General features: G+C 35.8%; 8 protein-coding genes across 13 annotated transcripts in view; 3 read left to right on the top strand and 5 right to left on the bottom strand.

The window, feature by feature from the left end:
- Positions 1 to 3,788: 3,788 nt before the first annotated feature.
- LOC144448723 (cytochrome P450 2U1-like) lies at positions 3,789 to 8,587 on the bottom strand. Its single transcript, XM_078139029.1, has 3 exons — positions 7,877 to 8,587; positions 6,179 to 7,141; positions 3,789 to 5,878 (listed from the first exon to the last, which is right to left on the bottom strand). Exons 1-3 carry the CDS (start codon positions 8,229 to 8,231, stop codon positions 5,673 to 5,675), a joined length of 1,524 nt encoding a protein of 507 aa, XP_077995155.1. The 5' UTR covers positions 8,232 to 8,587; the 3' UTR covers positions 3,789 to 5,672.
- A 5,389-nt stretch (positions 8,588 to 13,976) lies between these two features.
- LOC144445291 (sulfotransferase 1E1-like) lies at positions 13,977 to 14,834 on the top strand. The gene has a single exon (XM_078134836.1). The coding sequence runs from the start codon at positions 13,977 to 13,979 to the stop codon at positions 14,832 to 14,834; it is 858 nt and encodes a 285-aa protein (XP_077990962.1).
- A 5,313-nt stretch (positions 14,835 to 20,147) lies between these two features.
- On the bottom strand, positions 20,148 to 33,778 carry LOC144449183 (signal recognition particle subunit SRP54-like). Of its 2 annotated transcripts, none has more exons than XM_078139697.1 (15): positions 33,684 to 33,778; positions 33,469 to 33,559; positions 32,636 to 32,812; positions 29,847 to 29,951; positions 29,302 to 29,368; positions 28,490 to 28,547; positions 27,129 to 27,279; positions 26,849 to 26,997; positions 26,426 to 26,526; positions 24,769 to 24,855; positions 23,982 to 24,055; positions 22,899 to 23,007; positions 21,955 to 22,125; positions 20,889 to 20,984; positions 20,148 to 20,328 (listed from the first exon to the last, which is right to left on the bottom strand). In XM_078139697.1, exons 2-15 carry the CDS (start codon positions 33,544 to 33,546, stop codon positions 20,234 to 20,236), a joined length of 1,518 nt encoding a protein of 505 aa, XP_077995823.1. In that variant the 5' UTR covers positions 33,547 to 33,559; positions 33,684 to 33,778; the 3' UTR covers positions 20,148 to 20,233. The 2 variants fall into 2 exon arrangements, with proteins under 2 accessions (XP_077995823.1, XP_077995815.1); XM_078139689.1 differs by having other exon boundaries at positions 33,469 to 33,556; positions 33,721 to 33,738.
- A 292-nt stretch (positions 33,779 to 34,070) lies between these two features.
- LOC144453058 (serine hydrolase RBBP9-like) lies at positions 34,071 to 39,046 on the top strand. Of its 2 annotated transcripts, none has more exons than XM_078144333.1 (5): positions 34,071 to 34,224; positions 35,680 to 35,722; positions 36,187 to 36,292; positions 36,635 to 36,720; positions 38,554 to 39,046. In XM_078144333.1, exons 1-5 carry the CDS (start codon positions 34,132 to 34,134, stop codon positions 38,775 to 38,777), a joined length of 552 nt encoding a protein of 183 aa, XP_078000459.1. In that variant the 5' UTR covers positions 34,071 to 34,131; the 3' UTR covers positions 38,778 to 39,046. The 2 variants fall into 2 exon arrangements, with proteins under 2 accessions (XP_078000459.1, XP_078000466.1); XM_078144340.1 differs by lacking the exon at positions 34,071 to 34,224 and adding an exon at positions 34,532 to 34,630.
- Positions 39,047 to 40,873: 1,827 nt separating this feature from the next.
- LOC144445281 (uncharacterized) lies at positions 40,874 to 48,025 on the bottom strand. Its single transcript, XM_078134826.1, has 9 exons — positions 48,006 to 48,025; positions 47,502 to 47,658; positions 46,426 to 46,894; positions 45,939 to 46,160; positions 45,282 to 45,444; positions 44,731 to 44,887; positions 42,685 to 42,810; positions 41,629 to 42,147; positions 40,874 to 41,059 (listed from the first exon to the last, which is right to left on the bottom strand). Exons 1-9 carry the CDS (start codon positions 48,023 to 48,025, stop codon positions 40,874 to 40,876), a joined length of 2,019 nt encoding a protein of 672 aa, XP_077990952.1.
- Positions 48,026 to 51,818: 3,793 nt separating this feature from the next.
- LOC144447700 (sodium/potassium/calcium exchanger 4-like) lies at positions 51,819 to 87,252 on the bottom strand. The gene is made up of 18 exons (XM_078137782.1): positions 86,801 to 87,252; positions 85,938 to 86,123; positions 70,856 to 70,932; positions 70,283 to 70,357; positions 68,332 to 68,416; positions 66,655 to 66,758; positions 64,273 to 64,373; positions 63,348 to 63,401; positions 62,655 to 62,794; positions 61,773 to 61,860; positions 61,251 to 61,347; positions 60,727 to 60,845; positions 60,232 to 60,293; positions 59,901 to 59,988; positions 59,063 to 59,256; positions 57,229 to 57,341; positions 56,642 to 56,707; positions 51,819 to 56,162 (listed from the first exon to the last, which is right to left on the bottom strand). Exons 1-18 carry the CDS (start codon positions 86,904 to 86,906, stop codon positions 56,016 to 56,018), a joined length of 1,902 nt encoding a protein of 633 aa, XP_077993908.1. The 5' UTR covers positions 86,907 to 87,252; the 3' UTR covers positions 51,819 to 56,015.
- A 15,629-nt stretch (positions 87,253 to 102,881) lies between these two features.
- On the bottom strand, positions 102,882 to 128,621 carry LOC144453178 (uncharacterized). The gene is made up of 8 exons (XM_078144460.1): positions 128,453 to 128,621; positions 126,831 to 126,921; positions 125,860 to 125,962; positions 124,893 to 125,025; positions 123,730 to 123,836; positions 110,878 to 111,038; positions 104,442 to 104,649; positions 102,882 to 103,434 (listed from the first exon to the last, which is right to left on the bottom strand). The coding sequence occupies exons 1-8, from the start codon at positions 128,493 to 128,495 to the stop codon at positions 103,264 to 103,266; spliced, it is 1,017 nt and encodes a 338-aa protein (XP_078000586.1). The 5' UTR covers positions 128,496 to 128,621; the 3' UTR covers positions 102,882 to 103,263.
- A 44-nt stretch (positions 128,622 to 128,665) lies between these two features.
- LOC144449683 (cilia- and flagella-associated protein 70-like) overlaps positions 128,666 to 141,833 on the top strand; it is a 27,129-nt gene continuing 13,961 nt past the window's right edge. Inside the window, exons 1-14 of one of the 4 annotated variants that reach the window (XM_078140276.1) lie at positions 128,666 to 128,779; positions 129,625 to 129,710; positions 130,132 to 130,318; positions 131,034 to 131,215; positions 132,178 to 132,195; positions 133,577 to 133,753; positions 134,222 to 134,349; positions 134,925 to 135,074; positions 135,697 to 135,787; positions 137,581 to 137,650; positions 138,140 to 138,201; positions 141,173 to 141,316; positions 141,496 to 141,665; positions 141,814 to 141,833. The exon at positions 141,814 to 141,833 is cut by the window's right edge and continues 103 nt beyond it. In XM_078140276.1, the coding sequence (XP_077996402.1) occupies positions 129,633 to 129,710; positions 130,132 to 130,318; positions 131,034 to 131,215; positions 132,178 to 132,195; positions 133,577 to 133,753; positions 134,222 to 134,349; positions 134,925 to 135,074; positions 135,697 to 135,787; positions 137,581 to 137,650; positions 138,140 to 138,201; positions 141,173 to 141,316; positions 141,496 to 141,665; positions 141,814 to 141,833 (1,477 nt within the window). In that variant the 5' untranslated portion in view covers positions 128,666 to 128,779; positions 129,625 to 129,632. Of the gene's footprint in view, positions 128,780 to 129,624; positions 129,711 to 130,131; positions 130,319 to 131,033; positions 131,216 to 132,177; positions 132,196 to 133,576; positions 133,754 to 134,221; positions 134,350 to 134,924; positions 135,075 to 135,696; positions 135,788 to 137,580; positions 137,651 to 138,139; positions 138,202 to 141,172; positions 141,317 to 141,492; positions 141,666 to 141,813 lie in introns of all 4 variants that reach the window. The other 3 variants (XM_078140261.1, XM_078140268.1, XM_078140284.1) reach the window with 3 other exon arrangements.

The following is a 141,833-nucleotide window of genomic DNA, read 5'->3' as shown; positions in this document are numbered from 1 at the left end:
TTGCATAGATAACGATATAGAAAGCATATTTCAAATTCCATAATTTAGTACATACATCAACCATAGCAAAGCACATATGTATGATTTTCAGTAATACGGTTATATATATATATATATATATATATATATATATATATATATATATATATATATATATATATATATATATATATATATATATATATATATGGCACATGCATTGATTATAATAAAGCACAGAAGTGTTTACATAGTTTGCTGATGTAGTTGTTGATTTTAAGCAGTCATTTGCATAAATAAAGATTTTTGTTAGTTATTTATCCTGAGAATGCAAACTTCAAATTTCACATAATTTGGTACATATACACTAACAATAAAGTGAATTTGTCCTATATAGTTGATTCATTTGCATAATTAATGATTTTCGGTAACTAGGCAATGCCTTAAATATGCAAGCTTCAAATTTTATATACTTTAGTATAATCAATTTTTCCAATCAAGGGGTTGTGTATAACGTATTATAGGTATAGCTCAGAATTTTGCATTGATGTCGAAGTTGAAACTTTCGGTCGGTCGGGTAATGAGAAACAGAAAGAAAAATGGTCGCAGTTTTCATTCTGGTAGGCATAACTTGTGCTATTTGCCATTTTTTGTGTAACAATTACTGTTGTGTTTGGGAACAAAAGTCTAAACGCGTTGCCCTTACAGAAGACATTCAGTTTACATCTGGCCTGTAAAATGTTCACAAAATATGAAGTCATTGGTTATTTTAAATCTAAAAACTAAGAATACTGGAAGAAATTGAAGCTATATTCAGTTAGAAGTCATATATCCTGGTTTGGCCGATCCCTGACAGGATGTTTGGTAGCTTAGTTTACTAATTAATCACACTTTCCTGAAAATAGCTATGTGCCATGACATCTCCTAGTGTGAAAACTTACATATAAATAGCTATGGTATCTATGTTGTAATACATACACTTTGCGTATAGCTGTTTGAGTTTTCCTAGAATGGCCTCTCCAGTTAGTATCTCGCATTCTAAACAAATCGTGACCCCTTAGAAGGAAAAGATGATTATATATCCAATATTTCTAGCATGACCTAATGATTCCATCAAACGTATTCTAAAGTGCTAGCTAGATCTTTAGCTTAATTGATGTGCATATCAAATGGTATGAAATTTGAAACTTGCAATCATAAGCTATTACCTAGTTATAAAACATCCTTAATAATGCAAATTTATTAAAAACTACATGACTAAACCGTAACAGACACATTCACTTTGGTATCATCAATGAATGCACCAACTTATATGACACTATTAAAGACACTGCCTAATGACCAAAAATGATTAATTATGCAAATGACTGATTACAATTAAATGTTACATCAACGAATTATATAGGACAAGTTCGTGTTGTCATGGGCAGTGTACGTTAAAAAATACATGAAATTTCAAGCTTGTATTCTATATATTGCTTAATCATAAATTATTAATTATGCAAAGGATTCGTTGAAACCGACAACCATATCTGTAAGCTTTAAACTACATGTGTGTTTTGTTATTGCCAATGTATATACAAAATATGAAACTTGAAGCCTGCATCCTCAAGATATTGCCTAATGCCAAAAATAATGTGCAAATAAACCTAAGCTACATCAACTAGCTGAACACTTCATGCTTGTCTTGGTATTGTCGATGTATGCACACAATTATATGGAATTTGAAAGCTTGTATTCTTAAGTAGTCTAAGTACTGAAAATCGTTTATTATGCAAATAATCCAATAATACTGATAGACTGTTTACCAAAATGTATTCAGTTCTTGTCATTTCCATGAGTAATATGTGTAGCAAGTTTCATTAGAATTGATGATCAGAAATAGTTTTTGAGATATCGTGTACACAGACACACTGACAGACTGACAGACAGACAGACAGACAGACAGACAAACAAACAAACAAACATACAGGCAGACAAACAGACAGACAGACATACAGACAGACAGACAGACAGACAGACAGACAGACAGACAGACAGACAGGCAAAAACATAACATAAACTTCCCTTACGGAAGTAGAACTGTAACATATTATCAGTATTATTATGATAATGATAATTAAACTATAGCTGACCTCCCATTAAAATTCTCACCAAATCTCGAGAAATCTTGAGATCATTTCATGTGTAAGACGTAGGTTATGTATTCAACTAATGGGATCTCATGTACTTGTTCTTTGTTTACTTTGAGGCCGACATTTGACATATTAGTTCTGAAATAGCAATACAAGTTAGCAAACCATGCATCATAGTATGAAATAGTAGAATTGATGACGTCATAGGAATGTAAACTGAACATTTACGATATTCTGTTAAAACTTTCTACAAGTTAGCAAAATGTCAGGCTTGGTATTTTCTGCTTGGAAATTAACAAAGCATCTACATCCCCTCCCAGACCCCCCCCCCACCCCCACACCTGGACTCCATCCCTCCAAACTCAATGAGTAAATCAAGCAGAAAATTTACTACGTGACATTTTTATAGTGTCAAAATTGAAACCTGAGAGGAATTATTAATAACACTGACGCAACTGTCAATAATATCGTCACGAACTGCTGATACAGCTTTTCTATGATTAAAATTCTATCAATATTTTATTTCCGTGACGTACGCAGTGCACGGAGAAACAAGACCCAGAACGGTTGTTTGGTCGTGTAACTTAATAACTCACACTGATCAACGTAATTCACTGTGTGTGGGCGAGTCCCACTCTCGTTTCTTCACGCATCAAATGAGACGAATTGTGTATTTTTTATTTAAAAAAAAAATAAAAGCAGAGTGTGTGGAGACTTGTGGCATGTAATCTCAAAAGCGGTTTCCTGGTGACGTTCGAAGGAAAATCAACAACTCGAAGTGCATAATATGACTAATAACTATTTAATTAAGTGGGCTGACATTTTCATTGACTATTATTAGAGATAAAAGAAAAACACTCACGCCTCCCGGTGCGTGGGAAGTATACAGTGTGATTAATACATGTAATAAATGAAATGTTAGTTCGATATAAAGAATGATCACTTGTTGGGCTAGTCTACATATTAAAGTGACCTTTGATATGCAAAGTACTTCATCTTGAATTACAGCGTAAATATAAGAACAGTCCTGAAGTATTAAGTAGAAAAATAGAATATAAAAAAGTGTATAGATCTCGAACGACTGATACTTCAATTCATTCTACAGTTACTGTATTGTATCGTTGAAATAGGTGCAGGATATTAAGTTTAATAGACACAAAATCAGATATTGGCAAAGGGAATGAAATAATCAATTTGGGACTGTTTCACCTTTAGCATATATGAGGTAATATATGTGGTTAGAAATCCATCACGTTTCATAGTTATATATAGGAAATGCGTTTTTCCGTCTATCGGCTCATCCGTTCGTTAACCAACGCAACAACCTTCCGGGCCTTTTGAAATGAAATGTTGGTGAGAAACACGCACGCACACACATACACGTCAAATTAAAAAAAAATCGATACATACTATTCCATAACATTCAGATATATTCAGGTGTTTAACATGTCTTGCCTTTGAATACCTTGAAAAAGAATATTTATTCGAAACGTCGGATTTCATCTTTTTATTCGGACAGTCTCACAAGTTCCTTATGGATTTTTTCTACATCCATCCATCCATCCATCCATCCATCCATACATACATACATACATACATACATACATACACACATATGTACTGCGTACATACACTGACAAAATAACACGTTATACACAGGCGACATACATTATGTATTGTACTTTAATTGACGTCATCACTGACGCTTACTCCTCGTAAATAAGTTTACATTTTGTAATATATTCATGAAACCATGTTATATGAAAATAAATGCATTTCACCAAGCATTGTAAACCCTTAATAAATAATATACAAAAAATATATATCCTCTTATTTAAGTAGACACAGTGTACCGGACACTTTTCTATTTTTAAAAGGAGAAAGGCTTGCTTGATATGTTAATCACGTATACTGGAGACGGGATCTAGAGGAACAGTTACCGGCGATTGTGAAATGTAAGAGACTGTCCTATCAATGGAGGTATTATACCGACTTGTCACTGTTATATCACGGTGTGGCAGTTGAGCTATATAACGAGTTTGACACAAACAAATGTTTAGTAGTATGAATGATGTGGTTTCTTTATGGCTTTCACTGATGACATTTCACAGATACTTTCATTTTAACACACTTCACCTCCAGTATCAACATCACGAAACCTTGGAAGTTCCAAAGGTTAGATGCCGGTAAACATGTGGTTCGTTTCGGATAATTAATTCCGCCTCTGAGCCTACGTGTTTTTTTTTTCTTTAAAAAAAAGAATGGAATGTTTACGAAGTCATGAAAAACAAAATTGTCTTTCACAGGTTAAATGTATCAAAAAGTTTCTTAATTTCGTATGGTATATCAAAAATAAATATAAATACTGTGTGTTGCCGTTACATTAGATGTAACAACAGAAGACATTGGTTGTCATGGTAACGCGAAGTGCGTCAATACATTGGTTATTCATTGCGACCTTTGAAAAAGGAGCTTAAGATTGGCGATATTGAAGTCGCGTGAGAGCTTGCCTCAATCACAGACAACTATACTTGTCTGTGCCTAAATGCGGTAGAAATGGGAACACATGATGTTATTGTGTATGTTTCAGTCGTCACTTTCCATTTCGCCGTTGGGAAACCATGACTACAAAAATCCAAACACTGATCATACATATAAAGAGCTTCTCAGATCTGTACACCGATGTTGGATTATTCTCAATAAAAAAAATGTGCATGTGAACTGATGTGGGCATTCTTCAGCTATCTAATTCGGACTTGCCCAGTGTGACTCAAACTGACCGACGAAATCTGTCACTTACAGACGTTGTTCGTTCGACAATATCTTCAGAGATGATGAGTGGGGGCATGAAAGGGCGTACATGTTTGTGGTTCCCAACCACATGAATTGTTCATTCGCCCCATTTCCTCATTCTTGCAACCGTAACATTTCAACATTTTGTTGGTGCAGAATTACATTCCTGGCTTCAGTTCAAAGGCGCTACAGCATATTTATTGTTGTTCCTTTACATCTGAAGGTCACAGAAGTCTTTTGGTCACTATCGCAATGTACGCTTTAATTGGAAGGTAATATCGTTGATTTGTGGAGAGAGTATGCCGAAAAAGGTTAACGTGAAGTTAGTATTAAAGAAACCTGGGTTTGGTGAAATCTGACATTTATCGTAGGTTGTAATATGATATACGTGGACTCTACGAAGTGTTGCAATATCTCAATCCACTTTCAAATATACATGCTACCCTATCTCTAGGGGTAGCTGAGTAAAACGTTGAAAGTTGGGTCGGCTACCCACAAAACCATACTCGGTCTATTTGATTCGCATGGACTTCTCTATTTCAGCAATAGCTTCGGTAAAATGAACAGTTAAAGTTACGTGTTGTAACGTACATGTACATATACTTGGTCTCGCCGCCCGATGAGTTCCCTGGATGAACGTGTGAAGGAATGTATTGAATTGTTCTGCAATAAATAATACAATTTTGTCTCTGAAATGGATTTTCTTTTCCAGTCAGTGCTGCTAATGTCTGTGTTCATAGCATCACATGTATCTGTCACAAACCATTAGCTGCCAATGTTACGTTGGTCGTTGAAACGTGGAATAGCGGTAACTTCGAATGGAAACGGTGCAATCGAAAGTCCAGGTATGCCGTCTGCCGGCGGAATTGGTGCTCCTTCGGGCAATCTCAAAGTGAACCGCTGTAATAGACTGGCAAAGAATACAAAGAGTTCGTGTCTGGCTAATTGCTCTCCGACACAACGCCTGCGACCTGGTGAAATGAAACACATACAAGCTTGAATCAGATAATACAATTACATTATGTAATTTAACTGTTGCTATGGAAGTAGGAGTAAACGAATTGACTAAAAGAAACACACCCCGTGAAGGACTACTTTCGTTGATCAAAGCAAGAACACAATGGAATGTTATAATCACTCGAGCTCACTGAGATCATCATGAGTTGTGCATTACATAAAAGCTCCGTCAAGTTGAATAGACCCCACAGAAAAGGGCACCTCACCCCACCTTCAACAAAAACTTATACACATAAGGAGAAAAAAAAACTCACCCAAAGAAAAGGGCATGAATCCTTCTTTTTTGATGACGTTTCCATCGTTATCCAGAAATCTGGTCGGGTCAAATACTTCAGGACATGGCCATAGTTTTGGATCCATGTGTGCAGACCAGACGTTAGCAAAGACGCTGATACCTTCAGGTAGCGTGTATCCTCTTAGTTGAACTTCACCTGTGGTAGCGTGAGGGAGACCCAGAGGCGCCATGTTAGCTATTCGAAGCACCTCCATTATTGTGGCTTCAGTGTATGGCAGCGCACCAATCTGTTCAAACGATGGTAAAGAACGACAATCGACTTCTCTATCAATTTCTAACTGAATACGTGTTTGAATGTCCGGATGTTTGACCATATAAAGGACACACCACTTCAATGCGGTCGAAGTGCTTTCAAAGCCTGCACCGAAAAGTTCACTGACTATATAGGCTAGAGACTTCTTACAGAAAGATGTTTCTCCAGACGTTTTTTCATCTTCCTTCATCTTCTCAATTCCAGCATCGATTACATCACGAATATTTTCTGGATCGAAAGTCTCCAAGTGACTGTCAATGTGTTTCCCAATGAATTCCAGTAATTCTGCACAGTTTTGTTCGAGACGTTTGGACTGTTTGCGAAACCATGGAATATACCACAATATTGGTAGAAAACTAATCGCCGCATTCGGTCCAACCAGTTCTGCATCTTCGTGTGTCATATCTAAGATCCGTTTCAGTTCCTTATCGTCATACTTAAATCTATGCCCCAGTGTCATTTGAGCGATGATATTTGTAAGTGCACATTCCATAATAGTGGCCATGTCGAAAGGTAGGCTGCCTTTAGTTCCGATTGCTTCCAGAAAATGTCCGATCTCTTCAACGATTGAGTTTTCAATGCTGAGTTTGCCCATTCCAAAATGTCTAAGGGCCTTCGCCTCGAACCGTCTGTTCTCCGACCACACTTTGCCATTGGAGAAAATGGTACCTGGGAATTTGCGGGAAAAAAAGAAGAAAAGTTAAACAATTGCGTTTTCTCATGCAAAGACGTGGCTATTGTAGAAACTGAAACCAGGTATCGGCCGGGGGTATCGGACAGGTATGCACATACCCCATGACTCACGGTGGCTATGACACAATAAAAACATTTACAAGCATGTCTTTGGATTTGGTTGTCAACCAACAATTCCAGCAAGAGGAAAACGTCTCGTCAAAATTAGTGAACAATGTGAGGTTCTAGATAAAACTATGCTGCTATTTTATTGCATGCACTATTTTTTTTGTGTAATAAAGAGTTTTCCTTCAAGTGCAATTCCTATGGGTGTACCTGGAACAACACATCGGGGTATGCACTCCCACAAACTGTTGCCATCAACAACACAAGACAGTCTATTGTCAAGTCAAAGAATACAATCTGTCTTGGGCTGAGAGAAAACCATTATAACAGGTTTAACCTTGATGTGACGTTCCTATAGAGTGGCCAAAAAAGTTTTGGGTTAAATTTGCAAAGTGCATTAAATTTTCTGCGAGACGCTTAAACTAATACCACAATTTGAACAATGCATTTTTTTGCTTTATGCTCGTTTACTGAAAAGTTACACGGGACAATGTGGTTTTGCTTATTTTGTTCATTCAAAATGCAATGTTAGAAAGATTTAAAGATTTATTAGCAGAATAGAATGCCATTGAATAAACACTCTGCCCTTGACATATAATAGCTCACCTTTGGTGCCACTGTCTGAAAATACATTGGTAGATTTCCAATTAGGCCTTCCTGCAAACTTCGCTCCTTTCTCCGCCAGGGCTTCTTTGATAACATCGTAGCCATTCAGTACTATTACTTCCTGAGAGCCCATAGGTACTTTAAACACGGGTCCATACTTCTTAGCCATCTCAATAAAAGTGAGATGGGGCTTGCTTCCTAGATGAGGCAAATATCCGACCAAAGGCCATCCTTGTGGGCCAGGTGGAACTTTGCCACGAGTTTTCCTAATTCGGCGGAAGTAGCATATAGCAAGAAACGATGCAATAAAAATTAGCAGGCTGTCTACTGTGAGCATTGTCGCTGCGCGGAGCATGGATATCAGTTCTCTATTCGGTTCGTGATGTGCTCTACTTGGAGTCGTCCACTCGATTACTTCGCCTTTTCACTTTAGTCATCTCTTTATACGCACACGTTGTGTTCTCACACAGCGCCATCTATCTAACGAATTCCTAAGTTGTGACGCATCGTTGCTTGTGCGTCACTTCTGGCCATGTTTAAACCACAGTCTATGTCGAAGTCTGAACAGAAATCTGGATTGGTACGTTAGTGTACAAATAAAACAACCACGATATTGTGATAGTTGATATGGTAAATAATTAGTAAATGTATCAACCTTTTCATTTGTGAGGAAGCGTTTATCTTTTCACAACAGGAATCACAATCCCACTCCAATAATCTCGTGTTTGACATGAGCCACTGGCTGACCCAATTTCTCAGAGAATGACGTCACAGCCTATCTTCTCCCGGAGACCTCGCCATTTCGGGGGAAAGTACTCTCCTCGCAGCGTCTCAGAAATACATTGCTTATGTTTTGTGTGAAGTCTCACTCGTTTGTACAGGGCTTTCGTGGAAGTAACCATGATTAGATCGCTGTTGAAGTGGCCATATTTGCCGTTGACGGACAGAAAATTACAGAGACAGAAGATTCATCCCCTAGGACTCATCCATAAAATTACGAGTGTCGGCAGGATCTATGACTACACCACATCCGTACATCAGAATGACTCGGCCTGGGCTTTGCTTTGCAGCGAGTGGGTGGTCGCAATGAAATTGAAAGGCCGCTTACTCATTTAAGTGTAACACCTCGATTTATAATCAGATCCGGAAGTTTGGTGATTTTCACTTCTCAACGTAGATAGCGGGTGTTATTGAAGTAAATACCCATTTGATACGCGGTTTTTTTAAATTCTTTTTTTACAATATACCCAATAAAATGAATATCGTGTCAGCACCTATGTATATTAGTAGTGTATTCGCGTCTAGAATTATTCCTAGTCAAAGCACGCCTCTCGACACTTTAAACACAAATACTGAAAACCTATCATTCAATTGTTGTTCAATGTAATGGTGTCACCGGATATAACTTAATTACCAGCCATTGTCTAGACCGTAACCTCTCCCCCAGACTCGTCAGACTAGATTTGTGGGAAAATGGCGCCAACAAACACGTGTAGCCAGGCCAGTCCTTCAGTGAGTTTAGTAGTACGTGCTCTTTTGTATTTCACCTCTAACTCCCATGTATTTTAGACAGTGATTGATAGTTGTGAACTGTTCAGTTTAACGGTTTTATTATAGAGAAAGACAAACGTACTGAGCTCTCTAAATTGTCGAGAAGTGTAAGGATTGTATTGAAAACTATCACAATACACACGCTCATATTCCAAAGAAATGCAACTGGCTAACTAACGAACGAACGAACGAACAAACAAACAAACAAACAAACAAACAAACAAACAAACAAACACACACCAAAACCCAAACAAACAAACAAACAAACAAGATAACTAACTAACTAGATAACCAAGTAACTAATAACTAACTAACTAATAAATAACTAGCTAACTAACTAACTAACTAATCACTAACATCATCCTTGTCAAAGAAATTCTATACAACAGTGTACACATGTACTTTGAGTTGTGATAGAGATGGTGGTGGTGGTGGTGGTGGTGGTAGTGGTGGTGGTGGTGGTAGTGGTGGTGGTGGTGGTGGTGGTGTGTGTGTGTGTGTGTGTGTGTGGGGGGGGAGTGATAACCTCAGTAGTATCTTATTTTCTTCTTCAAAACACACGTACACACGCCATATTCTCTTCTGGACTTGATAGCTATTTTTAGAAATTTATTATTTTAAACTACTTTCGATACGTGATTCGTCGGTTCAGTGTTCACAGCGTTGTATGTCGTCTACAATCTTTTATAGTATCGCATCACTTTGTAGTGAAAATACTTGCAGTGTGAGCTTTTAGTTGCTTTGTCTACCTGTTAGTTATTCCCCGGCCGCCGCATAGGTCGTGAGGTTTGTGATTTATGGGTATGTAATGTAAAATAACACCTACCTGTTAAGTGTTGGTTGAATATTTAACCGGAATAAGCTGTAGTTTATCATCATCATCATCTATTTGTGCTCTAAACGATGCAATAATTTATGCAAATAGGACTAGGACCGGTAGCCCATCCGTGTACATACGCATACCGGAATAATGGGGTGGGGTGAGGTAGGGTGGGGGTGGGGGTGGGGGTGGGGTATTCAGCGCAATTTACGAAGAAAACAAAGACTAAAATACGAAATGCACTTGAAGAAGCCCAATCTACGAATTACGGGGAAACAGTATCATTTTCATGATGATCGTTGGCACGTGACGTCGTGTGATAGTACATTTTTATCAATTTATTTTAGGTGTACGTAAAAACAGCATTTTATCTGAATGCTTAGAAAACGGATAGCTATTAAAGTTAGAAGAAGGACGAACACTACACTACGGTTTTACGAACTCTAGTTTGAAGTTTGACTGTTTGCGGAAAATATTAAAAATTGAAAAGAGAATATTTCAGACGGAACATTATGAACATACTCCATGTCCATCGTCATGTATCGTATGTATCTCGGTTTATATCTATTGGTTAGTGTAATTAATTGTTCACTATCATTTTCAAAACTAATGCTTGTATGGTATTTTAGAACTTGTATTTGAAACATATATAAATGTAGATCTCAGTCGCCAGCTTGACCTACATATTTGTATAGTTTGCACCGTATGTATGTATGTATGTATGTATGTATGTATGTATGTATGTATGTATGTATGTGTGTATGTGTGTGTGTGTGTGTGTGTGTGTGTATGTATGTATGTATGTATGTATGTATGTATGTCAAGTAAAAGTCTGCATTCAAACCAAAGCACTACACGCCAATATCTATCCATGCACACTTCAATATTGTAAACCTAGGTAGTAAGCCTACAGTATAGATACCAGAGTCTGTATCTACTCGTCAGGAGTTCTACATGTAACAGAGCGCCAAGGACATCGTTAAGAGTTTCTATTTATTAGTAAACTGTTCACACAGCATACCATTTATAAATAGATGCAGAAATGTGGACATTTTCCTTTTTGCAACTTTTTTTTTGTACTAATGTGCATCACGCGCGTGTATGTGCCTGTGTAATGTTATACCTCTACCTATACACAAATGATACCAACTAAAGGCTCACCTTATCGTTCAGCCCTAACATCAACGTGTACCACAAAACGCCTTGAGACACAAATACAATTAATTAGTGAGTAGCCAATACTGTACCCCAATTATCTTTTTTTTTAGAAGTGACTGAACAATATCATATTTCAATGACTTTCACGTCTATCATCGACATTCAAAAATGTGTTTCTGTAATTGACAGTTTACTACATTTTATCGATGTGTAGAATAAACTAAATTTGATCGATAACGCTGTACGTGATTAAAATGGGCGATACACCTCTATGAATATTTCAAGTTGTTCGTTATTACATGTATAAACCATACATTAATTTATGATATTTCCTGTGTGTGGGGGTGTAGAGGGGTTAATATGCCGTGGATCGTAACAATTGCCCTTTCCAAAAAATAAAGTTATTTACCACCATGGGAATGAAATTTATTGTCATACTATACAATTGTGTAGGTTACAGGTGTTTCACTCCTACACAAAGATCGAGTTATGCAACATTATGTTCCCGGTAGATCTCCTTCGCTTTTTCTTCATTACGTGCTTCATTTCCATCAGAATGTGCATGAGAATCTCCCGAGAAAAGATCCTGAAAGCATGGTCTTTCAGTGTAACACTTTAGAACAATTCCGTACTTGAGGATTGTCAATGTCCCGTTTTAAAGACAAGGGCGTATTTCAATAGACTGACCTACTATGCCCATACATGGACATCAGCACTCCGCCCTTCGGCATCTCACTGTGGGTATCATGGATATTGGAAATATAACCGGATATAGCCCGACAAGAATGCCTTACTGCTGTGTGAAAGGGAGCGGCGATTTTCTGCTAATCATTTTACATTGTTTTATCGAGATATAATTCCAAGCATGAGTCATCAACACTTTTCACATTCTGTGTGTTTTCTGTTACTGTTTAGAAAAGATTGGGTTTTTCATACCTATGTCTACAATGAGGAACGGAAACTGTAACAATATATACGAAGTTTAGGATAAACCATAAACTACCACTTCAAGCATGTGCAGAAGGCCTAAAAATGTGACAAAATGGTGAGGTTCCGACTACGCTCAATTTTAGAGGGGGGGTTAGGTAGATTTTTTTTTTGATTTTTTTTTTTTTTTGGGGGGGGGTTTCCATTTGTGAGTGTCTAGTTCAGCCGGGTAGTTATGTTTTCCTTCGTTTCCATATGATCTGTGTTATTCCCAGCTTGAATGCCAGCTATTACAGATTAAATAAAATATAATCGTGGTTGCTGAAACTTACGTAAAATCTTTTTAATTGTTAAAGTTGATGTCAGTTTCCGCATCCACTATTTCTTGCGAGATTTAACAATTTTCGCGATTTTATTTTTTTTATCGAATAAGTAAAAATGAACTTTAGGATTACATGTAAAAACTAGGTGGGGTTCGGTAACCGGAACCAAACAGTATTTTGTTAAGGCCCGGTCCTGACTCAGAGGGAAATCATGGGTAGTACCTACTAGAGGTAGACAGACCCCCCCCCCGTACTGAACTGTTTACCCTTTTCCCACAGACTACCCCAATAAAAATACACATAAAAAATGAAATAAAAAAATGGCTGCTAGAAATAGATCCCCTTGCGTTGAAAAGATAACAACTGACATTGACAAGTAATACATTTATTGAATCCTACCCCAACTTATAACATGAAACGAAAGCTATATTTAGGAGAAACTATATATATTGGAGGGTAAAACATGCATATACAACTTGACGAAAAACTTTAATATAAATACATGTTTCAGAGAGTGTCTGATATGGCGATTTTGAGGCCATGTTTTTTGGTCGTAGCGTCTCGTCTATGATAGCTTATAGACTTGACAAACCTCATTTACTAGTCCCGAGTATTAGTAATAATTTTTTTCTAATTTTTAGAAATGTGTGTATTTACATGTAATTTTACTGCCAGTTCAGCTCCTAACATGCTTAGGAGCCCCTGATATAAAAGAGATGCAATACTTGTCTCGGCCTCTAGTCATCAATTATCCTAATCCAAATATTAGACAACGGCACGTACAAATCTGTACGTATTTCCTTCGCCAACATGTACTGAGGATGAGGCGCTGTTTTTCAAACTTTGTTTTTGCGAGTTATTGAAGTTCAGTATTACAAGTGAAAGGGTGATTTTTTTTCCTCCTCAAAGGGAAATCCGTCACATTATGACTTGATTTGGTATATTATGTTCAACGGTGACTGTAGTATCACCGAATTAACATCCACTTCAATTCCTAACATTACAATAGCGTGTTTTTGTGGGGGGGGGGGGGTTATTTTCAAAGTTGAACTTCTATGTTATCAAATTGGCAAAATAAATGTTCAGAGTGACGTAATGGAAACCTTACTCGAGCTACGCAGGTCGTGCTTTTTGCGTGTTCACATGATGTAGGTCAAGGTCAACTAAATGACAACAATGACAAAAGGGGTAAGCGACATGAAACACGCCCCCAACCGATGGGTGATACAAAATTGAACACCGCCCAAAGGCTGACCTTTCAAATTCCGAGTATTACGTTGTCGGATACGTACGGACCTCGACTACATCTAATATATCTATGATGAATACCCTCGAGGCGAGTCCGTACTGCAGTAACTTTACTCCAGAATACGTGCATGATACCAGTCTTTTGGACGCAGTGAAGGATTTTGAAGTCCGTCCCGATGACATATTTATCGTCAGCTACCCCCAATCTGGGACAACGGCAGTAGAACACATACTACGTCAGTTATATGGTAATTGGGGAACGTTGAAAGTCACCGACCATGGTCTAGTGCCAGTTCTCGAGTCACGCAGTTCACAGGTGAAACACGGATTTACTGAATGTATGTCAGCACCCTCCCCGAGATTAATTCGGTCACACCTACCATATTTGTTATTTCCACGTCAGCAAGCCACAGGAAAGACCATTGTTATCATCAGAAACCCTAAAGATTTATGTTTAGCTTTATATAATAATTTGATAACCGAACATGGGTCAAATCCCGACTTTCCAGACGAACTTCGTTCGTGGAGCAATTTTGTAGAAAGGTTCGCGACCGGGCATGTACCCTGTGGACCTTGGCTTGACCATGTCATAGGCTGGTTAGAAAGTGGAACCCCTAACTGTCTATTCATGAAATACGAAGATCTGAGAAGTGACCCAAGAACTGCCATTATTAACATGTGCCAATTTATTGGCCTTGGTGTACACACGCGACTTGTTGACAGTGTTGTTACAGATTACGAAATGCTGAACATGATAGACTTAGACGAAAGCTTAAGTTTCAACGCCAAAGATCGCCGCCAGGATATCTCCCTACGAAAGTCATTCGATGGCGTTGGTAGCTGGAAGAGCTATTTCTCGGTTGCCCAGAGCGACCGCTTGGACACATTTGTGCCCGTCATGCAAGGAAAGGGCTTTGGGGAATTCGTTTGAACTTTGACTACAATTACCTTTGTACAATTGATAAGGCCGGCTTTGTTAACATTACACATAAAATCGTTCTACATTACAATATAGCAGCCGTTCGAATAGCAACTGCAAGATCACATACTTTTTAATGAAAACTCTTACGTTCGAGATACCGCATCAAGGTATATAAAACTTGTAAGTACTTTCACCTTGCATGATGCAAGTGCTATGTAAAAGTCGCAATAGAAAGTTAAACATTTAGGACAACTAATTTATTATATGCATTACATACAAATCCACAGAGTAGAAATAGACGCGTAATTACACGCTTTCCAGGGTGTTCTCATAATAAGGCTGCATAACAAGGGCACAATCCCTGAGGCGCAATGGAATTACAGAATGTAACAGATTTGCCGAGTCACACCGCAAGCCTGTCGTTAATGACACTAGCATGACTTAACATGAAATCTAAGGTCTGACTCCATCCAATTTCAATGTTCAATACACCTGCATACTAATGAGTTGGGTGTCGCAACTTCTGAAGTATAGACCGAATGACTGTAGATATCGGGTGTTGTTTATTAAACTGATTATGCCCCAGTAGCATGCGTGTACGAAGGTTACTTGTGTGTAAGCAAATCTGACATTTACCATTATTTTACCATAATGGCAACCGCAGTAGCTACAGGTCTTACGACTTGCATGCTGCGTTTGCCCTGACTTGCGAGAATACATTGAAGTATCCTCTAGTTTAACCCAATCTGAAAGAAGTGGGAAGGCGACGATCACCCCGGAACAAAACAAACGATGAAAATATACGCTTTCGCCACAAGACTTTAATCACATTGCCCTAAACCATGTCTAGTTCCCATAACCATGCCAGAATAAATACGATAAAAATGTCTGACAATATTACTGTAGGGCGTCATCACTTGTTCAATCATGATTGGTTGTATAATTTCCTTTGCCAAAATTGTGACCACAGACCCATTCTTCCAGGCATTTTTATTTTCATTCTCGTACCTTCGATTGCAGCAATGAAATGTACACGGATGCATGTAATATATGAATTGTGCCAATTATTATGGTACCTGCAAAGTAAATGGCAGTTATGGAGAAAGTTATTGTACGTGCGTACAAATAAATTGCAACTGCAAGGTCATCGTGCACTAGTTTTCTCGGCGTCATCAAGGCAGAGGTATGGCTCTGTAAGCAATATTACCGTGGGTTCTTTGTATTGTGTAGAAACAATACCGAGTATGCAGGTATGCCACAGGTAGATATATCAAGGTACCTGGTTTTCTCTGCATTATCTAGGCACAATGGAGAGTCTGAAGATTTCAAGCAAGGTAGCTTGCTTTTTGTGCATCACGTACACGCAACTGGTTACGTCTATGATACTACTAGCACATAATTTTCTCTGCACCACCTAGAAAAAATGGGTTGTCAGGGGTCTGTCACAGCTACTAGTACCCGATTTTCTGCATCACCAAGACAAAATGTGTTGTCAGCGAGTCTGTCACAGCTTAGTACTAGTACTCGACTTTCTGCATCGATTAGACACAATGGGTTGTCTGGGGTGTCACAGTATTCGACTTTCTGCATCAGCTAGACACAATGGGTTGTCTGGGGTGTCCCAGGTACTAGTATTGGTCTTTCAGTGTATCAGCTAGACACAATGGGTTGTCTGGGGTGTCCCAGGTACTAGTATTGGTCTTTCTGCATCAGCTAGACACAATGGGTTGTCTGGGGTGTCCCAGGTACTAGTATTGGTCTTTCTGCATCAGCTAGACACAATGGGTTGTCTGGGGTGTCCCAGGTACTAGTATTGGAGTTTCTGTATCAGCTAGACATAATGGGTTGTCTGGAGTGTCCCAGGTACTAGTATTGGACTTTCAGTGTATCAGCTAGACATAATGGGTTGTCTGGGGTGTCCCAGGTACTAGTATTCGACGTTCTGCATCAGCTAGACACAATGGGTTGTCTGGGGTGTCCCAGGTACTAGTATTCGACGTTCTGCATCAGCTAGACACAATGGGTTGTCTGGGGTGTCCCAGGTACTAGTATTCGACGTTCTGCATCAGCTAGACACAATGGGTTGTCTGGGGTGTCCCAGGTACTAGTACTCGACTTTCTGCATCAGTTGGACACAATGGGTTGTCTGGGGTGTCCCAGGTACTAGTATTCGACGTTCTGCATCAGCTAGACACAATGGGTTGTCTGGGGTGTCCCAGGTACTAGTATTCGACGTTCTGGATCAGTTGGACACAATGGGTTGTCTGGGGGGTCCCGGGTACTAGTATTGGACTTTCAGTGTATCAGCTAGACACAATGGGTTGTCTGGGTGTAACAGCTAATAGTATTCGACTTTCTGCATCAGTTGGACACAATGGGTTGTCTGGGGTGTCCCAGGTACTGGCACATTATTTTTGTCTGTATCACACTTACACAAGGTACTCCATTTTCTGTGCATCACCTGGACACATAGGGTTTTCTGGGGTCAGTGACATGAACTAGTACCTGTTATAACATATGGTTTCATAAAGCCTTCTGTGATCAGCCTAGATTACATCACATTGTAAAGTCTATTGACCCATAGTGACCTCAATTTGCATATGATCGCACTAGTCGTTATTTTATTTTTCCTAGGGTAATATTTGTGTAGCACAGAAGTCTTGCACTCCAGACTCTATGGAGGTACATGTGTACAGTGCTAGTCTTTCACTCCAGACTCTATGGAGGTACATGTGTACAGTGCTAGTCTTTCACTCCAAACTGTATGGAGGTACATGTGTACAGTGCTAGTCTTTCACTCCAGACTCTATGGAGGTACATGTGTACAGTGCTAGTCTTTCACGCCAGACTCTATGGAGGTACATGTGTACAGTGCTAGTCTTTCACTCCAGACTCTATGGAGGTACATGTGTACAGTGCTAGTCTTTCATGCCAGACTCTATGGAGGTACATGTGTACAGTGCTAGTCTTTCATGCCAGACTCTATGGAGGTACATGTGTACAGTGCTAGTCGTTCACTCCAGACTCTATGGAGGTACATGTGTACAGTGCTAGTCTTTCACTCCAGACTCTATGGAAGTACATGTGTACAGTGCTAGTCTTTCACTCCAGACTCTATAGAGATACATGCCCACAGTATTAGTATTTCACTCAAGACTCTATGGAGGTACATGTGTACAGTGCTAGTCTTTCACTCCAGACTCTATGGAGGTACATGTGTACAGTGCTAGTCTTTCATGCCAGACTCTTTGGAGGTACATGTGTACAGTGCTAGTCTTTCACTCCAGACTCTATGGAGGTACATGTGTACAGTGCTAGTCTTTCACTCCAGACTCTATGGAGGTACATGTGTACAGTGCTAGTCTTTCACTCTAGACTCTATAGAGATACATGCCCACAGTATTAGTATTTCACTCAAGACTCTATGGAGGTACATGTGTACAGTGCTAGTATTTCACTCAAGACTCTATGGAGGTACATGTGTACAGTGCTAGTCTTTCACTCCAGACTCTATGGAGGTACATGTGTACAGTACCAGTCTTTCACTCCAGACCCTGTGTAGGTACATGCCCACAGTACCAGTCTATGAGAAAACCTAGTTGAGATAAAGTATCTGTGGGTATGGTTGATGAAATGCCTGTCGAAATGTACAGGCAAGTTTGGTAGTTAATTCTCCCTAATAACATTGTCATCAAGAATTGTACTGGTGAAAAGAACTACTATATTTGCAGAGGAGGGAAAAATTTAAAGTAAGGAACCAATATATGTCCCAGGGCCGACTATATTTGCATGTGCAGATAAGACATCATACAGGTATTCTAGAGACTAGGTCCATCATCTTTGCAGGTACTAAATAGACAACATTAAAATGAGTATCTGGGTCCCATCAGCTTTGAAGGTTTAGAATAGATGTCTTTATACTTATTCCAGGGTTTGTCATTTTGCATTTACCAAACAGACATCATTAATGCAGGTATTCTGGGGTCCACCAGTTTGCAGGTATCAAGCTAGGTCATTGAACCCAGAGATGCCCTCCAGTCAACTTTCATTGTTGAAGTCTCTATCTAGCTAATACACAATAAGGATTGCTGAAGTATGCTGTGAAGAAGACTGTGATGTCATGCCGTTCAGCCCCCCATTGGTGGTGAGTGGGGTTGGCTGATGCATGTGGGGTGCCCTGGCATGGTATATCTAATAGACTACAGAGTGGCAACTGTTACAAAATTTGGTACAAAATAGATCATATGCAAGCTTATATCTGACAGAACAAACATGTTTGTTGTATGCCTGTAAGTATACATTGCTGTGTCCCTGTCTTTACTCCTTGGAGAAAATTGTACGCACACTAAAAAAATACATAAAAGTGACACATTTCAACATCAAGGAAACATTAATCTTTTAATTATTGAATTATATGCATACTTTCACAAATAACGGGAGGTGGATTGACTTTTGCAATGGAACTCCTCTGTAATATGGATGAATGTCCTTCTGTGCACAGCATTGGCTGCAAAGTACCGTAATGATCTAGTGACAACAAAATCCTTTATGTCGACAAAACATTTACATAAACTCTGAATAGTCTTCCAGGAAAAGAATGAATATATAGACCATTTGTATGATAGAGGGCAGCGTTCGTCAACAGCCAAATACGGAATGACTGACTGCCTCTGTTGTTTCAATCAGCTGGACAGTGATGTATGATCACATTGTTTCAGTAATTAGTAATCGAGAAGCCTCCGTAGATGACATACAAAGACATAGTCTCCCTAAAATATTTCACTTCCATTTGACTGAATGATTTAAAAGAAATTTATGGCCACAAATAAATACAAAAAGTGTCTGTGATGTGCAGGAAATGGCTCAATTTTGAGAATTGACGCTGAAGGTCAAAAGTCTCAAAAGAAAGTTTACACCTGATAATAGAGGGGTAGACACTTGGATGGTGTCTCTCGGCATTAATTTTTACCTTCTGTAAGGAATAGCTATGCCCATATTTCGATGCCACCTACAGATATAGCACAAAAAGTAATCCTTGATAATATAGAGGAAGACATTTGAATGGTGTCTATGTGTATTACAGTTTTTGAGTTACGCATTAAATATTGATTTTCAACTACAAATATGACTGCCATTTGGTCAAATTTGCATATACCCTGAACCAAAGTGACATGTATATGTCCCATATGATATGTCACCTGTGTCCGAGCTTTGATTGATATCAGATATTGCATGTTTGAGAAATGACATATTGCAGACACACGGACATATGGACAGATGGATGAAGCCCAAAAGCACCTGCCCCCCCCCCCCCCCCCCCCCAATTTTCATTCATGACTTAAACGTTGATGAAATATTGAACTTCCATGATATAAGTTGCAGATTGATGTTGTATGCTTTGTTAAAATCTATTTGCCCCCCATTCCCATCATTCCACCCAGACCCCCTCCTCCTGGACCTTGTTGGAACTGCTTCATCATGTTTTGTAAACCGCCAATACCACCTGAAATAAAATAAGATGATTATGTAATACTGTCATTGTAACAGCACCGCATTTATTAAGACAAATTGGTTTGTTTCTTGTTATCAAACTATCAAACTGTGCTAGAAAAGAAGACGGTCCTTATTCTTTTGCCTATTTGCAAAAATCTTTTATTAAAGATAAAATTTCTTTCCCGAATAAAGGGACAAGAGTTTTGTTTTTCCCCGAACTATGTTGCTTTTCATTATCCATGTAAATATCTGAAACTTTGAATCACCATACCAGAGTACTTGTTCACAGCAAAATTTACATACTATTCTAGCAGCCATATCATTCAATCTTACAAATATATGGGACTATTATTTCCCAACAATAACAGCTGTTTATTGCACACAACTCAATGTTTCCTGCTGATAATGTCTCTTTGTGTTGTACCATAACTTCAAAAATGTCTGTTACTGTTTCAGTAAATGTGGAAAATAAAGTTGGAAAGTAATACTAGTAATCTATCAACATCTGTATATACATTGTATAAAGACTTTTTTGTTCTAGGTTTTCTTGAAACCACTGTAAGTACATACCCATTTGATGGAGTATTCTTGGGTCCATCATTTTAGCCATCTGTTGATTGAGTTTCATCATCTGTGAGGGATTAACATTCTTCATCATATCACCACCTGTGATAGCACAAGAAAACAATCTAATATTAGTATATATGACACATTTGTAGTCATCGGGTACAAAAAGGACTGGAACATACACTAACAAATCTTAACACAGTTACACTAAACACAGTATATATCAAAAGATGTCCAAATCTGATTTCACACACACCAGTACTATTGTGATATTAAATACACAGCAAAGAAAACATACCCACTTTTATATAATTACAAAAACTTGATCGCAGAGTCTAAGTGTCTGTAAGAAAACAGACCTTCAAAGTGACATGTTAGAACGTGTCATAAGTTGTTTCTGTATTTTTCAAATTTTTTTTGCTTTTATGCATGACAAGTTAACCTTGTTGATGAGGGTAGAATTACACTATGCTGGATTGTCCAGGTAGAGTGACAGTATCAGATTGTGTATTATTGTTGGAGATGTTGTGACTGGTTACATTGTGTTGGTTTTTGTGTGGTCATGTTGGCTGAAGCTATTGTGTTACAGATTCAGATGGAATTAGGAGTACTCCTAAGACTTTGGGAATGAGGTAATGTTACATGTAGAGCTTATAAAACCTTATGGCGGCATCAAACAGTTGTGTGACAATGATCTAATGTTGACAATCAAGACATACAAACTAGGAGATTGCTTATGGCATGAGTATACTTAATGGCCAAGTTCGGATGAGGATTTAAATCTGGGTGTGAAAAACAGTTGTTTAGCAGAGCTCATAGAAATAAAGGTGGTCAATAACAAAATGGGTCAATTGATAAGATAACACTGAGGTGAAAACATGGGACTGAATCCTTGGCCTTTTAACATACCAATTGCCCTTGGATCATGCACTTGATGGAATTCTGTTCTTGTAAATTTCAACTTTTATAACGGGGTTCATGATCAATTTAACTAATAATGGGTACACAATATGTATCAGGCCCTTTGTTTAAGCTGATCCATGTTTTTCATCATTCTACGTTTTCTTACCTTTGAAGAGTCCCTTGATACCACCCATCTTCTTAACCATTGCAGCAAATTTCTGATATTGTGATAATAGCTCCTGGACTTCTCTCACTGACACACCTGACCCTTTAGCTACTCTATGAACTCTCCCTGGGTTTCTGGTGAACAGTTTGGAACCTTCTTTACTATCAAGCTCTGAAATAGAGGAGTCAAATTTCAAATTTGTCAAATTTGTGTTTGTGAGTTTATCATTCAAAACTGAACAAGGGGGGAAACACAAATGATTCACTTAGTCTTGTGTGTGTGAGATTAGAAATTCCCTGATACCAATAGGTGTAACAGGTGAAAATTTGGACCACTTTTATTTCAACCCATAACTGACCTATTAACAATCATGATAAACTAGTATACCAGGTGTATTGTACTGTAAAGACACTTGGTGTAAACAATATAACATACTTCTTGTTCTTTGAGAATCCCTTAAAATGAAAGGGTGTTTAAAAAAAATATTTTCACACTATTTTGAAAAACAATTTGCCATTTTACCTATGCCTTGTTGGCTTTGGCTAAAATCCAAAAAACAAATTGATCAAAGAGCCCATAGAGAGAAAAAAATCAATGTGCTATTCAAAAAACTGTCTGTGTGTGGTTTTATGTAAAGTGTAGCAATGGATCATATACATGTATTAACAATACAACTGACAAAAGCAAAGAATGTATAGATTTTTTATAATGAAATCCGAAGGAAGTGGTCAGGTAGCATGTACAGGAAGTTCTTTGAAGTGAAATTTTTTTATCAGGAAGTCTATTGTTTTGACACAATAACAAGAAATATAGACTATTGTGTATACACCATGAAATCAGAATACCACATTGTCATCAATAAATAAATAAATAAAGGGTCTGTTCCGGAGAGTAAATTGTTAGTGGATATCTAGGGACTACTTTGATGGCATTGTTTTGTATACCTTCATCATTCATACTGTCCATCATGGTCATTAATCTCTTTAGTCTAGCCATGGATTCCTGTTCGTTTCCTTTGCTGAGGAAATCAGACCCAAAGCCTGGAATGAGACTCTGTTGGTAGAATACAAATAGTCAGTGGTTACCACCCTGTGGAATAGTTCTGTTAAATAAAGTACAGGAAAGTATGTCTACTGTAATGACAATACAATGAGTGCAATACCGTAAGGAGTACCTGATAGAATGTATTTAATACAATGACAGACATTGCTGTGTGGTAGGTCTTGGCGTCTGTAAAAATTACCATACTTTACAAGTCCTGTTAAAGTTCACTGTATTTCAAAGTACTGATGCTTTGTTAGAAGCTAACCAGCTTTGATTACAGAGAAGGGAAGAAAACTACAAATATTTAAGCCTGTGTGTGTGTAAAGTGACCATACTTGTAACTCCTGTAAATGTTCATTGTACTTTCGAAGTACAGATATTTTGTATAGTTTACACTAGACTTCTAAATTTGGCTTTCAAACTGCTGTGTTATAGCTACATTTCTGGTGGTTTGTTTACAAGGGGAATTGCAGTGACCATGTGACACACGAAAAAAATATGACTCTTTGGGAAAAATAATCCTGGATAACTGCACAGCTCTCGACCAATCAGCATGTGAGATGGTGACAGGCGACATATAAATATTTTTATTCAAGACAAATTACTGGCTACTGCAGAGGAAATAAAACCACAACATGTTTGCTAGTTGGTAAAATGTCTTTTGACAACACTGCACATAAATGAAATGCCCAACTCCAGTCTCAAGAAACTAGTAAATGCAGACCAAAAATTTCCATCATTTCTAAAGGGGAAATATCAAAGTTGATAGTGTAAGATAATACAGAAATTGACTATAGTTAAGAATGACATAGGCTCCAATATTTTTGGTTTGCACATGTTCAACTTGGCTTGTGTGTAGTACAATACAATACAAATTGATGTCTTGGTCAAGGATTACTAGAAGGAACACTTTGGCTTATTATTCCGTACATACAGAACTCATAGTAAGATTTCAATTATTAGTGAAATCAAAGCACACTTACCATAATTTGACCAAAAGGTCCCATTTTCATGATATTTTGAAATTGTTCATACATGTCTCGAAGTGTGAATTCACCTGAAATTGACAAGAAAACATTGGAAATTAGTGTCAAAATCTTTGGATGTGTCACACTGGATATTTACATGTATTTCCCTAAGAACCTGTGCTGCAATCATTTCCATTCAACCTAGTAAAATTCCACCAAGCAAAAGGAGCACATTTTACCAGTCTTATTTACAGCACTAATAATTTTTGAACAGTTTTTCATCTACACATCCCAAGTAAAGTCCCTACCAAATATCAAGACAATCGGTCTGACAGTTTTTAATTTATTGTTTTTGGTGAATATTATTTTTATCAGAATAAATTTAATAACAAGCCTTCACAGAGTACATAACCCCAAATGGTTTGTTGTATGACAACATTACTCTGCAAATTTACATTTGTCCTTCAAAATGAAGGTTAAGGTCAAGCTTTAGTATCCTGCTTGAAAGCTAACCTCCATTAACATAGGTGTAGACACTGGAATGGTGTCTCTAGATATGACACTTCACAATATATTGACCAACCAATTTTTGGTTTGACCTTGAATATGGCTGGCGGTCAAAGTCAAAGATCAAGGTATACAAAGAAGGTGTAAAAGAAGGACAAGGTGTAACTTTCAAATAGATAATATGAGTGTAGACAGTTAAAATGAGAGTCTTTGTGTATTCAACTTCTTGAGTTGTGGTAGAAAGATAAATTTCGGTACTTTGTATGACTTCTTGCACCCAAGACAAGATACTCACCATGTTTAAGCTTATTTATAAGTTCTTCATTGTCATCCAGATTAAGTTCATTGACCTTGTCAATCAGTCCTTCAATGTCTCCCATACCTGCAAACATAGCATTAGTACAAGTATGAAAATGAGGAGTACCTTCAGATGAAATACATACTATCTACCGTCATTTTTTTTCTCAGAGTACATTGATTGAAATGATTATGAAACATAGAGACAACAAATGAATAAACGCTAGCAGCAAAAGTAAATTTGGGATATGCCAAATTTGTATGTAAAATATTACAAATTGCTATATATCACACCATCTGACACAGAAAGGACACTTATTTCAAGTAACACAGAAAACTTTTCATGTTTTGCCATGAAAACCTCAGCAAAAGAAAAGCCTGACAGTAAACAAGGATTCTGTCTGGTTGAAAATCAGCTTCCAAATAGCACCCCCAGTGGCCAAACTATACAATCTTTTGTCTTTCTGATGACTGGCATTTGTATGTAAGTTCTAAAGCACACACATAGTAGCTGTTATACTAATGATATTTCTGATTCATGTATGTAGATATTTCTACAGAATCACACAAATCAATCTTAGTTTTACGTAATAATGCTCTGAGTATGATTCTGTAGACTAATACTAATACGAGCCACAGGTAAGTATTTGTAGTCTGTGGAATCATACAAAGAGCATTATGATGTAAAACTATCATACATTTTGTGGGATTATATATAATTTTATCACATAATCAAGACAACCCACATAATTTTTCTACAATTTTGAATCAAATGTTATGAATGCTGTAACATTTCATTGCACTATATTCTCAATCACATATTAAAAATGGCACCCAACGGCTATGCAATCATGTGACATTCATTCAACATCTGTCGCAAAGTCAAGCTTATGATCGACGGATTAGCATCTTCAACTATAGTTTCTCTGCCAAAAATATCGGATATAGCCTTGCAATATAAATTTAGGACTCTAGGTCGAAAGCTAGTTTACAATTTCTTTGAATGTTTGAGAAACAGTTGTAATGGTCTTATTTTGGCTGTGCTAAATTCTGATATGATCCTCTGGTTGAGGACTATTAGATAGAGATTTACTCTACTTTTAAATGCTTGCAACCTGTTACATGTGTAGTATTGTCAGCTTGAGATTTGCTGGTTAAAATTCTGTTTTTGTGTCCTTTTTATTACTTTATTCTGTCTGTTTAAGTTATGGGATATATTGGGCATTGTTGTGTTCTTTCTTTTTCCCCAAATAAAGTTTAATAATAATATCAAATTTAGCTTTAAAATGTCAGTAAAACTTGTCTGAATATGACATTTGTTCATCATTTACTTTCTTCACATTCTGCTATATGGCATGTTCAGAGCTCAAGCTCGACGGAAGTACACTTCTACACATACAAATCAAGCATCAATCGTTGATATCTTGATGATACCTCTGTACATCAGAATCACACCACCAAAGGCTATATGTAGAGTAATGTCTACATTTACCAGTTTTGAAAATGCATAGTTATTACGAGAATATGATCATAGTGTAATGGCTGAAACAAATCTTTCTGAATATTTGAGAGAAAAAAGCTCAGAAGAAGAGGGGTGATTGAAATTTTGACCTGTCCCGTTTGATGTCACGCAGCTGAAGATTTAAAGTACATACCGAGCAGCTTGCTGATGAAAGGTTTTGTTTTGAATTGCTCAAAGTCATCTATATGTTCTCCTGTACCAATAAATATTATAGGACTCTTGGTTGCTGCAACTCTGTAAAATATCAGTACATTAGTACAGTACATACATTTTGACTAGACATTTTTTATTTCGTTCTTGACAAGGAAATTGTAGATTTGGTTTTGGCTTAAAGCTGATTAAGTATATAACAGTAGAAACAATACACAAAGTAATCAGGTTTCTTTAAATATGCAGACTCTATCTAACAACACCAAAACTTTGTAAGTATGAGAGGCTATGTGATCAATCACATTTGGCATATACATCTAACTTTGTTGTAATTAACAAGATGGCACATTCATGCATGTTAAGGGCACTGTCACTTTTCGATATTTCATTATTGTATTTTACTTACGCACTGAGAGCGCCACCACCTTTGGCATGTCCATCTAACTTAGTTATAATAACTGAAGCAACATCAACTTTTTCATTAAAAGCCCTGGCTTGAGCTTCACAAGCTTGGCCAATAGTTGCATCCATGACATAAATTGCATTATCTGGGCACTGCAGAAAAAAATATTAAAAAATAACAAGCTCCATTTTAATTTTATCGCATCATTTAAAATTCAATGATCTCAACAAACATTTTATAAAATGACAACTGAAATTAACAATAAACTTGTTGAATGACTTACAATTGCATTTGACACTTGTAACATTTCTTCAAAGAGTGATTCTTCTTGTTTATGCCTACCACTGGTATCTACTATTATGATTTCAAAACCTTCATTCTTAAATTTGTCCACCCCGTCAGCTGCAATAACTACTGGATCCATTTCTGTGTAACTGAAAGTAAATATCATCACGTGTTACTTACAATTAGTAAAGGGAGGTGACCTTAAATTTGAAAAGGGTGAATCTCTTCAGGCTTCTATCTGAAGGTATGATCTCTCAATTCTGAAGAGAATTAGAGGTTTGGTTATCAGTCACCAAGAGACAAGGTGTGACAACAGCCATTTACTATTGGCACAAAAAATACTTGAAAGAAAATTTCAAATTCACACTTCTTGTAAACATTACCAAGATAGCAGCAAATAATTTGTTAGTTCTTAAACATTGATTTTACCACCCCTATCATACCATGTCCCAAATCATACAACAGGGTTGACTGGGACACAAACATCATGGGCAATGGTGGGGATCAATTTGAGAGTGACTACACAAAACAACAAATATTGAATCTTCAAATTTCTTGACTTTTGCAGACAACTAATTACGCAAACAAATAAAATTTCTCTTGGACATGTGTAAAGCTGAGTGGAGAGTGGCCTGTGTGGATTCCCCTGACAATCAAAAACAAATGATTCATCTGTGACCCTTTCCTCAGATCACATGACATTAAACATCATCAACTCAAACATTACACATCTGGGTTTGCAATTACGCATACTCCATAGTGCAGGGAATAGAAAGTGGCAATGACTATACACCATCATGGAACAATCGAATGCCCCAAGTGGTTTTGTGTTTCCCACTGTGTAGTAGTAATACTAGATGTCAATAAGTTGGGCAGGGTCTAATATGGGGTTGAAACCATTGACTCTTAGTATAGGTGTGTAATCAACAGTTACATTTGTATTTTTTCAAATGAGATGTATCAATGTATTACAGGGTAAATTTGACAACACACGCTAGTATAGCATTTGATAAACAGCTTTACCCTCAGACAAGTATATAAGGTAAATTACCACATGTAAAGTCATCATTTTCGCATTCAAAATTCATTATATTTGTTCTTTGTAGTCACCCCAATCTCCACCATTTCCCGTGCAATCATGGTTCAAAAATATTGCACAAAGGCTCTAGCCATTCAGAAAATCATCAGTACTGAGGCTCGAGACTGTAATTTGTGGATTCCAAACCAGTAACAATTCAACCAACATGACTCCAGAATAGATAGAATCTGCAATAATTGTGCATACTACTAGCTAATATGTCTGTCACATGCATATACTAACAGAAAGTCATATCTATACATATATACACAACTTCTTACCTGCCATAGAAGGGTATCCTGGCTTTTGTGGCATTTTGTTTTAATTGGTCAAAGGCACCTGTGAAGAGTTTGACAAGATAGCAATTATGTGAAATGATAATAATTATTATTATTATTAATATTGTGTGATGATATTTATCTACTAGTCCAATCTACGTCCATCAATTCTATGGAGAGAAAGTACAGGAGTAATTCCGGTACCCATAACTCTTGAAACACCTCTTCCCATTGGAGGAATGAAATTGCAATGCATGGAAAGTGGTACAAACAGCACCAATCATTTCAATCGACAAATAACTTCACAAGTGTCACACACTAATGATACAGTCAATGGCAAGTTTTTAATAAATTAGAGAATATAAAACTTTTACTAAGATGTAGAAACCCTGGTGATGGAGATGGAGATGGAAAACTATCAAAAATTGCATAGTTTTTCATACCTTAGATCACAATTTGGTGGGGAACCCCAGTAATTAAGAACCTTGGCAACACAAGTACAATGTATATTTTATACTTATTGCTTATAGTTATACATGTACATGCAAAAATACTGTATATACTTATATTTTAGTGTTTCAAGAAATCACAGCATGGAATCCAGTATGTTATACACTCCTGGGGAAAACCTTGTTTAAAATTGTCTTACATTCCCTGAATTTCTTCTCCTCTTTGGAGTATTTGCAAATACACATACCTTCACACAAATACCACAGACCCTGACTTATAGAAATATATTCACTGCCTTTATCTGCCCTAGAGGAATTCTCCCACTGCCCTTAACTGCTCTAAAGAACTTCACTCACTGCCCTTACCTGCTCTGAATGTATCAGCACATATAAGACAAGTCTTCCAACCTTTTTTCTGATAATGGTATGCAAGCTGTGAAAAAAATTAAAATCCAAAGTATTAAAATGCTATATCCATGGGGGAAGTGTAGCAAGATAACCAGTGGTCTGGCTGTACAAATAGATATATCTGAAACTCCAGTTAGGGTGTTAGGGGTAGGATTGGGTAAGAGAGACAAATCAGATTATAGTTCCAAGCAAAACCTAATTTGCATCATCTGCCACAGTTGACACTGAAAATGCATTTGCTCCAATCTACATCCGAAAAAGGTGCAACAAAAGTATCTTGAGGGTAAATGTTTCAATTTAACATTGTAATATATTACTGAGGGTGTCACTGTGTATGGGTTATTTTACAGAAACAAATCTTAACTTTGACCTTGACTTTAGTAGTTCACAAGTAACATTAAGTAATGTTTATATTCACGTGCTGACCTCAGGTGAACTTTGCACAATAGTTCAAAGTTCAGATAACGAGACAAAAGAGGTTGCAGAAGTTCAGTGTGACTTACCTTAGTACAAGTGGTTGTTTTACCACTACCTTGTAAACCTACAAACATGATAATATTAGGTTTTCCTTTCTGTGGAGTCCATGCTTTAACTCCAGGGTCAATCAGCTGTGAATGTAGACAAAGTTTAATATATGACAGGATGCTACTAAAATGTGGGCTTAGCCACGGGTTACTCTGAATGATATGTTATGTTGTTCAGCCCTCATCAGGCTACTTTTTCAGAAGTTAATATCTGCTAGGGTGGCAAGAAACATATCTTACAGATTACCCATAGCCTGGCAAGACATGTTACAGATATACAGCATTAGGATTTGTACACTGTCCTTCAATAACATTGGATTAGCACATTCTAAGTTCTAGATATATCTAACTTTAAAGCACTGACCAAAATAAGTGTACCATAAAACTGAACAGTATTTATTTGTCTTAAGGCCACCGGCCAATATGACACAATACATAATGCAATTTTAACAATATAGAAATATGAACAGGATAAACAAAAAAAAAAGAAAGTAAACGTTCTATACACTCATTGAAACAATTTTACAGAAAATATTCTTTTCTCAAGTTAATGGCTTTAAACACAAATTTACCGAGATTTCGTAAAACTGTTTGTGACTCTGACCTCATTAATGTACAAAATTTATCTTCTGTAGGAAAAATATAGTAATACTGAGGTAAAAGATATCTCAAGTTCTGATACAGTGGACATACAAATATGACATGGTATTCATCCTCTATACCCTGTGTACAAATTTCACAGATTCTGTTATCAATGTCAACACCAGTATAAATACCCTCTTGAACTCTTAAACCGAGACATGAACATCTCAATCTGGCTAACGCATGTCTATACTTTAAATCTGTAATCTCCATCAAGTATTTCTCTGGCTCCAGCATACTTTTGAAATTACGATATGTTTTGAGTCTGTCTTTTGTGCATATTTCACTATACCATTGCTGTTTGTAAACATCAGTTACACGTTGTTTGAATTCCGAAATGAACGATGCCATGTCCCCTACACCTTGATGAAGCCAAACTATGCCAAAGCCATATGAGCAAAGGACATGTTTGATCTCTGTGGCCCATGATGAGTGACCATTTTCGTCATTTTTAAACATGAGCTTGTATGCATGCGCGGCTAGTCTGTCATCTGAGAGCCCAGTAAGGCGTAACCAATACTTAATGCATTTTGTAATTGAGTTAATAAACAAGGGATATCTTCCACACTCCCCAAGTACAGCTTCATCTGGAGTACTTTGGGTAACGCCTAAAAAATGTTTACAAAATTTTAAGTGTACCCTTTCTGTTATAACATATTGCTTATATCCCCAAATCTCAGTTCCATACAATAATATTGGTGCAATAAGAGAATCAAACAGTTTAAAATAAACATCACGTTTGACGGTACCAACTTTTCGTTCGAACTTAAAAATTGAATACATTGCTTTCCGTGCCTGAGCGGCTAAATTACCTACAGCTTTTGTCCATGTGTTCCTACATGACAACAATAAACCAAGATATTTGTATGATGTTACAACATCAATGACCTTTCCATTCATTTTCCAAGTTTCACTCCTTGCATTATGACCCCCTTTGCGGAATACTACAACCTTTGTTTTGTCCGTGTTTATCTGGAGTTTCCACTTGTTACAAAATTCAGCAAGTACGTGAATCAATCTTTGCAAACCAATGACAGAGTCTGCGAAGAGTATAATGTCGTCTGCATAAAGTAAGATAAATAAATCATACATTTCCTGTGTTAATTGTATACCCCTAACACCAACAGTTTTAATCATGCGATACAATTCATCAATGAAAAAGGAGAATAGCACAGGGCTTAAAACACTTCCTTGTCTTACACCAATGTTGCAATTAAAATAATCTGACACTCCCCCATCTAAACGCACACATGATTTGACATCACTATACATGGATTTGACTACGTTATACATTTTGCCAGAGAGGCCAATAGACTGAAGTTTAAAAAACAGACATTTGTGATTAACGGAATCAAACGCTTTTGCAAAGTCCACAAACAGGCAGTAAAATTTCCCTCTCCTTCTTCTGAGGTAGTTCTGAATCATAGCATGTAAAGAAAAGATATTGTCCATTGTTGAATACCCTTTACGGAATCCAGCTTGGGCGTTACAAATAGCATTAGTGTTTTCAGCCCATCTATATAACCTATCATTTAAAACACTGCAGAATATTTTCCCAAACACGTCTAATAAGGTTATTCCCCTATAATTATTGGGATCTGATTTGGAACCTTTTTTGTACAATGGGATAATAACACCACGTGACCATCCTTTAGGGAAATTACCTGTATCAAAAATATTGTTGAATAGATTATTCATAATGGGCAACAAGGTAGATACAGTACATTTGAAAAATTCTGACGGTATGCCATCTGGACCAGGTGATTTGCCGTTTTTCAATCTTAATACCACTTTCATGATTTCCTCGTCAGTGATGCTAAAATAAAACTGAACAATATGATGTGTAAATCAAGATGACAGATAAACAGTAATTTTGCAGTCCAAGAAGTGAAGTTTAGACCAACATGGTAGTATCCATCTAGGGTCAACGACTTGAATCAGCACATGTAAATAAGGCCATTTTATGCTATGCACATGTTTTAACTTATAGTATTATACAGCTACTGTGTCAGCTATACTATCATCTCTGAAGGAATCTCAGAAAGTTGAAGAAAAGTTACAACAGTGAATTTTACTCAAACATCTGGAATGATTTACTTTACTCAGTGATAAACTGCATATCTTACCTTGACAAGTTCTTTAAACACAGCAGTCTGGATCATTCTTCTTTTGTTCAATCCAGCGGCCATTTCATCAAAATCAATCACTGACCGTACATTTTCTCTGAGTTGTTTCACTAGCCTGACATTGACATCAGCTTCAAGTAATGCCAAGCATATCTCTTTCAACATGGAATTCAACACCTACAAATAAACAATATTCAATGACAATTAAACAACAAGGCTGGCAAATTCCTGATTGGCAGTGGACTTCACACAAAAAATCTTAAAAATATAAATTAATGCATGAGTGTGAAATGTATCAAAATTCTCACAGGATGTTTCGATTTGTCCAATGAACATTTGTACTTCATAGTTGACAAACAATTTAGATGGACATCTCTACTGTTATGTTTCAAATCATTGATGTTATCTCAACTCAAGAGCCATGTTGTTGTTGTTTGTAATAGTGTGTCCGTTAGATGCACTTTGAGGAGGTAGAATTTACTCCTTTAGGAAATTCCACGATGTAACAATTATAGGTATACCCAAAATTATAATGAGGAAGTACGAGAATGGAAAAAGAATCTTTGCAACAGTTGCAATAAATTGCATCATTAGAAAATTTGCACTGGGATTACATTGTTTGCTGACGAAAACTGTACAACTTGATGGCAATCTTAACAAATAATGGAGCAACTTGTTAATTGATCAAACAAGCTCAAAAGTAAACATCAAGTTCAACTATATGATTGATAAAATTACTATCACTGCACCGGGTGAAAATGTACCATATGTGAAAAGTCCGACAGTGATACTAATAGTGATAATCATAATGTACCGTACGGTACAATACTTACCTCTTCATTTATAATGGTTGCATTACTGAGCGACCTCAAAGCTGAGGTTATTTTCCTACCGAGATCTGCTAGGACCATCTTTGCGTGTCTTCTTCAAGTTCAATACAAGTACAAAAAACAGCTGTGTTTAGCAATTAATTCAATAGTTCAAAACGAGATCGTCACACATTCATTCGAAGATTCACAACATTATTTTGATACTATCCGTGACTTACAGTGATGGAATACACAAAATCTGTATATTAAACTGACCCTTTGCTGAACGTATATATCCAATATTTCGTTACGCTCAAAACTACGCGAATTTAAAGTGCGTCTATCAATTCACCACTGCAATATTCGCACACTGTCAACATGAAATCAAAATGGCGTCGACTGACTCGTAAATGAGTAAAATTTAACAACAACAAATAACATCATATGATCTTATTCATCGTGTAACGAAATCTTCTTAAACCCATTTTTAAGGTTAAATATGTAAGAGTGTAAATTTGATATTTTATTGATATCAATGACGGAGTACTGTTGTAGTCATATATATATTAATGTAGAACGAGGATATCAACTTTAACCCGGAAGTTACACGAACCCGGAAGTGTTATAACCGCAGGCCACTTAGAACGGAGCTCGTATGTTTTCACCAATATTAGTGCAATATCTGCGATGAAGCGTGTCGTTATTGTGCCCGGCAACGGGGGAGGGGAAGTAGAAATGCCATCGATGTGGTATGCTTGGGCAAGAGATAAATTCCAGGAGGTAACTAGCCCCAGCTTGATGTATGTTCACTTTCAGACCACCAAACGAGATTGGTTTGGTGGTCTGGGGACTAGATTTGTAGTCCAGTTCAGTTTTAGCTCGGGATATTTACGTGACACATCTCGGGGAAAAGGAGACGTGTTGGTGTTATCGAAGCGCATATATCGGTCCTTTGTACATTTTTAAAATTTTAAATAAATAAATAAATAAATAAATAAATAATGTCACAAGGCATTTCCAATGAAAAATGGGAATTTTTATAAAATGAAAGTGTGAAATGTTTACGGAGGAACAACGTGTACATCATTACAGCGTCCATCAACTATGTCCAGACCGTTCAGACTACTACTGTTGTACAGACTAATGGTGATATTATCATATCAAGCAAAAGTGGTCAAACATGAGGGTAGGAGAGTATTCAATAATATCATTTTCCGAGCTTAAAACCAGCTGTAGATTAATTCTGATTAAAAATATTGTAATTCTGATGGTTTTGCTGGGTACTTAAATCTAAGTAAGTGGGAATGGCATGCATAAACTACCCAGTTCTGGACTGCTGGAAATTAAAAGGAAAACATGCTAGTACAACTTTTGAAAAGTAATTGTACCACTAATAAATGTTGCTAGATTGTGTGTTTTGGGAAGATCAGTGCAAAGAATTAGGAGTGTGTTTGGTGACTTTCATCATACAGCTAGGTGTGCTAATAGTTGAGCTAGACCCCATGCTGTGTGATCAAGTTTTTTGAAGTAGTTTTTAATTGTAGTGCTTAAATTTGCATAAATAATCATTTTTGATAATTTGGCAATATCTTTAGAATGCAAGTTGTAAATTTCAGATGGTTTGGTACATACAGTGATATAAATGAAGTGCATGTGTACTTTAAAGCTTGTTGATGCGGCTTATAATCTTAATGACTCATTTGTATAATTTGTGATTTTTCAGTAGGCAATAGGGCAATATCCTAAGCATGAAAGATTCAAATAATTTCACATACTTTGGTATATTAATTTGCCAAAGGCAATTGTATGATAGCTATAGCTCAGAATTTTGCATGCCACCATGTGTGTAGGAACAAAATCTCTTCAATAACTAATAAAATAACTTTACCTTGATTTCCTACTGGAAGAGAAATGGGAACAACATAGATCAAGTCTGCTGCTTTTATTAAACTCAGTAATTGCAAAAAATGACATTTGTATGAGACGCTTGTACATATTCATATCACCTCAAGACCACCAAATGGTGGTCTGAGATATTACAGCCTGTGACAAAGAAAAATAACTTTTCTTGTGTTTGTACATATTGTAAGTGATTTGTAAACAAACTGAGTAAATATAATTCATCACGTCTGTGTATGCATCTGTAGCTATCCCATCTGTAGCTATCCCATATGTTTATGCACAGTAGCATAATATCATCTGTAATTTGTTTTAATACTTATTTTGGTATTTCAGTTGGAAAATGTTGAAGCAGTTCTACAAAATATGCCAGATCCAGGTAAATAAATCTATTAGAACTAGAAGTGCTCTCAATTGTCAAAGAAGATGCACAGACCACAGTCACTTGTGAGATATATACTTGATTCAAGCAGCTAATATTCTATGGTTATAATACAAAATAATGACGTATTAGGTATTTACTAATATTCAAAAAATACTGTCATCGGTGACTGTATTGGAAAAGAGTCCAAACAATCCACCAAGATTCTTGAAAACATCATTCATATATGTATGTATATGGCAGTTTACACACAGACACAGACACAGACACAGACACAGACACAGACACACACACACACAGAAGTTGCCATCTTGTAATAATCGAAGAGTGTACATCAGTGTACATGTTCAACAATTTCAATGAAACCCCACAAATCCCATACAATGTCCACATCCATTTTAATTCAAGACTAATGTAAACAACTGGTTTGTGGCCAATGGCATCTCTGATTTTGATTACAGTAATAGCAAGAGAAAAGTTCTGGATTCCTTTCATGCACGATGAGTTAAAGTGTGATGAAGATACAGTTATCATTGGCCACAGTTCAGGAGCTGAAGCAGCCAAAAGGTAAACCTTGCCATGTCATGTTTTCACAAGCCCTAACTCAAGTAAACTCAATGCAATACAATATTAATGCATGCAAATGATATGCAAATGAGTGCATAATAGTTCCTTGTACACAAAATTGCATGCTCACACAAAATGAATTTTACATTCAATTTCTCACATGATTTTTTACTCAATTTTGCTGTTTCAGATAAACATGAAATAGTAACAGAACTCCACAATGAGCGAGTGCCAATGTGGGTTCCCGGGTATTTGCAATCATGCTTGCAGTGTTTTCTGCTTTCACTTTTCACTTCCATGGGGATCTGTCACAGTATTTTGTGTTTGAATTATTCTTTTCAGATATGCAGAGAAATACAAAGTTCTTGGGATAGTGCTGGTATCTTCCTGTATTACTGATTTAGGAATTGAGACAGAAAGAGAAAGTGGTATGTCTATAGTTGGAACTTAACAAAATTGAGAATGTGTTTGACAACTTTAACATTACCGAATTCCATACATAGTGATAGTGCATCAATGCTCTGCTATATACATGCATCGGTTCAATGTGGAAAGTCACCAAAACTATTTATTACCTTGGTATATCACATGAATTACAAAGGTTATAACACACAAGCAGTTAAGCTTAGTAAAAATCATTGATCTGTTCTATTTGACGATCCTCATCAGAATGACAAATTCCACAGCTACAGGTGACCTCTAGCTAGGGGCGCAGAATTACTGAACACATATCATTAAACTGTCACCAAGAGGTCAGCTGTAATATAGAATTTGTCATACTGATGATAAGTATCATTAACAAGACAAATCTAATGACCAACGCTATTTACTACAGTGAACTGCTTGTATGTTATTTTCTTATAGTGTATTTTGGTGAATTGATGTCACTTTATGTAATGAGTAAACATTGCTATATATGATGTTATAAACTTGAGTGAATTGTAAGACCATATTTCAGACATCAGTTAAGAGAGTATACATTTAGTTTTGGAGATACGTCTTCAAACACAGTCTAGGTATACTTCTCTAAGCCATAATATTTGTAACATTAACACCATCATTGTAAGCCACAAGCCTCTTTACGGCACATTCCAAGACATACACTCCAATCATTTTTTGTTGTGTAAAGGGAAAATGATATTGGCCTGCGAGAAAGTCTTAACACTAACACACAGTAGTGATATGTATATTGATGTATGAATTTCCAAAAGAATTTGACATGTACTAAATACTATTTATGATAATGCTGGTAATATTCCTTACGGCCTGGATATGGGTTTGCGGACTAAGGTTGTACAGTGGAGGGGTTTGGCTTTGGGAGGGCCCATAAGCTGTACTACTAGGCCTGCAAAACTCATATCTGGACTGTACAGGTTTTACTATATATCCCATGTAGTGGCATGGAAACATCATTTGAATCACATAATCACATAAATTGGCACTGTAATATTATTTTATATGCAGAAACATCAAAATAGTGAAGAAATTAACAAAACTAAATCACTGAGTGAATGGATATCGATGAGTGTACCTCTTGCCATATTTGGGAAGTGTGCCAGGCCATGATACGAAAATTATTGCCCAGGTTTGATGCGTGTGCTCTCCATTGAATTGCATTGGAATCGATACTGGGTATATGATAACACAAATTATTTTTATTTCATATTGTCATTTGAGCTGTGTGAACTTGAAAAAAAAGGCATGACTGTCACAGCGAGAGCAGTATAAATATAAACTCCATTGAACAGTAGTATTTCAATATGTCTTGCTGTACACATATCAATTGTACAGTTTTTGTAGGGATAACATGGAATGAATAAGGAGTGGAAAATGATGAAATCTTTTAAAACTGTTAGTTAACAGAAACACACTAGCTTCGAAGTCAGTTACCTAATATGTACATCAAACAAACCTTGTTCACAAAATTTACACCTGATAATCTTACTTTTTTTCTATGAAAGTAAAGAAAGAAAGAATAGAATATAGAGTATTAGGTTTCACCATGGTTTCACAAACTTAAATTCTTTAAATAGTTTTCAAAAGAACATGTATGACTTGCATAACAAATTACAGACACTGATAACACATATGCATGTAATTATTGTATCTCACTTTTCTTTATCTAAGTTGAATCTGGATACATAGTAGCAATGATGATTCGCATTCACAATGTATCAAAGGTCCTTGCAGAAGACAAAAAAAAACCTCCACATACAACATAATTAATTTTGCATCCCTTTAATATATTTAATTTATTGCAGGGTACTACAACAGACCTTGGGAATGGCAGAAGATAAAGGAAAACACAAAATGGATAGTACAGTTTGGATCATCAGATGACCCTTTTCTACCTTGGAAAGAACAACAAGAAGTTGCCAACAATCTGTCATCAGAATTTCACAAATATGAAGACAGAGGACATTTTGGTGAACCTGTGTTTCCTGAGTTAATAACAGTTGTGAAAAAACATCTTACAACATCATAATATTTTGTGAAAAAACATCTTACAACATCATAATATTTTGTCTTCACCTGTCTCTACAAGTGAGCATAAATAAATAAAAAAAATCATTCAAACATTTTCTCGACCATTCAGTACAAAATACCATTGGTAACAGAGTGATGTAACACTTTCACTGTCACCTGACTTAATAGTCAATATCAAAAATAACACAAATCTTATACTACTGACATACAAAAATATTTTTTTTCTTTTGTTTCTCAATAAATAAAGTTATTAATTATGGAACTATATGATTTGTGTCTTTATGTTTCTATCAAATACAGTTCCTTCAGTCTTGTGATCTCTTAGGGATCAACATTTGCAGTAGTCCAGGACACAGAGACTATTACATGTAAACCTCATGTCCACACTACCAAATTAGCAGTGGTCCAGGACACCTCGGACCATTTCTTCTGGTGGTCTGAGAGGACACATAGCTGGCTATTGGTGATTATAAATGGACTGCCAAGTTTTTTTATTATTATTTACAAAAGGCAAAACACATAAAGCACATACATACAAAGTAGAGTACAGAAAACCCAGACAAAAGGAGAAGGGGAAAAACAATGGACTGGACTGTCAAGTTTATAAAGTTGTAGTCTGTTAGTCTAAATGGAAATCAATAGAAAATTGTAGCTGGAACAGGTCACTTTTTGACTAAGTCTGACCCCAAAAATAGAAATTAAATTCAAGCCCTGGAACCCTATGTAAATGAGTTCACCCACAATTCAGAGTTGTTTAACAGGAAAGCCATCTTGTAGAATACTAAGATCGAGTTTATACTTTGTTCAATACTTTGCAGAATACTTGTAGTACTTTTGAATATGCAACAAAAATATGCCCCAAAATTTAGAAACTCGGCTTGTAACCCTTTTAACTTTCACTCTATGAAGCATGATGTTGCGCGGTTGTCTTCAAAGGGTTATTTTCTAAAGTTTGTATTATAATTATTTTAGGAGTACTTCTGGCACGCCTCCCTCATTTACATAACTATCAAAAAATAAATTATCAGCCTGAGATATACACAAAAATGATTTGAGTTTGACGAATTAGCTAACATGAAAACTGCAACAAACAAAATTTGGCAAATTAATTTCAATTTTTAAGGACTGATAGTGTCATATGCTTCTCAAGGACTATCACATTCAGTATTTGTAACCATATTATTCACAAGAGTAACGTAATAGTATTATATACTCAAAACATCACAACTGGAGACTGTGTAGTACATGTCCCTCAGCGATATGAAGTAAACAAAATGGTGCCATTGCATTGGATACATTGGATACATTGTTTGAATGTTTATTCAGTTATCTACCTAGCAATGTTGTTTTCTATACAAAATATGCTGCAATATTGGGCATTGCCAAGGTTGTGATCATGGTTGTTAGGGCCAGTTGTGTCAAAATGTCTCGAATGACATCTGCAGAATAACACTTCTAGAAACATCCCCACCGAATTTCAGCCCCATTCACCAAGTAGTTTTTGAGAGATAGAAGTTTCTGACTATAATTCAAATGTGTAGACCTTATTTGACTGATGAGATCATTACGTGCTGACTACTTCTACATCTACACATCCCCACCACATTTCAGCACAATCTGTTTATTAGTTTTAGACCTAATTTACATATCACTGATGAAATCATCATGTCATGAACAATTCTTCATCTATACTACTCATCCCCACCAAATTTCACATCAATTTATTAAATGAGCAGTTTTTGAGTTCAAGTATTTTGACCAAAAATTCACATTTTCTGACCCAAATCACACATCTGTGGTGCAATCACTTTGCTTTGAACAATTTCCCACCCCAGACACCCAAAATAATATCCCAACCAATTTGCCAAATTGAGGGTCTGGTGTTTTTTTACTTTTAAGTCATTTACACATATACACAAGACAACAAGATGGACAGACACTCTATCATGCCCATAGCACTACTGAACCTACGGTACGTTGTTCAGTTATGCTAACAACACTAAAAACTTCAGCTACAGGAAAAAATAATGCAAAACAATTAACAAATATTCATAACTCTAGTTATATTTACATACTATTGCTGCCATACACAACTCAACACACAGTAATACTTGATATGAGAGCATATAGTTCTGCCATACTAATAACTCTATGTGGATTTAGAATATGGCAGACTCTCTGACCATTTGCAAGTTGTCTCTGCAACTCTGAGAATGCTTTGTCTCCAGATAATACGGTGAAGGGAATGTGTAATGGTAGTCTCTCATCTAGTCTTCCAGCCTGTATGGGCAAATCAAAAACATTTTTTTTTAAAGTCAGAAATTAGCATTTCTATCTGTGATTCTTTTCTACTTTATCAAGGTGGATCTCAAAACTAAGATAGATTAAATGTAGACATTTGCAACTTCTTATAGACTGCATGAAAACAATGATTAAGAGGCAAGGCTACCTTGTAATATCTTTCGAGACTTGAATGAAAAACAGGGTGAAAAGCGTTTCTTTTCATTCACTTCCACGTATCAATATAGAGTAGGCATTGATATTTTGTCTTCAAATGAATAACTGCTGGGAGTTATAAATTTACAACCACGGCACTCACAAGGCTGAAGTACCAAGTGATTCAAACTATTTCCTTGAATCTGATCCTAAAACTTCATTTATTCTTAATTTCCCTACATTTCTTAATCTCAACAATCTACACAATTATTGTCTGGTATCTAGTAATAATAAAATTTTCAGATCATTCTTGCCATCCTTTATAATAATATACTTCACTCCAAATAATTAGCAACGAATTACCATATAGCATGGAAATACATAAAGACCATACACATTGAGCTGTAACTTACTTGCATACATAGTGCAAAATCAGCAGCATCTTTGGTGTTCCCACTTTGTGGATGCAATCGAAAACAGCCTTTATTGTTCAGTTCCTTGAATGCATGGCAGTTAACAGGTGCATGCCACTGAGTTTTTTCTGCATGGAAGCCCCAAACAAATGTTCTGTCTGGCAGTGGCTTTGGAAGCTTGGTGAAGAATGAAATCCAGTTGTCTAAATCTACGAGTATGATTTGTGCCATGGTTTCCAGGAAGGCTTGCGTTGGTTCAGCAGTGATGGTAGGGGAGGAAGAGCCAGTCTTTGATGCGCTGTATGTTTTAGTCCGACCATTAGCAGTACACACAGTCTGACAACTCTTGGTAATTGGTAGAATGTCTGACACTGGTGGATTGCTAGAAGGTCCAGGTATAGGATCAGTTACAGGTCCATTACGATCCTGCCATCTGGTTCTTTTACTGCTTTTCTGTGAGTTGTTGACTACACCCGACCAAGCTGATGACCGTGTTACTGGTCCTTGCCTCCCTGAGAACTGAAAGACACCAAGAGGTGGTTGTATAAAGTTAATAGGGCCTCGTTTTTCATTTGAGAATCTGTACCCAAAATGTTGAGCTGTGAAGTTATGTTGAATGTTATGATTCCTTGCAGTTGGCAGATTTTCAATGTTGACTCCCCTTAATAGATTTCTGGAACAAAACTGGGCATTATTTGTTCTTGGTAAGGCTTCTGGGAAAACTCGACTAGGATTGATGTTTCTGTTGAGTATTTGAACAGCAATATTTCTGGCATGTGGTGGTGCTACTACATGGGGGTTTGGCATGTTGACAGTACGTAGTTGCAATGGCACAGCAGCATTTTGTATTGTTGCAATGTTTGGTACAGTGACTGACATCAGAGGCATATTGTTTGGTGTGGTGACTGACTTCAAAGGCATATATTTTGGTACAGTGACTGACATCAGAGGCCTATTGTTAGATATGTTGGCAGTTTGCTGATGTGCAGTGGTTGCAGCTGTTTGTGTTGTTGAACCAGTTGTGTGGAATACTTGTCCACCAGTTCTTGTGCTTACATCTGAACATTTACCCTTGCCCATCTTTCCATTATCTTTCTGTCTTCTGAGCTTCAAATCAACATGTTCGGAGTAGTAGTCAAGCAGTAACTCTTTGATGGTATTGTACTTTTCCCACAGAGGAGGCTGCAGAAAGTCAGAAGAAAAAATATTACATTTAATCAGCAAATCAGAAGGTAGGTTGCCATGGAGAGGTTTAGCTGCACTTAGTTCCATGTGTTCGATGTGCATAGTGTCATAGTCACATGATTCGAAGACAATGCAAGCATTCCATAGCAAATGTTTGCATGCTAAAATGGTGAGCTACAAGTAACTGTAAATGAGTGTTAAATTCTAGTCATTTTTCTTCTAGTACATGTCATAATTTTGATATCAAAGTTGCAGAAATGTAATGTACCCCGGTATAACTAATTGTTGGATTTTTCTTTCGGGTACTTTGCAGGAAAAAATGTCTAAAATACCAACAAGTTTTGAAAACAATGGCATGACTTTAGCCTTCTGTATAGAAGATGTGAACGCATGCACACACATTCCACTGTCTGTCAACTTTGTGTTCTGAACATGTAGCTAAAAATGACTCTTTTTAAGGGTCATTACATGTATGCCTGCACGATTACATTCCCATGCGTGCATGTGTTTCAATATGCAGCTAAAGATCTCTACAAATCTATTCAAAGCACAGTCTCTGTATCATTAATGTGCTGTTAATTGGTCCCTAACATACAGCCTTACAATCAGCTGAGAATGGCATCTAAAATACAGCCCTACAGCTGTGCCCATTTGGGGACTAAAAAATACCCCTTGTGCATTTTAAGTTGTGCATTTTTTCATCATAATTCAAAAATGAATGCAGAATAGTAACACAATACAGCTTTCTATTTGTAAGATACTCCAGCAGAACTATAAATAATAAATTTTGCTGATGCAGAGATGCTTTTCCCCCTCAGTTATAGACTTTATGATTGATTGTGTTGAGTCATGTGCTGCAGCCTTGAACATGAGACATGCTAAAAACTAAAATTGTGAATGGTCACATCTTTTGTGAAGAAAATCATTGCTGTGTACAGCCAACATCAGCATTATTTATTATCTAAACTACAACTTACAAGTGAACAAACTTGACACTAAAATCACAATTCATATTATTTTGTTTTAACTGAATTACTAAGCACGTGGTCTGTTCAGTCACTGATTGAAAAATATTACTATGGAAACCATGCTATCGGAACTTTAAGATAAAACACACTAAAACTCTTGTTGATATACCGATACTACTGTGGAAATCAAGCCTATCGTAAAAAAAAGCTAAACACCAAAACTATTGTTGTTGCATGTAGCATATTACACAAGTGGGTGATAGCAATACAGTGGTTATGTGGATATAACCACCCTGTAATCAAGATAGTGTAAATACTCAGAAAGTCCTTAAAAGTGATGTCACTTGAGAACAAGCCTTCATAGGAGATATAACCCAAATGTATGGCTATGTCATTATGCAAATTTGAATTTGACCTTGAAGATAAAGGTCAAGGTCAAAAGTCTGTCTGAATAGTAAACATACCTCTAGCAATGTGGGGTATATATTTGAACCGTGTCTTTCAGCATAAAACTTCAAAGTTATTGAATAATTTACCATTTGACCTTGAACATGGAAGTCAAGGTCAAAGCTTTAGTGTCCAACTGAAAAATTACCTCTACAAATACAAGTGCAGACACTTGAATGATGTCTCTAGACACAGAACATCACAACTTATTGAGCAATTTGCTATTGTGCCAAATGTGGTTGAAGAACTCTCTATCACAGATGACAACCTAGAGTATATGAAAGACGGATGGAACCCAATGTAATAGCCCCCTATGGGCATTGCCCACTGAGGGCTAAAAACTCACTCTCACAGATGCCAACCTAGAGTAAGTGCAATCACATCAACATCTGTTACTACGTAATATCAACATGTTGCAATAATAGCTGTAGTGTGTGTCTGTGTTAATAGCTAGCTGATAGTTGACTTGTTGTCTGCATAAGCAGTATAGTAATAACTTTACCTGAGGATTATCCCTCTGACACACTTCTTGATGAGAACTCATTTTCCTCTGTGTTAGAACACATCCACATTGAAAGCACATCCAGGGTGGATTCACTAGATTGTCAAATATGGATATCATTTTGTCTTCTGGAATGAATGCATAGGATGCTGCACATCTGTAGATACAAGAAAATACATCTATGTTTCGGATTTTGGAATGATAACAGATAACTTCCTTACATTTGGACTTAAATAAAAAAAAAATGAATTAGGGGCATTCTTCGAAAGCAGATTGATGGCCTGAAATGTGGCCCCTCTGATTGTTCATTACTGGAGGTTGATGGCCTGATGTGTGGGCCAGCATTGTTCAATACTGGAGGTTGATGGCCCACACTTCAGGTGAGTATTGTTCAATCCTTAAGAGTTAGTGTACAAAATGTGAAAATTAACGACAAACATGTCCACCATTCGGCCATTATCGCAAAGGTCAAAAAGTCTTTGTAGATATGAAATCTACGGTTGGCAAGTTTTTACATTTTAGATAATATTATTAGAGAGTAGAGTACCCACCTTTCAAGATGTGCTGCCATTTGATTTTGTTGATCCACATCAAACATCTGATTACAAGTTATACAGACACAGTGTCTTATGGTTTTTGACACCACAAGGCGGATCACTTTGTGGAAACACCCTCTTGTTATTGGTAATGGTAGCACTGTACTTTCATTGTCATCTACAGTGAAACAGGTTTAAATAACATTTTACCACATAATTTTAACATTGATCAGAAAGATGATGAATTTTTGGATCATTTTGGAGATACATTTGTATATTTATAAGGGATTCAACCATGATACACAAAATAAGTGTAGCTTCTATTGAAGGCTGGAATACTGGCCTGGCAAGCATTCTCGCCACCTAGCCTGTGAACTCAGTGATTCAAACTCTGTATTTTTTTCATGGATAATGCGCATAGAAACTGATTGGTTGAATAACTCACATGACATCTGTATTATGTTGATTTGGTCAAATGGTCATTGATTGTGTCAAACTACTTGTATATGGCCTAGTTGGCTATATATACAGAAATTTGACCTTTGTACAAAAAAAACATGCCTGATATTTTTCATGCTGTGTGGAGAGAATGCTTATCAGGTCAACCACCCAGTCTCTATGGTTGCTACCATTTTGATGCACGTTACATGACGTTACACTATTTTGACTCACCATTCAAAGGGAATGCATGTCTATCATGGTTATAGTCCACCATATGTTTCATACATTGTGTAAATGTTGGTAGCAAGAGGAAACATGTAGGGCAGCCAAAACAGGCGATTTGCAATAGTGGTGCTGCTTTATGACTTGATGATAACAGATGCTTTGTACCATCTCCATGAGTCACGAACATATCACCACATTCGTGACAGATAACAGACAAATCTCCAGTCTCTGTGGATGAAAACTTGATTTAATAGCAGACAAAATATGGATTGTGCAACTCAATTTCATACAACAATCGATTCAAGTCTCCATTAATGTGGCAATATAAGCCGTTACAGCCATAAACAAACTAATGAACTTTGTGTGCTAAAAATGAGAGGTGCAACTAGTGCAGCTTAAAACCCCATCACAGTTTCAAGTATCAAATCATCTGGTTCATTGGTAAATTCCTAGTTGTAATATATTGATTGATATAAAAGCTACCAGTACATACCATTTGACTGTTTCATGTCTGGCAGAGATTGCAAGTAATTGTAACTAACTTTGGTGTGGTCTGCTTGTTGAACGTGTGCTTCCATCAAATGTTTTTCAGCACAACCTTGTCGCAATCTGCATCCAACAAATGGGCAAGTTATGAATGACACTGTCCCCTTAGGTTTGGCTTGTTGGGAAGGTTCAACCCATTGTTTTGACAGGCCACTTGTACTTGGATGCTGTTCTCCATTGTGCATAGACTTTGGCACTGATTTTGAAGTTGAGCTGGCCATTGGTTTTTCTTGACCAATGGTAATTGACAGGCCCATCGGACTTCTGTCCACATTTCTATGCTTTGATTGCTGGTCTGTAGAACCGTCAGACACCTCACGTTTCCGTTTCTTTTTCCCTGGTTCACACGAGCTCTTCTGACTTGAATAGTACAGGAGTAACATTTTGATGGTCTTGAATTGTTGGTGTAACCAGAGCTGCAATGGAAAATATGATAGAATAGAAGTAGGTATTTCAAATGCACTAACAAAGTTACCTGAAAGCATACACTGTCACTGTAGGGGACGATTTTTGACATCATCAATCGTAAATACAAATGATAATAATCATTCTAAAATTACCTCATTTTGAAAAGGGAAGTACTTTGTGGTTCATTTATGGAGTTTTGATTTTGTACGTGCAAAGGTAGCATGTCATGTATCAATAATACAATGGTGGAAAACTGTCTATTCCCTATCTTGCTGTAAGTGGTCATTTCTCCAGAAATACTGGCAAACCACTGTGCTGGATATATGGGTATTTACCACGAGTAACAAGACATTGAATGGTATTTTCTCCTTGACAAGTTGGAGCTTTCGTGAATAAAGCAGCAGATTTCTTTTTCTAAGGTGAATCTGATGTTTATAAGTACCAGACATTTAGGGAGCTCAATAATAGAGGTTGTTTTAGATTTTGTCCGCAAGTGATACATCTCAAAGATGCTGTAGACTTTGCCCCATGTATACAAGTAAGTTACAGCTCAATCGCTGGATTGTAATGTACCAAGCAGTTGTAAAAAGCTGACAACTTGGACAACTCTATTACCTGTGGGGTATCCTTTCGACAGACTTCATGATGGGAACTCCTCTTCCTCTGTGATAACCATAGCCCACAATTATGACATTTCCATGGCTGGTTGACGAGAGCTTCTAGTACAGATACCATGCCACTTTCTGGGATGAACACAAATTGTGCTGCACACCTGTGGATTTCACATTACACAAATATCATTTGTCTATCAAATATCAAGTGCAAATGATAAAAAGACCATATATACTTGTTTTACAACTCATAACACCAAACTAAAGAGTATTTCTTGCTTGCAACAACCATTTATAGCATCCATATCAAGTGTAAAAGTATACTGTTACATTTGCTTTAATATCAGTACAATGTCTCAATGTAATCAATTTGTAAACAAGGTTAAAAATATAAAAAGTTTGTTGAGTATTATGCTCTGTATCACAACTGCATGGCAACATGTAACACATAACGTAACAAGAATCAACTGTCAAATTCCAACTCTGCAAAATTGTCAACCTGACTTACCTTTGAAAATGATCAGCCATTTTGCGTTGCTGATTTAAACCAAACATCTGACTACATACTAGACAGACACAAGATCCAATGGTTTTTGTTTGTACAAGTCTCCTCACTGTGTGAAAGCATTCCCTGGTTATTGGCAATGGTAGTGCTGTACTCTCATTATCATCTGGAAAGACAATGAGCAGAAAGCACCTCCATAAAATAATTTATTTATTATTTAGGTTTTAAGAATGCTGGCATACTTTTGTCTATACATGTAAACCACTTCGTTAATATTCAAGTCACAACAGAAACTTCGTTTCAATCGTAGACCGATGAGTACAATCTGGGGATATATATGGTTCAATGCTTCTTATGCAGCAAGATGTTGTCAAAGCAAACCATTGTCTATATGCAAATCACCTAATTGATATGCAAATTACAATAGAACCCTGGCTAACATATGTTTAGGGAATTTATGATTAATGATCAATGTTAGCACAAGAGATTATTCAAGACTTTGAGTCTCCAACATGGTTTCCGACATACACACCTGAAAAAAAACTGCAATAAATCCTGTAAGTTGGCTCGTTTTAAGAAAAACTATATCTAATCATACATTTTGAGTTCAACACTTACCCTTCAGAGGAAAGGAGTGATTATCATGATTCTTGTCCATCATGTGTTTCATGCACTGAAGAAAGGTTGGATGCAATAAGAAACAAGATGGGCATCCAAAACAGGCTATCTCCAATACTACTGCTGTCTTATGGTTGGACGACTTGATGTGTGTCTCAGCATCAGCCGTTGTGACAAATACATCACCACAATCATTGCATATACAAGACAAGTCTCCATCATCTGTTGGTGATATGTTCAAGAACACAGTTATATTTTTTTGCTTAATGTATTCTGACTAACTGTAATACTGAATCATTGATGGAATTAATTTGGTGTAGAATACACAGATGATGACGATGATGATGATGATGATGACGATGACGATGATGATGACGATGACAATGACGATTGACGATGACGATGATGATGACGATGACGATGACGATGATGATGATGATGATGACGACGATGACGATGACGATGACGATGACGATGACGATGACGACGATGACGATGACGACGACGACAACGACGACAACACTGATGGAAAGCCAGAAGCAGTAACATCAACTCAAAATTACATAGAAGAAGCCCACGAATGTCGTCATTGTCATTGACCAATGGCAACCACAAAACTTGTTACACACACCATTGTGGACCTTTGTCATTAACTCAAAATTCTGCATCAGTCATTCTTCTTGTTAACAACGATGCAACTGCAACTGTGATGATGATGCAGAATTTTGAGTTGACAACTTTAAGGTCCGCAACGGTGTGTGTAACAAGTGGGGGGTGAGGTGGGGGAGGTAGAGGAGGAGATGGTGGTGGCGAGTTTTGTCTGACTGTGAAGTAAAGGAGAAGACTAAATCTACTTACCACCATGATGAGCTTTGTCTAACATTGAAGTAATTGTTTCAAACCCAATCTTGGCATGATCTTGTTGTTGAATGTGCACTGTCATGCAATCTTTTTTTCCAACTGCTTCCAGAAATGTACAACCAAAGAAAGGACAAGACAGCATTTCTGTTCCTCCTCTTGACCTGGTATCTTCTTGTTTGCCTGAAGTTTGTAGCAGTCTTTGTTCACCCTGGGATGTACTAGAAGTTGGTAGATTATCTTTTGCTTGATGTGCATCGTTTTGGATCTTTCGTTCGACTTTGATGGAATGAACCACTCGTCGTTTCTCTTCAACTAGGATCACATCATTATTGTTATTATCCCCTTTCACATCATCTTCTGAAATATAAATAACTAAAAAAAAAGCAAGAATATATTCAGTAGCAAGGCCCCCTCTTTTAAAAAAAAAAGTATGAAACAAACAAATGTAACTTTAATATTCAAAAATCCTATTTTGACTGATCCAAAGAGCTGTAAGCTAGCAAAGGTCCACTTGCAAAATGTATTCAAATGAATGGTAGACTTGAACATGGATGTTAGTACACACCAAGGTAGACCACAACGGGGCAAAAAACTTTACTGTCCATACTATCATGAATCAGATGTGTGAATTACCCTTGAAGTTGAATCAGCTAGCTGGCAATGTGGACATGGACCAAGATCTGAATCAATCTGAACGTAGTAGCTTACACAATGGGGGGTAGAAACACCTCCATGCTTACACCTATGACACTCTCTGTGGTGGAAACTGCCTACAAGTGTACACACAGTGTACTACACATCATGAATTTACAATTTGTACACTTTCATGGTGCCAAGCAACACTTTTACAAGTGTACAGTAATCAGTTTCAAGTAAGCTGTATACATAGGGGCGTGTAATATTTCATAGATTGTTGTTTTCCTGGTCTACAGACTAATATAAATATAACAACCTTTTGACTATTTCACTTTTGGTGGCCCATAAAGTAGTTAGTGTTTCCAGGAGCTTTCTTTACATAGGCGTAGTTTCGAACAGCCAATCGTCAATGAGCTGATTATTCAAAATAGCAAGACGTACAGAGGAGTTTATACAGGATCGTGACTCGATGTCCTCCCTTCTCTTTTTTTCCTGACAGGTAGGAATATATAGTCAAAAGGTTGTTATATTTAGTATGTAGACCAGGAAAACAAACAACAATCTATGAAATATTACACGCCCCTATGGCTGTATATATCTATCTCACCTTCAATGTTGTGTTTCTTCTTTCTTTTTGCCATTATTCTTTTTCAGAAGAGGGTGGACACTAATCAATTTCAGGCTGTGCCAGTAAACTCCGAAGAGTTTGGCGCATCTTTCAGGCTGTGGCGACGAACCCCTTTCGTAAACATCTATATTTTGTATTACAATACTCTTATGTTGAGGCCGTGTTTGTCTCGTTACCTTAATTGGCACAATAATAGATATTAAATTAATGAAGTAACGTTTACATTATACATACAATTCCAAAAACAACAACACGGAAGCGCTGTCATTGTGTCAACCATGGAAATATCACGTGTGTTTTTGCCCATGTGCATATGCACTGTCGATGTCAACAAGATTTGGACCCGAGTCGAGTCGCGTCGCTGCTGCATTGAAAATGTTTACAGAAATCAAATTATGGTGTGATTTCCTTCCTACCTTTGAATACCAAAGTGACCGAAGAGGCAAAAATAAACAGAATTCTTGTGTTTTGATTAGTAAATGTGAGCACAAGGTTTTCTTTTTGAAAAAATGCCTTTTACGTGCTACACGCACTTGTTTGAATTCGAAACCTCGCGACCCATATAATGGCGGATTCACACAGACCCTCTAACTTGCTGGTTGTGAGTGAATAGAAGAAAATCTCGCTTCATTTCACATGTTTCATGTTCTCGTGTGGTGACACCCGTGATCATCGATCGGGAGCTGCCCGTGCATGACGCGTGACCACAGGCATTTGATTGTTGCTATGGGCGTGGTCTTGTTGCTAGACATATTTGCTTACATTTTGTGAATGTTTATTTGCTTGCCTATTAATCCTTGTTATTATCTTTACAGTATATGCCATAATTTAGATGTTGCTATGGGTATGGTCTTATTGCTAGGCATATTTGCATACATTTTTAAAAACTTTATTCACTTACCTACCTATCCATGTTGTTATCTGTTTCAGTCCCATTCACCATTTAGTTTTCAAGATATAAATTTGACCAAAATTGAGAATGTTAGACCTAATTTGCATGTTCTATGTACGTACGTACCACATCATCCACACTTACGCGATATAAAAAATATATACAAGCGTATTTCCCAACAAATGCATTTTATTCTATTTATTTATTCATTTATTTATTTACAAAAGAAACATCGAATGAAAACATGTTTTCCTACAATTTGCAACAATGTACATGACGCCCACGTGACTCCCACGTGACTCGCAACCAAATACTGATACGGGTTGTACCCTTTAAACTGGTTTTCACTAAAAATGCTAATTTAAAACTGTGTATATATATATATTATATATTCAGTAACCTCTTTTTGAACATTCGAGATATATTTGTCTACCTTAGACTATAAACATACAAAAAAATCACACCATCATAGGTTGGAAGACTAACATATACTTTTATAACTGGGTTGTAAATAGGAAAAAAAACACGAGACCCCATCTACTCCCCTAGTCCACATAAACCTAGTAAATATTCATGTATCAACTCTCAAATTATCAAAAATAAATATGTCATGAAATAAGACGTTTCTAATAATACTTCTTATCATATTGATATACACACCATGCATTCATACGTGTTTACCAGGTATCAAAATGTCACATCGTGGTCTTACTTACACACTTACACACACACACACTTCAGGGATCAGAGGTAATCACTTGGAGAATATATCTTGATGCGTTTTAACGACGTTGTGATTAGAGTAACCAAAATGTCAAAATATGATTAAATCAAATGAAAATTCATCTGTGTTAGTAAACCACAGTCTGGAATTGAACTACTGTTTGAAATACAAACTTGAAAATTGTACCTGAAATTTTCGACTGCACACTTCAGTATTTGTCAACAGAACAAAATTCAATTCGAGACTGTGTTTAAATCTTGTATACACCTCAGTATAGTAAAACTTTGTGAAATCTACCATCATGGCTCAAAGGGACGTAGTGTGGAACTTCGTGTGTTGTTTTCCCCTCTTATAAAAAATATGTATCTTTGTCTAAATTACAGACAAATACTTGATAATCACAGAACTCTCAATGCAAATGATTACAATGGTGTATTTTATACACACAAAAATTATGTCACTGGTTTATATGGAAACGTGAAAATGACTACAATAACGATTTTTTCACTATAAAAATTACGTCATTGATGCATATGCAAATGACTACAATGGCGAATTATACTCTACAAATTACGTCATTGATTTATATGCAAATTACTACAATGACGAATTTATACTTCACAAATTACGTCATTGATTCATATGCAAATGACTACAATGACGAATTTATACTCCACAAATTACGTCATTGATTCATATGCAAATTACTACAATGACGAATTTATACTCCACAAATTCGTCATTGGTTCATATGCAAATGACGACAATGACGAATTTATACTCCACACACTACGTCATTGATTCATATGCAAATTACTACAATGACGAATTTATACTCCACAAATTACGTCATTGATTCATATGCAAATTACTACAATGACGAATTTATACTCCACAAATTCGTCATTGGTTCATATGCAAATGACGACAATGACGAATTTATACTCCACACACTACGTCATTGATTCATATGCAAATGACTACAATGACGAATTTATACTCCAAAAATGACGTCATTGGTTCTATTTTCATAACTTCTAGAAACAGTTTGTCTCATGGTAAGTACAACGAAAATCAAAAGATCGATATATTTCCGTCCAAGTCCCTTTAAGTTTTATTTTTGTTACTGTGAGTATCTAATTATCAAAACACAAACACTTCTAAACACTTATCTCGTCTATAAAAAAAACTATCTGTACAATATGGAAGTTTCCAAAGAAATAAATCGGCCAACTAAGTAAAAGTAAGTCAATTGCACATCATAGAAGCAAATTATTTGGCGCCTTGTTCGTGGGGGTAAATGTGATGTTTTCATATATCAAATACTGAGATGATATTAAACAAACAAATATACGTAAATGACTTGCAAATCTTTCCATGTTTTTTCTTGTGGTTATATTTGAAAGCTTCTACCTTAGCCGTATATCATTGCTTACTTAGCATTTTACCCTGTATATTGAGTAGATCATTGACAAGTAAAGTTTGCAAATACAAATTGTTACTTCATAGATTGCTGAGGCAGCCTGCTTAACGTACAGACACATATGCCCGCAACACACATTTCATAAAAAAAAACAACACATCATGCTATTTGAAATTCCTTACGATAGAGTGGAGAAAATACAAATCGTTAATGACATGTGTAAGTTGGGACTCCTTAATCATTGTTGTATATTAAATTGTTGTATACAAACGTGTGGCGACTAAATTACACGGCGAACTCCATGATAAACTAAAACTGTCGAAAAGAAGAAAAAGACAAACAATTGTGATGACTATTCCTGTGACATAGTATGCACTGAACCTCAACAAAAACAATGCATAAGATAATTACAAAAGATAAATTTGCAATTAGAACTTTCCTTCAGATGTGATTATTTTTATGATGTATTTCATTGTTATGAATTGATTGAGGAAAGGAAATACTTAGCATACGTCTGGACACCATTGCACAACTATGTCATAACTGAAAAGAAATCAATTCTTGAGTCTCTGTGTAAAATATTTTGAAAGACAATAACTTGATATACCATGATACAAAATATATAATGCTTGGGTGTGTATGTACACGGGTAGTAAACGCACGACTAAGTGTCTATGTAGATACTAGTATATATCCACATTGCTACGTTTCTTCTGAATAGAGAAAAAAAAATGTCAGGTTTCAATTTTTGTAATGATAAGAGCTGAAGATTTGCGGTGATAATACATATAGATTAACCCTGTATTTTAAAAAAAAATGCGTTAATGGCGTTGTAGCACAACTGGTACAATATAGTGAGGTAAAGCATGATGCAACTTTTCAGACGTCGATAACAAACAAACAAACAAACAACAAACAAACAAACAAATTTGAAAGAGAGAAAAAATACACGTTTTTGACTACTAACCACGACTCAGTTCTGAAGGAAATATAATACATATCAGTGTATTTGCAGGTTGATCATTGGTTGTTTATAGATTTACGAATTAATGGGTCAAAATATGAGATAACGATGGCGGACGACCAAAACCTTGCATACATATACAAAGGGTGTTTTACAGTGATTATATTGGGGATTTAACGTACTGTATATCGTTATTACTTTAACTGCTGCTACGTCGAGGGACACAATACTTATTGACTTCTTGCCATATGTACAAATTCAAACAAATATGTTTTAAGATTCCATATACTAAATATCCATGTAGATTTATCTATCGGTTTAAACGTTATTAAGTCTGGGACTCTTCTCCCACCCTTAGATCATGGAGTCACCGTCCACTCCAAGGTCTGCTATCTACTGTTTTTCTCCCTGAATGAATGTCGACAGTTGTTTTACACCCTACGTAATGTAACGAGATGGAAAATGATAATTCTGACATTGAAGGTAATGTGCTAAAACCCTGCATACCAGAAGGTCGTTCAACTATTGACCCGATGGCGAGCTGTTAAAGGAATGCACGTTTTGAAGGTGTCCATTTTTGTATGTTGTCGGAATATTAATCAAGAACAATTGCAGGCAACGTCGACTCAAAGGCTAACTTCACATATTACGTACCCGTGGCTTTTATAAGTTTTTCCAATTCTTGGTGTGGTGTTACATGTAATAGCAAGGGGTACGGTAGAAACCATTCTTTGCAAGCCAGTCACATTTTCCCCGACACACCAACGATGCCGTAGAGAGGAATGCATAGGGCACGTTCTAGTTAAAACTTGTAGATTGTGATATTTTAACTATAGTTGGCAGTATTGATGTAATATCAATAGTGCACATTTTCAGAAATAATATATAAGTTTAAACGTGTATGTTAGCGCCTGCATAACTAAGCTTATTGCCCGTGGTATAAAACCAGTAGTAATGATTGTCTTTGGAAGTCAATGTCCTTTGCAGCTCTATGGAACGAGTTTAAGTCACAATGAAATATGACGAACACGCTCCACATAGTTGAAAAAACGAAAGTATCTGAAAAGTGATTATCGTTGATTTTGCATACGTGAATTAGTGAGTCTGGATCAGAGTTATTGTTTCCACAGGATGTATGCTACTGTCTTGAATAGCGATTCCTGTTTATGTATTCCCTGCCACGGTACGACTGTGTTAGGAATCCACGTCAGTAGCACCAGTCTTATCAATGTCCATGTATCAAACCTATCCCTGCATACTCATCGTATTAATCGTTGCATACCGGTGGATTGACATACCCAAATACATTGTACTCGATCAGTGATGAGAAAGTCAGGAAAACGACGTAGAAGATCATGCAGATCATTCCTAAGCGTTTATTCAGTTTCCATCCGTTGCAGTGGATGCTTCCAACCTAGAGAAGGTGCAAAACAAAAAAACAAAATTTACCTAATATCAAGAAAGTACATCTGGCGGTGGAGGCGGGCTGTTTTTGTAGTGGCTAATACAAACACACTAAATTACCTCAAAAGTGCCAAAATTCGTTTACTCCAAGAAATCAATCAATCAATCAATTATTTAATCAATTGATCGATACGTTCAGGCACACACACAAGTAAAATAAAATACACAATTTGTCGACTGTTCCTACCTGTCGTCAGAGTAAGTTGATTTATATTCAGTCTAGACCCTTCGTGTTTGGGGATTTCGACTAACGCCCCCCCCCCTTCCACAGGCTCTTGAACCTCTATTGCGACTGTCCAATTAACTCCGACATGTATGATTGAAGCAGATTCAATCACTTGTTTTGTTTATTCTATTCTAGATTAAATAATGTCTGTGTTCAGAACAATCTGAACACTGTGTTCAGAACTGTCTCTTCAAAGTACTTACCACAATTGTGACTGTGGCAAACAGTAGTATGACGGAGTATATCAATCCGCCACTTCTTATGTGAACCTATACAGTGATAAAGTAATACAATATAAACGTCACACATTTTATCAAGGAAAACGGGTAGTCACTTGGAATGGTCAAACAAGATTTACGGAAGATTTCCAATCCTGAATCACTTACGACTTCAAATAAAACCCAGTCCCCAGCTAACATCTACTGCACCCTGCCTCTCAAGAGAAACAATATTTCCCCTTCTAGTAAACCATTTACGACTTCAGATAAATTCCAGTCGTATGCTTTCATCTGCCCTCTCCCTCTCCTTAATAGCACACAAGAAGAGTCAAGATATGTCAAAATGACACGTTTTCACCCTTAGCCTATATTAAAGCAAAAGACTGGGATTTTATTTGAGTTATAAATACAGTAATGTGTTTGACATTTTTTCCAACACTTTCTACGTAAACTTGGCACTAAGTACCGACACTGTAATCAGTGTCTAAGTCTCCAAGATGCGGTGCAGTAAAATATTATGAAAAATCGGTCCTCAAGGATTGGGGGAGAGGGTATTTATATGTTTTACTTACGATAGATCCGTAGTCAACGACGGTTGTCTTGAGGAACCAAGGTAATGCCAATCCAAGGAGAATGTCGAAAACATTGCTACCGATGCTGTTGGAGACAGCCATATCACCGAGACCTATGAGTGAGAAAATATGTACAGGACGTCACCAACTTTGGGAGCATCAGAGACACGGTCATGCTAAAATTGCATTGATGGTATTGATTTGAGGCATGCAGCGGTACAGCGGTACAGCGGCACCAAAACTATTCCTAGGTCAGTTTTTGATACATAACCGAATTCTACGTGCAATCTAGTCTAGAAATTGATTGCCTATGCAACTGATGCCACATGTACAACACTACAAAATATACTGGAAAATTGAATGCTTTACGTATCAGTCGAATAATTTATCCATTGGCATGACCCGCAGTTTTTAGATTCAGAATATGAGTCGACAACATCCAACATAATTGAGATGACTTGTGTGCAAACGACAGTTGGGACAGCATATTTTTAAAAAAAAATAGCGCCAATGGTATTGTGGCACAACTGTACAGTTTATGCGTTCTTTTAACAAATGTTTATCCACACGATGATCCAACCCTGTTGTTACCTATGCAATACACACCATAATTTTACTGTTGCTATGGGCGATATCTTAGTTGCTGGAGACTATGCGTCAATTTTTTGAAAGTTTATCCACTTGCCTAATCAGCTCAGTTTTTGACTGTGCAATATACATCATCACTTCACTGTTGCTATGGGCGTGGTCTAGTTGTGAGACATATACATGTTTATTTTTAGAATGTTTATCCCAATTTGCCTATTCATCCCTGTGTCATCTTTGCCATATACACCGTCATTTGGATGCTATGGGCGTGGTCATGTTGCTAGGCATATAGCATTGTGTGATTAGACAAACAGACAAACAGACAAACAGACAAAGACAGATAGACAGACAGTCCGATATACAGACAGACAGACAGACAGACAGACATACAGACAGACAGACAGACAGACAGACAGACATACACCTTACTATGCATATAGCACTTCTGAACCTCAGTTCAGTTGTGCTAAAAAGCATAGTACATGTTTCACCGAGTACGGAATAACTGTAACATCATAATTTCATTATAATTCATCATAATTTCATGTGGTACAAAAGATTTTGAATAGTGGTCGAGGATTAACTTGAAAATGGTCCAAGTTGCTCTTGATAACGAAAAACGCTAGGTTATATAAGTACTAAAATTAGATATTCTATTTTGAGTCGTGACGTCATCACCGTATATTACAGTAATAGGATTATAAAAGGCTATTGGCTGCTGGCTGCAGATCATATGTTGATAATACGCTAGATATAATCCCAACCCACTCCCCATTGACGTCATTCCCACTTGTCTTCGCAATGACACTGTCATTAGAGAAAATGTACACGTGTATTCGTCGGGCTTATTGCCCACGATTTATCGTGTCTATTCTATTCGAAAAGTCAATGATTATATTGACTGATAAGGAGTGCATCAATTTACTTGTTACTGTAGCACTCCATTAGAAAGTGTAATTCGGTAGAAAAGGCTAGGTTTTGATTTTTTTAAAAATAAAATCCGGTAAATTCATTGTACGTACGATTATCTTAGAAGGTAGGGTATTCATGCGCTCTACAGAGAGTGAAAGAACATGTATATTGTTTGATAGAACCATACATAAAAAAGACGTTGTAACACGTTCTTCTTCAGATGATACAGTAAAATTGGCGACTGTCGTATTTTACTTGGGGGATATTGTTAGCAATGTATGCAATGCACGAACAGTAGTAAATTAAGTTTGGAAGCATAGTTATAGTGACTAACCTTGTCTGGCCACGATCAAACTTGCCATGGCATCGGGGACACTTGTACCAGCAGCGAGGAATGTGATACCCATAATGGTATCAGGAATACGAAGTGTGTAGCCTATCAAACTAACCATCCAGACCATGATGTAGGAGAATATTGCTATCCAACACATACATACAAAGAATGTCACCATATACCAACGTTCCCATCTGTAATAGATGTATGTTCGTCAGGTTTATACTACTACTACGGAAAATGTGTTATCGGCAAACTAAAGATAGGCACGAATTAAAAAGTTTCCGTTGTCGCATGTTGTAGATTACACAAGTGGATGACAGCGGTGCCTTGGTTATGTAGATATAATCACTCTGCAATAATGATAATGTAAACACCGACATTGGGTTCTATGTGCAGTCACTTGAGAAAAAGATTGCTATCAGAATCACCACCCTTCTGTGTGTGTAATTACATCAACTTCCGTTGATAGCTTATATCAACATGCCTCTAATAATCCCCCAATAATAATTTTAGTTTGTTTCTGTTGGAATTAATTGATCTGCCATTGTTGTACTTTCTTTTGTAATAGTTCTGAGTCAATAGTGGAGAGAAGCAGTCGTGTTCTCTTTACAAAACCCCTCTCCTCCCTATGCTACAAACTTTTTAAGTATAGAAATGGTGTGCTACACTTGTGAACACAACGTAGCAATAAAATCAAGCTATGCGTGCCATCTAACCTAAATAATTTCAACCCAAGCAAATGAAAAAATGCAAGAAACTGAGTCTTGTGAAAGTTTGAAACTATGTTCGATGAGAGTAAAATGTGTAATACGTGTAGTTTTGAATTTGGCGTTACCTTGCTTTTCTGCAGTCTGGTATAGTAAAAAATAGCAGAACTGATGTGGGCCAACAAAACAACCACTTGACAACACCAAAACACGATTCTGTGGATAATCAAGACAGGGAAACTCGTTAAAACTAAATAAAATTATTAAAATTAGCGCCAATGGCTTTGTAGAACAACTGTTCAGTTTATGTTTTTCCCCAAAAATATCTATCCCCATGCTGATTCCAGGCTACCAAAACATTGACAGTAACTAGAGATGCTCGAACAAAACTTGATTCCTGAGCAGGAATTTACATGTTGTGAGACTGTTCCCATAGACATCAACATGCTGATAACTTACTGGGTATAGTACAAAGTCCTCCGATGTCCTCATCGTCATTTGATGGTGTCTGGCCACGTGTCCTGAAAAGATGAAATATACGATTTAATATGAAATATACTCGAGGTTATCTGGGCTATCTGGGTTAGCAGTACATTTGATTCAGTGGCGTGTGCTTTAATAGCACATACACTGGTGACACAAAACACCGTACCGGTATCCAAGTACCACAACTTTTTTTTTAAAAGTTAAAACCTGATCTAAAATGGGACGGGGTCATTTTTGTGGGAATCCGTTCTTTTATCACGTGATTCCAGTGATGAGTTATGTCAGTGTCACCAAACAAGACACCAGCTTGGTGAACAAGTCCACGTTTCAGTTTTACGTTCACAACAAAATGTCAACATTTTCAATAGTTTAAATGTCATTGTTGACATAGTAATTTAGACAGATGAGCTTGCATCAATATATTATTTAAAATAACATACATAAATTGTAAGTAAATGGTAGACAAACCCATTCTGTCCTTCTTTATCTTCGTCGTCCGACTCTTGGTGGCACACTTCACCATTTTCTCTCCCTTCATGAGGTCTGACATAGTCCGCGTGCTTAGGGTCTTCTTGTCCGAGATTTTTCTGAACACAAATAAATTAACTATGAGAACTTACAAGAAGGGACATGGAATTCCGTATAGCAGGATCATGTAAAAGAAGTTTTATGTCTTCAAGTTTTGTACCTGTGTAGTATTGTGATAGGTTTGAACTAGGCACAGAATCAAACGTGGGTTTATACACCCTAGGGTTGTGTGGTTTAGGGTAAGCCGGCTTTCATACAACAACAAAAAGTGTCATTTGGCTTATACTAGTCTGTAAGATACGCCGTGACAGGGTGTCCTCAAACATCAGGCAACCCCTGAGAGGAGGCCGGTGAGGGTGAAACGTCACGACGTATCTTACAGTCTAGGCTTATACCTGTAGGGGAATATAAAAGAAATATACACCCTTATCTATGACTACGATTTGCCATAACTTAGGACGTACCTCGGCTATTATCATCCAACAGGCTGTTCTCAGTCGAGTTCTTGCTGGAAAGTGGCTGGAAAGCATAAGTCGTAACCCAGCATCTGAAAACGTTAGTCTGTGGGCAAATACATGTATATTATAATATGACGGGAATGAACTTTATTTTTTGCATAGAAAATTAACTAACTTTGATAGAACTTCAACCTCTTTATTATACATATTAGGCAAATGGGTCTTGCAGCTATATATTGCATATTTTTTAATGTGGATTACAAAAAAGAAAAGGAAAACAATCTAGGAATGATAAAGATTTGTCTAATATGCAGCGCAAGATGAAAGACAGACGAATATTCTAAATTGACATCTCATTATCATCAATTTTGAATACCACAGGAATGCATATGAATGAATTAACATAAATAAACATTCATCATCCGTGTATCTAGCAGTTGGTGATTTTTAACACACGGTACAACTCATATAAGAAATAATGAATGTACTGAAGTAGATATTTTAGTTCAGTATCCTAGATCAGTTTACCTCTTTGGGGAATTACTTAGGTATTCATCTACCATGAAAACCTGGGCTTTCTCGTCTTCAGGGGAAGAAGCAGCTGGAGTGTTGTTGACTGTCAAGTAAATACATATTCAGAAAATATCGGTTACGACTAAGTAATACTGTTTTCAGTGACATAAAAAATGGGGGCAACAACATGAACAGAGACGAGACAGTATACCATTATCTCTTAGTACGATCACGTCATCGACACTATACTACGCCGCCTATCGGTAAAGCCAGTAAATACACCCTTTAGCAACGCCTGTCAACCTGAATAGGCGAAACGTTAATCGTCGGTAAATATAACCCTTCGTCGTGACACAAGAACATATTATTACTAAGTTTTACCGACCTGATGGACGTAAACCTGTCAACGATATTATATCATATGATTTTATGTAAAACTTCAAAAGACAAATGGACGTAAATACAATCGACACTAGATGGATTTTAATCATGAATTGAAAACGGTGTTTCAAGGCCTAATAAAAAAATTGTGTGGTTCCGATTACGCTCAATTTTAGAATAGGTGGGGGTAGGTAGATTTATTTTTCACGTGTGAGTGTCTAGTTCAAGTTCAAGCAGTTATGTTTTCCATTGTTTCCATATGGTCTATGTGTCATTGGTTTCTTCTCATCAGATGCACAACCATTACAGATGAGAAAAATTGTTTTATATTGTCTTTTTAAGTTAATGTCAGTTTCCGCATCCACTATTTCTGGCGAGACTTCACAATTCCTCGAATAAATTATGTAAAAAAAAAAGGTTAGGACCAGCAGTGAAAAACTAGGTGAGATTGGGTAACCGGAACCAAACATTTTTGTTCTTCAGGCCTAAGGACAACACCATATATATTACACACACCTGATTGAAGTGGAATCATAACTGAGTTACTTCCCTGTCCTTCTCCCATCTTTAGTTTATTTTTCTTCCGCTTTTCGATCCGCTTTTGTCGTCTCTGGTCTTGCATCTTATCCCAAAAGCTGGCAATTTGTGGATTGAACCTGATGGTAGTGGACAAACGTTGGTGAGAATCAAACATAATAAATACTGTTTCCTAACCAGTTATTAATCTATTAACTCAGTCTGTGGATGAATTATTGGGTAGTTTATGAGTTCGACGTAAAGTGCGATTAGTGTGTAACTGAAAACCCATAGTAGCTGTATCTGGACCCCCCCCCCCATGATCTATATTCATATTTCCAACTTACATAATGTTGTTGTAGCTTGTACGCGTTACGTTGACATGACCGAACCCACCAACCGTAGTCTCTAAGATACGATATGCCGTGTATGAAAAGCATCCTACAAACGGTTAAAATGTCCGAATCCTGTATTCGTATTTCTTATGTACATTACATGTTATTGACATGGCATTTACTAAGCTTTGATGTATTTGCATGTAAATGATGTACGTGATTGTAGTTAGATGGTTTAACCTTTCTAGTTCAAATGATATGTACATGTACACGTTTTAGTGACCAAGTGGCTACATTGTAATATATCAAAACAATATGTCAAAGAATCTTGTCTGTGATTGGATGTACATGCACTCACTTCATAATTACGATGTAACCTCCATACATGAGTAGCATACACAACGCCTCCCACCTACAAAACAACAAAATTATCAACTACAATGAAATACAAATGTTATCATTTATAAGTTCTGTGAGTACAGATATCATGTTTTTTACGTTACAGACATATATACAGGCGTCTGTTTTATAGTGAAGGTTTACAAAGCACTCTGGCTAGTCAGTATTCAGAGGACGTGTCAATTTCCTTCCACACTTTCATTTAACTTAATTAATATACATACATACATACATACATACATACATACATACATACATACATACATACATACATACATACATACTGTCATACATACATACATACATACATACATACATACATACATACACACACACACACACACACACATACATACATACATACATACATACATACATACATACATACATACATACATACATACATACATACATACATACATACATACATACATACATATAAATTAAATCAAATTGAGGAAAGAAAAGTTTCACTTCTGTTTCCTCAATTTGATTTAATTTAATTTATACGTTATTTGATTGAGTTCATTTGTTTGTAGTTATTTGGCATGTATGTTATATATATATTAATATATATGAGTTTGAATAAAAGGACAAGTCGAAGTCTGGTTAAAACTTCTGCTTTATATATATATATATATATATATATATATATATATATATATATATATATATATATATATATATATATATATATATATATATATATATATATATATATATATCAAAAGTTGTAGACAATACAGTCCCTAACAATAACTTTAAAGTAAAATCACCGACGTTTCGTGTGTGTGTGTGTGTGTGTGTGTGTGTGTGTGTGTGTGTGTGTGTGTGTGTGTGTGTGTTAACCGTATTACACCGTATTATTGTTAGACCACACTTACCAGGTGACATTGCCATCGTGTATTACCAACACCAGTGCTGTAATGGCTAGGGAATAGATGATGGAATCCCGGAAAAGTGGCCACCATGTCAAAGGAACCACCTAGAATAAAACAAAGTATGACATGCACTAGGTAAACCTGAAGATCACAGAGTTATCGTTTGTCGTCAAGTAAACCAATTACTAGTATAACCAGCAGAGATAACAACAGTTAGGAAGAACTAATTGAGCCAGGTGTAGTACGGACAAATGATGTACCGTCAACATGATAGAATATGCAATGCGATCGTACCGTAGCTGCGGTGTCAACTTTAGGATTCTGAGTGACAGAGCTTTATTTTGTGATATTTTGATATCTAACTGCAATATATTTTTGATGTCTCCGTTGCTGAAAATGCCGATATTGAATGGTATATGGTCATGACGGAGGTCACGACGTTGGATGGCATATTGTGATGTTGGATGGTGTATGGTGACATTACATGGCATATGGGGATGGTGAATGGTGTATGTTGACATTGAATGGCATATGGTGACATTGAATGACATACGGTGATGTTGAGTGGCATACAGTGACGTTGGATGGCATATGGTGATGTTGAATGCCATATAATGGTGATGTTGAATGGCATGTGGCGACATTGAATGGCATGTGGTGTCATTGAATGACATATGGTGATGTTGAATGGCCTATATGTTGATAACCTATACATCGACTTTTTTTTTTATTTCCGGCGATAGGAAGGTCTTCTGCTGATATTCAGAGATCGTTGCATGAATAAGGCTTACGAGTTTAGAAATCCAACGATATTTTTGACGTCATCAGTGATGAGTATATTGCTGGGTTGAATATCAACTCATACTTAAAACATCTGTAAAAACCTACGCACAACCATGTAGATTTGTTTAATCGTAAGATATAATGAGATAGCCATCTTGTGCAAACTGCCTAAAAACTTCAATTATTCATTGGGATAGCCTTGATAAATCAAATCGATGCTTATGGCAAATAAACGATTTCAGTAAATGTTGATATAAATAAAAGATTATACAGTATTAGATAACGTGATTGGCTTCTAAATACATCTCTATATCTATGTACTATTCTCAGCCAAATCTTTATCTACAAACGAAGTCTTAATGTCTGACCTGGATAAATGCTTGTGTTCGTTCATAACACCAATTCATGTTGGTGCACATTAAATGATTTGGAACCAAAGAAAAAGATGAAAATTCCACTCAAAGTATATGACGATGAACATCGCATTTCAACCAACCAACCAACCAACCAACCAACCAACCAACCAACCAACCAACCAACCAACCAAGATTTAGTTTTAAATACGTGCTGGGTAAATGATTTTTTTTCACCGTCAAAGATGATATTTTATAACACAGCCTTTATATCATTAGATACAAATTTAACCCAAGAAATCGTTGTTGTTGTTGTTGTTGTTGTTGTTGTTGTTGTTGTTGTTGTTGCACATGCAAAACCCGGGAAAAGTGTCGTCTATGATAACATTCCTAGCGAGCATTTCAAAAAGGACTGTATGATTGATTTTCTGTGTGACCTGTTTCGTTTCGTTTCGATTATAATATTTACTTCCTCTGGTCTTAACAAAACATTGATTTCACCAATTCCGAAAAAGAACAATTTAGATCTTAGAATGCCATTGAATTATAGAGCTATTAGTCTTTAGTCAACTGTTTCAAAACTATATAGTGCTGTGTTGAATAAAAGGTTAACAATCTATAATAACGTACGATACTCTCGCTATATTTGCTTATAATACATTTGAAAAAAGGAGAAATAGTTGATGTTAATAGAGAAATATCATGGTGGATGTGTTCTACTACATGTATTTTCTTGTGTGTTTACAGTATGTAAACTTATAGGTGATGTTTGTTTAGTTTTTTGTTTGTTTAATTATTTTAGAAAAAAATGACTTATAAGCTGGAAGGGGCTGGGCAGACGTTTATTTATTCCGCATATTTAATGTAATTTATTTTAAATCTGCATGTCACTAAAATAAACTACGCAGCTGTAATGTGCTGTGTTGTGCTGTACTGTTATGTACTGTGCTATACTGTTATGTACGTACTGTACTGTGCTGTTCTGTGCTGTACTATACTGTGACGAACTTTCAGGTTTCAAGACGTTTCACATTTTGCACATCAGCCGTAACACCATAACCCTTCTTTTAAAAACCATCGAACGTCCCACCACAGAGAAATGACATGGTTTTTCGTATAATGTCTACTGATGCATGCTGGTCCAATCTTTGTAACCCAGAACAACTACGGGTCAAGTATAGCACATGTATGTGGAGTGGGTGCAAAGAAAGAAATGAAATATTAGCGAACACACAAAAAAGTCATATACCTGGCCAGCAAACAGTCCACAGAGTCCAATAATAACAAGAATATTGAAAACAGCTGATCCTACAATGGTTCCTAACCCAACATCGCCTTTGGCAATAAATACACCTGAACAGACAAAGCAGAGAAAAGTTAGACATTTTGGTGAAAAGGTCAATTTACAGTAAAGAGTACATATCAAAGAATTGTATCAATCTGAATATATTCAAATGTCAATTTAAGTTGACGTCACCTCATACTTAAATCGTTCTATGACGTCGCCTAATAGATGTAATCATACATGGCTCCTTGCCCAGTTATACGTTTACTCACTAGGGGAACGAGCAGAATTTACGGCAGGGGGCAAAGGAGAAAATGTTTTAATTAAGATGTTTGGGACGCCAAGAATTATCATGCCCCCCCCCCCCCTCTCCTAAGGCTACACAGATAGTGAAATTATACGGAAACCCACTCCTCTATTCTGGAGATGTACAATTGTACGGTACACTACATTAAAGTAACAGTGAACATCTACTTCAGGGTCCATATATAATAAGATTACTCAATGACCTATACTTGGAGACACTTTCCCTTCTGGGGAGAAACAGCATCACCATGATGGCTGGTGGGGAGGGGGTGGGAGGCGCTATCCCCCATACACGTACATACTCGAAAGCCATAGACCATCAGAATTTTCAAGACCTCTTTATACCCTGAGAGTTTTTCGTGTTCCCTCCCGCCCATTTTCTCCTCAGATCCCCACGCTTGCCGTCAATTATGCTTGTTCCCTTATTACACAGTGATGAATTCCAACGCTGGAATCTTACTGGAAAAGATCAAGCACTGCGTAGAGACACCATTGTGATATCACGACTTTGTATGGTTTAGGTTGTAAACAAGAACTGGGTTACCGTAGCTTATTAACCTTGGCTACTCTTTATTTTGCAAGTATAACCCCGAAACAGCCAAAAGGTTACGTTTGTTTCGTACTATTCCCATGGCGAATTGTATTCTATGTTTTCAACTCGTGAACAGCATACTACATGAACTATTTAGACATTGGGCTAAAACCTTGCATACAGCACACAAACAAGATACCCCCACAGATATGCTACACCTCCGAGAATATAAAGTGCACTGTGATATTAAATTAGTCACATGCATTTCTAAACTTGTCACTTGTTATATCAGGGAAAGCTGACCTTGCCGTTAGCATCAATTTGGTAAAGTAGAAATTCCCAAAAACAAAAACTGATCCCTTGATTTTAATTTGATAGCTGATTTCTTTTTTCAATCATACTTTATTTGCGTTTCGTTTGACCTTCGAGAAGGCTAGATGTTGATTGATTCAGCGCTTGATGATACCACAAATCACCTCATAAGCAACTCAGATTCCTGCGTTACAATACATATGTAACCCATAATGCTCTGATATTGAAATTTAACACGATAACCTTGTCAAGTTACACTCTTTGTAGTTTGCCCTACTTTATGTGGCGTGATAAACAGCAACGTCACCAAAACAACACCCTCTCGCGTGACTCCTGGGCATATCTGGTATGAAAAATTGCCTTATGAACGCCTATATAGCCTTTCTAAACATTCATACGGTGTCACATGACCATTTTTACAGGGCGTGTTCACATGTAAGTGCACTTTCACCAAATACAAAATACAATTGTAGGAAAAAAAAGTGTCTTGCCTATAATGGACGTAAAGAGTTCAGGCGCAGAACTGCCAGCAGCCATGAACGTCGCCCCTGCTACATCTTCGCTAAATCCCAAATGCTGTAAACAAGAGATTATATTAAATCAAACATATTAGCAGAATGATTAGCACATACATGAAAAGTCGAAGTGAATACCATGGGTAATATAATATAAGGTTGAACATATTGTGTTTTATATAAATCAAACTAAATACTGTACATGTTTCTAAGCTTAGCTTAGCTGTCGTCCTTAAAATTATGAATTATAATGGATGATTTTTTTCGATGTACCGTACTGATAAAAAAAAGCGATATATGAGTAGACAGAACCTAAATATCACGCCATGGAATGTTAGCTGCACGTGTCCAGCATACTGAAATTAATGCAAGGATTTAAACTCGATATCCTTAACGATAGCTGTGCTAGAATCACTCGCAATCCTTCTTGACTACTTAGGGACTGCAATGCTTTCATGGCTGTTCGTTTTGAGGAGATACAACTATATGTGCTAAGGGAACTGTCATCATTTACGGACGGGGGGTGGTCGGTCGGAGGAACCTAAGGGGTGTCACTCAAAAAATGCAAAGCTACGTGAGTAGAACTAAAAAACCAGAGAAGTGAAAGAGGTGCAAACATACTGACGTATAGAACACTTTACTTGTGATGGAACTTGAACAAGTCTTCCCGAAATAATGTATACTTCAGTCACCTATTTTTAATTATCATTATGAGACAGGTGACCCCTCAGCCATGAAGATGTCTGCATATATATATATATATATATGAGCCAGATGAGACTCATATTCCGTGGTCATACTGGATGGTAATAATGGCTAAATAATTGTAAAGACCATATACTGTTTGCTATTTTACGTCCCTAGTAAATGGCCTCTGACTTGCTCCGCACCATTCCCACCAGCAGCCATCATGGTGATACTGTCTCTCCCTCGAAATCAATATTGAAACTCTATTATGGACTCTGAAGTCGATTGGTATTGCTTCTTTAATGCGGCTTGTATTGGCGAGCAAGGGGGTTACTCGTTTTTAATTCTTCATCGCAATAGGGAACTCGCAAACCTGCCATGTTGAATGTTGCATCATGGGAAATGTGATAATAAATACTAATCAATTAGTATTGGAAACAATGTTGATACATTGTTTGTAACCTCAAATAATCAATTCATAATTACCCTGACAATTGTGGGCGGTTAATTTTATCAGTAGCTCCAGATTAATTACGATAACCACGGATAATCCCATAGTCCTTTGCGTCTGAGCATGCTCCGTCTGGATTGCAAGTTCCCTATTCCTCCCACCGATCCCCCCCGGCCGTAGATAATGACGGCTCCCTAATGGGGGGGGGGGCATTGGCTGTTTGCAATCTGCCTCTAAGCAAAACCTAAGGGGTCTAAGAGGCTGGTTGAATACGACAGTTCTTTATCGTCATCATGTGAACACACTCGATAACACTACGAATGCTGTTAACACATTTCAGTCATTATGTGCCATCGAAGGGGCGTATTTTACAAGAAGTAATACACTAATGTCCTTACGCGTCCATTATTTATATTTAGATGTCGTTAGAGTATATCTCGACATCAAACAATTGATGTCTGATGTGCAATGTGCAAGCACTCTGCTGTTGAGGTATTGAATACAGCTGAATGTTTGATCGTATTACACGACTATAGTTGACATCACATATACGTGTTGCTACTACTTTTAATATCTTACGGCCATTAAATGTCAAGATAATGTACGGGTTTTAAAACTAGTTAATACCCGTGACATTACGTGGGGTTATTCACGAGTTCCAAATATAAAGCAAATGTACGACGCAGTGTGTTTACACACAATTTACGACCGTTACAAATATACAGTCTATATTTGACCCTGTAATGATATTTGTATTTGACATACTCAAGTTGTGTTCAGCTTACTCACCAAACATATCTTCTCCAGAGAAGGCACGAAATAATCGTCACAGACTATTGCCAGGGCAACAAACATATAAATGACCTGTTGTATAAATACGTAAAAAAAGACAGAATAAACTTGTTTGCCCAGCTTTTATCCGATTCAATCTAAAAGTGTTTGAACATTCTCTAGGTATATGGTGTCAATATGTGGTAAAACGAGAGAGGAAGTTCAAATAAGGTCAAGACTACATAGTGAATTCTATATAGAGTAGGTAGTGATCTGCCGCCTGTGGTGTGATGTGAGTGTGGTTACGGTCATAGTCATTAAGATTTATATTTTCAACGAGAATATGTCTTGATATTATCATGCACCGACTGATTGAAGAAAAAAAAGTAAATATGACATAGAACCATAAAAAGGCCACGAAATAGTAATCACTTATTAAAAGAATAGGGCTATCACAAAATCACAGAAAAAAATCACGACCAGAGGTTTCGACTTCCGGATTCTTTCAAAAGAACAGCTACCCATCTGTGTGTGTGTGTGTGTGTGTGTGTGTGTGTGTGTGTGTGTGTATGACATGTAAACAACACTTACACAAAAAAGGTGCAGCACTACAGCCCCTTTGGCTCGCTGTGCGTCGGTAAAATAATCGGGTGGAAACTCATGAATTGCTGGAATAAAAACACAGAAAAAATAGTAATACATGTAATTAAAAACTTATTCACAATAATAATAATAATAATAATAATAATAATGATAATGATAATAATAATAATAATAATAATAATAATAATAATAATAATAATAATACTACTACTACTACTACTACTACTACTACTACTACTACTACTACTACTAATAATAATAATAATAATAATAATAATAATAATAATAATAATAATAATAATAATAATAATGATAATAATAATAGTAACAGAAAGCATTAATCCCAGTAGTTGAAACACGATGACATGGGCTAAAGAAAAGAATTGCAACAATCTAAAGATGCTGAAACTAGAGTGCGACGATTTATATGCATTTGCATTTACAACTTACAAAGTCATACTCGAACTTTGTATATACAGTAATTACGACTGACGTTCACAGTAGTTCCCCTTGATAAGGGTTTTGCTATATGCGTTGCAAATCACGTAGGCATCCGATGTGTCACGTGACACTAAGGTCAAGGAAATGAAGAAACGCATACAGTACGCGTTTTGAATTTTGAATTAATTGGTGAAATAAATGAAGTTATATTTCTTTTAATTTAACCATTCTCATCATTAAGAGAATATTTTGTGTCAACACAAAGGTATATTCCCCGTATTTTATGAGGGAAGAACAATGTCAAAACGTTATGGCCAAATGATGGAACGGTGTGATTATACGTGTATGTAAACTCGGCTGTAACATACGTCAACTGATGAACACACAACTTAGCATTGGGTAAAACGTATTAAATAAATGTATTGGAAAGCAAATTTAATATCGAAATAATTCTTTTTGGAACGCTACTTTATCATGTTTCTGCTATGTTCCAATCGACAAGTGTTGCCCGGGGAATGCCGAGTCTGCCTTTGGTATTTAATTCTTATAAGAACTAATATACGGTTTCCCATTGAATATGAAAATAGTCCATTTGCACGCCTGAAGTAATCTCTTCGTGTGAGGATGGGTTTTATGTATTGATCAACCGTGACAAGTAAATCTTATATCGGGTCGAGTTCATTGATACCGTTCTATTCAGTCACTCTGCTTCTTTGAGACATATAAAGAGAGAACGCTGTCGTGATGGACGAGTTCAAAGTTCAAAGTTAACTTAAAGAGACGGTGATAACTACAGTTTGGTGATATTCCACGTGCGTCAGTAACAACGTCACCGCAGTCAATTTGATTGTACGACACTGGAAAAGCCACTGGTTTAATAGCTATGATTTCCGTTAAAACACAGAAAAAAACAGGATTTTAGAATGATTGCAGTGAAATTATGATGAACAGGCTTTAATTATCCAACATCAAATTGCCCTGCAACTACGATTAATGTCGGATATAAAAATGTTTGTGTATGACGTTCTTGTACTGCTTTTTTTTTTTACTTTAAGAAAAATAAATTTATGAGCACACACAAGAGAAGTTTTTGCCAGAAATAAAGGCCGTCATACGACGCTCCAAGCTGAAACTAAAATCGTAATGTAGGCTATTAATATGATGTCGAAGGTCGTTTTAATTTCTTAACTTCCCAGATAATCAAAAACTGTTAAGGGAAAATCCCTGGAGGTAGGTCAACTTTTTTGCTGTATAAGTCAACTTATGACGAAACCATTACTACGATAACATACCTTTATTATATTAGTGCATATAACAAGGAGATTGTCAAAGTAACCAAATTTCTATGGCAACGAGATCTACTTTCATTATTGGGTGAAAAGTGAGGAATTCATTGTTACATGGCCTCAAACATGATACGCCAGTCGTGAGTCGGTTCAATGATGATCTATATATGGTTCATATTGAACGTGACCAAGTACACACTGTGTTATCTAAATTGTTGTCTTGGCAACAGTGAAATCCAACAGACGTCAATAAATGGTGTACAGATATGAACTAGTCGTATACCCATAGGCTATGTTGACTGTATTTAGCGATGACAGGACTTCCATCTCTGCACAGAATGTTTTCGTTCAGGAAAGCAAACCACAATCAAGGTGTTAAAAACGTGACGTGCGAAGGGGTACATTAAACTGCTGTATTAGTATATATCAAAGCGAATATATATATATATATATATATATATATATATATATATATATATATACAAATGAAAGAAGACGAGTCTGATATTACATAGTGGAATTACACTACGGACCGTTTCACCCGAAGGATCGTCAGGTGTAATAGTGTGGTTTAATAGTATTGGTTAGTTATACATCCTGCTTTAAGTACATAACTTATGTGTGTTCACTGACGGCTGTGTGTACACAAAAAGATTGACAACAAAGGTTACGTATTATTAAGTAAGAACTTGTTAGCGTGCCGGCATTTACTGATTAATTCAGTTCTGCTGTTCAAGTTCGTTGATTTGTCGGCAGTTATAATAAAATATTTTTCCCAGAGGCATAGTTGACATCGTTTGGTAACGTTAGAGTATGAGGAAGCCTGCTTGAGAACTGACCAGTGTACGTCGTAATTAATGTTGCTGTCTTTTAGATGCCAAATGTATTTACTGAGTGCAGTGTCTTTCTTCTTGTGATCAAGTTTAAATGAAGACTTGTGGTTGTTAAACCTGCTTTTGAATTCTGTGTCACTAACGCCTATGTATGATTTGTGATCTTGGTTAGTGGTGACTGTTGCTTTGTAAACAACGCTTTTTATGAGGCATATTCCTGCGAGAGGGCACTCCTTTGGTTTTCTGCAGTTACAGGTATTTTGTTGTGTTTGCTTAGCTTTTGAAAGTATGGCTTTATTATGACCGCTAATTAATTTACCCATGTTGTCCATGCAACTATAGCTCACTTTAGTATTATTACGGTTGAAGATTTTATGCAGTACACTGGATATGGGGAAATGCTTGTCGATGAGGTTGAGAAATTTTCTACCGATGTTTGTTGAAACGTGTTTACTGTAAGGTGGGTTGAACCAAGTTATATTACGGCTGCGATTCCGCTTGCGTTGAGTGTGTCTTGTTTGGTCAAATTTGAGGGTGTGATTATATCCTGCTTCATTGAGTGCATCTTGGTAGGATGATGTAGTGGCGTCGAATAGTTGTTCATCACTGGAAATGTTGGATAGACGTTGGTTTACCGAGCTGGGTATGGTCTTAATTATGGTTTTAGGATGGTTTGATTTCCTGTTGACGTAGTGGGTGGTGTTATTTGGTTTTGTGTACGGTCGGTATGACTCGTCACGCAAGTTGAAAGTGACATCAAGGAAGTTGACAATTTTGATACCTTGGTCGGTGGTGATTCTAATATATATATATACGAGCGAGATTGCATTTTATACAGTGGGTGCTCGAATCGCTTGGCTTCCCGTTACTTGGAATAGTCAACAGATCTACACATCCATTGTCACAATTTTATCTTTATGCATGACAGAAGTCGCTGACTCCTGATTCTTAACTTAATGATGATGGCAAGAATAGCCGAGTAACAAATATGACGGTACAAACCAATAACTGAATTTATTCAAAACAATGGTATATCATACTGCTGCCACTTGTATATTATGCTTAAAAGAAAATTATTTTTTTTAAAAACTGTTAATACTTTCTTCGATCAATATAAGAGTTAATTGAATGGTTGCTACTCCGTCACATTGTGTTGTTGATCGTTTATACATATACAGATCAGAGACAGATCACTCAGTGAATTCAAAATGTTCATATAAAGCTTATGAAATTATACAATAAAAGTATTTAGGAATTTAGGCACGGAAATGACACGACAAAAGTTATACGAAGAACGGGAAATCAGGATCATTATTGTCAGGGATTGGATGCTCAAAACATGTCTGGAGACGAGGTAGAGCGGAAACTAGTGATTTCCTATAAGTTGGTGTGGGCAGGGAAAATACCTAGTCCAATCAGGTGCCTGTAATGAAGCAGGAAGTGACACTATAATCGGGTCGTATTGTCAGACATTCAACCCCAGAGCTGTACCAATTTGGACGGAAGATAAACGAGCTGGAATATAATTTAGTTTTGATCTCGTATTAAGTTGAAAGGGTAAATAATGGTGGCCAGGTCAAATGAAATCCAATCTTGATTACATGTACCAATCCCTATACACCCATTGCAATTACCTGGTGTCATCTTATTCTATTGGCCGTAAATGTATCGCAGAGAAGGATGATGTCAATTCGATTACATGTGTTCTAATTTGGTATTCCACAAAGTATATAATCAATCTATCAAGCAGTCACCCTGTGAATCGATGCTGTATCTTAGAATCTGAAAAAAAAAAAAGTGCTATGACTACAAATGTCGGGCGTTAGATTCAAATCGCTTCACTATTTGTATTTCAGATATGAACTCATCACGTGATTTTGCGTCGAAGGCTAAAATAAATCCGATATGTTCTTTTCGTTGGATTTAGGTATCATTTGTAACCATGGGAACGGTCAAGATACAGCAATGTGTCATTAACGGATTGCGTTATCCCACTTTTATTTTCTCTGGTGGAAAGTGATTTCTGAGCCCCTGGGTGAGCGAGTTACGAGATAATGCATGGAGCGTGAAGACTTGATGACAGAGCAGACTCATTTCGATGTTAGGTGCCTAAAAATGGGGTCACGTTTCGCCTAAGGCCTCTTCTCGTACGTGTTCAATATTCACGGCCTCGTTACATTTTATACACTCACATCTGAAGCCTTGTCAAATTTCCACTCTTTCGTCCATTACATGAACTGTACACATGTACATTGGTGAGTTTGTAACGTGTGTACATTGGTTAGTTTGTAACGTGTGTACATTGGTTAGTTTGTAACGTGTGTTTATAATATATATATATACTTGAATTTTTGAATATTCAGTCTTGGATATAATACACATTTCGGCCTACACTATAAAGAGTCCGCTCATTTTTAGCTGGCTGGGAGGGGGGGGGGGGTTCGTGGGATCATTTCGGAAAAACACCACTTGAAGTGAGGGGGACGTGGGTCACTTTGTAAAACAACAAGATAAGAATTTGTCATTTTGGTGCCGAGGAATAATAATATTTTTGCATATCATGCTGCTCAATTACATAAATAATCGATTATACAAATGACTAATTAATAAAGCTTTTTAGTGGTCTATACTTGGCGTCACTTCGGCTTTGGTCATTGGAGGTGGAGGTGTAAGTTTGAGAAATCCTATCTCCGATTCCACCCACCCAGTTTAAAATGACCGGCACCTAACTATATTTATATTTATGATCGAGGATGATATGATATGCAGATTATCTGGTCTAGTAAATTCAGACTGAATAAAGTTCCTGGTGCACTAATGTGCAACGATGACTTGGGTATTATAATGTATACATCATAACAATTATTTCTAACGAATAAACAACGAACTTTGTTTGTATATTAGAATGCCAAGGGATTTAGGGTTTGTTTTTTTCAAATGTCTAACTTTCATTAATAATAATGTTGATAATGTTGGTTTTTATATAGCACTTTCGTTCCCAATCTGTGCCAAAGCGCTTTACAATTATTGCACCTGGCACGGATCTATCTCGGCACAGCTACCCTTTAATACTTCCTCAACTCCCTGGGGAGCATACAATCCATTGCAGCCTCTATAGGCGCGGCGCATAGAATTAAAGCATTCAAAATGCAACCTCTATCCTACCAGGTCCAAAATTATAGCGCTGGGTTGACTGAAGCACAATTGTGGTTCAAATCTTACCCAAGGACCTTCAACCGGCAGCAACGGGCTCACACCTGTAACCTTTGTCTTTATATACTATAGGGGCGTAACATCTTCCACTGACAAGTACATTTAGGAAACGATTCTGTGTCTTGATTATTTCATAAGAGTTCTTTTGTAAACAAAGGAATATCAATAAAGATGAACTATCATAGTCAAGCTGAGCCTTCGTGGCAGCGGAGAGGCCAACTATCCAATCTCTAAGTCAAATCTGTGATTTTTTGTAGAAAATGCCTAGCCATCGTACCATTTGAATTCTTATTGACACGCGAGCACTGCTAGATTTCATATTTTTAAAAAATAACCATTTAGATTATCCTCGGTTTTCTGAAAACTGAAAATGTAAGTACACTTTTCTAACAACTATTAATACATTTGTATCTCCATACAATGCTTATACATCGCCTCTTTCAATTGAGGTTAAGCCAAGTGTTACCATTCCAAGACCAGTCTCGACTGAATAATGGAGTACCTGGTCAAATATACAACTGTGTCGAGTAGTCGTATATGTCATTTAAAACAATACACAGTGGCATGTTTACGTACACTACAGTTCACTGTTAGCAATAAAGAAATACATTGCATCCCGTGACCTTTGATGGACGGGTTGAAAGGTCAAACCATTTCTTTTTAATTAACAATTATTATTGCGAAATGTTGCAAGTGCTCGCAGTGTGTTTAGGTTGTTACCGTTACACTGGGATATAATACCATGCAAATCTTACATAGAGCTCAGACCACTTTAAAGAAGTCTGGGCATAGAGCTAAATAAGATATGGTATTTCAAATATGCCTTCAAATCAATCAAAATCATATTTAACACATAACTGTCATTATTAACCTATGTTATGCATCATTATATTTCAACTTATGAGTGCCTAATATTTCAATTTAATAAAGTATTGATGCATAGGTGACTTGTGTAACTTCAAGGCAGTTTACTTCTGTATCAACAACACTCAATACAAATTATATAGAATTACATCACGACAAGATTCCTATCTCAATTTCAAATGCTTCCCACTGTGTATATAAATATTTGTAACTATTCCCGTCTCTGTTTTTTTTTGACATTCAGTAGCTACATCCTGAAATATCAAAATACCTGGCCCGATGTGACCTGACAGGGTGGTGGCACAATGCAGCGATGAGACGAGATATGCACTGCACACATGTCGAGATAAAGAACACAAGAGAAACGATGTATATATCAAATGATCAGACGCCGCGGTGAACACAGGCGTACCACTGATATCAGACAGTTCAGAATTATCATGGTCCCTGTATTCTCCTTCTGTAAACTTGTCAACTCAGATCGCGTTTGTGCACAAATACTATTTACCGGGCAAACTCTGACAAATCATTTGTTATCGGAGAACGAACGAAGATGTTGAATGTCAGTATAATGGACGGATATCATCAACCTTTCAATTTTGTTTAACTCGGAAATTTAATATTGATTATGACAAATTGCAAAGTTTGTTCACATTCACTAAGCTATTCTCATTTACCACTTTACACTGTCACTGGAACAGTGATTACGATCTACTAAAAAACAATAGCAATACTAGATGAAACAAGGATGCAAGTGCAATTGTTGTCATGGCAATGTTGGATGATGTAGAGAAACGAAAGAGTGATAAGTATAACAGTGCTACTTTATATTATATATATATATATATATATATATATATATATATATATATATATATATATATATATATATATACATATATATATATATATATATATATATATATATATATAACTCGGTGAGTATCAATCTACTATAAGACAGTGCTCTATACCGCAGTGGCAGAGCGTAATAGTTTTGGTAAAAACTATATATATATATATATATATATATATATATATATATATATATATATATATATATATATATATATATATATATATATATATATATGTGTGTGTGTGTGTGTGTGTGTGTGTGTGTGTGTGTGTGGGTGGGTGTGTGTGTGTGGATGTATGTATGTATGTATGTATGTATGTATGTATGTATGTATGTATGTATGTATGTATGTATGTATGTATGTATGTATGTATGTATGTATGTATGTATGTAAGGATTTGTTGGCGCATTAAGCTTCGCGAGATCAGCAGTGACATCGTTTAGTTAATATAGCTGTATGGTTAGACAATATTTGATGAATGTAGTCAGCGGGAAAATGTGTTTGTCAGTTCACAGTCTTTCACGTGAGAACATAAATAATGGATAGTGATTATTTCAAATTGATCACATTCAAAATCGACTTCACCATTTCGTGTTTTACTTCATCACGATTTTCGAGTTGTCCTTGCATCTCTATTTCTCCGGCGTCATGACTTTGTGCTCGACAGCACGTATATCCCTAATACGTAATGTTAAATAAATTATGACTATCGTTAGCTGAACATACGCGCACGCAACATCCCGTTGGTGTGCAAAAAATACGGACATCGATTTAAACTTTATTATGCCTACTGATTTTACAAGTGAAGTTAAAACTGGCTGATAACGTTTTTTTTTTATTTTCAGTATTCATCAATCTCTACCAGCTCTTCTATATTAAAATACGCCATTAATAGTTGCTATGCTACTTTCATTTTGATTTATGTAGGGAGAACAGAGTGGAAATATACACAACAGTGTCATAAAGATTCATTAATATTGCCAGGAAATATATCAAGTTATTCGAAATAGTTGTACTCCATTGAATAATGCCAGATGTTAATTTGTGCGATAATATTTGTTCACAAATCACGCCATTTTCTCGCTAACGTTCCGCTGTACTGTACAGTATTGTAATCGATTTGTGGAGATTTCACATGTAATGTATCATTGGAGTTTCGGAGAAATGGACAGATGGACTTTTGGTCTATCGATCAAACGATATAATCTCTTTAATGTCCAAATACAGGAAGATTTACCTCAAGTTGTTATATAAAATGTCGCGCTTTCACCATCAGGTAAATGTATCCGGTTACACGTGTCTTAAGATGTACATTTCAATATTTTGTATATTTCAAGATCACATTTTTATGACAACTTCATCCTAAATTTAATGAGACAAACTAACGACTATAAATAAAAGCTTATTTTCACCAAAGAGGTTTAAGAATCCCCTATACCTCCGTACTTTCACTGAGCTTCTATGAGCAGACTAAACCATCGTGCAGTGTTCGTTGCATATTTTGCGTTGTACAAACTTTACATATTACTCCTAACCAAGGTCAATGTGACAGCGGTTGATTTCTATATGTATAATCAAATTTGCACAACTCGAGATGACGTCATCAAACTTTTTGTTTTTGGATATCGAACAATTTGTGAATTTCCCGCAAGAATGAGCATTTATAAATTATATATGAAAAACCACATCCTACGGCATTTATTTGTTTGGCTACAATTACTCCCCAGATACGAAAAATATATTACCAGCGTACTGTACCTACAACAAAACAGGCTGAAGCAAACGGTTCTGGAAATTCTCCCAACACTTTAGAGTCGAGCCGTGGAGATCATTCTCGAAATTTTCTCAGTTTATACTATAAGCTTATTTCAGAATTGGTTTAGATATTAATAGTAACATTTCAATAGTATATTTCAGAACTGATATAGTTACTACTTGTGCTAAATAATATAAATAAAAATACTTCAATGGTATATTTCAGTATTAGGTTAGTTATTAGGTTAGTTATTAACAGGATGAATAATCCCATTATAACTGACATGATACAACACGCGTATTTTTTCTCTACTGATAGAGGTTAAAATGCATCTTTTGATTTTGACGTAGGAGTCACACCCCCCGTTTAACATTACAATGTTATCCATGTTGTTAGGACAAGAGATAGTATCAGGCGCCAATATAATTCACCTTTTTGTGTGTTACTTCTGTATAAGAAATCCAGGGTAGTTTTAGATTTTACGACGATACATTGCATGTACTGATAATTGGTGAATATTTATAAATTGTCTGTATTTCTAACAATATAGTGTACACAGTTGATATACATAAAGAGATAATGAAGTCAAGTGCGATCGTTCTGAATAGAAACATCATGAAAATCATCAAAGAGGCACGCCGGGCATAGGTTTTCAACACCGTGTCTTCAATCATATACACACTGCAGAGACCGTAGTTGGTGGGGGGGGGGGGTGTCTTCTTTGTTTTATTTGAAATGCACTATGCGGAATCGAATCATGGTTTACATAGATTACTTTACAGATGATGCACATCCAGGACGGCATGCGGGCATCTTAACAAATTTGAATTGATACCAGTGGGTTTAGGATAAAGGTGCACTGGAAATGAAATACTGCCTCTGAGTTTTGAGGAAAGAAAATTTTGTTCATGAGCTTTTTTTTTAAAAAACAATATATATTGGACTCGGACTTTTCGTTTCAGGATCTTCAGGGTATTCTTTCAATTTTTTTTTCACTCATGACAACAGCTACATATTTCCACGATGGTCAAATTTGTTATCGATTTGGCTGTTTTGTAATTTAGCTACTTGTTTGATTGCCGTTCACCAAGTACATGGAAATGTTCAACATAAATAAGGAAAGAAAAATATAACTGAAAATAGAGTTGAGCTGTGCACAGTATATGATATTACAAGAATGCATAATGCTATTGCTCGGGAGCAATGGTACAAGAAGTGTACGTTCTACTCTTGCCGTAAATAGGTCAGGTGTTTTTACGACGCGTGGTTTTACGAGGATGATAGCCTTCACTTTATTTCAGAGTGGTTCGATTAGAAGATGAATTTTCTGTGTCGCAATTATCCTAACCAGGCAAACTCTCTCTCTCCTACTACGGTATGAAGAACATAAGGATGGCCACATAGTGTTCTGAGACTCTTTAAATACGGTATATATACATTTAACACTCTGCAGTAACACCCACTCGTCTGTTATGCACTTTAAAAATAAAAAAAAGTGGAATTGAAACCGACATGAGTGATACGAGAAGAAATATGTTTAATGTGATGGTAACATTTCCAATAGCGGTCTGTGACAGCACACGTACAGTATTATTCCGATACATCATAAAAGTGCTCTTGTAGTCACAGTATGTATCTGCTGTTATCAATCATTTGTCCCTGGTCGATACTAGAGGTAATTTGTGCTGTGCTTTTGATGATGCCAAACTTCCTATCGAGGTCATAGGATATTGAAAAGGAAATGATTATTTTGACCCTGGGCCAATCCCTATAGCTTCCTTTGCTATCTAAAGTTTCTATTTCTCGTAAAACTTGAAATGTGCAACCATCATAGAGTGTGATATATATCATCACCCATAACAATAGCGTGGAGCGACGTCAACTAGAGCTAAATACCAACTATGTAATACATGTGTATACACAAACCCCTGAGTCTTCTTACCACTATACTACGTAACTAATAAAATATTCATATGCAATATAACATCGATAACCACAAATTTAATATTCCAGGGTGAACAGAGTCCTTGATTTCGCACCAACAACATATTGCCCGGTTTACATAATACATGGAGAAATCTAGGATTTTTTTTATCTTTTCACGTAATTTTGCATATGGGATAACTATTACTGTTATTTAAACTCAAACAATTCAGGGAGTTAAAATATTTTGGGTACTGTGATTGTCAGTTAAGTTTGCAACTATGAAAATCAACAACGAGCATAGACATTACTTGGCAAGTTTTAGCCTTTTATATAATATAATGATAGAAAAGACGCTGTGCTGGATATTCTTAACCTGGTCTTGCAATGTTAATGTCGTGTGACACGCGTAAGTGTTAAGTTTCCATGTGTCTCGTCTCCTCCCTCTCACAGTAAGGAGATGACACACACACACACACACACACACATACACACATACACACATACATACATACATACATACATACATACATACATACATACATACATACATACATACATACATACATACATACATACACACACACACACATACATGCGCGCGCACACACACACACACACACGTTTCTATTGCTGTATGTAATTTAGCATCACTTACTATTAAATATAGACATGTCTTTAATCTCTCTAGATTTCCATATTCCTTCAACGTTTGTTTTTTCTCGAAATTTCAAATACAGATTGTTCATCATGTAACTATGTTTATATACTATTACTAAGTACAGGTAGTATGCAAAGTATATGTTAATGAAGCAATTATTCCATCAGCAATTTCAATTTTAAATTCCAGGGAACTTTAACTTCACGTTTATGTCGTCTTTATTGCTGTTATCTCATCCAATTCCCATTTTAACTTGCTGTTGATCAGCACTGTCTCCGTAATTTTAGCCTGTCTTGTTGTTATTTGTGTTCTTTGATTATTGTATGTCAATCTTTGACCTGAGTGACTGAAAGCGATTTTCCATATATACACTGTGGACAATAAAGTTATTTCTATTCTATTCTATTTTATTCTATTCTATTCTATTCTATTCTATTCTATTCTATTCTATTCTATTCTATTCTATTCTAAAAACACACAATCGGAAACAAAGGGTCGTCAGATATGCAAATGATGTCGTCTGCCAAAAACAAACAAAACAAACAAACAAACAAACCAAACTGACTCTTCTTGACATACAGACAGGACACACGTCGCACAATCGCGACCTTTTTCCTGTGTTAAAAAAAAACATATCTTAAATGCATTTATGACAGACACGAGTGTCAGATATATTCAGATTTCCTGAGTAAACAATTGCCCACATATGACCTTTGCCTCAATTTTGGGCAACACGCGACGAAAGAATGTTTTGTGATATACTGTAACTGTCTAGCTGTGTTTTACAGCAAGGAAGTCATATCAGAATGTGTTCTATAAATAGGCAAAAGGTCACTTATTAGACTACACGGAGGTTTGTTTTTTTATTATACCCGAGGGATCATGAAGTTCTCACTTACGGCAACTGACGCATTACTACTCATAAACAATTAACTCGTTTCCATTTCTCTCCCCGTTTTCATTTTTTCTTTTTCTTTTGTATCGGAGTATATATATATCTTGTTGGTGTTCTTGCAAAAAAAAAATCTGACTACAGGATTCATGCACAAAATTACAATGTTTGAAATTGATATTAGGGGCCTATATCATTCTGTAGGCGTTTTATGCTATCCAAAGTGTACATTCATTGAAAGAAGTACGTGTATTGCAGATTCGTATGACAAAACATGTCAGTGAGTACGTATCCGTTAAAATATTTATCTTTCTGCAATCAATAATGTAGATACGCGGTTGAATTTCAATATCATCAACCGATGAAATGGTGAGAGACAGCCGGAGAGTCTTGTACACTGCCCACGTGCAATCGTGTTTTTCAGAGGCCCACACAACCTATACTGTCGAAAGGTCCATAGTGGACAGATCTCACAGGAATTATTGATCGTGGCCTACAACTAGGATAATACTGTCCGAAGCCTTGTTGTAAACAGGTAACAATGACAGATCATTAAGGATGTCTGCAGCGATTTATTCATAGACATCATGTTATTATCGGTATGCATGGCTGCACATTTACCATGATTTAGGGAACAATGGATGCAGTAGTACTACTTTACTAAGCATACATAATAGAAATGAATAACTGGCATGTTGTAAACACAAAATGTTGTTGTGTGTGTGTGTGTGATGCACACTCATGACACCGAGGTCATCGCTGATCGCATTACGGCAATATTCTGTTTGCACAGTTTGCTATCGTGTAGCAATTGTCAACAAATTAATATTGTGCAGAAGCCTCAGACCATTATAGATTCTCTATAGCGGTCTGAGAGCTCGAGAAAGCGTGGCAAAAAGAGGAGGGGGTAATCATCAGTACTGCATTTGCGATTATTTTATCATACTGTGACGTATCAACCACATGCCATTACGGTATTATTAAAACCCTGAGTTAATACGAGATCAAGTGTTTTCAATAGTGGAAAAAAAATAAATCACATGCATATACTATATACACTGTTTTTATCACTTGTAGAGTGGTACATGCAACAATACAAGGATATTTATAGGGTCACTTCTACTTCTAACTATAGGTTGCCAACAAATTACAACACAGTTATCCTGGTATACACTGAACGAGTCGCATTTATGACCAATGATATGCAGCGGTAGGGACGTCATCTCGTATTTGGTATAACTATATGTACCGACAGACGCTTTATAGTTGTACCACTGCGAACTGGAATTGCTCACACGAAAAGGACCAACAAGACACAACAAATAACACAATACGCCCCCCCCCCCTCCTGCATTCTCTAGAGTCAGACCATGGATGTAGTAGGGACATACTTCAAATGAACACCGGACTGTTATCCAATGTCGTACCGGACTGTTATCCAATGTCGTACCGGACTGTTATCCAATGTCGTAAATAACAATACTCTTTACGGCATGCACAGTCCGAATCCTCAGACTGTGCCGTAACGTACCCGCCTACTTCTTTCGTTGTTCCAGTAGAAATATTAAATACATGTATGCGCGAGCGCGAGCATTACTATTGCCATAGACCCTCGGTAGGTGGAGGGTCTGTGCTATTACCCGTGTGTGACTCGTCTTGACAATAACTCTGTCGATGGAAAAGCCGATATGACTTTAGCTAATCGACTCGGTACAAATGTAATTTTACCAAAACACTAGACTGTTTACAGTGACTGCGTTTTTAGTTCAGAGAAAAAAACACAGCAACAGCTACAGATAGTCTGTTTACATGTATTTTGTGTTGTGTCTTGCTCAGATACGAGTATAACTTTGGGTTTTGTACACTGCATGACTGTTCATCAATTTTAGAAATGAACTTCGGTAAAATCTAAACGGCAACTTATCACTGAACGCGGTCAGTTGACCAAGCGTGAAATTCATAATGTGATGTGATGAATTTAAATTGATTGATCTGTGAACTTGTGAATGAACAAGAATATTGACAAGATGATATTTGTCTCTCATGGCAAATGTTTATATCATTGTTTGTTTTCATTAATCTTCTGTAATCTTGTAAGGTGTCTACAGAGTAGGTTTCCATAGCAACATGATGCATGACACGGGTGCTAGATACTCTTGAGGGCTGCAGTTGGAGCTGGAGTGGGGCGCGCGCTGGATGGTTACTGTCGTACTACTAGTGTGACGTCACGCGAACGTTTTGACGTATTAGATTGTTTCCACTTTCGTCCGATAACAACACGGTTGGCAAAGAAATCCAACGCTAAAAGAGATATTAAATATAATTTAAAGGCGTAACTTACTTGGAGGACTGCATTCTATTTCGGTTTGGTTGTCGGTGGTGTTGGCAGCGATTCCGTCTGCATCACTGATCGTATACTCCCCTTCATCTGATAACGTTTTCCTGAGGAGCAACCCCTTCAGTTTGGACGGGCCCGGTGCTCTTGTCGACCCACCTGTTCCATTATCGACTTCTCGATTTCTTTGTCCTATTTTTAGACATTGTATTGAAAAGATGAAAGGCGAGAATCGACTTGGTACTGTAAACACACTTCTCGTTAAAAGGGAAACGTAAAGTTCGGATTTACGAAAAGCACGGAGAGTTACAAAAATGAGATCGTGTAACAGCGTCACGGTGTAGGCTTACCTACTGTGAGTCGCCATGAACAAAACGTAACCATGCTCAGCCTTGGAGCTAATCTTGCATAGTTAGTCAAAGTTACATTGCCTAATGAAATGTACTATTGTAATGAGTGGAAGTCCATTTCAAGCAAAGCGTACTATTAGCTTGTCATACACACACTTGTTTTTAAATTTTGTAATCATAAAAATGTACGTACACGAATCGTATAATGATCGTACCGGTACTTTGCTGGGTTATGCTACAATGATGGTGCGTGGCCGGCTGACGAGTAAAATTTGAGTCTACTCGTGGTAAAAAAAAATGTACATGTTTCTGTTCGTGCCTACAATACATGTACAACTAGACGTACAGTCTTGTCAGTTTGTTGGCCAGGCCGTTACATTGTAATTGTATGACCTCACACACTTCGCCGATTGTAACTCCATGTAATGTACAATGTACAAGTTCACACTGTAGCGACAGATGTGATTTATGGGACATTGTAAACAAGGGGAGTTGATTAAAAAAAATCAAAACACTTACCCTGGTTGAAGTAAGTCATTGCAGCAGACAGAAACAACATTAGTGAAATAAACAGTAATCTCCGAAGTATTGTAACAGATCGCACTGTACTCCGTAGGGCAGCCATGTTTTCCTGTATGCAGGGGCTCAGCGAAGGACGCGGGAAAGGAAGTCTAGTCGCTAGCTACGCACGTATAAAGTAAGTGAAGTCAGGTCACTTCACGCGGACGTAGTGATGATGGGGCCGTCTAGAGAGACTCGGCCCCGTTGTTGTAACTAGGAAAAGTATGGAATATCGGTACGTGTTCTCATTGCCAGAATCTCATCCGGACAGGAATCTCTGCCAAATAGCTCCCAGTTAGCGTATATTTGGTCTAAATATAACGTCCGTGTCCAAGTCAGGCACACAGCTGAGCTGAGTCAGGATTAACTAACTGTGAGGTACAGTGTACACACATACGTACACTGCAGTGGTGATCGTTGGTCCAAGTGTCACCGTACCAATATCAATATACATGTACTCGACTCACTGCAATGACGTCAACCATTGCACAGAACGTGCTTGCATAATCATCGCAGCCGACGCCGAACAATAGGAACAGCCAATGATGCGTTGTTGAGTGAAAAGCCGATTGTACAAATGAATAATAAAACTATCATTTGCAATAAATTCCGGGGAAAAAAGTGCCGTGTGCTGTACAACGATTCAAGCCTTCTAGAATGAAAACGCATTCACTTTTGAACTCTGCATAAGATAACTTTGGGTATTGCATGTATTGTGGCCCAAAACTGAAGTTCTATGTGATTTGTTCATTCTTTCCTGTCTACATCCCCAATATAAAACATACGGTAAACTTTTACGGTAAGAATTTTCAAAAAGCCAGAGGAAACACATGTGAAAAATATTTGACCTAAATTTTCCAGGTCGCGAAAAACAACAGTCTCGCATAAATTTACATAATTAACGATAATAATTAGATAATTAGCCTTTTTTAGACACACCTGTAGACCTGTAGACACACGACTCAAATTAAGAGCAAAACCACAAATACGTACTCACTGATTTCAAATTGTATTTAATAATAATAGTATTAAAGTCATATTTTTAACAGCAAATTCTTAACATCAGAGGTATTTTCTGACGATTTTATGGTATGTATTTTCAGGTACTCAACTCGGAATTTCAGGGGCCAGAAATGTCATTCTATATCAAGGTGAGTTTGCTCCTGTAGCGGCAATATATACATATACATGTATCCGTTGTTTTTTTAATGTTAAGACATGTTTCCTTCTATTTATATTCACTAATATTTTTTTTTAAATAAAAGGGTGTTTATTTTTTTTTATAACAATCACTCGTGAAAGCGGACCTAGAGCAAAACGTTCAAGACAAAAATTGCTCCGAGTAGGTAAACGCAGCATTCAGTTTTACACATATATTCACTACGGTTGGCGTCTGGTAAGAATATACCATTATACACCTAAAGAAGTGACAATTATGATACCAAAGTACTACTGAGAGATGTAAGGCTATGCATATCATTATTGCTGTTACTGGTGAAATGTAATTCCAGGGTGTGGTTAGACAGGGTGAAACCAAATTTGAACAGGCAGATATCTTTTATTTATTTATTTATTTATTTATTTATTTATTTATTTATTTATTTATTTATTTGTTTGTTTATTTGTTTGTTTGTTTGTTTGCGTTTATTTATATTTTTATTTATGTATTTATGCATTTATTTATACGTTCATTACTAGCTACCTACTATCGGTCTTAGGGCCTATTCATTTACGTATCTACTGCCTGTCTAGCTGTCTATCTATCTATCTATCTATCTATCTATCTATCTATCTATCTATCTATCTATCTATCTATCTATCTATCTATCTATCTATCTATCTATCTATCTATCTATCTATCTATCTATCTATCTATCTATCTATCTATCTATCTATCTATCTATCTACCCACCTACCTACCTACCTACTTACCTATTTGTAGATATCTCTATTTTAAGACTGATCGATTCCCAACAAGTGGATGATAACTTGTTCATAGTGCAGGTTATATAAGCGTACAAACACTTTTATCATTTATGACGCACACGTAAAACCATTCTGCCTTTACACCTCTATTTGTAAAACGGCCCACCACTGCTCAGATATTGCAACAAGTACCCGGAGGAAGACTTTGATCATTACAACTTGTTATCCAAATATTACACTTGTGTTACCCAAACTGTTCATTAGTTTGGTAGATCAAATGGTTTACACACAAGAAGTTCAAAGTTTTTAGCATTGACACCTGTGCCATCCTGTCAGTGTGCGATGGACGTTGAACTGCTTGTGTGTTTATATAAACTCATGTACTATCGTTACACTTTATTTGTTGAACCATCATTACCTGGAGAATCACCTGATTAGTAATGTCTAGCAAAATGCTTGTATAGGGCACATTGATAGTATGACACAGGTGTCATTATTTTCTGTTCGAAAAAAGAAACCGTCCTGACAGATCTCTCTTTTGTTTCAACTGTTTCTCTTTACTTATTGCTTGTTGTAGGTTATGCGTTTCCACTGTCTATGGTTATGCTAGCGAGTAAAAAGTATATATTTGCATAAAGCTGTGAAGAACTGTGAAGAAAGTCGTAGCCCCTGGAGCAAACAGCGTCTATGCTGATCACGCTCTGTTCACTTCAATTCAAGTATGACGTATACTGCAGGGTTAGTTACGTGGTCTTAGATAAATAGGTTATAGTACCTCTTACAATAGAATGTATGTAAGCACACAGACTGTTTGTAAACACATCATTCCATTGTTTTCTACACGAGGCAACTGTAACAGTATGTATGTATGTATGTATGTATGTATGTATGTATGTATGTATGTATGTATGTAGGTATGTATGTATGCATGTATGTATGTATGTATGTATGTATGTATGTATGTATGTATGTATGTATGTATGTATGTATGTATGTGTGTATGTGTGTATGTGTGTGTATGTATGTATGTATGTATGTATGTATGTATGTATGTATGTAATATGTATGTATGTATGTATGTATGTATGTATGTATGTATGTATGTATGCATGCTTGTTTGTTTGTTTGTTTGTTTGTTTGCATTTAAATATTTTCCTTTGCCAACTACATCATCTTTGTCTTGTCAAATTTCTTGGTCAGACTCTTGAAGCGTTGTGCAGATAGGCAACGGATATTTTTTGGGGGAATCAATTAATAAAACAGTGCCAAGTATAATCAAGAAAGGGTTGGTATATCATATATGGCTCGGCAATTTTCTGCGAAATCTTCATAAACTTTGTTTCTTAAATGTCAATAAAAGTTATTTGCGAAAAAGAAAAAATTTTCCATTTTGGTTTTGGATTTATGTTATGATTAATATTACAGACATTTTACTCTCAATGGGTAAGTTAGAAGGTCCGTTCTGATGTCATCTTGAAGTTGACTGTTGTACAGTAAGATCAATGTCTTTCAATACATAGACTCTATTCAAGTGTCTAACCCCATGTAATCACATGCAACCGTTCTTGTATGAGTGACCGTCTTAACGAAGTAACGAAGCGGAACTGGTGCGTTACACATAGTCGGTTTGGAACGTTATACATGGTGGACAAAATCTTGGTATGATCGTTACAGTTAAAGATTGTTATCAATTAGGCAGGCCACATCTTATCGGTAACTAGGCAATATCTTAAGTGTGCAAGTTTCAAATTTCATATCATTTCGCATTAATTGGTCAATAAAGAGGTATACGTATATCATGCATGATATAGCTATAGCTAAGAATTTTGCATTCCAACAATTAGCGTGTGCACGAACATATTTAAAGACTTTGCCCTGGCAGAAGGCATTCCCAGTTTACATCTGGTTATTAAGGTCTATCATGGCTGTCCGTCATGCCAGATTATTTGCAATCTGAGCAATAATTTAACGTGGACTGTTTGAATAACTAAATATGTTGAGATGAACCTTCCCACAACAAGCGTTGATTTACATGTAACAAGGAACTATGGGAAATTTTGATCGAAAATTCCATTTTTGGGCGTTGCAGTTAAAAGTTAAGCAAAATTTTCAAAAATGCTCATTTGATATTGTTTTTGATCAACGTATTAAACAATTATATGACTGCTTTGTAGACACGATTTCTAAAAATATGACAATTTTATCATTACTAATTTTTCATATCCATAATTTTTCAGATCCATATTTTTTTCGCATAATTACATTTTTTTTACAAAATGACAACAGAGATAATGTTTTATTCAACAGCCTGTAAACGTTTATTGCAGAATCTTGTTAACTTAATTTGTATCATTTTTTTCATTAGTCACATGACATAAACTTGAAATATACTATATGGACAACATGGATAGATTTGCGTGCGAGTCAGCTTTCCTACAGACACAGTTTGTATTCACTACCCTAGTTATATCAAATAACCAGGGAATGAATGTATTCCATAGTTAATATATTTTGTTTGTGTACATTATGCAATTTACGGATTTGTGTAAATTAACAATGTCAAAGAGTTAGCCGATACAGTCATTCTGTAGTTTCCCCTCTTGCTACAGATGACCTGTTTTAATTTGCGTACAATGTGTATTTACATTCTTGCTATAGTATAGTAGGCAATTGCCTGAACGCATCCCTTTAAGTGTTATGTACAGTGTAATAGAAGCCCTATCTCTTCACAACCCGCAATTTCGTCTGATTGATCAACTTCATCGCGTGAGGCGACGTCACTGCAATGAATACGAGATGAACTCTAGTTCTTAACAGACTATTTTTCAATCGTGCAAGTAGGATGAACTTGTTACATCTGGATTATATGGTACTACAAATGCATAACACACACACACACACACATATATATATATATTCAGGGGACGTGGGTTCGAATCCTACAAGTGTCACCTTTCTTTCCTCAATTTGTTTTAATTTGTACTTAATTTGAGCGAGTTTCATTTGTTTTTAAATTATATGGTATTTTATACACAGACACACAGACACACGCACATACTCACACACATATACGCACACATTATATAATTATATATATATATATATATACAGAATGTATATATATATATATATATATATATATATATATATATATATATATATATATATATATATATATATATATATATATATATATATATATATATATATATATATATATATATATATGCCTTTTTATAGTACATGTTTCCAAAGAGTGAATTGATAATTTTTTGCGTTTACCACATCTACTTAAGTTCAATACAGACCATTTCTTGAACACCCAGGTCTACCCCAATTCATACAACTCCATACAGTATTATATATACTACACACACGTTGCTATCGATGAACGAGCTGTGAGAAGCACTCGACTACGATATAAATTTTCAATCTCTGGTTTTGCAAGAGATACTTTAACAGTATTTTCGTCTTTTTTTGTTTTATAGTCCATTGACTCTATGAACCAGATTAATGTGTTACACTTAAATACTCAAACAGACCCTTGAGTGATGTAGGTAGCAGCAATAAGCAATAATATATGTTTAACCGGGTTTTCATGACAGCACTGTAGGGATTCTTTATGGAGGACACATTACACAATTATTGCGACCTGCTGATCAGTTCACATAAATTCTTATTAGATTCGCATTCATATAGACATTCATCTCGGATTACAACCAACTCCGCAAATTTTCTATGAAGAATGAATGGGTGAAAATATTGTGCAAGGCCGGTCCGATATATTCAAATTCAGGGTATTCATCAATGCAAGAAAGAGGGAAGTTTTATGTTGACAGTTCAATCCAAAATAACCTAGAATCATGAGAATACGTTCGAGGTAATCATATTGATTGTCGTGTGCTTTCATTGACACATTTTGCTTCGTCAGAATAACTACTATTCGTGCCCTGGTTATGACAATTTGAATGTCATTATAAACATCAAAGCGAGACAAGAAAAGTCAAACCCATTTTCGGTTAAAATCAAGGTAAAATGTTTGGTCTCCGCGTACAAATATGTTAAAAAAGAGGCCAGTTGAGAATCCAATATGGCCACCAAGTACGATATTAATTCAATGGGAAAATAAAAGCTTGTCGATTTCCTTGAAAACAAGACGGTGAACCCCCAAATCATTTCAAAAGGATCAGAATTTTTGTTTCTATAGCAACTTTCTGAGCTTTGATATTACAGATAAATTGGTGCCATTCTACCTTAATACTACAGCGGCAATCGAGGTTTCGGCTTACTATGCTAGACACAAACTAAAACTACTGTTATTCGATGTGGTGAAAAATGTCATTGTCAAGTAGATGGTAGCGGTGACTCTATCGTGCGGATAATCAGCGTGTAATAACGTATTGCCACTTGAGAAAATGTATAGCTCTTAAAAATGCAGAGATATACAGAGAGCATAATTAAACCAACGTCAATTCAATAACTTAATTATATCAACGTGTCGCAGAAATATTTATAGTGTGTGAATATCTTAGCAGAAATCTCCTTTGCCACTGTCGTATGACTCTGGATACATATTGAATAGGTTTTATGTATTCTTATTGTAACCTTACATATGCCCTGGATCTTCCACCTGAATGAATAGAAATATACGTGATAAATAATAGTTTATGTCACACGGAAGAACAGTCAAACCCTTTCATGTGATTTTAGTACCTACACTGAGTCAGACGTAGAATTAACGATTCCTCCGTGTCATTACATTAAAACAGTCTAAGACCACAAATCTCACTAACTGTATCCAATGTCCAAGTTGCTTAGCGACGCTTCGCTCATTCAATTCAATTCATTCATTCATTCATTCATTCATTCATTCATTCATTCATTCATTCATTCATTCATTCATTCATTCATTCATTCATTCATTCATTCATTCATTCATTCGTTTGTTCGTTCGTTCGTTCGATCGTTCGTTCGTTCGTTCTAATAATCGACACTGGGGGAAGGTTGTTATTACGTTACACAAGTTGACAGCTTATAGTCTATAGAACCCTGTGAATGTGTTGTACTCAAACAGCATTAGATAATACCTCATAATGTAAAGAAAAGGTTGGTTTTCAGGAGTACTCTGTTTAAGATAAGATTGCAGTGTTCTCCATGAAGTTATTCATTCGTATCATAAGTGTACTACACGTAAGCAAAACTACTTTACCCATGTGAAAGAACGCAATTTTAAAGTGCATGTGCGTTTTCGTTTTGGTTCACTGCTTAACCGAATCATACAACCGGCTATAGGAAACACTTCGGATTCCCTATAAGATGTGTGGTGCAGTTTTATTGAAAAAAATAAAGTGAAGAATCGCCATTATTCGTGTAGTCAAGTATTACATTTGTAACTCTTCGTGTATCAAGACTTATTATGTTGTTGTTATTTTTCTAATCTACATACAGATGATTTGGCGCGAAAACAGTAAAACAAACACAAACAAAATAAACGTTAACAAACAAATCTTGACTTGAGTGTCACTATTGCTCCACATAGGTTACAGTCCTATGAGCTGTGTAAGATGTTATGTTTGAAGCGAGAGTATGATGAAGGGACGGTTTTTAACGTGACAGGAGGGTGGTGAGACGGACAGTCACGCCGATCTAGATATCTAGCGCCACACACACATTCACATTCAATTTTGGTAGATAAATAGACGACTACATAATGTTTGTATGAACAGTGAATACTCTTGAAATGGTTGAAATGTTTCAGTGGGCTTGGGGAACGTTTCGCGTAAATGATTTCAAATGCCAAAGAGTCTACTACGTGAAATATAATAATTGAATAGCTGATGGAGCAATTTGGCAATTGTACCAATCATAATATTCCTGATTTTTATTCTACATTCCGATTATTGACTTATCTGGTTATTTAGCATATCGACAAATCGAATTCTTTCCGAATTTAGCACTTCCTAATAGAATAATCAGATGTGTTGTAAACATTTTAAGGACAGCATAGAAATCGATTGCACTCCGTGATACCGACAAATCAATCTATTGACGCAACGACAGTGTGAACTATGTAAATACTCGATCAATAGTTATGAGCTTAAAAAACTGAAGTATGTTGCACTCCGGTTTGCAATCATTACGATCAACCGTGGTACCAACTCTTGTTTTCCGTCAATCATATCATCATGTCTCTGGTTGTTTAAGTCAGGTTCCGTCACTTCGAGTTGACAGGGACACGTCGAAATAATAATAATAATAATGTTGGTTTTTATATAGCGCTTTGCCACTCTGTGCTTAAGGCGTTTTACAATTATTACCCCTGGCATGGATCTATAGCGGCACAACGGCCCTTTATACTTCCTCAACTCCCTGGGGAGCACAATCCATTGCAGCCTTTATAAGCGCATAGGATTAAGTCATTCACATTGCAACCTCTATCCTACCAGGTCCCCAATTATAAAGGTGATGGCTTATCTCACAATTAATACAATCAAAGTAAATTTACATTGTACTGGGTCATCATTTTTACGCAAATGTAAGCAAAAAGAAAAACGAATGAATGAGAAAAAGAAAAAAAAACATCGGTAGTAAACTTATCCAATCACAAGCAGAAGTTTTATGTCTGTGTTCTTTACGTAAATAATAACAGTGGTTGTCCGAGTCTGAACATATCCTAACAAAATCATAAATGTTCATGTGTGCATGGAAAATTATTTTTTGAAGATAGATTATTATAATTGATAAATCACGCCGGTGACGTTGTAGGCTTGTTTTAAACCAAAATATGGAAGTTCTTACGTTGTATGTGCTTCACCTTTATTGTAAGTTTCATAGCATTGTCTTTTGCATGATTACTCTGGACTAGAAATCAAAACGAGGTTCCCGTAAGGTTAAAGTATGACGATACTACTCTATGATAAAGCAACTAAAATTAGATTTACTGGACGTGATGAGGAGAATAGTCATATTACTCTTTCAACTTGTCTCCCACCAAAGGTCAGGTGTGCCATAAGAGTAATCAAAATGTACTCAATCTTAGTTGGTGTGTAGAACATTTCGTAGCATGCTTCATTGGCGACATTACGGTCCATTAAATGTCATGTAATGGCACCTAGATTTACCGGAGGAGCGGTAATGATGTGATGCTATAAAATGTCAAGAATAAATGTTCAAATCAAAAGAACACTGTTCATGTATTTATTGTTTTACTGAAAGCTTTTCATGTACTTATGTCTCCAGGGTCGTCGACCCAGCGGCATGCCGGTTTTAACATTATAGCTGCTCGCTGTTATTTAACTGCAGAATAATCCTGAACTTTCTCCCATTGTAGGCGAGTAAGCACTTAGAAGTTATGAATATTCATTGTTCACCCATTGTATATGAATTTCTATTTATTACCATTAGGTAATGTGACCACATCAAAAATCACCAAATGAGGCTCAACTTGGTGTTTCTATGAAATCATGCATAGTATATAGGAGATGTAAAATCATAAAACGATTTTCCAGAAACCAAGGTTTACTCTTTTTCCTGGAGTGGCGCCATGTCGCTCCCCTCGCGAACTATTGCAATAAAAAATATAATTTCTTGAACATGGGCAATGTCAGACGATTTGGTGCTATAGTACCTTTTTTCACTAAAGTAATGTCGTCATTACACGAAACACGTCTGAAAACATGATAGTACAGGGTAGGGCGTGGCTTTGTAACTGACAGGAGATTAAATTAAATTAACAACGAATCAGAAACTTCCTATATGTGACGCAAGCATAAGAAAGTGCCATGAACGTGTGCAAAGTTTGACCAATAGATTTAATTTAGATTACACGAAAAGTGTATTGGGCGAGTTGATAACAACTTGACAATTTGTTTTTTTAGAGTCACGGCGGTATTCTTCTTAATTTATACCCCGTAGCTGTCAAAATGTTGACACAGTGTTTTCAAGCGGTGTCTACTGTATACTTTTACACACTATGGAATCTTGGAGTTTATACAAGGGAACGAACAGAATTACAGAATTGTAATGGCAGGGGACCTGAGGAGAAAATATTTTGGTCAATTTTATTTTGCAGATTTCCGTTCGCGCTTGCAAAAAAGATTCGTGCTCCGTTCTCTCGAAATGAGTAAAGAATTTTCGTACCACTTCTCATCGACTGCTAAGCACAGATTTCTACACGTACAATTGTGCGGTACTCCTCCCCCACTTGTTGCAGGTGTACAATTGTTTGTTACACACGTATCTACATTTACAATCGACATCAGAATACATATGACGTATTTCTTTACATTATAGATGTGACTTTTGCAAGGAGAAATCTGAAATCTTTTATGATTAGCCTTAACCTATACATGTACTTGGAGATACTTAGCCAGCAGAGACTTTGCCTTCTACCTTTATTTTGTGGGTTTTTTTGTTAAGAGGGGGGGGGGGGAACAACATCACCACGATGGTTGCTGGTGGGGAGGGTGTGGTTTGGTTTAAAGAGTCATACACCAAGAGCTGTTAAGACCACCCTTCGCACCCCTATATTTTCTCGTACCACGCCCCTCCATTTTCTCCTCCTTCTTCTCGTTCCTTACATAAACATTACGGGCTTCATGGGCAACCATCAGCAATATAAGCAAAATGGAGAACAAGTTGGGTCTTATATCTCACATAGAAGAGTTGTCATAAGTGACACTTTTATTTATTTATTTATTTAATTATGTCTTTCATATATAATCAGTTCAGTGATCCATGTTGTGCAAGACCTATTTCTGACTGGAATACAGTGGAAACCACGAGACGACTTGAATAGTCGAGGGGAAAGGGGCAAAATCTGACAGCTTACTGTCCCCGACGAGATAGGATACTGCCCGAGACAAAACGAGACCACCGAAGATGAAACTAAGGCTATCACAAGTCGATATCAAAATGCTCCCATGAAACCCCTTCCTAACCAGATTAAGTGTCATGTATATAATATAAATGTTCAAACAGTCATCACAGTATTTTGTACGCCATCATGGTTTGTTCTTAAAAGAAATTACAAAATTGTGAGAATACATACAGCTGTTGTTAGGCAAAATTAATAAATGTTTTTGTTTCCGATAACACGACTTCAGAAAATAGGGTGGGTAGGTTGGAATTATAGTTTACTTTGTTTACAAATTACTTCGACCCCAACTTAAGATACTCGTCGGTCGACCGGTCATAATACTTCCGTGAGAGTTTGATGTTAAAAAGAGTTTGGTGTAAAAGACGTAAATGAAGACAATTATAAATTAAGTAGACAACCACATTATGCTGACTCTACTGATACAGACTAAAAAGACATGGTTCTTTCTGGAATCAATCTGATTAAAATCCGATGTAGATGTCGGCTAATCGTTCATTGCTATTTTACCTTCGTTATTTTGCCTGAATTGACCTTGGTACATATGTTTACATTTTTTAGCCTGATCGCCTCCTGAAAATAACATAGTAAAATAGCAATGAACGATTAGCCGACATCTACATCGGATTTTAATCAGATTGTTTCTGGAATATACTTTTTAAAGTGACCATATATGAGGCAAAGACATGAAGGTGTACACGGAAATAGAAGTAAATTTAATATTACTATAATTTTACCTTTTGCATGCAAAACAATGTTTAGGGTTGGAGGCTTAAACTAGAGTCGGTCGGGTTATCGGAACACACTGGTTTTTTTTATTTGGCCTTATATACGCTTAGTCAATCTTCTTGAACTTCCACGACTCCTCAGATTCTATTCATTTGCTGCAATGCATTATATGTAAAAAGAAGGCACAATCATTTCACTATCAACTTCTGTTGTCATAAGGCTATACATGTAATGAATGCTTCATATCATCATATTAATCGAGGTAGCAAAGATGTAAAATACATTTGCGGCTTTATAAATCTCAGGATGTGAAATTTGGTGAAGACGATCTGGACAGGATACATTTTCAACGGGCAATTCGTATGTGAATCAGACAATCCACATTATCTTATTTATCCGATTAATTCGGTGATTGTAACACTTATCTCAAGTGGAGAAACCCGCCATAAGGTCGTCGATGACGTTGGTTGAGACCACAGACAAGCTAATCGTGATGTATTAACCAAACTAAATTGAACAACTGTATCAGCTTCATGTCATTCGTTATTACGATTCACATCGTCGTTAGTGTTACTCATAGCTTTCGTCCAAATCATTTCCGCCTTCTCATATTTATAGCCTTGGATCCATGGATTATCGTGTTTCTTTAATATTGAAATAATTGACCACTTCGTGTATATTGATATCGTTTGCCAATAAAACACAATATTTTTTTTTAAATTCCTGTATCATATTTCACTTTGATTATTGACTTCAAGAGTTTATACTATGAACAGCTGGCGTTTAGAATTTACGGAAACACTGTTTCCTATTTACCGTAAGGGAAGGTTATGATTTTTGTCTGTCTGTCTGTCTGTCTGTCTGTCTGTCTGTAAGATATTTGAAAAAACTACTGAACAAATTATAATGAAACTTGCTACGTATCTTTCTTATGGTAATCCCAAGAACTGAATAGGTTTCGATAAGCACCTTTGAATATTAATGAGTTATTTGTATAATTAACGGTTTTCAGTAATTAGTCTATATCTTAAGAACACAAGCTTTAAATTCCATATAATTTGGATCATATATTGATGATACCAAAGTCCATGCATCCTGTATTCCCGTAAAACTTGTTGGTGTAGCTTTAAGTTGTTATGACTCATTTGCATAACTAATTATTTTCGGTAATTAGACCATATCTTAATACATGACAATTTTAGGCATATATTTTTATTTCTTTAAATTAAATATATACATACACATGCACACATACACAATCACACACACACACACATATATAAATATCTATAAATTTATACCGATAGGTATGTGCTATGATGCTGTTTTTATTGTCTTCTGTATATGGTATCAAGTTCTAATATTTGTATCAATTAGCAAAGTCCTCATTAAATACAAAAGGTACATCAGCAAGCTATATAATGTATTTGTGCTTTGTCAGTATCAATGTATGTACCAAGATATAATAAATTTGCAGATTGCATTCAACATATATTGCCTAATGGTAAATAATCATTGATTATGCAAATTTCTCACTGAAATCAAAAGCCACACTAACAAGTTTTATAGCATACATGTGGTGTCATCATCAACGTATGTGTCAAATTATATGAATTTTGTAGTTTACATTCTAAAGATATTGCCCAATTACCAAAAAAAATCACCAATTATACCATTGATGCATTTAAAATTATAAGCTATATTGGTAAGCTTTATATTGTATGTGTACTTTGTAATTATCAATGCATGTAGAAAGTTATATGAAATGTCAAGTCTGCATTCTTACAATATTGCCAAACTGCCTATATTTATTAATTATTCATATTACTCATTAAAATCAAAAGCTACACAGAAAACTTTACAGTACGCATGCAATTTATTATTGTTGGCATATGTACCAACTTATTTGAAATTCGAAGCTTGCATTTTTAAGATATTGCATAAATACCAGAAATAATTAATTATGCAAACTACTCATTGATACTAAAATCTTGTCATAAGCATAAGGAAGATGTACAGCAAGTTTCATGAAAAATGGTGAAGTGGTTTTGAGATATCATATCCACAGAGACAGACAGACACAGCCATACATTCAGACACAGACAGACATACGCATTACATAGCCTTCCCTTACGGAGTGTAAAAAAAGAGAACCTAACTGTAGAAGTGTATTAGTGATATTAAAAAGAGACCCTAGACATACAGGTATATTTGTGGTAATTTTCATATTGCCTAAAACCTGGGCATACCAACTTCTACATGTAATTCTGGTGGCGACTTCCTGGATGTAAAAGATGTCAGACACACTGTGCTTTGTAAGTTGATAATCACTATAATCATGTATATTGTTAGTTTCGTGTATCATGGTTGGATCATACAAGTAGATGTAAATTTTTTTGCTGAACTTTAATGTCATTTTTTGTATCCTTTTGTATGAACATCAGTGTTTTAGTCTTCAGTTGTGTATATTTTTGCAAATAAAATTATGTTTTTGTCTCTTTGGTGAAGCTAAAGAAAATTTTCTGATGAAGACAATAAAGTTATATTGAACTGAACTGAAGTGAAATGTTCAGAGTTAGTGACCATTAACCACTACATTTACTACATGATTTCTTCTTCAATAATTCAGCAAGACTCTAATCTAACCTAAACCCTTCTTCAACTCTGCTCTATAATTTGACAACAATTTCCCTTTTTTAAAACTTAGAGATGCTGTAGAGTCTCTTTCAGTCAAATCAATTTAGGAAATGGATGCCGTGCATAAAGTCCAATTAGGTAGAAATCCTCAATATATTAAAGTAGGTGATTATCCTTTGAGTGTTCCACCAAAATGTCTGCCGAATTGTTTGCAATTTGGAAATGTATGCAAAGGTTGGTATGATGTGACATAGTTACTTTGATGGCAAAAAGTACAACTACTCTGCTGTGACATCAACGAAGAAAAACTCCTCTTATCTTGATGCATTTTGTAATTTTGCACAATTTTTTTTTTTAAAAGTATATTTGTTGCTACATATTAGCTACGTTGGGCAAGGCCTTTTAGATTTTATTTAAAATAAATACAATGTATTTTAAAGATTAGATTTGCATCTGCTTACAGCGTGTCCTCTTAAATAATCTGGTCGTGGCAATTTGTAGTTTAGCCTTATTTGATTACTTTTACACACACAATCTGGAATCCCTCACTTTAAGTTTCCTTTCATCTAAATAATTTTTACTGACTCTTTGTATACACTATTTTCTACTCTTTCATTCCTATTCCTTCTTCGATTCTTGTTTCTTTTTCATTATTTATCTAAAAGAATTTCATTACTAGGTGTAAATATTACAGACATAATATATTACCGATATTCATCGCTATGTGGGTGGTTTGTCAAACACAGACTGTATGCTTACACCTACAATGCTACTGCTTACAGTCCCATTATAACAGTGAGGGGGAAATCATAGCTTTCATATTTTTCGACTATTATTTTCATATATAGTCATTTTCACAGCAAAATGTTGATAACAAGCAAACGTTTGATAAGAAGTCATCGTAGACGACACAGACACTTACACAGTCCCTTTAAACACTTTACTTCTACTTGACGTTAAAGGTGACGTGATTTCAAAGAAATCAGTGACAACAATTAAATGCTAAAAAGTGGCTGTGATGCCTGGATTTTGATGAGAGTCAAGGTCAAAGGGCAAGGTCTCAAAAGTAAGTTTACACCAAATAATATGGGGGATAGACACTTGAATGGAGTCTGTATAAAAAAAGATATGAGCACCGAAAGTAATAGAGGAGTACATGTGTCTCTTGTTCTGCATTACCTTTAGACATGATTATAAAAGAAATTGGCCACACCTAAATGCTGCAGACTGTCTGCTGTATGCAGGAAATAGTTTGATTTTGATAATAGAATTTGAAGGTCGAGGTCAAAGTCTTAAAAGTAAGCCTGTACCTGATAATATGGGGGTGGACACTTGAATGGAGTCTGTATGTATTACAGTTTTTGAGCTATGCTGTAAATATTGATTTTTAACTACTAATATTGCTGTCATGCGGTCTAATTTGCATATGTTGCTAAACAAAATGACTGCATATGTCCCATATGGCATGTCACCTTTGTGCATGATTTAAAAGAAATTGGCTATTGCATATCTGAGTAAGCACGGTTGTACAGAACCCATTGCAATAGTCCCTGAAGGTGGGGGTGGGGGACTAAAAATTATTTATTGAGACTTATTCTATAACTGCTATGCAAACTGAAGCAAAATATTGCTTAACAAAACTGAAAATTTGTTATTATTTTGGGCAAGAGAGTGATTATTGAAAGGAGTGCCTTTAGTAGTGAAAGTGGGAACTGTTCTGTATTTAAATTATCATGTAAGTTTCGATCGGTGTTTCAGTTCTCTTTTTATACTCAACCTTGCCATGTTCATAATTCCACTCATGCTTGGTAAACATTACCATAGAAGCCATGTATTTATCAAATCCTTCGTTGGAAGCCAATATAGTGAATGTATATTGTGTCTCAAGGATTCCACTATATGTCAGCCTCTAATGGCTTTCTTTCAAGCAACTCATTCAACTTTATTTTTAAACAATGCACGTTTTAATACTTATTCCAGTACAATAATTTAAGCGTTGAAATTTGCCTGTGCCAGAAGACATTTTACACATTATCATATAACATATAACTGGTGAGGGATACACCAAGGGAAGTGTTTACAACATGACCAGTTTAAACATAGCATATCCTGTGGTTCACTTTTGAGTCTCTGGTACATATGTTGGACACCTTTGTAGTGTTAGCCTGAACCTTATACATTTGTAGTATTGTTGTCATTGCACACATCGCTATGTTCACTGTGGTAATGTTTTGTGATATTGTCATTGCACATGTCAATCTGTTGACAGTGGTTGGGGTATCTCTGAGTTGTTTTGTCTTAGGCTCAATAAAGCCTCATTCAATAGTGCAATATCTGCTTCTATCTGTGTTTGAGTAGTAGTACCACTTTGACCATTATCAGGACTAGCATTCGATGCTGCAAAACCTCCTGCTGCAGTGTTGCCCTGCAACAAAATAATATAAAATCACCTATATCTGTATGTGTGTTATAGTTTGTATTTCTGATAGTGAAGTGTGTTATATTTTGCATATCTGTGTAGTATTTTGTATTTCTGATATGAGATAATGTTTCTCATGATAGAATAACACATACCCCGGTAATAATGATACGACTGAAGTGCTAATTACAAATCAGATTTTTTTCATTTGTGGTATGTTTACAATTAATTAACTCTTGAGTTCTCCTTAACATTCACATATTCTCCTTCAGAATTGATTACTGTAAATCAATTCTGAATTTGTATGTTGTTTTTGTTTTCTAGGACCATTTTAATCTATATACATTGGTGCTTGATGTTATACACTGTGGCTACAATATAAAACCAGTCATTGTATGCATTAGGTATCAGTTACAATTAACAATATTTTATGAAAACCAACTAATCATACTTTGTCTAGACTAAATGGTGTCATATTGTAGCTTTTTTCATCTGATGTGGAATTGCCAAGTCAAGTCATGTGTGGACCATTTACATTGACTCCTGTACATATATAGGAGTGGATATTAAAATTCACCACAGGTAGCACCGTCCTTATGGAACAAGACAACTAATTAATGGCAATAGATAAAAACACAAACATAGGGGTGATGAGATATGGATAAAGCAGATACACACACTTAATGAGTGCCTAGACAGATAGTATTCAAACAGATAAAACATGCACAAATACACACAGAGTGTAATATACTAGTACTTCATCACACACACACACACACACACACACATGCACGTGCACATATGCAGATACTACGTCTATATACTCAGACGATTGCATTGACAGATATATAGAAAGAAAGACAGTAAGACAAAGGTTGCTATGACTACACAGTACTGTGAACCTATCAAAGTGACAGTGAAGTGCAAATTATGCAAATTGCTTTCACTCCTTGACATCTCCATGATCTATATCAAATCAAACAAAGTATAGAATCTCTAAACATTGTACTTACACTTGCTTCACTTGTGTCTATTTGTTCAGCCAGACTATCTAATGGTATAGGGTTCTCTCCATCAATACTAACAGTCACCTTACTGCTCGACCCAGAGTCAATATATAGCCTGTAATTACTCGGCAAAAATAAGTTGAAGTCGTGAACTAATTCTGGCTTGCCTTTGAAAAGTGTGCCGATCTTATAGACTACTGTTATTGTATCCGTACTGTAAGAGAAAAATACAAAAAAACACTTGATGCAAATCAATACATGAAATTGATCATTGTTAAGTGGTTAATGCCTTGTGGCATTCTATCTGTGAATGAAGAGATGTAGCGTGTTCAGAGAATTGTACAGGGACGAGGAATTGAGAAAATCTAAAAGAAATGCTTTAATGGTGGCTCTGAGTAGTATTCTGTTGAAGGGGGTCAGAGGTTAGGTTTTGGGTTGGGGGTTTACTGTGTAAATCAATTTCGTAATCAATCAGATAATCATATAATAGATACTTTTAATTCATATTTTTTTTATAATTCGTACAATAAAATAAAATGACACTTTCTAGAATCATATTTCTTTGGTAACGCAATTGAAATTTCTACATATAAATTAGACTAATTAGCATATTTTTTGCTTTCGTGGTATGAAACTTGTTAACAAGGATGCACATGTTAAACAATAGTTTAACATTTTGGCAAGAATACATAATCATGTTTGCATTAGCAATCAGTTTTTGAATGTGCTTACTACGTATTTTATGTACATTTGGGGGTATTTTCAGTTTTAAGTTTAGCAATAGTGTGAATGTATGTATTTTGGTGTACAGAAATGACTGCCATTTGGTCGTTATTGCAAAAGTCACAAAACAAAGTGACATGCATATGTGGAATATAGTACTGGACATTTGTTGAAGGTTTAGTTGAAAATGGCCTAAGCATGTTTGAGATACAGGTGTGCATGGACTGATGGATGAACAGACAGATGGACGGACACATGGGAACTAACATACTGGGTCCCCAGACTTCATCTGTTAGGGGCTAAAAAGATTTATACAATTTTAATAGCACAAAATCAAATTTGTGTATGGCAATTGACTTATTTGACAATGCTTGGCAATGGGCTTATTTGACTTTGTATGGCAATGGACTCATTTGACATTGGATGAAACTGGAGATGAGTGAGAAATGTATTTAATGTTTATGTGCAGAAGTATAGTGTAGGCTATGATAAATACCAGCAGTGAAGATGCTGCATTCTTCACATATTTAGTCTATGTCTGTGTCTTTATGATATGATTTATGGTTGTGGCTTTTATAAACTTCCCTATCAAGTTTATGTAAATACAGCACCTTCCCTGATTTATTCTCCACCATTCACATACTTGTCATTTACAGCATGGTTCTAATACAGCAGATAATGGTAATGTATGTACGATCTACAAGCTAAACTATCATTTGACTGTTGCTATGGGCACAGTCCTGTTGCAAGGCACATCTTCATATATTTGTTTATTCACTTATTTATCCATCCCTGTTGTTATCTTTGCAACATAAGTGATTATTTGGCATTTGCTATGGGCATGGTCTTGTTACTAGGCATACATTTTTTTTAAAGTTCATCCACACTTGTTCATCCCTGGTTTTATCTTTGTAGTATACACCATAATTTGACTGTTGCTAAGGGCATGGTCATGGTTGCTATGTCCAATTGTGTCAAAGTATTGTGAACAATATCTGTAGAACAACACTTCCAGAAACATTCCCACCAAAGTTCAGCCCCATTCAGTGGGTAGTTTTAGAAATTTATGTTTTGGACCAAAATGAGAGTTTTACATATTACTGATGGGATCATCATGTCATTACTACTTCTTCAGCTACACATTCCAAAATGCATCCCTATAAAATTTAAGCCAAGTTTAGTTTTGGAATTAAAGATTTTTTTACCAAAAAGACACTTGTTTAGACCTAATTTGCATATTGCCAATGGGATCATCATATCATGAACAATTCTTCATCTACACATCCCTATGAACACTCCATGAAATTAAGACACATCTGCCAAATTGTTCTGGGTTTAAGGTTTTTGACCAAAACCAACATTTTTTTTACCCAAATAATACATTTGTATTGTGATCATTTTGCTTTGAACAATTTCCCAACTCGACACCTGAACTAATGTCCCCACCAAATACCAAGGCAATCGGTCGTGTGGTTTTTGGCGTTTAGTTGTTTACACGAGACAGACAGACAGATGCTTTACCATGCCTATAGCACTACTGAACCTCAGATCAGTTGAGCTAAAAATGATACTCCAGTTGCAGCTAAGTGCAGGTCTAAAGTTCAATTCTCTGGTAATGTATGTCTGCCCTTTGCCTGACCAGTTAATCACATCCATCTTGTATGTGTACATAACTCACAAAATACACTTTCTAAACGTGTTGTTTTTTGTCACTCCTTTCATGGGTAATGAATAACTGACCTATGCCTAACTGATAAATCACACCCATCCCTAAGTGCACATAACATACAAAATACCCTTACTATAAAAATATATGAAGACAACTATGTTTGCTGACAAAGCTCATTTCTCTTTATAACGCTGACTTTTGTCTATATCTCTTTAAATGTATACAGCCCCACCCATCATTGGAGACTAGTATTGCTACTAGTTCTGTAACTATACACTTAAAACAGAGTTGATGTCAGAAGTCAGGGAGACCTAAACATTTATAAAAATGTATTTGCTACACTAAATTAGCTAGGCATTGCGATGTGATATGTAGGTACAAGTTATATGTTCAAATAACCAGTCTCTGGTACATTTAGGGAGTAAATGCCAGCAGTCTGCAAAGCATACAATTTACATCAAATGTATTTGCTACATTGAATCAGCCAGACATAGCTGATTCATTTGTAGGTACAAGTTATATGTTGTGATACTGATAAAAAGATGTCAGTCAATGTACGTTCATTAGGCAAAAAAAAAAAGAGAATTGTTTCTGGTCAGCACGCATATCACTTATGTACACTTGCATCGATCTATTTGTTTGTTTGTCCAGCCCATGTAGTCTGCAGATCTGGGGGAAAACAAAAAAATAACCCTCCCTACTTCAGTGAAGACAACTGCAGAGCCAATCATGAACAGCAAGTGACATCTGCTCCACATACACACTTGCTCTAAAATACTAAATAAAAAGAGTATAAATAGTACATTGAGTGACAGGTTTGTTGAGAATATTTTTTTTTATTCTGAATTTTTACAACTAATATAGCAACCATTTTTGTGTTATCATCATGAAGGTCATGGAGTATTCCTCTAAACATCGTTGCACCACTTTTGACAAAATGTCCTGACCAGAAACAATTCTCTTTTTTTTTGGCTTTAAAACACGGCTAGACAAGAAATAATGCAGTTTTTATGCAATATCAAATCACAGATTATTCCCCCCCCCCCCACCACCATGTTTAGCATATTCTGATTGACATTTTAGCAACCTATAGGCTGGAATCAATGAATCAATGCCAATGGGGGTTTTGAATTCCTTAGAGATTCCTTAAACCTCAAAATACAAATCCCCATTCGAATGGATTCAAGGCTAAGCCACCTATAACTATCATATCATCTTACATGTACATGACATTTCAATGCTGTTCTAAGCCTTATGGAAAACAAGACAAACTCAAGTATTGATGTCTGTCAAAATATTTACTGACTGTGTTCCTCTCCCATTTAATACCTGTGGATCTGACACCTATTGTGTATGTTTTTGTAAGTAAATAACTATTGTTAAAATGGATCCATGTTATATAATATAAACAACCCAAAAATTATACTATGGCCATGACAAAAATTGTACAGATAGTGTATCACTACATTATAAACTACAACACTTTGTTTATTTTGAGTTAATTCCGATATTTTTTTCTCTACTCTATTCTTGCATAACCTGTAGATTTGTCTTCAGCATTTCTGTGTTTATATGGTTGATTTTAGGTTAACTTTTGATAACTTGTGCACAGAGTAACAAAGGTGAGGTTGATTTTTATCTGAACTGCATTTCTTAGGGAACAGAAGTGATTTTCACCAAAAGGTAGTAAAAATGGCATATCAGGCTTAGAATAGGCCCATTGTACACTGGAACAGGGCATTATGGGAAATACACACAATTAGGAGCTTAACACTTCTTGAAACAGGGGTGTGAATAATTATGGCCTTTTACTAGCTGACTGATCATTTTCAAGTGTAAACCTAGGTTCATTATTATGCCTGTACTCAGCTATTGTTAAACTTGCCCATTATTTGTGTGTGTGCGTCAAACTATGGCCCCATGACCACGGTTACATACACTAACTAACTTCTGTAAGTGTGAACCCAATGCTAATGTAAAACAGACGACACACAGATCGACCAAACTTGTAAATTCTAATGCTGGCAGTAATATGTGTCAATGACCTGTACAAAAAGTATGCATCCTGTTGCTGGTGAACCTAAGAGTTCATTTCCCTCTGAAATAAAAAGAAGGATCACGTGTCATTTTAACTAGTTGCCTGCTACTTGAGTCAGCTGTTAGCTCCGATAAATCAACACTGACAACAAAGGAAACTGTTGTCAGAATGGACTTGATGGAGACATCAGGGACAGGAACAGTGATATATAAATATGAGTAGTTATCTTGATTAGTTATCACCAAATGTTGGTATAGCACACTTGTCAATACCATATGTTGTTGACATAAATATTACATTTACTCATGTTGCATGTAAAGTGCTTCACAGGGATTCTTTTTAGAACCCTGGGAAAGACTGTGTTTAAATTTAGTGAAACCTACATACCTGCATGTGACATTAACATTAACCAGCTTGGTGGGAAATTCCAAAAAAATGTGTTGGGGTGTGAGCGTATGGAGAACTCTGGCAAATCTTACCCACCAACTTACTACTCATAGAAATAACAAGTCTTCCTTGATGATACCCCAACATTTCAACTTAGCAAATCATATTCTTAATATTTTATGACAATAACTGCCAATCAGTCATTTAATCATGTGATCATGAAACAAAGTGTTGATGATTTTTGGCTATTTGACCTTGAAGATAGAGGTCAAGGTCAAAAGCCAACTTGAAGGTCTCAAATGGAAGCTGATTCTGGATGGGTGTAGTTTACTCTTTGATAGTGGGGAAAATGTGAAGTTTTGTGACTCTTTATGTCTATTTGACCTTGAAGATGGTTAAGGTCAAAAGTCAAGGCATTGTTAGAAAGCTTATTATTGATACAATGAGTGTAGACACATGAATAAAGTCTCTAAAGTATCTATTAAGCTTCTATTAATGTTTGGACAAAATATGAATTTTGTGCCAAAGATGGCTGCCATTTGACCAAAGGTGAGGTTAAAGGTTTGGTTGAAATTGAGCTATGCATATTTGAGATACAGGTGGACATACACGGATGGATGGACGGACACATGGGACCCAATGTAGAAGCCTTCCACACTTCAGGGGTTGGGGGGTGGGGGGGGGGGGTGAATTGTTATGCTGAGAACTGGTGTGTGCTGTGCTTCAACTGAGTCATATTTTCCCCAATTTTCCAACATTAATTAGCTTTGTTCAGACCATTCAAATCCATCTGGTTGCTTGTATTACAAGTTTTAGTCATAGACAACTTACTAACTAATTCATATTCTGAATTTTTACAACAAATATGGCCACCATTTGTGTGTTATCATCATGAAGAACATGTAGCATTCCTTTAAGCAATTCCAAATAGTGGCATGAAAGCAGAAATACCACTCAAGGTTCTCGCTTTTAAGTATCATGGTGTACTCTGGGGAAACAACAAGTTGAAAATACCCTACAACGCGGCTAGTTAGCAGCCGTGCAAAATGTACCGAACACAACCTGCAGGAAAGATTATGTGAAAATGAAGGTGTTGCATTCTGGCTGTATTGCCTCTAGATAAATTGTGATAAATGGTGAAAGAAAGGGTTTTTCTCTCTTCAACTAACTTCTCCCTGTCTACATGACTGTTTGATACATTATGTATCACTGCATAGCTAGCTGCATGACATAATTTTTTAAAATATTTTTATTTCTTATTTCATTTTTTATTTATTTTCTTTATTTTATTTTCTTTATTTGATCTTTTTAGTATTCAACACAATGTCATCTTTTATGGTAAATGTAGTTATGTGTTATTCTTAGTTTTTTGTATTTTAAGATGGTGACTTTGGTAATTTTAAATTTTGCTTTGTGAAGTGCCTCGGAACAATTGCTTTAATTTTTGGATTTTGGCACTATACAATCTCTTACTTTATCATTATTATTATTATTATTATGATGATTATAAATATATAAATTATCTGAAATTCCAGATCAGAATTTTACATGAAATTTTGCAGAATGTACAAAGCTGGATTTGATGGTGTATCAGTGGATGAGTTTTTATCAATCTTTTGTATTACCTTTGATTTCTGACTTCTCTCATAATATCGAGGAAATGTTCATAAAATTCTGGATTTTCTTCAAAACTCGATCTAACTTTGTCTACAAAATGAACGGCATTTTCAGCTGTGACGGTCTTCTTCTTGGCCTCTGGTTTCACTACAGCTACTGGTGTTTTGGGCTGAAAAAACGACAACAAATGTAAAACATATCAACATTCAAATTTTGAAGTGAGTTAATAGTTATATTCTCAAATTTAAACTCTTTGAGCCATTTTCAAGAAGTTCATATAGTTCCGACAATTTGGTATGTTAGTTTGTTAACACATCCTAGCACTTAATACTGCTGTCATAGCAACATGCAAAGTGACAAAATGTTGGCAGTAAAAAATGTTTTATGTAGTTTTCCTTAACTATTAATCATTTCTAAATTGTGAGTTTACATATGATGGAGATTATTATCGGCTTTCCTTGGCAGGATATCATCTCAATTTAACACAGTTATCTTGTGTGCACGACTGGAATGTATGGTTACCATGGTAACACAACAAATGACATAAAACTAAAGCCTGTGATTAATGGTCTGTATTGGTATGTTGTCATTGTGATTTTAACCTATACTACCGAGGAATATCTCTGACCAGGAATCCAATGAAAACAAATTCCAGTTTTTTCAAAATTTCCTAAATCACCTATTTCAAAATCAATATGTATAAATCTGTCCTTTGTTGATAGAATTCCCTGTATCTTGATTCATTTTCAAACCAAATGTAACAGGTCTTCATAGAAGACACAGGGTGCCCCCCCCCCCCCCCCATGTAGTTTAGTTGTGTGTACCGTAAAAGGTTAAAGTGAAGGTCAATATCAAAGAAACAAGGTGTTAAAAGATAACTTGTACCTGATAATATAGGGGTAGACACTTGAATGAAGTGTTCATGTATTATACATTCAAATGATATGATATGTGATACATGTGATATGCAAGAAATTAACTGATTTTGTTAAGTGACCCTGAAGGTCAAGGTTAAGGCCAACTTCTTGATAAAATGCTCACATCTTATTATGTAGGGTAGGCATTTGAATGAAGTCTCTATATAATATAGTTTTTAAGTTATGCAATAAATATTGATTTTTAGCAACAAAATGGCTGCCATTCAGTAAAAATTGACGCGCTCCACGATTAACAATTAATCAAATATCTCCCTGCCTGTATTATTTGTGAACGTGATTTAAAAGAAATTGAACACAAATGAACACAACTGATTGCATGTGATATGTGTACCCTGTCACGCTTTATCACAAATAAATGATATTGGCTGTCTGTAAGTGTAATGTCAGTAACAATATGGTGGTATTCTGTCACACTATATCACAAATAAATGATGTGGTTGTACTCCATCACACTATATCACTAACAAATGATATGGTGGTACTCTGTCACACTATATCACTAACAAATGATATGGTGGTATTCTGTCACACTATATCACAAATAAATGATATGGTGGTACTCCGTCACACTATATCACAAATAAATGATGTGGTGGTACTCCGTCACACTATATCACAAATAAATGATACACTAATAAAAACCTCAAATGACAGTAATTCCAAATGTTACATGACCTGTACCATAGCTAGTCATTTATAGAATACATATATATTTAAAACAAATTGTACAGTGACTCATACAATATCTAACTCTCTGTAATGTTTATAAAATAATCAACTTGCACTGCAAGACTCGTACTGGCAGTTTAAACTAAAATATACTCAAGGGGAATTTCTTTGTGAGCTGATTTTTATTTGGTCTATATTGAACAGATATATAGGACACCAAACTAGTTTCACATTCCTTTGGGAGAGCTGCTAGCAACAATTCTAAATGCCTGGCAGAAAGAACCAAAAGTAGAACTACAGGCTAAAATCTCAAAGCAAAACATTTGATGATGACTATGTGTTGATTGAAATTTCATGAAAAAAGTAGAATATGACTGTAATAATTATAAAGATAACTTGGAATTGGAGTAAAGATGCATAAAAGCTCATACTACAGATTCAGGGTCCATGTCTAAAAACTTTACTTTTTATATAAATTTAGTCAGATGCATCTAAACTGCACTTTTATCAAAATTGACCAGAATGAGAGCAAAATTTGATAAAATATGTCGTTTTTTACATTACTATACTTGTACGTAATTATATCATCAGTGAGCCTAGTATAAACATGACACAAATTTGCAATATCTACAGAATTACAAGGCTGATGGACGAATATGAAGGTTATACAGGTAATGAATAGAACACCGTCTATGTCACGTACTACCTAGGTTGCCGCTACTTAAAATGTCAATTTGTTAATCACTTCATGATTCAATTTCTGTATAATATACAAATATATACATATATATTATATTATATATAGTTCTTTGATTCCTCAGGGAGAGCGGAGAGCTGAATTCCTTTTCGTTCCATGGAGTATTTCCTTTCTTTTGAATAAAATTCCAATTCTAAGACAACAACAGATCTGTATGACGATAATTTAAAATGTATTGTTGGTATCAATCACTGGGTCCTGGAGGTGCTAAAAGAGATCTGATTGCCAACAGATATTATGTATTATGCTATTATATAGCTGGTAATGAGTTTGAGATGAAAGTGCTGGGATAGAATGTTTGAGTATTGAAGGTTTTATTAGATAACAACATGTATAGGTAAATACAGGTTTGTGTGTGAATTAATCACTTTGTGTAGATAACCTTAGATGTCAATCACACACACACACTCATTCATCATTTTGGGTACACATCCCTGTACCACCACCACCACCACCACCACCACCACCACCACCACCACCACCACCACCATCACCACACACTGAATGACATAGATATATGTTAGTTCACGTTAATGTCACACAGAATGTAGGAGTGGAATACATTCACATGCATAGGAACAGCAACTGTGTCACACAGAAAGTAGGCGTTGACAGATCCACAGGGGTGGACACATACTAGACTGTAGGATATGTCATGTTGTTCAGTCCTATCTGGCTTCTAAACCACAACTGTACTAACTGCCCAATATCCTGCAGTGCAACCAGATTTGGTTGCAGCCAATCAAATATCATTATGTTCTGAAAAAAAGTGTCAAAATGACAAAATGGTTTCTGTGAGGCATGCAGTAATTATACCTTCACATGATTTTTTTGTGAGGTAAACAGCTGTGATTTGGTTTTAGAACATTTTGTATACTGAAAGAGTACATAGGCAAAACCATGGCCACATTTTTAATCATGTGCAGTCTTTTAGATGTACACTATATATGACTGATGTCAGCTTTAAAACTCATATTAGTTGAAATATCAATAAGCAAACAAAAACTTATTCATTTGACCTTGAAGTTTAATGTCATGGTCAAATAAAATACACTTGTTTTTAAGAGGTTAAACCCTGGCGCATAAATTACATACATTTTAACTATGTCACCAGTCAAATAAACTTTGTAATGAAATCAGCTGCTACATGGTTCACAATTCATTTTGTGTACATGTAAATCAGAACATGACGTGAGCATCCATGCATGTGGTGACCATTCTGTAGCTCTCTCCAGGTGTTGTTTGTTACTGGCTTAAGCTGAATTATCATCAACACTATTGAAATAGGTCAACCATGCAACTAGCTAGTCAGATACTTTATAAAAATAAGTTCGCCTTGCCCCTTAAAGTAAATAATATTATTGACTTTATATCAATAAAAATAATACTCATAATGATAAGAGAAAATCGATCTGTCCCGATTCTTTGTAAGATGTTTGGTGAAGGGTGAGGGAGAAGTACGTGATGGCCGGGCACTATGTACATGTAGCTTGGAATCCATGCTGTGTTGTTTTGACTTGATAAAATCTGAAATATCTGGAAATTAATATGGCTACAGGCTACTCGTACTACATGTATGTTTTGATTTGTTTTCAATTATTTTCGTACAGCATTAAAAGTTATAAAATATCTGGGTGTAACTTTAACTCTCATAATATTGACAGATTAAAGTTACATACGGTCTAACTTGTGACCTCAAATGTTTTAGCTAAAATAGATAAAACTCATCTATTATAATTCATCAGAATTTGAGCCTTTAAATGAGTAATACATTGTATATCAATCATATTAATTTAATTTCTCAGCGATCCTGATGTCAAAATAATTTCAGTTTGCCTCCATGAAATAATATTGGTCTTCTTCATTTACTCGAGATGATTACAAAATATTTTTTTAGTATATGTAAATGCAATTATAATGTATCATTATTGCACACATGAAAATCAGATTATATTTTCCGACCTGGAACATGAGTCCCTTTTATGTCAACATGTTTACAAAAATAGTGTTTGATTGTATCTCTCTAAGCCTTTGTACAGCTGCCCACAAAAATAATTTAAAATTAAAAAAAAAAAATTTAATTTTCAAATTTTCACCAAAATGAACAAGTAAAGTGTTGAATCAGATATTTCTGGACATGACTGATGACACAGCTATGGTTAGACATATTATTTTGATAGTAATAGTGCAAATAGCATGAAATGTGATCTCTACTATTAAAGTGTGTTGTCATTTGCAAACCCACTTGTGGCTCCATTGAGCAAAGTTGTTAATGTGTGTTTACCTTCAGAGTACTTGAAATCTACAAAACCTAGCTTTACAGTAAATCGAGTGTGACTAGCATTCATTGTCCGGCTAACACAATCATCGCAGTTAAGGACTTCACAACATACTCTATACATACAGTTGCCTAGACAAGAGTAGCACTTTCAGGAGTATTTTTATACTCGTTTCAAACAGCTAGGTGATCATTCATCAGGTTATTTATTAGCTTGTTTAACTTACTATTGTGTTTAGTGGAAACACCTCCATTTTGATAAAGTAGTTGTAGCCAAGTGACAAAAAACCACACATTTCTATCAAGTCTTTATCTGTATATAATAATAGTGGTGAGTTTGCTGTTGAGGAGTTCATGAATTGGGACACCTACCCTACGTTATTGATGAATTGGGGCACCTCTACTCTACATTATTGATGGTATTGCACAAAAATTTAATCACTTGCTTTCTGTGACTGCTGTAATTTGTTACTAGTTGAGGAAAACAATAGATGCATTGTGCCTCTCAGGTCAACTGGCTATTACACATTAGTAATAAACAAACATGTAACAATAATATCAGGCGATTTTTTTTTCCATTCTGACTAATTTTGTCAGTGATTCTGCTCAGGATTGAATACCCTAAAGTGGGGTGGGGAATGCATAACAAAATTGCATATCTATACCTTAGAAGTTGTTGAATACTAGTAATTTGGGGGCAGAAACTCGATATAAAATCCTGGGGGACTGAGATTTTACCTACTTTAAAACTGCCTTGATAAATACACCATTTATTGTTTGTGAATGACGAGATTAAAGGCAAGACTGTTGTCATGGTGATTTTGCATACTCTAATTTGCAAATGCTGCGTTTAAGTTGTTCACCTTCCAATTGACAAAAATACCATACCATATTGAACGCTACAAATCAATCCTGCACACAGTAACTCATAAACAAATGACAGTCCTGCTGGGATAAAGTACTTGTCAATATTCCTACCGGTACTATTAGGAGTGTCTGTACCTGATTATTACGAGGTTATGAAAATGATTGGTATTTGAGATATTGACAATTTAAAGTATGTGTATGCAGACCCCCTGCTGAGTTACAGTCAATATTAAACCATCACAAATACAATTCTGAATATTTTCAGTCCAATATATAATATCGATTTTTTACTTGTTTGTATTAAAAAACAAGGTAGGTCATTGCAGCACACCTGTAATTCTAGTTATGTTCTAAGGTCTATACAGTCAGATTGAAAAAAATTGTTGGATAAACCCACTGCAGTATCACGTTAATAGCTTTTCCTTTATGTATGTATGTATGTATGAAACATGAGCTGGGAGATTGAATTGGTATAGATTCCCATTAAAAGACATCACGAATATGATCTCATCGGGGGGCATGATCCAACAAAATGCAGAATGATGAAATATGGTGTGATTTGAGAGAACAAACAGCCTGTATCCTGATCTGCATACTATACACCTATAAATGAAACTACAATTGAACGAGAGAATAATTCGACACTGCATGTGTTGATGAAATCTACATGGAATCACTGTCAGCTGTACTAACTGTACAAGTACACACAGCACGTAACTTTTCACCTTGGACTTCATAAGTTCACTAGTTTACAATCAATCTCAGGTTACAACATTAGTTAGGTATAATTTGGTTGAAGGTAATTTTGTTATTGTAAATGGCTTGCCACTGGCGAAACATAATGGAGTTAATGTCCACAATATAATACAGTGAACTAGTGAAGTGAAACTGATAAGTACTCACTACGGAAATTATTATTAAACTGGTAATCTTTTTTTGGAACCGATATTTGATTCATACCAGAAACACATTCTCTTTTTACTGAACAATGAGTAGAATATTAAGAGTTCACAAGAATTTAATATATGAAAGTGTGTGTGCGACTTTTAAGTATTTAATTTCTAAGAGATTTTTTGTTCATGTACTCAATCTACTGAGGTAAGAAAGAGGTATTTTGGCAGTCATAAACTGCCGATTTCATTTGTCATACTTCATAATCATTGATTTAGTTTTCTCATGGTCTCTTCAAATCAATGCAATTTTTAAGCATGTGTAACAGATATGGTACTTAGTGAAAATGATAACTTATTTTGTTTGTAATTCAGAAGTTGATTATTATCATTTACGTATTATTCACACTTTATTTGGTTCATAAACTGAACTGCACAGCCCCTCTCCTCTCCCCATCCTCTATAGCAGTATATTTTCATCCAAATATGTGAGACATTTTGACTTCTTGTTTGAGCAGACTAAGATGATTTCTGATCCTAAATTTTGAATATTTGTACAGTCGGACAGGCTACTCTACTTGTTGTGGCAATACTCACACCACCATATATGAAATGAGAAGTGCTTGTATGAACTCCCCAATGAAGTACAATCTCATTTCAGATTCTCTGTTGCAGACTATTCCATTGTGTAGAGAGGGGGGTAAGAGGGGACGAGTTGAACAGAGTAGGCAGACGAGTTGGACTATCCATAAACATCCCTCTAATGTCTTCCCAAAATTCAAGTAAGCTATAAAATTATTACCCCTAGCACATATGTATGGTTGCACAATCATCAACTTCCCAACTCCCTGGGGAGTATATTTTGCCTGTTGCCACTATTACATCTCTGCCCTGCTTTATACAACTGTGGGGAACAATGGTTGTACAAATCTTGCTCAAGGACTTGAGAAACAAATGGATGCTGTAAAGCTTGGTCTGGTGACTTGCAGATTATGAGTCGAAGACAACTAAACAATACTGCCATCATGATCTCACTACAGACTTGATATCTAACAATATTCGGCACGACAAAGACAAATTTCTTTATATGATGACTTTTCAGCAATACATTACATATATTATTTAAAATCCAAGTTTATAATTTTATTCCAGATACAAGTATATGTAAAAAAACATAGCAAAAAAGCGATACTAACTTACACACTACTGAAAAATATTGGAGTAAAAATCTGACATGCTTTTCACAAGTCAAATCACTCAAAAACTCTACCATGTCCCTAAACAAAAAGTAATGGCAAGACTACAATATATCTAATATATATATATATTTATATATGATATTTAAAGGCGTGGGTCAAATTAAGATTAAAATTCAGGCATGAAAGACAGTTGTCCGGCAGACCAATAGAAAAAGTTGGTCCAGAACGAAAGAGTAATCTCATCAACTTATAAGATAACAATAATGTGAGAATCTGGATTGAAACTCCGTCTTTAGCACTCTAAATATGTGCGAGCTATTTCAAGAATTCTGACGTAGAATGTTTTAACGACAGTAAACGGACACTTGATTCTCGTACTGTTCTGTACTTCACCGTAGTGACATGACAAATCACAGAAAGTCAATGTAGAGAGAACAGTACATGGTTAGCTTGGTTTGATAGTTTGACTGTTTTATCCTTGTCAGCGCTGCATGCACTTTCTAGCATTCCAAACATACTGATCCAGTTGTAACAACAAATCGTTATAAAAACATGTAGCTAGCCCAGTATACAAATAAAACACTAAACTATGTTTATCTGGATAAAGTAATTAGATTTGCAGATTAAATTATAGAAATACGAAATCAACATGGGTTTCATTTGTAACTGATACTAAATCAATAGATTAATTTTCACATACAATACATCTAATGAGAGCATGGAATGAAAACCTAATTCAATCTCCATGGTTATGTAAGTTAATTTATTTGATTATAACATAGGCTGGGTCAAATTGACATGACAATTCAGTCATTAACATGGTGATTAAAACTGCAGTCTCATCAATATCATAAACATGATACTTGGATCAATTTTGACCACACAAACACAATGTAGGCTTCTTATTACACACTCATCGGCCTTGTTGCTTGATATACCGCCCACCAAATTGTTATCGACGTACAAGTTCAAAGGTCAATATTCTATCTTTAGACATTTTTGTGCTGGGAATACGTACAAAAGACAAACGCACAATGCAACAGATTTCCATTCAGGTTTGGGGCTACATTTATGTTGCTTTGCATACTCTTTAGGAGATTCTAAATTCTCCATTCTAAAATTGTCCTTTAGTTAGATGTCTCATAACAATAAACGCAAAGCTATCAACTGTGCATGGATAAAAGAGTGACAAAAGTTAAAACAGGTTGTCAGCAGCAGCCCACTTCAACAGATACAAACTTACAGTAATACTGCCCATTGTTCTCATATTCGGGGTATATGATCTCATAGAGGAGACGGCATTCATCTCTGTCTAGTACTTCACAATGGCAGACAGTAACAGTTTTGACTTTCAGACTCACAAAAAAATTATCTCAGAGTACTGAATTTTCTTTGAACGACAAATTTCCAATGTTTGATGGACCAATGGCACTATGTATGTATGTATGTATGTATGACTAGGAAGTAATATGATATTATAGTAGTCCTTGAAAATAAGTTATTATAGACATTTGAAGCCATGGCTTATCTTCCATGTAAAGGCTATGTCACCATACAATATATATGTATGAGTCCATAGACCCTATGGTCTATGATGAGTCTGCTGACAGAAGTGCTAGTGATTGTGAAGAGAGTTGCAGGTCGATCATTGGATCTTATTAATACTATTAAACATTCTACCTCCATGCCAAAGCTGACTGAGATAAAACTAGCACCTCAACTGCTGTTACAGGTTGATATCTAAAAACTCCTTATAACCATCTATATATATACTGACACCCCCTTCAAAAAAAAGCAAAAAAAAAAAAAGCATCAAAAATAATAATTTGATTAATTTCAATTGTTGTTAGTTTTGTTGTGGTCTGGTACATGGTATGGTATGCTTTCATGTATGATTTTACATGAATACATTTATGATACCAAGTTCATATCAATCTATCATTTTTGGCCCAGGCTGCCTAAGTCCTAATTTATCATGCTGGGTTTGAAATTTACTTTTTTTAAGTCAACGATTCATATAATGAACCATCAGTTTAAAAAATTCTTGGTCCACAGCATAATGTTGGTGGTCAATATTTAGTCACTAGTAGAGTCTGTTAATGTTAGATTCATTTTATGTGCCATTTTTGTCTTCATGGGTATCTTTTAGAAACTTTCAAAAATTCTCAGCTAAAATTTGCTGTGGCTAACTTCCTTTGCAATATACAATCTGGTGAATTCAATCATAGATCTTGGACCTGCCTCCAAGATCTATGTCCCATCTAAGATTGATACTTCTTGCTTTTTATCTAGAGCTGAATGTTGATACTGCTTCAAAACACATTTAGTGGTCCACACAGAGACCACTGCAAATTGAATTTGTTGATCTAAAAACTTGAAAATTCAGGTTACTGGACTTAAGACCACTGCAAAAACTCAAACCACGGTAATGGTGATACAAAACGATTGTAATGTACATGTCTGACTCTTAACCATCCTACTTCACTGATGAAAACTACAGACACTAGCTGTGAAATACATTATATATCATTATCTGAAGTTGAACTGGAGAGTATCATACTTTGAGATGAGCAGGCCACAACAACTAATCTGGGCAGAGAGCTGCCAGACTCACTGCAAGAAATGAGGTCAATGGTTCTTCAAGGAGATGTTCAGAAATGATATGAAATGACAGTTATTAAAGAGTTTTAGTGCTGGTCCAGCTGGGTCACAGGAAGAGTGAGGATCAAGACCCAGGAATAGAAAGCTCTTAATGTCATGGTTTAATTGCAGACTTCAGGAAAAATTGGAATTCACCATAAATAAGGTTGACAAGATGTGAAGCAACCTGTAAAATAAACTTAACTTCACTAAAGAAAAAAACGCATATTTTTTTCAGAATCAATCTTTCAATTAATTCAGGAAAAGCATTTTAAGTGGCACATAAAGACTCACCCCGAGTCGTCTCTAGAGGGCTCACTTGTCAGAAACAATCTGAAGGGTCAAAACGGGGCCTAATATTGCAGGACCTGCTTGCCAAGTCAAGAGTGATTGCAGATGACAGATAAAGTAAGAAACGTGGATAAATAAGACAGCTATATCATCTATGTCTTGTTTAAAGCATCCCTAGGTACCTTGCAACCTTTAAGACTGCAAATCTTTCATTGATGCTTTTTACCATGAAATGCACTTGATGGTAATAAATACAGTAGACTCAAGACAAAACTCACACCCTGTAATATTATGTTTATTCCAGGAACATACAATGAAATGTGTAGAGAGTGCAATGCATGGATTTGAGATAAGTAAGTGTAAACTACCGGTACTACAATTGGCATTTCCAAAATTTCCCATGGTGGCGCTCAACTTCCTGTCTGTGTGTACCTTGGGGTATACATGGGGGTATAGGTTACTCAGTTAATCATAGAGCACTGCTGCTTTCCTCGATGTCTGAACAATATGGAAAGCATCCCTGATTTTACACTTCTACAGAATACCAAGGGACAAAGCTCTTAAGAAACGGTTCTACATGTATGAGGTGATGACTACCCAATTTGAGTGAGGGCGCTGTATTCTCAATTTCCTGTTTTCCTGTCTGAAATGACTTATTGGCTATTACAGACTGATATACAATGTGATCTTAGTCATTGAGACAAATACCCTAAATTCTGTATTAGGGTTGCTATGTTACATGTTGAAATACCACAAAAACCAACCAACAATGTCTCCTCATAATTGCAAATATCCATTTTCCTGACATGGTGGCATTTTGCCATAACTGATCTCACCATGAGTGAATTGAAGATTGCTCCTGTCATTTTCGATAACTGTCATCAAGATGTACGCACATATACTTTGTTTGAATACTTTTGGTTATTTGACCTTGAACATAGGGGCCAAGGTTAAAGTCTCATTAGAAAGCTCATCATAGATAATGTGGCATAGATAAGGTCTCTATCTATTACGTTTCTAGAGTTGGTTGGCTATATCTTAATTTTTGCAACAAATATGGCAGCCACTCTGCCATTATCACAAAGGTTGCCAAAGGAAGTGACATGCATATGCTGACTCTAGCATCATCTGACATTTGTGCCATGTTTGGTTGAAATTGGCCCATGTATGTCTGAGATACAGGTGATAACGGACGGACAGATGGATGGACAGACGGAAGGATGGGACTCAAAGTAGTAGTCCCCTCTGGGCTTTGCCCATAGGGAGGGGGGACTAATAAAATCTCAGTGAAAGCTAAGTTTCTGAGAATATGCGATCTCAGAGAATACTAAATTTCAGACTACAGAATCTCAGAGCACACAAAATCTCACAAGAATACAAACTTTTCTCAGAGAACACAAAATGTCAGCCACAAGAAATGTCGGAAACTAGAGAAATCTCAGACTAGAGAAATCTCAGAGAATGCAAAAATCTCTGACTAGACAACTCAGTCTCAGAGACTAAACAAATCTCAGAGTTTTGTCCCGTCAGCAGTCAGATTGTTAAATTGATGCTAAGTTGTATTTGTGTAGCCTGTCTTTGTTTTTACTTGCCCTTTTTCAGGGGTTTTGTGTAAATTGTTTTGATTTATTCTGTACAGTTGTGAGCTGTAAACTATGTATCCTTTGAGTACTAATACCATTAAATGAACAATACTAAACAAATCTCAGGCGAGAGAAATCTCAGAGAATGAAGAAATCTAGGAGGCTAGAGAAATCTCATAAAATACAGAAATGTCAGACTAGAGAAATTTCTGAGAATACAGAAATGGCAGAGAATGTAGTTACTGACACTTATACCTTACTTACATCATGATAAATGTAGTAGCTGTGTTAATAGCCAACTATTAAACACTGTTAAATATTTCATTGCTGTCAATATTTCTTTAGACTTTGAGACATACATTACATACATACATACATACATACATACATACATACATACATACATACATACATACATACATACATTACATACATACATACATACATACATACATACATACATACATACATTACATACATACATACATACATACATACATACATACATACATACATACATACATACTTACATACATACATACATACATACATACATACATACATACATACATACATACATACATACATACATACATACATTCATACATACATACATACATACATACATACATACATACATACATACATACATACACACACACACACACACACACATACATACATACATACATACATACATACATACATACATACATACATACATACATACATGTACATACATACTCACAATTTTTTGTTTTGATGATGTTTCCTTTGGAGGTGGACTATCCAGCTGGATGGTGACTGGACCATCATTCTGTATATTCACCTGCATGTATGCTCCAAACTTACCATCTAGGGGTGGAAAATTAGTGAGAAATGTATAAAATGGAATAAGAGACCCTGTACATAACAATTCAAGGGATGTCAATGATCAATACTTTCCATGATGTTCATGAAAGAAATAACACATATACAGGGGCAGACTGTATGGGATTAGGCTAACAATCAACTTATCATAGGTTTTAGAAGTTTGCTGTCATTACATGTTGTGGCAACAGTATTCATTTGCCCCTTTTGTTCTAATTTTATGCTTGCATCTACTGTCACAGTGTATGTTTGTTAGGGGTTCACCTCTATAGTCAACTGTGTAGTCTGTCTAATTGTTATTTAGTTGCTTCAATAAATCATGTTAATTTTAACACTGTACACACACCCTGGGTTTTTATTTACTATGTATACCAGTGAATCATGTATATAATATGTGAAGTAATTATAACAACAATGCTTAATTCCTCAGAATCAATGGCAAAAATCAGAAATGACTGTGTTAAAAACATTCACTGTTCCAATAGAGGAAGACAGAGAAATAAAAGAGGAAAACAGAAAATAGTTATCTCACAACTACTGAAATACAAGTCAGTACAAGTGCTACCACATAAGTGAATAGTTTTTGCAAAGACAAAGTTTTATGCACATAACTGGTTAAATGAAGTGTCTGGTGAAAATGTTGGTGTTATTTCTGACAGTAAATGCCTGCAGCAGATATTCACTTACATAAATCATTGTGTAACATGTAGATAAAGGTGATAAAAATTGATAACTTTGACCTATAGAGGGCTCTGTCATCAATAGCTGCCACAGAATATGTGAATGAAATGTTTGGCGAGTCATCTACGGATACTGAAATCAGTGTATCAAATAGGCAGTCTATATCTTTGTGATACTCTTGTCTCAGTGTTGCTATGGCATGGTTGCGGGGTGAATATATGTCAATTTTTAAAATATTTCTTCCCTTGCCTGACTATCTCTGCTGTTATCTTTGTAATTAACACCATCATTTGGCTGTTGCTACATGTATGGGTGTGGTCTTGTGCTCAGCATGTGATATGATCACTTTTATGAAATTACCTTTTATGAAATCAGGTTTATAGTCTTTCCTCAGTGCTTTCAGGAAGTCTTCATAGAAAGCCTGTGATGTATCACCAGCCATAGCTAGATGGTAATCTGGTTTGTTACCTTTCAAAGTACAGCATAATGTAAACTGAAATCAAGCATAGACTATCAGGTCAATCATGGTTATCATTACTAAGTGTTATAGTAACATCGTCTCAAAGTGCTCACATGTTATGTTTAATCTAGCATATAATATATATTCATGCATATTTCAATTTAATAATCACATCCAATCAGCACTGTGCATTTAAGAAATCAAACATCTTTCTTGTCAATTGTGACATTACATATATACAAAACAACCCATATTAAATCTGACTAAGTCTTCATTTACCAAAAGAATATTGTTTCAGACAAATATGGCTGTCCTTCAATTAAAAGTTATATGAGCTTCACAAAAATAATCCATATGTCGGTCCAATGTAATCTATGTATAAGCTTTTAAGGACATCACACAGATCTAAAATGACAACTTTATGCATTGCATCTTATGAGCTTCATGTATAGTACAAATACTTCATTTTTAACAACAAACTGGGCATCCAAATTTGAGAATGTAGTGAAACTAAAGATTGACAATGTGCATATCCTCAGTATGGTATGTCATATTTGTGCCAAATTTGAATGAATGTGACTAGTGTGCATGTCAGAGATACAGGTACAAATAGACAGACAATGATGTGCACCATCTTTCATCCTAAAGAGTTAATGTTTTGAAGCTACCAGCAACATATTTTGGTACCCAGACATTTTGACGACATCCATTGGGCTTATCAGCTAACCAATCACTTGTCAAATGAAAAAAATGTAACCGGACAGATGATTGGTCTTTTGTTGAAGTCCAGGAGGCTTGGGTGAAATATGTTGTTGTGCATCCAGAAATTACTGCGTGAATAACCTACACTTATCTAACTGTACTTACCTGGCTTACACATAGTATTTCATAATTTTTATCCTTCACACTCTTCATCCATCTTTTCTGATTCTCATCTTCAAATATTCTTAAGTTTAATATTTTTCTTACCCTGTGGATTACAGGTCAGTGAGTATGCTGCATGAACTGTATTGCATATACTACATAAGGATTGCATAGCCCTTTAGCTCTAGATGCAAACTAGTGCCTAGAGGGACTGAGAGGGACCAGATTTCCAGAGTCTATGTATGTATGTTCATCATGGAAGCACTGAGATTCATAAACAACATCTCTTCTTCCACTTTTGATTGGGAAACTGACATGTTTTGAACAAGTCACTCGTCCTTTTTCAGTGTCTACACAGGATCTCATAGAATGATCCAATTTGCTGGAGGTGTGAAAAGGTTAGCATCAGTACATTCAGGTGTGAAAGTCCTTTTGTCAGTTACATGTATATGCTTTCTTTCTTGTTATCCAACTTCTTTATAATAATGTTATTGTACATTGCTGGAATGTCATACTTTCACCACCTCCAGCAAATTGGATCATTCTGTCAGATCCAGTTAGATGCTGAAGAAGGAAGAGTAATTTGTTCAAAATATATGTCTCTCAATCAAAAGTGGAAGAAGAGAACTTGTGTATGAGTGATAACATATGTTTATAAATGGAATGAGACTACATTTCCAATAATGTGACATTCAAAATGATTTAAACATGGATCATACTGAGCTTTGCTTTTCAAAACAAAGTCTTTGTTTTCATGGGAATGCAGCAATTATGCTATCCTCACTATTGGTTGATACATGATCAAAGAATATAATAAATCAAGGAAATAAAGAGGCTATTTGGCTTCAGTCATGATAAAAAGCATCTTGATTTGTTTGTTGTTGTTGTTGATGTTTTTTGGGGATTTTTTTTTGGGGGGGTGCAAATTAAATACCCTTTTTTGAGTGAATTGAAATTTTGCATAGCATACTTACATATATTCTATTTCCTTTGGTGTGTCATCTTTTGATATTCCAACCAGTATACACAATCCTTTACCAATGGAGCTAATGAGTTCATCACCAACTGTAAAATAAGGCAAAACAGTGAGATGGAAAAAAAGCTGAAAACTGCTTTATGGTTTAGTCCGTCGTAATTACTATAAAAGATAAACTAATGATAGTGATATCCTTTTTTGTCCGTTGAGATTGTTTTATTCATTTTTTTTATTTCTGAATCAAATTATCCTTCTTGTTGGTATGTCATAACTGAATGATAGTAAAGTAAGTAAACATCTTTAAAGCTGCACTAGCTGCAACTGGAATGTGTTTTTGAAAATGTTTTGTTAAATGCAATAACTTATTTGTAATATCGTACAGGCTGAACAATATTGCATCACCAGTAGATAAGCACATTTCTAGTAGCTAATATACATGATAAATCAAATCAAATTGACTTTTGACCAAAAACCAGCGCCCCCAACAGCGATCGTGATTTCAATGACTTACGGATAATATCGAGCACTGATTAACATGTACATCATGTCTACTTTAATATTGGTATTTTAACAACTTCCATTGAATATATTGCAGTTATCTGATTGAAAAATGATACTCCAGTTACAACAAGTCTAGTGTTAACATAGTGACAGATTCAAAACCAAGCTGTAACTCAAGATTGAAACTTGGCACTGTAACCACCTATAGATAACATTGATTTTTATAAGTAACTGACCAATTTCTAGTGAACACATCTTTGGTTAGTAGGTGAAAAAAATGTCCCAGTTGCAGCTAATGCTAAACTTTTAACTTTAAAAAAAAACCTGTTTAAACCTACAATTATATCTGTACATATTACTGTGGCAGAACTGCTCTCAAGAAATTAAGTATAATTTAGTATAATCAAGCAAGTGAATCATGAATTACATGTATCTTTCTTAGGTGCTATACACATTGTTTTTGTAAACAAAGCTGTATTCTGTCTGTCACTGATCATAGTAGAATTTTGCTATTTCATGAAATACTTGGCTTCAACTAATTGACATGAAAAATTGAATTATGTTTTTATATATATAAAGATGTACAAATGTGTATGTGTGAATCAGTAAAAAATATGAATACATTTCCTAACCTATGAATTAATCAATTGAAATTATGTGTACATTTCACTCATGCATAGATGATATGCACATTACATATTAATTACTAATTTTAACAATAATATGCTACATTACCAACAACGATATTAACAGTCACATTTATACTACGTTTACTGAACTTTCATATATACACACATGTATATTTGATACAACACGCTTTACTCGTAATACGCAACATGAAGTACTACTAAACATAAAATTATCAATTTAAGAAAAAAGTTCGTCTTGTTTACAAATTTACATCATCAATGTTACAACCGGTTGTACATTGTTGAGGTTGTACGAAAACATTTGGTTTCATAAATTCGAATTTTAGGATCAAGCAATATATAACGTTCTGCCTTTTGGTTGGCACGTAGAATACAAATGCAGAAAATTATTCTCATAATCATGAATCATGGGGTCGATCGATCAACGTCTGACACTCTGCACTCGGGCTGACACTGCAGTACTACATACCTGTCACACTGGCCTTCATCACTCGCTGCACTATTGCCCTCATTTTTCTTCGCTTTGGGAACCTAAGCGATTTAAATAAGTGTTTTGGCTACACCTATGTTGTGATTACGGCCTAGTTAACTCGAAATACAGCGAGATTGTTGCTCAATCACAGAAACACATGCATGTAGGTGTACTTCCGCCTGAGGTCATTAGGTCATTGCGCTTGCGCAATTGAACATTTCTATGGCAACTTGAAGGGAGCATAGCAGTGTGTGTGTGTTGCTTTTAAAAAGACCACAAATTCCAGAAATCGCAAACTTCCGTGCAGATACCCTTTCGTAGGAGGTAAGGTTGACTTCATGTGATTATCGTTGCGAAGGCTGATCGTAATATCTCCGTGATAACGCCGTATAACACTCGCCTGTAAACAAAATGGATGCCTACTCGTTGATGCTATGTCAATCAATGTTTACATGGCCGAAAGAATAAGAATTTAGTTATTAAACCTAAAAAAGTCACTGTTGTTTTTACATTGCATTGTATTTGGTTACAATAAGAATATATTCCAATTTTAAAACACGAATGTTTACCACATGAAAGGATTATATAGCTGACTTCCCCAGTTAGATTTTTATGAATCACAATCGATACAAAATTGCTCAGCTATATAAACGGTTTATACGTTACATATGTTTTATCAGAGAATGAAACTTGTGCTTGTGCACATACTTTATAAAACTGGGAGAAGCTGTAATATCAGGTTGGATGCCCAAGGAATTAAAAAATATGTGTCGGCATGACAAAATCTATCATAACCACTGACTAGCTGCAATAATTGTAGTGTAGATACTAGATGTAGTGTACTGTTAATTTTGAATTTGAAGTTTTTTCTTTTTTACAAATATTTTTTTTTAGCCTTTACTTTAGTTTTAATATTTTCAACTTGGAGTCTCCTTAATGCAAAACTACTTTTGCATTTAAACCCTGAAACGAAAGAAAAAGCCCAAAACTAACGTGACAATTATTTCAGCTACACGTATGCGGCATAATCAGATATGATCTGACCAAAACATCAATTTAATATGTACAAGTGTATGTTTTAGTTTATGTTCACCAAACTACTACTCTGAATATCATAAACAACCTATTATTTTATTGATGAAATGATCATACACCATTTGCGTTGGTAGCAGGAATTATGGCTTCAGAAGATGAGGGCCCAAAAGTTCGGACCCCAGAGCATATTAACATCACTGTCCTGAGAGCAAGAAATCTGGTAAGTCAAACCTTCTCAAAATATAGCTGTTGCTGGCAGTAATGATGTATTGTGTATCTGTATTTGCATTTAAAATTTCAATTTACACTGGATTTATTTTGATTACCCGTGACTGTCACAAAGTATCTTTGATATGAGTGTAGGGTGAAGTCATCACCTGTGTCTGTATTAGATGAACAATATAAATATTTATTTATTTGAAGGTAATAAGTACTTAGGAATTAAGAATATTTGTTGCTCATTTAATATATATGCATATATGCTAATTCCCATGCGGTAATGCTGGACCACTAAAGACAATCAGAACTTGGTGTTTCTAAAATCATAAAGTGACTACCCAGAATCCAAACATGCCTTTATTTGCTGGAGTTGAGCAAATTGATAAAAATATTTTACTTTATTCTATTTCTCATACTCACAGAGAGGATCAAAGGGGGAGAATTTGAATTCTTTGGTTCGTGTTGAATACAACAATCAAAGTCTAGGTGAATCCCCAAAGGTGGAATCAACTGCGGAAATTGCTGCTGAATACAATTACAATGCAAGATTTGAATGCACCTTTGATGATCCAATAACACTTGATGAGCTTGCCTACAAGCCTGTTATGGGTAAGTTTAAATCAGTATCATTTCTAAGAGTTGACAACCCTGTCCCTGATAACAGGGGAAATCTGGTAAAATTTACATAGATTTCCATATACATTGCATTTTGGTGGAAAACCCTGATAACAAATCTGGGAACTTAGATAGATTTCAGTCACCTACTTTACCTAACAAAAACACTGTAAAATATACTGATAATATCAGCAGGGTAATCTCAGAGCCATCATAGACAGTGGAGAAGTACTATGGTGCCATTAGAATCTATATACATGTATTGAGTTACTCGTCAATATATATATTATATATTATATTAAGATATATTTATTTACTGTAAAATCAAATAACGTGTTGACTTGTTTTTCATCTCAATAGGTGAATGTAATGCTTCATTCCAATACTTATCATCACTCTCAACTTCCAGACGTCATCATCATATATATTTCATTGTTGCAAATAACATAATGTGAAGACACTTACATGTACAAGTGTATAATTCATGGAGTATCAATGTCGTTCTTGTAATTTGTTGTGTATTTTTTAAGGGAAGTTATTTCTGGAACAAGGATTTTTGAAACACATTAATGTTTGTTTGGTCACAGTCCTTCTATCAGAGGTTTAATATATGTACATGTAATTATGCTCAGTGAGGCTTATTAATCTTATCACTTCATAACTTTTTGAGATCGTCACAGTCAACAAAACTTTGCTTTGCAATCCATAGTTACAGTGATTGAAGTACTTCCAAAAGAAAAGAAACAGAAGGAAGAGAAGACACTGTTACTCGGACAAAGTACTGTGGACCTACTACCCTTGCTGAGAGGTGAAAATAAATATAAAAGTACACTGGTGGTACACCCATTACCAGGTTCACCGTTAGAAACTGCACAACCCGATCAACCCAAGGTAACTTTTTAAACTATCATCATCATTTTCATCTAATTTCACCAATGTAATATGTTTTGGAATGATGATGTCACCAAACTAAGTGCGTTTTGGATCTTACAATTCCTACTGTATCTGAGTGCTGTATCTATGACACTGACAACTACATGTGATTTGATGTAAAGGAGATGTTCAGAGATGTTCTGATCTATTTGAATTTTCCAAAATATGTGTTTGGCATTTTGCTCACCAAAATTGGCTTCTATGTATTGTATAGCCCTTCCTGCTAGAATGCATGGTGTGAAATACAATATCTGCAATAGACAGACAGACCGTAAAAACACAGATATGGTCACATTAGTGTGTGATAAGATTCATTGTGTAAAACTTTCAAATAATGTTCCCCCCAGCTTTAAATTTTGAAGATTCAGAAAATCCTATTTTGCTTGTTTCATAAACAGACATTATTTCAGTAACAAATGCACTACATTTATTTGGCATTTTAATAATGAAACAATCTACCTTTTGCACAATGAATTAGGACACAAAAGTTTGGATTCTTTGATTATCTTTGAAAAAAGCTTTCAAATGAACGTTTCTACTCACATCATCAAAAAAAGTTTGTAGACACAAATTCCCAAATGTTCACTAACATCATGTTACCATTGCCAGGGATATATACTACAGTGGGTTGTTATCATGTGTAATAAAACATTCTTTGAATCTGTGAGTAAAAATGTTCATATAATACTATGAACCCAGAGTCCATGAACATTTATCTTGTATGAAAAAGATTGTGTTACAGTGTATAATTTCAAATTACCACCCGTACTTTCACATAGTGACAGAAAGACACTTGGCATGTAATATGTGCCCTAACAGAAATTCCTATAGCATTGTGCAAAGGGTTTATTGATGAGTGTGAATTTTTTATTTGAAGTGCTAACTAATATGAAGTCTTTCTTATTTTCGATCACTCACAGCCCTCCATAACGTTTCAGGTAAAACAGAAAATTCCAGGCTTCACAATTCAGCTGCAATGATACAATCTATTTATATATATATTTTTTTTTTAAGTTTTATTTATTCATCTAGGATCTTGGATACAATATTTTGTTTGCATGTCAAAATATTGAACTAGAAATAACTTAGTTTTGATCTCTGCATGTGAGTTTTCCTCAACAAAACATAACTTTTACAGGGAAAAGTTTAAACCGCATGGTTTTACTACATTTTTCTCTGAAATCCATATTGCATGATATCACTATTGTTTAACCAGAGTTCACTTCAGGGTTTATGGCTTAACAGAGAGGCAATAAAGGTGTCAATTTATGTATCTATTTTGGTGTTCTTTACAACTACCAACTAACTGTGTTCTGTTGTCTGCTGTACAACATCATGATGACTATCATAATATGATGGCACTCAATCTTTAAAACTCACTAAAAAATGTAGTTGTTCATCAAATTTCCAGCATTGTGTTAAAAACCACCCAGATCTGTTTGCTACAAAAGTATGTGTAGCACATTCTTTGCAAGAAGGACAGAATATATAACTGTCTCTCACACAGTGAAAATGTCATAAAGTGAACTTCCTTTATTGTAGAAAATTCAAATTGTGTTACCTTTCTTGAACAATTATAATCATAGTGAGTTGTAAATCAAGCCTTCACTTATGAGAAATCACCATGATGAGGAGACTGAAATAGTCATTGTTGGCGGCACTCCAAATAATGTGGTCTTTAACCATAAATTTCAATCGACAACATTATGTGGAGTGCCCAGAATGATGAATCTTTTAGTCTACATAAGGAGAACAACACAATGAATTATGATAACTTTCTCATCCTTATTGCTTCTCAAGTGAACTGATTTATATATAGCATTTCACTCATTGCATGTCAGGCATCTTGAGAATGCTTTGATTGCATGGCTTCTTCTTTTTTACCGACATGTTTTAGTGATGAAACTGGTGTTTGGAAAACAATTGATAGTGTTTCAATGTCTATAGTGATATTGCATGCATCTCTGTAGACATACCATTATAATATGAGAAACAAAACAGAGGGTGAAATACTGAAACTGTTGCACCTGGCAATGATGCTCTAAAACTGTCATAGCACGTTTCTTATTATCATGAGCATGGCTTTAGATCTTAGTGCATCTTTTAATATCATATAAAGTACAATACAAAGTCATCCTTATCTCAGATCAAAATGAAATTGTTAGTTTTTCTATACAAAATAATGTGAAATTTCAGCTTTGGTTCATGCGAAAGATAAGCAAGAGCTACTGTAGGTCATTCTCTGATTCTAGGTTTAAGTACAATGAACTAATACATGTGAATCCAATACTTACCATATATAACCGTGTTACTTTGCAGACTGAATTGGATGTTGTGGTGTCTGTGAATGAACCGTTGTTGTCTGAAGAACAACTGAAAGAGGTCAATTTAATGACTGTGACAGTAGAGTCGGTATATTCAGTTCCTGAAGTCTGGAATCCAACAGGACCACCATTCATTTATAATGTCACACTGCCAGTACCCATAACAACAGATGTAAGTTGGAATCTAGGTGTATCTGGGTATTACTTAGTTTTGATTACCAGTGACAAGGTTTAGTGAAGAGACTCGATCAGTACACATAATAATTAAATGCAGTAAAACCAAATGTGGAATATTTTTTTTGCACAATTCAAAAAATTTAATTTTTGACTTTCTTGTCTCATGTAGAGCAACACTTCCATTGCAAAGCTCGGAGCAAAACTTCCTTAGGGATAGTAGTGTGGCACTTCCATAGCAAATATAGCTGTATACCACATAATTTGAAAAAAGTTATAATTTTAAACACGTCACATTCGAAAAAATGGTCAAAATTATCATTGGAAGTTAATCCCAACCTTGAAAGAATAGAAAGTATGAATTGTAATTGTATGATGACTTGCATCTATACAGATAAGATTGGTAAGGACAGATTCATTTTTTAGGTTTTCATGAATTTTTCCTTCTTTTTTTTCATATGTACAGAGAGAAACCACTGTGGTAGCAACTAATGGTATCATTAAGGCAGGTACTGATAAAGATCTCCCAAGTAGACAGAAGAAATGGAGTGTTCCTGGCACAGCTCAAGGGGGTGCAGTCTACATACCAGAAAGGTAAAATACTACTCAAATAACACTAGGGTGCTGCTCAGTGGTGACTGCTTAACAAATTTCTGAATTTATTTGGAATAATAAAGGTCATTAAAAAACTTGATTAAATTTGATTAACATTGCTCCAAAAATAAGTGCTTATTACCCTTAGAAATGTAGTCATGAACTTTATAAATATGTATGTCTGCAAAGTCCCATGATGCAATAGTGGACCTGCATGAAAATGATAGAGGTGAAATAGCGTTTCAGTTTGGCATTTCTTGGCAATCACGCAAAATTTATGTGATGTGAAATTATGAAATGACTCTCCAGAACCCAAAGTTTATGATAATACATCTATTTCCAGGAGTGGAGTTCCTCTTTAAACAATTCAAACAAGTATTGCAAAGAATAAATAAAACAGGGCGACACCATTTTTCTGATGAAAGGGGTGATCTCTCTTTTGTTTTATATTGCTTGTATCATGATACTGATGTTATTTCTATTCTCATGATGTTTTCATCCCTTTAACAAATTATGATGTAATTCTGAGTTTTTGTGTCATGATGCTGACATTTTAATTTCTGTTCTCTTGACAGTTTTATCCCATCAACAAATTATGACGAAGAAGATGGCGACTTCACAGCCAAGGATGACAGAGATTTCCGTATGGAAGCTGAGATGGAAAAGACTCGTGTCACATGGAATACAGAAAGAAGATGTTATATGGATGCTAATGCTGTGCAAAGGTTGGTACATTTTTACACGGTGTATTACTAAGTACTTCCTTTAGGGAACTTATATCATCATGGCAATGTTACAATCAGCAGCAGCCATGTTAGATTTGTCATACGACCATAACATGAGGTTCAGACGTTGACTGTGAGGATCATATTTAATGATACAATGGCTAATAAGTAGTTGTGCTTAGGGAATACACATACACATGTAGTTCTATATCATGAGAATTGTACTTTAGTCAATTATGCATAGGAAAGCAGTTCTATACTGCTATATTTAAATTAGTATGTTATATATATTATTATAGTATATGAACGTCTCACATCATTTTTTTTTATTATGAATTACAAAATACAACAAAAATAGCACATATGCACATAAAATTTACTTTGTATTTCACTGTGAATGCAAATAAACAGCATTGCTAGAACAATTGATTGCTTAGTAGGATTTTCCATGGCATTTTGGATACATTCAATAAATTACACCATTTGATCATTCATAAGTGACCATACACATTGAAATCCCTTTCACTGTCTATGGTTTGACAAGCTCCTTTTTCCTCGATAAATCCTCAAACGCTTCTTGAGTGGCACTATCTCATATATAATATTGTGACTTCTTCCCTAGTTTCCAAAATAAGATTGCTCAGACCAGAGTATGGCCAGTGGAGATAATGAGAACTCCAGTACCACAAGCCACTAAGGGTAAAGGCAAATCTGTAAGTATGCTGATTCAATATTGAAATCAAATTCTTCAATATAGTTACAATAATTATTATAACAATTGAATGTCATCTGGTGCACCTCATCATTTTGTACTTCATCATAGATGACATTTTTTCAGCATTTTGTATTTTTTTAATCTGTATTTCTTGAAACATTTTATAACATTTTACATTTTCATTACTGTCATGAAGACATTAATTGTCCAAAATTCTTACACCCTTCTGTTCATTTATAGTAACACATGATCAGTACTGGTCAAAGGAGAAAAAACAAAATCTGATTAAAAACAACTTACAAATCGTACGACGTTTTCTTGCTTCAAAAATCTTAATGTTGTAGAGAAATACATGCAAGTCTTATGAGAAAAAAAAAGTGTAAATTGATGACTTGAAAGCAGATGAAATGTAGATATTAATACAAAAAAAAAAGCAATCGCAAACGTACGTTAATATATTTATAATTGATTGACAGTATATCGGTGTATATGAAAATTCTTTTCAAGACTACAATGCATCTCATCTGTTATATGCATATTTTTCATTTATTTATCAAGCTATTTATATCACGTTTTCATACTTTTATTTATATAATGTCTATTTTTGAATTATCACACAATTTGTTTCATAGTATTTTCATTCCATTTGTCTCATAATTTGTCCATGACCTCACCATGCATATTTTAATTTTCTCTCTCTGTCTTCCTTTTCTTTTTATTTATCCTTCATCCCGCATCTCTTCCATCATACATGCTGTTAATTTGTTTCTTTTGCCTTGTTTTCCCTGGTATTAGGCTAATGCTAATGCACCCGTAAGTTTACCTTGCATATACCTGTAATTTGCACAACTATTTTTATATTCTCTTTTGTTGTGTGAATGGATGCATGTATTATTAATATATGTACTTCTTTTGTAAAATCCATTTCCTTTTTTGCTGCTGTAAACTATTCACTAAGTGTGTGACTGATTAATAATATATTGTGGAATGTCTACTGAAAACCAGCGTCGTCGGTTTTAGCACAACTGAACGATTCAGTAGTGCTAGAAGCATGGTAAAGCTGTCTGTCTGTCTGTCTGTCTGTCTGTCTGTCTGTGTATGTGTGTCTGTAGAGAACTTAAGATGAAAAATAATATGTAATAATAGTTTGTATGCCTAGCAACAAGACCATGACCATAGCAATAGGTAAATAATGATGTATATTGCAAAAATAACATGTGGAATGGTTATACCTGTGGATAAATGTTTGAAAGATATGCCCAGCAAACAAACCATGTCCTCGGCAATAGCAAACACCCGCAAGCCTTTATTACATGGAAGATAACAGTAATGAGGCATAGCAACCATGAAACAACCATAGCGATAACTAAGCAACTTACCAAGACAGAATCGTGTCCTATTAATCAAACTCTCTGAAAAGGTGAACCTTTAATTGCCAGTATTTTATACCAGTTGTGTTACAATGCCATTAGCGCTATTTTTGATAGCTATGTGGGAACATGTTGGGAGGAGTATCTTTTTTTTTACATGTTGTATATTGATGATGGAAACGCATGTGCATTTTCAAACTGAACAAATCTTGTGTGAATGATCTCTCCCTATGCTGTAGAAATAGCAGATGTTTAGTTTGTGTTTTCCTAACTCTAATGACGATTCTGTGATTTGCTGAAACTAACTGTTTCTTTGACATGATGATTTTGAAAAGATATTTTCAGTTCTTTATGTCTGAATCTTAGTTTTCAAATAGTGGTTAGTTTGGTCATGAACATTTTCGTAACTTTGTGCCAACAGGAAGATGAAACACCTATCTTCTACCATGGAGTTTCATATGTCAATTTAGCACCACTTCTCTACCCTGGAGGTAAGACTTTGTTGTTATTTTGTCAATTTTTAAATCAAGTCAAGAAGTTAAAATGTACATAAAAAATTATGTGATTATAATTACATTAACAAGTCTTAGAGAAATAATGTTATTTTCATATTACTGCTTTCCCACACTATGCTCAAAGCACTTTACAGTTATTTCACATGACATGGACCTATAGTGGCACACATGCCCTTTGTTCTTCCTCAACTTCCTGGGAGTATTTATATACAGTACATCAAAAGTTTAAAGGGAATGAAAAAAATGACGATATATTGAAACACAAATACACAAATATTATTAAATCAATACATTTCCTAATCCTGTTTTTTAAAAAGCATATTTAATTCAATGTCACTTTTGTGTCAGTTGAAACAATGGAATCAGACATTTCTTTCGAGATTGTGTTTTCATAAAATTGTTATTGTTATTATTATTATTATTGTTGTTATAATTATTTGTTTACTGATTTGTTTATTCTTGCAGTGAAAAAGATCCGTGGTGCCTATAAAGTGATGGCCTTCAATGAGCATGAAGTGTTTGAGAAGGTATGCAAAATTTTCTGTATACCCCCTCCCATTTTTCTTACAGTTATACTAAAATGAATAGGTGACATACACAGTTTAGAATCCCAGGTTAATGTCACATATATATGTCTTCATTAGGTTAATGTATGTTACCATGACAATATGTATGTTATGTCATCACAAGCTCCTCCTTCAATTATAAATATATTGCTTCTTTCTTTTGTAACATCAATGTTATTTTCAGTTGCAACAATTTCAAGTGCATATTCGTCATTTAATGTAATACATGTTGATCACACTTAAAGCAATGACCATAACTTACAGAATGTAATGTGGAGCTATTTTTACTAATTAAAAGTGTTTTATTTCCCTGCATCCTCCATACCATTTAGTGAAAGTAAAGGCATGAACCACTGAATAGCAGAATTTAACCAAGAACACTAACATTACATTTTCTAATCATGCTCTGTGTATTAGTATCATTTGTATACAACTAGAATTTTATTTTAAAATATGTGTACAGTTGTGAAACTGCAGTTTTGTTATTGACTCTTTCCGTTGGGTGATGTAATGTTTTTAGATTCCGTGGGCAGATCGTTGGGAACACTGGCAAGAGTATGCGGTATGTAATGTGTATGACAAAACGTACACATGTATGTAGGGCATGTAATGATTGACTGATAAACCAACTATCTGACACAGCATGGAGTAATTTTTAAATCTGCATGGTTGAAGTTATATAAAGAACTGTTTGATATTATAATGAGTGACTTAAAGTGTGACATATCACTTTAAAGACAGGTAGCATGATATGTAAACTTGTATAAAGTTGCAAATTTAGTATGTGTTTTGATAGTCAAGATTCTTTGTAATAGCAGGTAGAAAGTTGTACCCAGCAGCATAAAGTTATACCAGCACAATTATACCAGCACTTAGCTGGTATAAAGGTATACCCAACAGTATAAAGTTATACCCAGCACTTAGCTGGTGTAAAGTTATACCCAACAGGTATAAAGTTATACCTAGCTCTTAGCTGGTGTAAAGGTATACCCAACAGGTACAAAGTTGTACCCAGCACCTAATTGGTGTAAAGTTATACCCAACAGGTATAAAGATATACCCAGCACTTAGCTGGTGTAAAGGTATACCCAACAGGTATAAAGTTGTACCCAGCACCTAATTGGTGTAAAGTTATACCCAACAGGTATAAAGATATACCCAGCACTTAGCTGGTGTAAAGGTATACCCAACAGGTATAAAGTTATACCCAGCACTTAGCTGGTGTAAAGGTATACCCAACAGGTACAAAGTTGTACCCAGCACCTAGTTGGTGTAAAGTTATACCAAACAGGTACAAAGTTGTACCCACCATCTAATTTGCTCAATAAAATAGGATGTTTTTCCCTTGAGGCACCATGTAAGTGTGTGTCAACATCCCTGTTGTCAGACAAAGGCTGTCTAACAAAACTGACTTTGCCTCATATATGAATGTATTGAAACTATGTAGCCAATGTCCCATTTTCACCTACATTGTATGGTGTATTTTGGTCAATTGGTATCACTTTATGTAATGACTAAAAAAACATAGCTATATATGATGTTATAAACTTGAGTGAATTGTAAGACCATATTTCAGACATCAGTTAACTGCACAATGTCTTTGAAGGCAGAAGACTTGTTCCGATATGTTATAATTTGCAACATCTTAGTTGTGATGAAAATATGACATATGAATTCTGTTGATTAAATGACAAAGAAATCTTGTCTATCATTACACTTAGACTTAGAGTATGTTTATTATACAATGACTTGTGTATCGTTGCGTTTTCTATATCATGTGTAACAGAATGGTGTCTTGCCAAGTTTTAGTATGACAACTTCTTTCTATTTTAGATTGTGTTTGTGGTTGTTATACCTTTTATTACTGATATGCACCAAGTGTTTGTTATGTGTTTTTAGCATGTAAACAACTTAAAGCCTCTCGTTACACAGCTGTAAACTCGTAATTGCAATAAAAGTGTTGATATCACTCAGTCACTTCTAGCACAGGCAAACCTGAAAAAATAAATTTGTAATTAGAAAAAGAAATAAGTACATTATATACTTAGATACATAAACACATGAATGATGTATGTAACATTGTTAATCTAGTGTATTTGCATATTTACACATTTTGCATGTATAAATATTTCAGGTCACATATCATCACAGACATAGATAAATCAACACAATCTTACATATGGAGACAATATAAGAATAACAATAACATTTTTTTTGAGTGTGTCCTGTAAACTTTTGTTGTTGTTGTTAGTATTTTGATTTGTGTTTGCCATATACTAATGCTGTATAGCATTCTCTGTATCAGAAAGCACACCAAGCATATCTCTTAGTCAGAGAGCTGCAAGTTGAAGAGGTATTATTTGCACTGGCTTAGAGCTGACATTGTATCTTATTTGCAAATAGCTTGACCTGAGGTGGCATATACTGCATGTAAGAGTTCAATACAGAACTTAGACTGTAAGATACATGATGTTGTACTGCCCTCTGTGGTCTTCTCTTGTTGTAGACCGATGTGTGAGAGTGAGGCCCTGACATTGTGTATCTTACAGACTATACAGAACATCTACTACCATGATTCTGTCTTCAGTCTCAGCATGTCTTGCTTTTCATCTGAAATTTCCTTGCAGAGATAATGTCAAATTTCTCTACTGCGTGTTCTGGAGGGTTATAGTTGTTCTTCGTTTTCTGATATTTGCTTGATCTAGGGTCTACTACATGTACTAGCTGCTGACACTGATGTATACTATTGGCTGCAAGTCTTGGCTTTTGAATTCACTCTACTTATCTTGTCACTTTGCTTCTATATTGCATTGCAGGCATTGGCAGTAACAGCTGATTGATTGCATGGCATTTTATCTCTCTACTAGTCTATATGTTGGATTAGATATCAAACTTATGAAAGGTTTCTGTTTCTTTTGCTTTGTCTCTACAGACAAAAAGAAAGGGTGGTCTGGCTGAGGAAGCTGTCCGGGTTGCCACTGCTATGAACAGAAATGTGTCTCCTTTTGCTAAAGGAGCCAAAGCACCCAAAGATGAGAAGCCTAGCAAGGAGAAAGAAAAAGATGCAGCGAAAAAGGTAAATTTCTCATCATTTGCCCCAAAACTGAAATAAAAAACAACCTTCTTTCAGTCTTCAAGAAATCTACATTCCTTGAAAATAGCATGCTAAGTGGTGTCAGCCTTTCTTTATCCAAAACAGCCATTTTATTTAGATATCAGTGTTCAGCGCATTTATATTTCCTTCTTCTACAGCAGCCTTCATCTATGTTGAAACCTACATCAGATGCAGGATCAGAAACAGATGTCACTCCTCCACAAAATGTTGAAGGTTTGCAGTATGTTGAGGCTAAGAGTTACCTGATGTTAGAAATCACACTACAAAGACCACTGGTTCCAAAGAGAGCTCCAGAAGTACTGGCTAAAAAGTAAGCTTCGTTTTATCTTCCCCATCTAGAGGATGAAGTATGGAATAAAACATAACCTATTTGAATATTACTTTACAAAGTCAAGATTTTGGTCATTGTTTGAAATTTGGAAATTAATACAAAGGTGACTTTTTTTCTTGTCAACCAGGGTGGCTGAACTAATCCCTC

This window comes from Glandiceps talaboti, chromosome 2, assembly GCF_964340395.1.
Source record: "Glandiceps talaboti chromosome 2, keGlaTala1.1, whole genome shotgun sequence".
NCBI lineage: Eukaryota > Metazoa > Hemichordata > Enteropneusta > Spengelidae > Glandiceps > Glandiceps talaboti.
This window is presented reverse-complemented; position numbering and strand designations above follow the sequence as displayed.

Coding starts and splice junctions, on each gene's coding strand:
- LOC144448723 (XM_078139029.1), bottom strand. CDS start 8,231: ATGCTCCGCGCAGCGACAATGCTCACAGTAGACAGCCTGCTAATTTTT. Junction 7,142..7,876: donor TTCAGACAGTGGCACCAAAG/GTGAGCTATTAT, acceptor GCAAATTCCCAG/GTACCATTTTCTCCAATGGC. Junction 5,879..6,178: donor ATTCATGCCCTTTTCTTTGG/GTGAGTTTTTTT, acceptor TCATTTCACCAG/GTCGCAGGCGTTGTGTCGGA.
- LOC144447700 (XM_078137782.1), bottom strand. CDS start 86,906: ATGGCTGCCCTACGGAGTACAGTGCGATCTGTTACAATACTTCGGAGA. Junction 64,374..66,654: donor GTGGACTGTTTGCTGGCCAG/GTATATGACTTT, acceptor GTTTTATTCTAG/GTGGTTCCTTTGACATGGTG. Junction 56,163..56,641: donor TTGCCACAGTCACAATTGTG/GTAAGTACTTTG, acceptor CACCTTCTCTAG/GTTGGAAGCATCCACTGCAA.
- LOC144453178 (XM_078144460.1), bottom strand. CDS start 128,495: ATGAGGGCAATAGTGCAGCGAGTGATGAAGGCCAGTGTGACAG. Junction 125,963..126,830: donor CCAAAGGAAATAGAATATAT/GTAAGTATGCTA, acceptor TGTAATCCACAG/GGTAAGAAAAATATTAAACT. Junction 111,039..123,729: donor CATCATCAAAACAAAAAATT/GTGAGTATGTAT, acceptor TCGTTTTTTCAG/CCCAAAACACCAGTAGCTGT.
- LOC144445291 (XM_078134836.1), top strand. CDS start 13,977: ATGAATACCCTCGAGGCGAGTCCGTACTGCAGTAACTTTACTCCAGAA.
- LOC144453058 (XM_078144333.1), top strand. CDS start 34,132: ATGAAGCGTGTCGTTATTGTGCCCGGCAACGGGGGAGGGGAAGTAGAA. Junction 34,225..35,679: donor CAAGAGATAAATTCCAGGAG/GTAACTAGCCCC, acceptor TTGGTATTTCAG/TTGGAAAATGTTGAAGCAGT. Junction 36,293..36,634: donor GGAGCTGAAGCAGCCAAAAG/GTAAACCTTGCC, acceptor TATTCTTTTCAG/ATATGCAGAGAAATACAAAG.
- LOC144445281 (XM_078134826.1), bottom strand. CDS start 48,025: ATGGCTGATCATTTTCAAAG. Junction 45,445..45,938: donor ACATGCATTCCCTTTGAATG/GTGAGTCAAAAT, acceptor GTTTCACTGTAG/ATGACAATGAAAGTACAGTG. Junction 42,148..42,684: donor GCAAGGGTAAATGTTCAGAT/GTAAGCACAAGA, acceptor GGTGTCTTTCAG/TTCTCAGGGAGGCAAGGACC.
- LOC144449183 (XM_078139697.1), bottom strand. CDS start 33,546: ATGGTCCTAGCAGATCTCGGTAGGAAAATAACCTCAGCTTTGAGGTCG. Junction 29,369..29,846: donor AAACAACCACTTGTACTAAG/GTAAGTCACACT, acceptor TTTTTTTCACAG/CTTGCATACCATTATCAGAA. Junction 20,329..20,888: donor AAGAATACTCCATCAAATGG/GTATGTACTTAC, acceptor ATTTTATTTCAG/GTGGTATTGGCGGTTTACAA.